This window comes from Sus scrofa, chromosome 7, assembly GCF_054392235.1.
Source record: "Sus scrofa isolate SSC_HxYL_T2T_F1_AM1 chromosome 7, Sscrofa_HxYL_maternal_Yorkshire_Landrace_v2.0, whole genome shotgun sequence".
NCBI classification, from domain to species: Eukaryota; Metazoa; Chordata; class Mammalia; order Artiodactyla; family Suidae; genus Sus; species Sus scrofa.
This window is the reverse complement of record NC_139389.1, coordinates 135,629,191-135,765,733: the sequence shown is the minus strand read 5'-3', so window position 1 is coordinate 135,765,733 and position 136,543 is coordinate 135,629,191. Positions and strand designations below refer to the sequence as shown.

The window sequence follows — 136,543 nt, the reverse complement described above, 5'->3', positions numbered from 1 at the left end:
CGCAATCGGATCTCTCGGGCTGGGAGCAAAACCCGCAGTAGGCTCCTCAGGAGGCAGCGGCCTCATCAGCAGGGACAACAAAGGGCAGGAGAGGGGGCGGCCCCGAGAGCGGGCGCCACGGGCCCCTCTCGGAGCAGACAGGGGAGGGGCAGCCCGAGCCCCAGGCCGGGCTCCCCTGGGCAAGTCCCCTGCCACCTGAGCCTCAGCTCCCCACCGGGACGCCAACCTCAGAGGCTGCCGAGGGTCTGTACTTGAGCCTGGCACAGAGCAGGTGCTCGGTAAACGGCGGCTGGCTGGCGGCTTTAGGAGTGCTGTTGTCCACAGGATGCCCTTGCTCCCGGCTCACGCAGGTGTCCGTCCACGGCTGTGTCAGCAATAAGGGGCACCATTTGCCGCTCCGAGGCCACCACCCTGGAGACGCCCCATCAAGCCAAGGCAGGCGTCCTGGGTGGGGCGGGAGCAGAGCCGCCACGGAACCCCGGGCCGATCGATGCCCGCCCGTGTCCAGGCTCGATAGAACATCTCAACAAGCACTCCCAGACAGGCGGGCCGCGCCGTGAGCCCAAGTCGATCACACGCCATAAATACCGCCAGGCCAAGGCCACGACTCCATCGCTGCACAGCAAATAAATAACAGCCCCCACCGGAACCACCGCGGCCCGTCATTTATGCTGCCCGCCCTGCAGAGCTCCGACCGATCCCACGAGGTAAGGCTTGGGATTAGCAGGTGGCTTTCAGGGAAGCCAGGAGCCGCAGCCGCAGGGTGGAGCCGCAGCCCTAATCCCCCGTTAGCATGCAGCGGGGAGGCCCCACTCAAGGCCTGATTGACACCCTACAGACAGCCTCTCGGTGGCGTCCCGTTGTTCCCCGACAGCCCCTCAGAGTGACAGAGGACAGGCCACTAGGCACGTTTCAATCTAAATGCAGATGCGGGTCTAGCAGGAGCCACGGTCCACACCCACTGGGGCAGGAGCCCCGACCCGGAGGAGGGAGCAGGGACGGGGCGGGGCAGTGCCAGCCCAGGATGAGCCGGGCGCCGGGCCCCTCCTCACGCCACCACAGTCAGCGGGGTCTGTGGGCACCCGGAAGGCCCCCGCCACCTCCCCCGTGCCCCGCCGCCTGCCGGGCCCCACAGCCCTCACGGCTGCTCTCTCTGCGGCATCTCCCTGACCGCTTCTCCCCTCCCCGCCCGACAGCACTGGGGGTCCCACCCCGCTCTGTGAGTCTCACAGTCAGACTCCTGACAAGAGCCTGGCAGCTGTGCCAGCGACCAGGCCGATGGGCAGCTCTGGGGCCAGCACGTGGTCAGAGCACGGGCTCAGATGTGGCTCAAGTTCCGCTCTGCCCGTTCAGCCGAGTGACTTGCTCAAGGAACGTACCCCACCACCACCGCCATCGTCTCATCTGTACAGGGGCAAAAAGGCACCACCTGCCCGTGGTGGGGGTTCCGTGCCTGCACACACAGCGCCATCCAGACCTCCGGTCCTGGCACCCGCCGGCAGCCTAGGGTGGGAGAACCAGGCTTTGACAGAGTTGGGAGTCTCTTGCGGCCTCTGGCCTGGGTGGGGGAAGGACTCAGAGATCATGACTCAGGGGAACAAGGGCCGGACCAGAGCTGGTGTCCCCTTCACTCAGGTGGCACCTTGGGCACAGCCCACTGCCTCTCTGAGCCTCCAGTCACCATCTACCCATCCTCACGGTGCCATCAGGAGCTGATCTTGTCACCCTGTTAAGGCCTCCTGTGATTCCGTATTGTCTCTAGACTGAAGTCCAAGGCCACTCAGTCCGGAACCCGGCTTCTTTCCCAGGCTCTCTACCCTTCCCCCCATCACTGTGGCTCAGGGTTCACCCTGCGCTCTTGCTGAACAATTTGTTCTTCCCACGCAGTTTCGTCTCTCTGTGCCAATCCCTCCAGTTTCTTCACCCTCCAGCGCTTACAGTATCAATAGGAGTTTCTTGAACTCCTATTGATACTGCAAGACCCCATCCAGAAGTCCCCTCCTCTATGAAAGTGTCTTATAGGCAAAGCGAAGTCACAGCTTCCTCTGGGCTTAGTGAGAGAGGTGACCAATGTTACTCTTAGCCCAACACGCCTTTCTAGGAACTACTCCTAGTTCTCCTCCCCTATAGCTATTGTAAGGGCTGTTGTATTGTGGCCACTACCCTGGCCCCGGCTGATTAATTCTGAGAGAGCCGCTGGATTCAAGATGGCCAATCAGAGTGCTTTGCTGGGATTATTGAAATGAACTGAGAAAGAAAAACCCATCTCTCTGACGGCCAAAGATATGAGGTATAACATTCAGCACCCTCCGGCCACAGGTTTGCCACAGCATGGAAGAGACTATGAAGGGACCTGAACCCCAACCCAGGAGACAAAGGGCCAAGTTTTTCCTGCAAACCTTTGGGCTCAAGTCCCAGTGGCCCCTAAAGCCCAGCCACCTCCGGCCCTCCTCATTCCAGGGGGTTCAACCATCCTTGGATTCCATGCAACGCCCGCGTCTGGTCCAGGAAGCCCCTCAGCCCTCAGTGGGGGACTCTGCCCCCTCCAACCAGACTCCTCCTCCCCGGGGATGGGGGGCCCCCCCACCTGATGACCGCCGCAGCACGGTCCACCCAGCCCCTAAAGGAGGCTCGGCACAGACCACTCACTCACACAGGCCCTCGCAAGGCCCTGGAACGCGTGCAGCATTTTTATTCGATATTTTCTTTCTTAAAGAAGACCCCCCCGCTGCCAAATTGCATGTGCTTCAGGCTCCACAAGACGCACCTCCAGCCCCAAGGTCTGTGAGACCCCAGGAACTAGGGACTGTGCCTCGCATACTTCTCTTGGCCTGGCCCCCAGCACACAGAAGACACACACGCTGTGTGGACATGACCCCATCCACATCCCCAGGGTCTCATGGGCCATAACTCATTTCTCACTTCCTGGCCCCTTCGACAGCACAGGCCCCTGAACCACAGTGGGGATACGTGGCTGGGGGCTTCTGCAGGTCCATTCTACAGTCCCTGTTCCAACAGAAGCGTGTCCTTAGAGAGGAGCCAGGGACGTGCTCTCCCGGGGCCAGCCCCTCCCTATGGCACGGCTGAGTCTGCCCCAGGGCCCACAGGGGCCGTCTCCTCAGGCCGCCGTCCCCAGCGGCCAAGGACGCCTGCCTGGGTCTACCCGGAGGGGCCCATGCCAACCCCCCTCCCCCGGTCCACGAAGGAGCCAGGGACCCCCCACCCCAGGCCCACACACCACAGGACGAAATGCGTGCTCCCAGGGTTGCTGCCACTAAATCAAACACTGACAAGCTCTCCCCAATTTCTGGGAGACGATATTAGCCAACAAAATGCAGCATCACTGTGACTAAGATGACAGCGATCTGGAAGCCGGGGCGGGCAGCCTGGGAAGTGGTCACTTACCCGCGTTTGCTGAGGCAGGCCAGGCACACAGCGGGGCAATTTGGCATCTGACTTAAGTGGTGTCCTCTTACAGGCACAGTGGTCCCTCCCAGGGAAAGCGGCCCCGTGGTGGCGACGCAACCTTGTGAAGCAGGGACAGGCCCCCGGTCCCCTGCAGCTGGAGACGCGCGTCCACATAAAGGGGCAGCAGGTGGGCGAACATCAGCCGTGGCGTTGAAAGCGAGTCGTCAGGTCACCCAAGTTGGGAGTGGCGGTGTGCGAGGTACCAAGGGGCCTTTGGGGTCTTGCTGTGAGCACATCTGGTCCCCCCACCTCCCGTGTCACGGGTCTTATGCACCCAACCTGCACGTGAGAAAACAGCCTCCAGAGAGAATCAGCCTCTCCCCGGGGAGCACGTCAGAGGTGGGAAGTTAGCAAGCCTGCGTGACAGCCCCCTGGCCACGGAGCCCTGGTCCCAGAGGAAACACAGCCAGGGTGACAGCAGGCCAAGGGTCCCAAGGACACAGGCAATGCTCAGGACACTCCCACCCTTCGCCCTTCTCGGTTGGGAAGGTCAGGAGCCTCGCCCAAGGTCACACAGCAGGGTCAGGCCTCTCCTCAACCCCAGGCCAGGGTGCTGGGTTTGGGGAAGGGTGACACCACGCAGGGATCCCCCAGGTCTTCGCAGAGTCCCCCAGCCTCCCAGAGCCCCCACCCAGCTCTGCAGGCTCAGCCCACCCCTGACGTCCCGCCTGGGCTCCCCAGGGGGCCCCATGGCAGAGGGGAGGCCAGGACTCCTGGGCCCCAGGAGCCCACCTGGACAAGCTCCTTCCACCTGCCTGGCTGGCATCCTCAGCATGTCCAGGTGAAACCCTCGCCTGGCAGGGCGGTGGCCACTCAATGACCAGGGTGGCCCCTCCGGAGCTGCTTGTGCCCAGGGCTCTGTCTTCCCCGGCCCACAGGGACCGCAGCGCCCTCTCCGGCCAGGGAGTCCACACACATCCTGGGTCACGGTCACCCCTCCGCTGCCAGGGAAACAGGGCTGGAGCCACACAGGCAAGACCATCCCCGGACCTGGAGACCCCAGACTCGAGGCTGACTGTCACAGGGGCACCAGGCGGGTCTCAGGCAGGGCAGCCCTCACCCACAACGTGGGGTTAAGAAGCCCCCCTTGCCAGCAGGAGGGCTCAGCCCAGCCCTCTCTTCTCCAGCTCCGGGACCAGGTCAGGTCTAGGCCCTGGAGCTGCGGAGGGCGGGGGAGGGGGGCTGAGGGGGGAGCTAGGGGCTGGGCAGGGGGGTCCTCCACAAACCTCCTGGGGACGGTCCCCAGACACCGGCAAGGGTCCTTTCCCTACGGGACGAGGAAGAAGGGCGGGGGTGGGGCGGTTCCCAGGAGGCGAGCTGCCCGTGCAGGCGCGTACCCCAGGCCGCTGTCCCCTCCTGCGCTGCGGCCCCGCGGGCAGTGGCTCCCTGCAGTCAATGAAAATCCATCCGGGTTTAATGAAAACGTTCACCTCAATTTCACCCGACGTCCTCCCTGCGCACTGAGGTCTAAGAAGAGCGAGCAGGCCCCGGGGCTGGAGGACGCCAGGAGCCCCAAGCGACGGGCAGACGCTTCCATTCCCGCGGCCAGCGAGTGTGGCTCTGCGCCCTCCTCCCCTCCCCTGCCCCAGGGCCCCCAAACCCCGGCAGCCGCCCCACCTGCCCTGGGCTGCACCCAGGCAGAGGGCTCAGGCTGGTGGCCCCCAAGGCGGGGGCGCTCCCGCGGCAGAGGCCCTGAGAGGCTCTTTAACCTGAGCGCCGAGGTGAGCGGGAAGGACTTTTTCCAATTACCTCCAACACGGAGTCTGGGTGTCCGGGTCAGGGAACACGCCTTTTCATCATCTTTATCTCCCTTGTCAGGGCCCAGAACGATGCTTCCCCGCGCTCCCGGGCGCCCGAGCCGAGTGATCAGAGCCGCCTCCGAGCCACCCAGCCGACCGCCCGGGCCAGTCTCCCTGACCGTCGGCGGCCGGGGGGTCGGTGGGGGCGAGGGCTCTAGGGAGGGGCCTGCCCACCTCCAGGGAAGTGGGCTTCCAGCAGAGCCCAGACCCAAGCGTCCAGGGCCGGGGACAGAGGGCCTCCTGGGGGCCAGGGCTGCCCCTGCCCCAGAGCCTTTCCAAACCCAAACCCACAACGGTCAGCGCTCAACCTGGGGCCGTCCAGACCGCCCTCCCATCGCCAGGGTGGCGTCCACCCCTTCACCTGGCACCTGGCCCTTCAAAATCCCTGGACCCCCCCCACACGGCTCAGGGCCCTGGCCTCAAAGCTCTTCCAGCCTCTGGGCTTGTCCATGAGCTGCCAGCCTTCATCAGTGAGAGCCCCCAACAAGGGGAGACCCCGGATACCAAGAGCCCCCCTGCCGAGTCTCCGCTATGGTGCTGACGGTTAAGGATCCAGCATGGTTGCAGCTGTGGCATGGGTCACAGGTTCGATCCCAGCCTCAGGAACGTCCAGATGCCGTGGGTGTGGCCAAATAAAACAGGGCCCCCAACACCGAGAGCCCCTGTCATTCCCTCCCTGGTCACCAATCCCAGACCCTAGGACTTGGCCCAGGCCACACGCCCTGTCCCTCCCATCCCTGGGCCCTCCCCCGCCCTGCCCCCTCACCTGCAGGACCGGGAGCTCCCCGAGGGCAGAATTATCTCTGATGCCTTTCAGGTACCTGGGCCCAGCTCAGGGCCTGGCGCACAGTAGGTGCTTGGGAGCATGAGCTCAGCTGAGCAGAGAAAGAGCAGAAAGACATTTTGAGTCCCAGCCACCTCTGCACCCCCAGCTGCCAGGGGTGGGGCGCACTGGGGGAGGAGGGTCCGGGGCTCTGGGTCCTGTGGCTTCTTGATATTCCTGACTCTTCCCAAGCACCCTGAGAAGCAGCTGCCTCGGCCCCATACACAGACAGGAACACTGAGGCTCGGAGGACTGAGAGCCTGGCCTGGGCTCCGTGGGCCCCAAGGGGAGCCCGTGACCCACTGCTTATCACCCCTCGGATTTGACCCTGCTTCGCAGTGCAGCAAACGCCCCCAGCCAGCACCCTCTCCTGCCGCTCTCCCTCTGGAGGACCTGCCCTACAGACACCCTTCGCCCTGCCCTTCCTGGGGATGGCGTGCAGCCCACAGAGGGATGGGGGGCCCCGTGGCCCTGTGGGGACCAGGCCTCTGCTGCAGCGGGACCGCAGCCTCAGCCCCACGGAGAGGCTCCTGCTGGCCCAAGCCGATTGGCAGGCAACGGACTCGGGGTCGTGAGCCCAGGGCAGCCCCTCCTGATGCGGGCAGCCAGCCCGGAGGAGGGGCCCTTCCCACCTACGAGGGGCTGCCCACCTTCCCCGGAGCAGGCCGGCCTCTCCAGCCCCCCCAGCCCCGAAGCCAAACGCCATGTGGGGCTGAGTCAACAGGACCCTCCCGCCGCCTTCGGAAGGGCCGTAAATCCGCCGGAATAATCCCGGAGCCGGAGCCTCCGTATATCAGAGGAACGGGCTGCCATCCAGGCGGCAGCGTCGCCCTCCCGCCAGCCCCGGCCCGCACGGGGGGCTCCCTGTCGCCGGCCTGCGCGGGGGCTGAGTTATTTATGGACCTGGAACCCAGACCCGGAGACGCGCGGCAGCCGCGAATTGACTCCCGTCGGCCTGCTCGCCTTGTCGCCCCCATTCATCCAGGACGAGGTGGCATGCTGTCACCGCACGCTTCTTCAGCCCGGCACCTGTCCCCACGCTGCCTTATTTACCGCCAGCCCGGAGCTTCCACGTGCACCGCGGGGTTTCTGGGCAGCTGCTGAACCGCCTGCCGGCTGGTCTGCCCCAGAGATGGGCACCACTGCCCACCCCTCCCTCACTCCCGACGAGCCCCCAGGGGAGGCCCAGCCCCTCCCAGGTGGAGCCCACGCAGACACCCGCAGCACCCTCGCCACGAGGCCGTGGCTGCCTTGTTAAAATGCATCACCACGTTCCAGGCACCCCAAGCACCCCAAGCGCCAGCCACTGCAGCCGCCACGAGGAGGTGACCCGTGAGCTCGGACACCTGCCAAGACCTCTGTCGCTGTCACATTAGAAGGGGCCGCGGCAGGATTTGCCACCGATAGCACCCCGCGGTCTGTCATTAAATATTGATGAAAGGCGAGAGAGGACAGCTATGCAAATTAGGTATCGACCTTCCAGGACAGGGCTGAGATAATGAGGGGACCGAGGAGGGCCAGGGCGCTGGGAGGAGACCCCCGGTGCCAGCCTGCAGTGGACGGGGCCCTGGGTCCAGCGGGCCTTGGGGTCCCGACCCCAAAGGAAGGGGTGGGGCAAGGAGGGGGCAGGCAGGATGCCCAGCTGCCCAGTCTCTGCTCCTGGCTGAGAGCAGTCGCTGCCTCCCGGGAGCACCGCCCAGGAGGGGCCCTCGGCCCAGTGTCGGTGCCCCATACCTGGATCTGCGTTCCTGCTTGGCTGCCGTGCAGTTTTGGTTTTGTTTTTAATAGAAGCGTTTGACTTTTTTACCTTGAAACCATTTACAAGGTAAAGGTCTAAACGCTGGTGGCAACGTGCATATTCTTGAAAATTCCCTTCGTAAAACCAGTCACCTCGAACGAACTGTGATGCGGAGTTCCCGTCGTGGCGCAGTGGTTAACGAACCCGACTAGGAACCACGAGGTTGCGGTTCGATCCCTGCCCTTGCTGAGCGGGTTAAGGATCTGGCGTTGCCGTGAGCTGTGGTGTAGGTCGCAGACGCGGCTCGGATCCGGTGTTGCTATGGCTCTGGTGTAGGCCGGTGGCTACAGCTCAGATTGGACCCCTGCAGCTATAGCTCCCATTCGACCCCTAGCCTGGGAACCTCCATGTGCTGTGGGTGTGGCTCTAAAAAGCAAAAGAAAGAAATGGACCCCTGGGCAGAGGACACGTCCCCTCCCACTGAGGGCTTTGTGGGGTGCGTGCCAGGGCTGGGTCTCAGGCCCTCGGCACTGAGGAACCAGGCGGGAAGGTGACAGACCACCTACCCGAGAGGCTGAGAGTGCCCTGCGGGCAGGAGGGGTCTCTGAGCCAAGAAAGCTCACGTCGGCACGGCTCCTCCACCAGCCCCCAGGACCCAGGCTAGACCCCCCAGCCCCCCAACTTGGACAGAGCCCCCCAGCCCCCCAGGAGGGGCCCAGACCTTCCTCCCTGGGGGCCTCCCAAAGACCCCGTTCCCTCGTCCAGACAAGGGGTGACAAAGGGCCTTTGCTCAAGCAGTCCTGAGTCGGTCACCTGAGCCTCTCCTGGGCCCACCTGGGCCCTTCTTGGTGAGACCCCCTCGGCCTCTAGCTGGTTCCGCTTCCCCTCCCCCACCACGGGCCTGCCTTCAGCCGGATCCTGCCCGCTCGCTTTCCCAGCCCTCAGCCCCTGAGGGTTCCTCTCAGGGATTTTCTGTCCCCTGACCCCCAGCTGCTCCTCGGGTATAAAGCCTCAGTGGCCCACACCGCTTCAGAGCTGAGCCCACCCCCGAGCCCCCTGCCACACCCATCAGAGGGGCCCCCCGCCTATCACCTATCATCGTGGCCCCTTAAATAAAACCTGCCTTCGAGTTTCCGCTGGTGCAGCAGATTAAGGATCTGGCATTGTCACTGCAGCAGCTCAGGTCACTGCTCTGGCACAGGTTCGATCTGCAGCCCAGGAAACTCTATAGTCTGCGGGTGCATCCAAAAATAAATAAGGAAAGCCTCCCTTCCCCCATTTGACAAATGTCATTGCATACTTTCTTTCTTTCTTTCTTTCTTTCTTTTTCGTCTTTTTATGGCTGCATCCGTGGCTTATGGAGATTCCCAGGCGAGGGGTCGAATCGGAGCTGTAGCCTCCGGCCTACGCCACAGGCACGGGCATGCCAGATCTGAGCCCAGTTTTCAACCTACACCACAGCTACGGCAACGCCGGATCCTTAACCCACCGAGCCAGGCTAGGGTTAGAACCCACCCCCACATGGTTCCTCGTCAGATTCGTTTCCACTGTGCCACGACGGGAATTCCTGAACATTTTCTTTAGCAGAGGCAAGGGTCCAGGCCAGCAGACCTCACGCCAGCTTCACACAAGTCCCTGGAGGGGACTGTCCCCCATCTTTGCACAGCTGGCCTGGCCTCCGCTCCCACCTCCCGGCCCCTCTCCCATCACTCAGAGAACGCGGGGCCTGGGCCCCAGTCAGGAGCTGCAGGTGGGGGTCCAGACCAGCAGCCCCTCGGTTTCCCCCACGGGGCCAACCCCCAGGCCCAGCGAGGTCACGGGGCGCGTGCTGTGTGAGGCAGGCCTACCCGCTCCCTGCGTGTCCTCGGCCACTCTCGGCATCGTCCCCACCCCCACCCCCACCTCCAGGGCTCTCTCTGGCCTGGAAGCAGGAGGAACAGGGTTTTTCTGCCCCAAATCTGACAAGGAAGGGGGTTTGCTGCTGGGCGGCCTGAAAACCTGGTGTCCCAGCTCCTCCCCCACCACAGAAGGGGCAGCTAGAGCCAGACGTGACCCCCCCCACCTCCTGACCCCTCGCTCAGTCAGAAATCCAGTTGGCAGTCACCCTGCTCCCAGCGGGCTCGTACCTCAGAGAGCCCTGAGCTCCAGCGGTCACTGTGCCAAGGCCCACGGAGGAGGGCACGCCTGTCCCTGGCAGCCCTCAGTACACGCAGGAGGCCCCACACTGCTTGTCACCCCTCCCAGCCTGGCGTGTCTTCCCCCGGCTGAAGGCAGAGCCTCTCCAGGCCATCACTGACCCAGCAGGTCCTGAAACCCAGTCTCGGCTCCTTCCTACGTCCCTCATACACCCCAGGTCCATGGACACCCCCAGCCCCGTGGGCACCCCAGCACCTTGGGCACCCCAGCCCCGTGGGCACCCCAGCCCCGTGGGCATCCCAGCCCGGTGGGTACCCTCAGCCCTATGGGCTCTCAGGGAGCTTCCGGGGAGAACCTGGCCCCTGAGTGCCCACGAGCCCCGCCCCCACCCTCTTCCTGGAGGACCACCACGGGGGGCGGGCTTTTGCAGCCCCTCCCCCGTCCCTGTGGGAAGGGTGTCCCTGCCCGCTGGCCTCGCCAGCCACTCCTTCCAGTTCATTCCAAGGTGTTAAGAGGCTGTCCCAGCAGGACGGGGCGTGAAAGATGGAAAAGCAGTTTCCCATTAACCCTCCCCACCCTCCCGCCGTGCGGCCGGCCCGTCTATTTCTCTCTGCCTGAAGCCAAACCACGCGCCCGGCCTTGGTCCAGATCCCAGTGACCCTCGCTGGTAGAAATAATCAACACAAAATAAAACTGACAGGAGCCCAAACGCTCCTGGAAAACGCTGTGCCTGGATAAAGCTTTTGGCAGAAGTGCTCGCACTCCAGGAGAAGCCAGGATGGGAAGGCGTGGCCTGAGATCCAACGGCCGACCGGACGGGAAAACCTGCAGAGGAGGCTTCGGGGAGGCGGAAATCTTCAGAAAGAAAACTGGGTAACTGGGAGGCTGAACGTAGCCCCGAGACAGGAGGCCTCGGCCCCAGCCCCTGGGAGCGTCCCCTCCTTTGGTAGAAGGGTCTTTGCAAATGCAATTAAGGAAGGATCTTGAGACAGGAGATTATCCTGGATTATCCCGGGTGGGGGGTCGGGGGGAGAAGGGCTTTAATCGCAGTCACGTGTGTTTTACCCAGGGAGGCAGAGATTCGATTACACGGGGGGCGGGCCGGGCGAGGGGGCAGGCAGCAGGTGCTGCAGAGATGCGGCCACAGGCCAAGGCGTGCAGCAGCCGGCAGGGCTGCCGGGCAGGACGGGTGCTCGCCGAGCGCCTCAGGAGCGGGCGCCGTCCGGCCAACACCTGGCTTCCAGCCTGGCGCTGCTGACCTCAGACGCCCGGCCTCCAGGACCTCAGAGGAAACGCTTGTGCTCTAAGCCTCCCAGTTTGCCGTCGCTTAGTAGGGCTGACACAGGAAGATGCGACGAGGCCCATCTCCAGAAACACACCCTGTCGGGTGGGGTGTTAGCTTCCGGTGCCGTGGGACATGTCACCACGAACTTGGCGCCTCAAGACAACACCGTTTGAAGACACACTGTCCATGTCGTGAGCGCGGCATGACCTGGGTCTGCAGCCGGGCTGGGTCACGCCGTCGGCTGGGCTGTGTCCTCGTCTGAGAGCTCCCAGCCAGGCCCGCTCTGGCTGTGCTGGATTCAGATCCTGGAGACGCGGGACTGAGTCGGGGGCGCGGGTGGGGCTCAGCCTGCAGAGGCTGTTGTCACAGCCCCCCCACCCCGACCTTGCATGGCAGTGGGGTCACATGGCCCCCCACCTGGAGTGGCAGTGACCTGTGGCATCCCTCTGCTCCCAGCCCCAATCCACCCTCCCCACCTCCAGGGAAAGCTTCTGCCTTTCGAGGCTGTGTGACTGGGTCGGGCGGCCCAGAATCTCCCTGGGCTGAGGTCAGCGGCTTCCTAACCTTAGACACAAAGAGCCCGTGTCACGAACAGAACATGGGGGCGGGGGGGCGCAGGACCGAGCTGGTGCCCTGCCCACCGCAGCAGCGCTGTGCTGATGAAAACACACAGAAACAACGTCAACTCCCTCAGGGCCCAATGCCCTCAGGTCAGAGCATCACGACAACAGAACCCGGGGCCCAGGCTCGCGCCTCGCAGCAGCCACGGTCCCTGAGCCACCCCTCCCCCCAACCCTGCCGCCCGCTCACCCACCCTGGGCCCTCCTCGGAGGGGCCGCTTCCAGCCCAGCCGTCCTGCACACGCTGTCCATGCAGGTTTTCGGCACGCCCACCGGGTCGGGGGCTGTGGGCTCTGTACCCCAGGGGTGCACGTGAGGGTCCCGCAGAGCCCAGATCGATTCCGTCCCCGAGTTAGAAGCTGCGAGTGCTCCGGCTGAAAGCCCTCGGCCCTCAGCGCCCACGTGACCAAGGCCTGTACCCGAGACCCTCCATCTAGAGGGTCCCCGGCCGCACCCACAGGAACAGCCCGGCCAGCTCAGGGGGGGCCACCCTGGAGGCCCCCCTAGACGGACTGCAGCCCATCCCCCACCACCACCCCCATTTGTGGGCTTGCTCCCTCCCCCTCCTCCCCGTATCTGCTGGTGACCCCCTGGGATCACCCCCCAAATTTGCCGCTGGCCCTGAGTCTCCAGGTGCTCTGCCAGGGGACACGCAAGCCGGCGTTGGGCGCTGGGAGGGAGAGGGTGCGGCCCCTTTCATGGATGAGGAGACTGAGGCAGAGGCTAGAAAGGACCCACCCAGGGTTGGCAAGACTGGTGGTGTGCAAGAATGGGGACCAGCCCCATGTGGCCACAAGGCCCCCCGTGCCGAGGCCGCCTCTTCCTGGGCCCTGCGCCTCCAGCCCACCAGGGGCCACCCAGACATCTGTTCCCTTGGCGGTAGCCTTGGGTGGCCCAGGCCTGCCGGCGGACAAGCACGAGACCCCGGCCGGCCCACCCGAGGGCCCAAACCCCCCAGGGCCACTCCGCCTGTCACTCTGTGCTCTCCAGATGGATGGGCCATGCTTATCTGCAAGGTGGGACTGCGGGATTTATGTACTGAAAAGTCGATTTCGAAAGCTGACAAGAGTTGAGGAGCAATTTTTCCACAATAAATCCTGCCTCCAGCACCCAGGATGCTCTGCTGCTGATTGTCGCACTCTGAGCTTCTCCCAGGGATCAGAAGCCCATCGTGTGCCCGAGACGCTGGTCCCCTCCTGGGACAGGGGGTGTGATGGGGGGATGGAGGGGGGTGAACTAGGGGATGAACTTGGGGCTGGAGGGGATGAACTTGAGGCTGAACTCGGGGCTAGAGTGGGGTGGGGGATTAACTCGGGGCTGAAATGGCCTGGAGGTGCCAGCTCTCTCTCCCCCGGCGGGAAGGAAAACCAGCCAGGTTCACGGACCCCTAACTGCCTAAGGCCTGCCCCGCTCCCCGGCCCTGGGCCCAGGGTGAGGTCAGCCCCCTTCCTGAGCACCTGGCTCTAATCCCCCAGGGACTGCCCCCTGCCATGTCTCTGGCATGCCCAGCTGTGCCCTGCCTGGCTCCCCGCTCCCGCCAGGCTGCTGGCCCCCCTGACCCCTCCTCAGCCCATCCCCCATCCCCATTCCCGGCCACCTGCCCCTCCAGTCCCGCTCCCTGGAATTTTGGACGCCTCGCCCTCCACACCAGGGCCCCCAGCACTGCTCCCTGAGTTCCTCACGCTGCTGCCCATCCGGGCTGGGCCCTCCCTGAGCACTTCTGCCGTCCTGCTGGGTCCTGGCACCAAACAGCGCCGAGCTCGTAAGGAGAGGGCCGATGCGGGTCACCCACGTGGCCACTGCATCCTCGGTTTGACGTTTATTTTGGCAGAGCTGTAATTAGAACGCTTTGGGGAAGCTGCCTTCCTTGTGTCTAATTAGACCTCATTGGGTTTCTATGGAGACCCCTCCCACTGCTATGGGAAGGTGGCCGTCCCACCCCCCACCCCCCCCCCCGCCGCCCCCGAGCAGCCTGGCTGGAGGGGAGGCTCTGGACAGAGTCGGCCACGACATGGTGCTCGTCCCCGCTGCTCGGGGCCCAGCTCACAAACTGGAGCCCCAGCTGGCCGAGGTGGCTTCCCCGGAGGGCGCAGGCTCAGCGGGGGCCAGTGGGGGGGCGGGGGTGGCACCAGGCCTTGACTTTGCAGTCAGTGCTCAGCCGGCTGAGCAGACACTCTCTGTGGCCCTCCAGACTGTCCCCGCTATGGGGCCAGGACAGGTCTGCCAGATCCCAGCCGTTTCCCCAGGGCCCAGAAGGGTGTCTCTGTTTGCCAAATAAGGACCACTATTGGCTAGAAGGGGTAACAGAGGCTCGGCAAGAAGAGCCAGGCTCAGAGGCCACAGCCAGCTGTGCCAGCAGGCAGGACGGAGGCCACTGGGCGACCCCACCGTGACCAGACAGCCCTTGGCAGCCGGATATGGGCCTGGCCTCCAGTCACACCCATGCAGCTACTGCGGTGCCCGACAGTGTGCCAGCATAGCCTCCTGACATCCCCAAACCCTGCCACCCCAGAACCTGGACTGGCAGCTGCGCCAACAGGCCTAGGGGCTACGGGCTCTCTTGGTCACTCCCACACGGGGCACAGGGTTCAGGGGGCCCCACACCCACCCCCAGCCCCCGCATGGCCACGCTCCGTGCCAGGCAGGGCCGCCGTCACGACAGGAAAACGAAGCACCAGCTCAGACCCAGCTCAGACCCAGCTTAGCAGGGCCTGAACAGAGAAGTGGCCCAGGCACAGCCCACATGGCCAGACCTGCCCAGCTGCCGACCTCAGCCGCCCTCACCCCAGCACAGGCCCCGGGGGCCCTCGACACACACGGACCCGGGGGGGGCGGGGTGCTGTGTCTCCCTGCCCCCAGTCACCGGCCCCAAGTCCCAGTGTGGACGGGGTGTCCGCAAAACTCCTGCCAGGAGCCATTTCCACCCGCCTCGGGCTCCAGCCCTCCTGGGCAGCAGCGACCGTGTCCACCCTCTGTCCCCTGGAGAAGAGTAAGTGACAGGACGAGAGACAGACAGAAGGGACAAGCGAGTAAGCAAGAGGTGGGGGCACCAGGTGCGGTGAGAGCCACACAGCCTGTCAGGCCCTCCCGGGGGACCGCAAACACCCCAGCCAGAGCGCAGGGGTCCCCAGGCCCCAGGGCTGAGGGGAAGCCTTGCTGAGCCGACCCCTACGCAGGTCAGAGCCCTGTCAACCCTCCAGGAAGCCCCGGCTCAGGACATCGGCCTGTGGCCCAGCGGGGCCTCCGGGCAGGTCTCAGAGCCAGTGCCACTGCCGGAGGCTGCCAGCTTCCTCACCGATGACGTGTGCAAGGTCACACCACACGCTGGGCTCCGAGGACCACCGAGAAGTCTCCCCACAGATCGAGGAGCTCCACACACGCAGGACAGGCCTGGACCAAAGGACGCGCACGCGGCCGGCCTTCCCCCTCCCAACCCCAGGAGGACGTCCCAGCTCTGGGACACCCACGAAGCCCCCTCTAGGATGCTCTGCCCAGTTCACCCCCATTGACCCCAAACACCTGCCCAGGCGTCACTGGGCCCTCCTGGGACCACACGGGGCCTGGCCGAGCTCAGGTCTCCTCTGGGTCCTGCTGGCCTCTGGCCTCCCTTCCTCAGAGCCCACATCACTCTGGGTCAGAGTGGCCGGACCGAGACCCCGCAGGCCGGAGCCAAACTGGGCACAACTGTGTTGGAAGAGAGAATGGGGCGGGGGGAGGATGGGCGAGAGGGAGAGCAGGCAGCACCCGGGGGTGGGCAGGCGGATGGGTGGACAGAGGGTGCGTTGTGGATGGATGGGCGGGGAGGGAAGGAAAGACAGACGGAAAGAAGTTACAGACGGATGAGGGGTGGGGACAGGCAGCCTCTCCTTCACGGCCATCTCACTGCTCGACCCCCACGGGACAGAGACGCCAGTGTCTGGCCGTCAGGAGCTGGCTTCTGACCCCATCGCCAGGGTACCTCCTCTCCTGCCCACAGCCCCTCGGGAGGGACAAAAGGGACCACGGGAGACGGCCACCCCCATGTGCCCAGCGACCTGCAACTCTTGCCCTGGCAAACTGCAGGTGGTGCAGGTCCCGAGGGCCCCTGAACAGCTGTGCCTCCTGCAGCCCCTGCTCCATCTCCTGGCTTTGGCCTGACCATGAACTGGAGCGCCCAGCTGGCTGAACCGGCAGGCACGGGGCCCGGGGAGCTGGGGCCAGGGGTGGGGTGCACGGCCAAGGTGAAGATGCCCCGAGGACACAGGGCCAGCTCTGGGCACCCTCCCTGCTTCTCCGAGCTGAGAGGTTCTCCACCCTCTCCCTGGACCCCTCTCTGGCCCCTCGGTCCTGCACGTCTCACTCTCCCCTCCCGCCAGCATCACCTGTGCCGGCATCCCAGACCCCGGGCCCAAGCTGCCCGGTTCCCTTGTCTCCCCAGCAGCCCCAGGGTCCAGCCTTGGGACGTCTCGCCCATTGCCTGCCTGCAGGGGGCACAATGTGAGTGTGTCCCAAACTGGGGGTGACCCTCACACCATTGGCCCGTCATCTGCCCATCCGTGCTTTCGTTCAACACGCTCGCCCGCCCCAGGCACAAACGCAAGTAATTAGCCAGACCTGATGCCGCCCCATAAAAGGCCCAACAGGAGGGTTTGATGGATACGGGAGCAGCCCAGACCCTGGCAATCTGTCTCCATTGTGGGGGGACCAATCACCCCCAGGATGGCCATCAGGAAGCACCAGGCGGGTGCCGCGCCTTATGGACACAAACATGAGGCCACCCAGCTGCCGGTGCCGCTCACCTGGCTCACAGGAGCCCATTGGGGGGCACAGCAGGGGAGTCCTCCCCATAAATCCCACACCTGCCCAGCTTCTGTTTGTCACTGTGCCCACTGCCCGCTGGGCAGGAGCCAGCTGTGCCACTAGCCTGGCATAAGGCGGGCATGCATGCAGGGTGGGCACACGTCTCAGCCTCCGGGGTCCTGGGGGAGCCACCAGGCTGGGGTCCAAGAAGGCTGCCTCCTCCCAGCCCTGGCTCCGACCTCCCAGAATGTTTTAAATCAACACTTAACAGTAGGGGGAGGGGAGTGGGGCTAAGGCAGGAGGCCAGGCCGCGGAGGAAGCCAATTTGCAGAAGAAATTCCAGAAGCAGCTGCTCTGTGGCTCTTCCTGTGGGAAGAGAGTAACCCTGGCCCTCCAGTGCCAAGGGGAAGCTGGGCAGTGGGCTGGGAGGGGACCTCTGTCCAGGGAGGAGGCCACCAGCCCAGTGAGTGGCCCCAGGCCTGCTCCCCCTCCCTTCATCCCGCCACAGCCCCCCCACCCCGCCCCTTCTCAACCTTCACCTCCTGGGGCTCCCAGCTTCCAGCTGCCGCATAAAGAGGCTCAGGCCCCCTGCTTCTCTGAGGTTCAGGGGCACCCAAGCCACACGCGGACAGGGCATCTCCCAGAAACACCATGTTTGGGGTACAGAGGCTGAGAGGCTGGAGGGGTGCAGGGGTAGTGGGTGCAGGGACCCACAGCCAGAGACCCTCTTTCCACACCCACCCGGCCCCCTGGTCCCCAGGTTCACCAGCCCGCAGTGCCTGTCTATGCCACCAGCCACCCTGCTCCTGGGCCCTGGTAGGGGACAGAGGGAGGGCCAGGACTCAGATGGCCCCTCCTGCCTTTAGCGCCTGCAGCCACAACCTGGGCAGCTCCCCACTGGGCCACTCGGGTCCCAAAACCCCATTGGAGAAACCACAGCCCTGGCACAGCCAGTGGGAGCTAACTGCCCTGGGAGTACCCAGCTCATCCTGGGGGCCAGCCTGGAGAGGGGCAGCTTCTGCCCAGGCCTCCTGGCAGCTCAGGGACCCGAGCCACCAGGTCAGGGCACCAGTGCCCAGAGCCCTGGCCACACCCTCCTCTTCACCCTGGTGGTTCTGTGGCTGCCCCAGGCGGACAGGCTCAGGCCCCCTTGGCCCAGGTGCAGCCAAGGAGCTTCCGAGGGCAAAGGCTCAGTGCCCCCAGACCCTGCAGGGCCTTCCCGAGGGGTTTGTAATTAGAGGCTCTAGGGACAGACAGACAGACCCGCTGTCAGGACACAAAGCCCCCACCGGCTGATCCCCTAACAAAGATGAGTCTGGGCCTGCGCCCTAATCCTCGTCCCCGTCCCTGGAGGGTGCCCAGCTGCCCGGGCTGGGCCGGCCTCCACTAAGAGGCTCAAATTGGCAACCCAGAAGGGGCCGGTCCCCAGGGCCACACACATGGGCGCAGGTGGACGGGGGCATGTGAGCCGGGGCTGGGGGCGCCCACCGCCTGCTCAGGGGCAGCGGGCTCTGCTGCGGGCTCACGACTGGGGGTGCTCAGGGCCCTGCGTCCAGATCCTGGCAGCCTCGTCCGTGGCTCCAGGAGTGAGAAGCCGTCAGCACTCCAAGGGGCGCCCTTGACAAACAGGGATCAGGATGCACGCCTGCTTCGCCTGTTTTCCCAGGGCAGGTGGGGGCTTTGGTGGCTCCGCAAATGTCCTGGGCACCTGCCGTCTCACGTCTTTGGGGAGACCGAGGCGCCTTCCTGACCTGCAGTACCTCTGACCCCACACCTGCCATGGGTTTTCCCGGATGTGGGGGAACAAGCGGAGGACCGGGGCCCCCAGAAGGAAAGGCCCTGCCCAGGCTCTGAGACCCCCCACCCGCCCTTCCTGCCCCAGGCTCCCCAGAAGCCCAGCTCCCCTCTTCCCACAGGGCCCAGCTGTGACCTTAGGGTCTCCAGTCTGTCGCTCAGCCTCATCCTCCTTCAGGGGCCCCAGCCACACCTTCCTGCTGCCTCTTCCCCACACAGTGACCCCTAAGCCCCTCTTCCCGGGGGCTGGAGGTCACGTTCTAAGAGGTTCCCTGAGCCCTTCCCTAACCTCCTTCCCCACGGGGCCCCGCTAGGCTCTCCCACTTGGACCCACTGCTGCCCCACAGACGGAGAGTGCCTGGGGACACAGGGGCCTCCTCCGCAGTCCCAGGGGACACACCCCCACCTCCTCCCAGAAGGGCCACCCCCCCCCCCGGGCCAGTGGAGAGCAGAGACGTGCACACGCGCACGCGCATGTTCTGGCTCATGCACACGCTCACTCAAGCACACACGCACACATGCACATGCTCACGTGCACACGCTCACGTGCACACACCCACACTTGCCCTATGTCGGTTGCCTTGCTGACCAGGATGCACAAGGGACAGAGACACAGGTGGACACTCGGGGACGGCCCCGACCCCACCCTCCGTGTGACCCTGGAGGGTCGCGGCCAAACACCCCAAGCACCCGCCGCCTTGCCCGGCGCCTCCGTGGGCCGCGCATGGGCGCTCCTCCGAATAAGGTGCCCCCAGAGGCAATTGATGGTCCGGTGCAGACGGGGGAGGCGGGCAGAGCCTGAGGTAGTTAACTATTAATTGTGCCCATTGCTAACCCCAGACGGCCCCCCGCTCGGCGAGACAAAGGCAACGCGTCCCCTCCACACGCGCAATTTATCCTCCATTGATGCTGGCGACAACCTGACAAATTAAATCTCCTTTAAATGTGATCTGTCTCTAGTAGTTAGCAGAAGGGGGAAAGCCCTACCTGGCTTTGAATATTTAAACCTCCATGTAAAAATGTTAAGCCCCAGGAACGCAAATGCACTAAGGAACCTAATATTATCTTTAGGGAGAGGGCTGCTCGTCCCATTTGCTCCCCGATGCAAATGTCCCGTTTTTATCTGTGGCTTACAGGCACGTCACAAATAGGATTAGAAAACCATTTTGTGAAATGGAAACGAGCAGGATTTAATGGAAAAACCAAAAGATGGTCCAAGACCCATTTTTCTTTAATGATATTTCTGGCCCAGAGATTCTTCTAAATCACCTCCCAGGTCGCACCCCCAGGACCCCTGCCCCCTCCCCACCGGAACAAAAGCCAGACAGAGCCAGGGGCCGTAAGAGGGGCGGGTGAGAAGAAAGGGCTGCCACCGGCCAGCCCGGAAGCCATCGCAGGACCGATCTGCCGGCAAGATTCACTTAACGGCTTCACTGGGGTCTGACTGCCCGAACAACTTAATCCTCGGCCCTGGAGTCGCATCCGGGGCGTCTGGGGACCGTCCTCCCAGCCCCGGGCCCAGGAATGACCCAGCTGGGCACGCTGACCTGCAGGCTGCCACCAACCCAGAGGGGCAGCCGGGGTGGGGGCTGGTGAGCCCTCCACCCCTCCCTGGGTGCCCCCCCCGGGCCATGCCGCCCCAGTCACAAGGGACAATGGCACAGTCACCGACTGGTCCCTTACACCCTCTTGCCAAGTTGCAAAGGAGACCGAACTCCAGAGTCAGGCATGGCTTCACGGGACCCCTTGGCCTTGCTCCCCCAGGCCCACAACCTTTGTCCACCTTCAGCCCAGCTCCCAGATCCACACCTGCTGCCTCGGGCCGTCTGCTCCACTGGTATCCGCCGCCGCCACATGCAGCAGAGAGCACCAAGCCCACCTGCCCCGTGGCCAGCTGCACCCGCCCCAGGAAGCCCCTACCTTCCACCCCGCCAGCCCAGGACCCGGACGGCCCTGGGCTCCTTGCTCCCATGTCACCACATGGCGTCTCGTCACAGGGCTCCCCATGTTTGCCTGGCCACCTGCCTCAGGCCACGCCCTCTGCAGCCAGACGGCAGTTTTCTCCCACCGGCCGGACCAGCTATCCCACCTGGTCCACCCCCGTACCCACGGAGCCCTCCCAGCCCGGCCTTCTCCCCCAAGCCTGGCTGTCCTCACCCTCCAGCCCCCAGGCTTTGCCTCAGGACCCTGAGCGTCAGGCTCCACCCACCACCTGCCTTCTCTCCCACGGGTCCCTCCATCTAGAGGGCCTGCCCTCTTCTGGTCTCCTGACCAGACGCAACTCGCACTCAGCCACCTCCTCCCAGCAACCTTCCTGGCCTGACTGCCAGCTAGAGCCCATCGGTGGCTCACCCCTCGAGCTCGCAGCACTCGCCACGCCCTGGCCCCCATGACTGCGGGTTGGTCTTCCCGCCCCAGACATCAGCGGCGTGGAGAGCCCAGGCAGGCCCAGCAGCGCAACGGCTCAGCCTGGGAGACAGGGGACCCAGACCCTGCCCAGCCCTGCTGGCAGTGACCCAGTCTCCCTCCTCTGGACTCAGTTTCCCCTCTGAGCAGCAGAGGTCAATCAGGATGACCTCGGACCCCCCTGGGCCCGGCCCAGGCTCCACTCCCCAGCTCACACCTGCTCTGGCAGCCTCTCCCTCCACCAGCCCACCTGCGGGCTCCGACTCCAGCCTCACCCAGCCGGCCTGTGCCCCATGGTCACTCACAGGACGTGAGCCCGGGGGCAGGGGGCAGAGTCCTTTTCCTCTGGCTCCGCCCCACCCCGCTCCCAGCAGAGCTGTGTGGGACCTCGGGGAGGCAGGACGCCACCTGATGATGCCATATGCCCACCAAGCTCATCTTGGTCCCATCGGCAGAGCAGGCTGGGGATGCAGGGACAGGCCACTCCAACAAGGACTGCCAGGCAGCAAGGCCCAGGGCGGGAGCACAGGCCCTCAGGGGACGTGGGGAAGGGGGCGGCAGCGGGAGGACTCGCAGGCCTTCACAAAGCCAGAACATCACAGACATGGGGTGTCCTTCACTCCCCACCAGAGCGCCCCTGGGAAGGACCCAGCAAGTCGAAGCCGAAGGGAGCAGCGGGGGCAGCCGGCCAAGGTCTCAGGTGCCCACTGTGCTGTCCGGCTTCTGCTGGGAGCCCCGGTCCACGCGGCCCCAGGCAGGGCCACCACCTCCCTCCAGCTTCCAGAGGCTCTGCCCCGATGACCTTCTCCTTGGCCAGTCGGTGGGACTACCCCTGCTGAGCCCGTGGCCATCTGCTGGCGCTGGTGCTGGACCCAGGGAGGGACCCGGGCTGGTGGGGGCGGGGAGCAGGCTCAGGCACAACCTTCCATGGTCCCAGGAAGAAAGTGCTCGATGTCCAAGACGGGGACAGACACAGGCTGTGGGAACTGCCGGGAGGCAGGGAGGGCTCCTTGGAGGAGGCGGCGCTCTGGCAGGCATTCCAGCGCTGGGCGGACAGGATTCCAGGGGGTGAAGACGGAGCTGGGAAGGCAGAGGCTGAGCCTAAGAGCCTGGCGCCTGGGCCTGTGTCAAGGGCTTTCAGGGGCTCTTCACGCACCTGGCAGATTCGAGCGAGGCGGCCTGAACTGTGGTCCCAAGATCTGCACATTGAAGCTCTAACCCCCGCACCCCAGAACGTCTAGGCCGAGACCCTGAGCGTCTGTTGTCCCAGCCCCCAGGACGATGGACCCGCGTCACATGCGGGAAGGCAGGGCTGGCGGCCTGAGCCGTGGGAGCCGTGGGAGCTGTGAGCAGGGCAGGGCTCTGCCAGCCCCGTGCCTCTGGGAGCTCGTTCTGACAGTGCCCGCTGTCTGCTCCCCCAAACCCACAGCCCCAGCCCACGGGCATCTGGGTTCTGCTCAGACATGTAGCCCAAGGCCACCCCCTGGGAGCCAGTGACTGCTCTCTGCCCACAGCCAGAGGGCCAGGGCCAGGGGGCCCCCTCTGGGCTGCGTGGGCCTCAGGAAGCTTCCAAGCCAGGTGGCCTTTTTCACCTAAAAATAAAATCTTTTTTTTTTTTTTTTTTTAATCTTTTTGCTGTTTCTTGGGCCGCACCCACAGCATATGGAGGTTCCCAGGCTAGGAGTCGAATCAGAGCCGTAGCCACCGGCCTGCACCACAGCCACAGCCACGCGGGATCCAAGCCGCGTCTGCAACCTACACCAAAGCCCACGGCAACACCGGATCCTTAATCCACTGAGCGTGGCCAGGGATCGAACCCGCAACCTCGTGGTTTAAAATAAGCTCTTCCTCAAACGGATTGTCTTCTCAACAAACACCCGGAGGGACGCAGAGGGTGGGGGGGTCAGAGGGTCAGGCCCCACACCCGGCCATCGCGGGGCAGCCTGAGCCACCTCCCTTCATGGGGGAGACAGGACAGGACGCATTTGCCCTTAGGACGAGGGGGCACTCGCTGGAACTCAGACACACTAAAAGGCTGAACAAACAAGGACCACATGTGGAGTGCAGCTCCCCCCTCCCCCGCCACCCAGTGCAGATTTTGCAGTTAGGCGCCGGAGCTTAGCCATGAGGTTTGGAGTATCTGGGTTGGAAATAAGAACTCTTTCTTTGTAACGGTGCCGCGCCCTCGGCGTCAACACAGAGCCGTGGATTCAGCTTTCGTGGGATGGACCGGCCTCGACCTTGAGCATCTGGGGAGCTGGGACACCGGGAGGCCCCAGGGCCAGGCTGTCCCCCGCTGACAAGCAGATGTGCTGGCCATCCCGCCCTCCTGCCAGCTGTCCCTTGCCACCTCGTCCCCACGCCTGCCCCAACACGCCCCTCCTCCAGTCTGTCTGCCCCCCTGGGGCCTCGAGCATCGCCGGCACTGGTTTAGAGTGTGGGTCTGAGCGCTGGCCGGGGAGCCGAGCCTCTCAGGCTGCTCGCCAGGCCATGGTTCACTGGGGTCTCCCGGGCATGAGAAAAGAAACTCAAATGTTTAGGTGCAATCCCTTACATTTTTTCCTTTTTTTTTTTTTTTTTTTTTTAATCTGCTTCAAAAGATCTTGATAATAATATTTTTTTTTAAAGTAAAAAAAAAAAATACAAAGGAATAAGGGAAATAAAAATCCCCATTAGGAGTTCCCCTGTGGTTCAGGGGGTTAAGGATTCGGCATTGTCACCGCAGTGGCTCAGGCTGCTGCTGTGGCACGGGTTTGATCCAGGAGCTGCCAACATGCTACGAATGTGGCCAAAAAAAAAAGTCACTGTTAGGCAAACACCACAGCGCCGAATGTTGCTGGTAAAAACCCATGAGCTAACTCTGACCAAGGCAAAAAGTTTAGGGAAGGATATTTGCCTCGCCTCAAAGTGCACTCTCACCCAAGATATTCATTACAGAGGAAAAAGAGTCACTTACAGCAAAAGACATCCAGAAGCCGCCACGTTAACCGGGCAATGGAGGTTAACCTCACCAATAAAAAGATACACAGACAAGAGGAAAAAAAAGAGCTCGAGGTCATTGCAGAGAATCCAGAGGACACAGGAAAAGCCAGCTGCCCCGTCCCGGGATGAAGCCGCAGGTCCCTGCCCAGCATCCCCTCCTGACCCCACGGTCTGTGCCCCCCGGGATGCAGGGTCTGGGGTCCACAGAGCCCTCTCCTGGCCCTTTGCTCCTGCTCCCTTCACACCAGAAGACGTCAGGTCCCCGCGCTGCCTATGAAATAGCACCTACACACACTTGCCAGGCCACAAAGGACACCGTTTCCCCACAGCTGCTGTCCAGGCAGAGGACCTGGCCCTGGACCTGCCCCCAGGCCAGCTCTCAGGCACCTGCAGAGGTGGAGCTTGTGGGAGCGGCCAGCTCCAAAGCCACCCCTGGCCCAACAGTGAGGCTGGTGTCCCCACCACACCACGAGGGGGGCTGGGGGGAGGAGGGCCACGGGCAGCCGCAGTCACACCCTGCGCATCCCCAAAGCCCCCTGGACTTGTCCCCTCATGCTGGTGGCAGCACGGCAGCAGCCCCACTCAGAGCTCACTCTGTCAAGGAGCAAAGACGGTTGAGCCACCGGCGTCTGGCAGCAGGTGCAGACAGCCGGGAGCACCCCAGCAGCCCACAGCGCCGTGCCACCCAGCCCCAAGACCCACTCCCCGCCAGTCCCACGGGTGCGGATCTGGAAAAGCGGCTCCAGTGAGTCCAATGTTCACGTCCATTAGCGTCGCACGAACATCTCTTGGCCCGCGCGGCTCTCAGTGCTCCGCAGCCTCGGCGCCCACTGGAATGAAGCGAGGCCAGGGCAAGGCTGCCCTGCCAGGCCCGCTGCCCAGCCTGCCCAGCAGGAGGGGCAGGTCCTCCCTCCACCATCCACCAGCTTCCCCGCCTGACAGTCCCAGACGCCTGGGCTCTGCAGTGAGTTCAGGTCCAGGGTTCTGCGTAAGCTCCCCTCCTGCCCCCCCACAAAGGGCAGGGCCCCCTCTGCCCACAGCCATGTGAGACCTCCCCAAAGTCCAGCACCATTCACCCCCTCACCCTCCACCTCCCCCCCGCCAGGATGTTGGTCACCCAGGGGGCCCTGGGGGGCAGGGTGAGCCCCGGCCTCCTCTGGGCCCCGCCCCCAAGTCTGTCCCCACCAAGACCGCTGGTGGCCCATGGAGGGCTCCCCAAGAAAGACCAGCAGCCCGAGAGCCCTGCCAACCACACACAGCTCATTATGGCTGCGATTAGCGCTAACAGCTTTCCGGGGCAGCCTCTGCAGGGCCGGGTCCAGGAGCAATTGTCCATAATTATCCCCAATCCCGAGCCCCCCAGCCCACCCCCAGGCCACCAGGAGAACCGTCAGGGCTGCAGGAGGTGGCCCTGGTTGCAGCCTGGGTCCTGCAGGCCTCTGCCCTCTGGAGCCTCAGTTCACCTCTCTGCAGTGGGAAGGGGAAAAGCTGGGCTATCCCCCCAACCCCGCCCCACCCCTGCTGCCCCTGTGCTCCCCAGCCAGCGCCACCCACACCCCCGCCGACCACCAGCCCTTTCTGTGTCTCAGGGTCCTTCCATGTCTGCTCTGGCCCTGGACTGCAGGGAGGGGCCCTGTTCCATCTCAAGGATAAGACACGGATGCTGCGAGCTGGGCCCCAGGCAGGGTGGCATCAGGCCTGGCCAGGGCTGATCTGGGGCAGGGCGGGGGGGGGGAAGGCGGTCTCTGATCTCTACCCTCCCCCAAACCAGACATCCCTGGGGGCCGTCGGGGGATGGGGTCAGGAAGGGAGGCCCCAGATGTCCCCAGCCCCCTACCTGGACTCCGGGGACACCCCCTCTGGCCCCGGGGGCCCAGGTGAAGGGCAGGCAGGCTGGGGACAGCCTTGAGTCTGCTCTGGGATGTGCTAAACAGGGGGGCTCCAGGGGACACCTGCCAAGGACAGCCAGACACCTGGGTCTGGAGTTTAAGCACCAGGACCAGAGGGCGGTGGAGTTGGGGTCAGAGGGCACGGGTGGGGACGCGGGACTCCGTGGGACACAGCGAGTGTGGAGCCACACAGATGGGGGGCAGGCAGCGGGGACAAGGGAGGAGAACCCCAGGGGCAGGGGGGCAAGGTCTGTGGAGGCTGCTGCTCACCCGCCCTCTGCCCGCTCTCTGCCCATGCCCCGGGCTACACTTCAGGGGCCAAGGGCTGGAATGTGGGGGTTCAGGGGGGGCATCTGCTGAGTCGGGGGGTACAGCCAGGCCCCTGGGGACAAGCTGGGCCCCTCCCTGCAGGGGGACGTGCAGAAGTGGTTGAGGAGGCTAGAGGCCTCCAGGAGCCTGCTGGACCCGCAGACACCAAGCCCGGTCAGCAGGCCAAGCTGGCCCCAGGGGGGCTGGTATGAGCCGAACCCTGTCCCCCAAACTCCCATGTTGAGCTGACCCCAGCCCCACAGAAGGCGACTGCCTTTGGGCCTCGAAAGGGGTGATGGGATGAAACGAGGCCCTCAGGGTGGGTCCAACGAGTGTCCTTAGAAGAGGATTCAGATGCACAGAGATACCCGGGCCTCGAGGGCACAGAGGAAAGGCCACCTGGGGCGCAGCGGGCGACTCTGCCACCAGAGAGGCCTGGGAGAAACCAGCCCTGCTGATACCGTGATCCGGGACTTCCAGCCTCCCGGACAGCGAGAGATGCCGTCTGGGCCACCGGGCTGGGTATTTTGCAGCCCTGAGAAGCAACGCCGAGGCCAAGGCCGAGCAGAGGGCACACAGGCAGGGCGACCGCTGCCAGCCCCTCCCCGGGCCGCCAGGACCCCAGACCCAGGCCGGACCTGACCTGCGGCCTTCCTTCCGCCCCTCCCGAAGCCCACCAGGTCCAGCCCTCCTCCTCAACGCCTCCCTGGGGGCCTCACTCCTGTGTCCTGCCCCCCCCAAGGCCCCCCAGAGCCCCCTGCCCAGAACAGCCTCCACGGCAAGGACCAAGCCCCCTCCCTTCCCTGGCCCACCCCAAACCAGTCTTTTGTCAAACACGGTCAATAAATTATTCAGTTTGCAAAATGCCATTATGTGTGAGTTTACTTAATTGAATAGAATAATTTATGGTAAAACCTGGGGAAAGAAAGATCGATGAGGAAAGGGACAGAAGAATGATTGCGTTTCCGTGAAGGCAATTTGATTTTTATCCCTCATTATAATAATGTTAAGGGGAAAACATCAGCTTGGGTCAGAATCACTATTTGCAGAGTGGCCGGACCATGAATTTTAACTGGAGGTGGCGCAGAAGTGGGCAGGAGCTCAATAATTGATGCCTCGTCTGCCACCGCAAATAACGGCAGGGCTCGGGTACAAACGCGCGCGGCCCGCAGATCCACGGCTGATCCTAAAGGGTAATTTCGGAACAAGTTGTCTGTTGGCGATACGCGTGTAACACACCCGACGTGATTCAGAGCGCAGGCGCACGCGGACTTCACAACAAATCACCGAGAGGCAGGTGGCACGAAGTCTCGGCTTCTTTCCCCGGGTGCCGGCAGCCGGAGCCAGGCCACCACCGCCCTGCACCGCTGACGCCCAGGACTGGGTCCACCCAGCCGTGGAGGGCCGCTCCAGGGGACATTTGTCCCAGCCACCTGCCAGCCGAGGGGCCCCAAGCACGTTACCTCTGCCGGGACCTCGGTGCCCGCGCCTGGAAAGCAGAGCCGACGCCACGCCGCTCGGTTCTGTGAGATTGAAGGATCCAGGCTCTGCACCCAGGGTCGTGCCTGACGCTGCCTTCCTCCCACAGCGAAGAGAGTCCTGAGCCGACTTGTTCAGCCCAGACAGCTGCCCCGCCGGTGCTCGCAGCGTAGACACACCCGCAGCCCATACCCTCTGCGGGCAAACTGCTGGCTCCGGTCCTGCAGGCCTGGGGCCCCAGGAGCGGTCTCCTGAGCCATAGTCCCCAGGCTTCGTGCTCCTTGGCTCTGCAGGCTTCCAAGCCCCTCGTGGCCCGTCTGTGCCCCCACCTCACCCCAACACACGCACGCGCGTGGGGTTAGCGCCACGCCGGGGCTGTGCACGTGAAGACCCGGGAGAGCTGTCCCCAGATGACAGAGGAGAACACCGGAGCTCAGGGCGGCGAGAGGCCTCCCTGAGGCCCTGCACCCGGTGGCAGAGCCAGGCCTGGATCCGACGATGGGCAGAGATCTCGTCTACCTCAGATCTGGCTCCACCCCAGGGCGGAGGCCAGCACCAAGCAGCCCCAGTTGCTGGTGGACGAGTGGGTGGATGGATGGGTGGGTGGGTGGGTGGGTGGATGGGTGAGGGTGGTTGACGGGTGGGTGGATGAATACAACGGGTGGAGGGACGGGTCCGGGGGAGGATGGACGGGTGGCCGGATGGGTCAGGATATGGAAACTAGGCAGGAGGTAGCTGGACACAGAACGAAGGGTCCACGAACAGACAGACTGGGGTCTTGGTAAGTGGAGGACAGAGGAGGGAAAGGGGGTGGCTAGACCGTCAGGTAGGTGGGTATATGGGGGGAGTGGCCCCAGGAGGGCAAGGACCACACCCGTGCCAGTCCCTGGTGCTTGACAGATGTTTGTCCAGTGAATGAACGGGTGGACAGGGGGAGGTGGGCCACTGGGGCGGAAATTCCATGCCTCTCTCTCATATTGAAGCGACAGAAGGAGCCCAGGGCTCTGACCCTTCAGTGTCCCCCACATGTGCAGGGCAAAGCTGGGACAGACTTCACGGCCAGCTCCCCAGGCCCCGCTGCATCCAGGGGGACTGCAGGGCCCCGCGAGGGAAGGGCCTTGCCACCAGCCTCACAGCGCGGCCCCTGGCCCGGCCCTTCCCTTCTGCTGCTCCATCTCCAATGGTGCCACAGGCTGCGGGGGGTCAGCCAGAGGCAGAGACCCCGCGCCCCCTTCTCACCTTCGGAGTCCCCCGCTCCAGGCAAGCGGGCCTGCTGGACCCCCGAGGCCGTCAGGTGGCCACCCCACGAGAACACAGCCAGGCTCCGCGCCCCCACGGACAAGCTCCTTAATGTTTCATCTGCTGCGCTCCCTCCAGACGCCCCCCTCGTCACAGGGGGCTGGGCGGTGGCACCTGTCAGCACGGGGACAGGCAAGGGCAGAGGGCGGGCGGGCAGCCCGTCTGGGCGCGGGCACTGACAAAGGGGGTCCAAGGGGCACGGGGCAGTTCCAGGGCGTGGCGGGGGCGCCCGACAGAGTCACAGATCCAGGGACTGGGGGCCTGTGTCTAGAGGGAACTGAAGCCACAGGGCAGGACAAGGTGGTCCTGGGGAGAGGGGAGCCGGAGGAGGGCCACCAAAGGGACAGAGCAGGAACACCCACAGGGAGCGGGGTTGAGGAGCGAGGAGGGGAGGGGAGGGGAGGCGGGGCCCGGATGCCAGGAGGTGTGGCACCACGTGGACCGTCCCTGCAGCCGGTCTGTGACCTCAGTGTGGGGGAGGGGAGGAGGGAGGCCCTGCCCCCGCCTCGGTCTCCCCCTCCCCCACAGGCGCTGGGGTGCCATCCCTGTGAGAAGGGCTGTGGGTCCATCTGCAAGTCTAATTGCTCTGCTCCGCTCTGCCCTCACACCCCATATATTGGCACCTACAGCCCAGATGCCGCCCGACTGGGCTGGCGGGGGAGGGGGAGGGCGGCGCCTCACCCTGCTTACAGCACAAGAGCAAAGCGAGAATGTGGGGAGGGGGCTGGGCCAGGCTGCAGCCCAGAGGGCTTCCTGGAGGAGGGGCAGCGCTCTCCCCACTCCCCCGCCAGCTCGCAGAGGGACCCACGCAGAGAGGAAACCCAGGGCACCCGGGTCTCAGCACCTCCCCTGTCCCTGCCTCTGGCCACCCAGCCGTGTGGCCAGCCGGCTGTCCCACCCCCCGTCCAGCGCCCCCCACCCCAGGATCCTTCCTGTAGCATCTCGGGCCCACAGACCCCCCACTGGGCTGGGCTCCAGATGCTGAGCTGCCCCGGGACAAAGGGGACAAAGGGATCTTGGAAGTGACAGGAACCTGGGCTCCTGGGCTGGCCCCCCAGGGCCGACAGGTCTCGGGGAGCAGGGGCAGAGTGCTTGCCAGGTGGGAGGGGCCCCCTGCCCCCCACCCCCACCCCACTGCCGTGGTCTGTCTCCACCTTACACACCCCAGGGGCAGAGGCGACCCCGCCTGATTCTGGGGACCCTCCCATCATCCACAGTCTCCCCAGAGAGGGCACCGTGGAGGGACCTGGCCTGGCTTCCCCCCCAGCCACGGCCAGCCTCCCTGGCCAGGTCCCACACCGCCTGGCGTTCGTGCAGACACACGGGCACAAGCTCTCCCCCCGTGCTGGATCCTTTCTGTAGCAAGTGTGGACACGCGTCCCCGTTTTTCAGATGAGCAACAGAGACACAGAGAAGGGCAGCAGCGTGCCTGGGGTCACACAGCTCGTAGGATTTGTATCTGGACCTTCTGAGGGGACGGGGCCCTGGGGCCCATCACTGCCTTACCCTGTGCCCCTGTGACCCCGATGGTCTCTGAGCCCCCTGCTTGGCAGGCCCTGCCCAGGGGCCCGCGGCAGAGGTGTTTCCCAGATTCCAGGGCAGGGGCCTGGCCCACCACCTGCCTGGCCCCGGAGGCTGGCGCCTCGCTGCTTGTGGGCAGTGATGCTGACGGCAGCGCAGACTTGTGAGTTCCTGCCCCCACCCAGGGACAGGTCCTGTGGCCTCTGAGGGGACTGCTGCAGGGTGCACAGTCCCACCTGGGTCTCCCCACCTCAGCCCCTCCCCTGCTGCATGCCCTCTTCTGCTCCCCCAGGTCAGGGGCCTCCCTATCCCAAGTCCCCAGGTCCCTGATGGGGAAACCAAGGCCTAGAGGGCCAAGGTCACAGGTGAGAGCTGGCTCTGAGGCAGAAAGGTCAAGGGTCAGTGTCTTCCTTTCACCACAAAGGCAGTGATGAACAGAGAGGTCAAGGAGCTTTCCTAGGTCACACAGCAATTTCTGCTGATCCATGGAGGACCAGAGCCCGCCCCTAGAAGCCCCAGCCTCTGGTCTGTCAGCCTCTGGGCCTGGCTCCACGGCAGGGGAGGGGAGAGGCGGGACGGAATGGAGGGGCTGGGCTTCCAGCAGGGAGCAGGTGGGGCCTGACTCCCCCAGGACCAGGAATGGAGAATTTCAAGGTGGCCACAGCTGAGCTTTAACACAGCGGGGGCCCTGAGCGTGGCCTGCCCCCTCCCCTCCAGCTCGCCCTGGCTCCAGCCCTGGAAGTTTCCCGGCCCCTCCCCTGAGCCCCACACCTGCGGCCTCCGTGGGGACCCCTGGCCCACGGCCTTTGGGGAGACCCTTGGGGATCTGGGCCCCATGCGCTGACACCTCTAAACTGGGAGCCACGGCCCTTGAGGCCCACCCGCCCCCGGCAGGGCCTGGCTGGGGGCCAGCCATGGACAATGCGAGCCAATAGAAGCTTGGAGAAGATCTACTGTGCTGAAGCCCGGCCCCTTCAAGGGAGACGCTGACGCAGCACAAGGCCCTGAGCTGGACCCTCAGATTCTCAATCCTCCATCTGCCGACCTGAGATTCGTCTAGAGCCTCATCACCCCAGGCCCCCAGACCTCCCGTCTCCCCAGACCCCCAGGCCCCCAGACCCCCGGGCACAGAGCCTCACCCAGAGGGAGGAAGGCATCACCAATACAGGTCAGAGCCCAGGCCCCACAGAGGAGCAGCTGGGACAGGAGGTGATGGTTTGAGCAGAGCTCGGTAAGGGCCTGGAGTAGAGCAAAAGCTTCTGGAAGTTTCCACCACCCACCCAAAGGAACCGCCCCCTCACTCCGACGTCACCCAGACCTCCCTACCACCTTTCTTTCTGTGAGGCTGCCTGTCTTGACCTCGCCAGGGGCAGGGGACACAGGGGGCTGCCAGCCCAGGGCAGGAGCTCTCCCTGCTACCTAGGGCCCTGCATCAGGAGGGGCTCTGATGGGGGTGAAGGAGGCATGGCAGGAGGGGCTGGTTCTGAGAGAGGCGCGCCCCCACCCCGTCCCCCTCCCTCCCCACCCCCCACAGTTCTCATGTGGGACAGAAAGGGGACCTCTTGGGGAGAAGCCACTTTGTGACCTGGAAACCAGATACATGGGTCCTCAGCATGGCAGCGGCGGGGCGGGGGGCAGCTGGGGGCTGGGCAGGAGACGTTGGTGTGTGAGGGTGCCCAACGGGCCAGGCCAGGCACAGAGCCCGACAATGAGGGACAGAGACATGAGAGGGAGCAGATGAGAGTCGGGGGAGGGGGGCAAGAATTAAACCCACGCACCTAGAGCCAACTCATCCATGACAAAGGCGGCAAGAATACACAATGGAGAAAGGACAGCTTGTTCAATAAGTGGTGCTGGGGAAACTGGACAGCCACATGGAAAAGAATGAAAGTAGAACACTCCCTAACACCAGACACAAAAATAAACTCCAAATGGATTAAAGACCTAGATATAAGACCAGACACTATCAAACTCTTAAACATAGGCCAAAACACTCTCTGACGTAAACCACAGCAACATCTTCTCAGATCCACCTCTCAGAGTCATAACAGTAAAAACAAAAAGAAACAAATGGGACCTAATCAAACTTAAAAGTTTCTGCACAGCAAAGGAAACCCTAAATAGCACAAAAAGACAACCCACAGAATGGGAGAAAATCTTTGCAAATGAATCAGCTGACAAGGGATTCATCTCCGAAATTTATAAACACCTTCTGCAGCTCCATACCAAAAAAACAAACAACCCCATCCAAAAATGGGCAGAAGATCTAAACAGACAGTTCTCCAAAGAAGACATACAGATGGCCAAAAAACACATGAAAAGATATTCAACCTCACTCATTATCAGAGAGATGCAAATCAAAACCACTCTGAGGTACCACCTTGCACCAGCCAGAATGGCCATCATCTAAAAGTCTACAAACAATAAGTGCTGGAGGGGGGTGGAGAAGAAGGAGCACTAGTACACTGTTGGTGGGAATGTAAATTGGTGCAACCACTGTGGAAAGCACTATGGAGATGCCTCAGAAAACTAAACATAGAACTACCTTTTGATCCAGCAATCCCACTCCTGGGCATCTATCCAGAGAAAACCATGACTCACAAAGACACGTGTACGCCGATGTTCATTGCAGCACTATTTACAATAGCCAAGACATGGAAACAACCTCATTGTCCATCGACAGAGGAGTGAATCAAGAAGATGTGGTCCATACACACAATGGAATATTACTCAGCCATCAAAAGGAATGAAATACCAGCATTTTTTGCAACATGGATGGACCTAGAAACTATCATGCTAAGTGAAGTCAGCCGTACAATGAGATGCCAACATCCAATACTTTCACTGACATGTGGAATCTGAAAAAAGGACAGACGGAACTTCTTTGCAGAACAGATGCTGACTCACAGACATTGAGGAGGAGACCGTTTGGGGGCTGGGGGAATGTGCCTGGGCTGTGGGATGGAAATCCTGTGAAATTGGATTGTGATGATCGTTATACAAGTACAGATGTGATAAATTCATTGAGTAATTAAAAAAAATTTTAAAAAAAAGATTGAGTTGGGGGCAGACCAGACCTATGGGCCTGGGGTTCAGTCTTGGCCCCTCCAACTGCCTGAGGGACCTCGCACCCCAGCCCTTGCCCAGCTGAAGGCCAAAGGAGGCTGTCCAGACGCTGCCGTCCCCACCCCCACCCCACCCCCACCAGACCCCAGAAAAGGAGCAGGAGCTGCAGGAACTGGGGGCCAGCGTAACCTGCAGGTTCCTGACCTGGCCCCGCCCTCCCAGGCCTGCTGGGCTGCCCCCCGTCCCCCGCCACAGTTCCTGGCATGTCACAGCCCCTCCTGGCCTGCCCGGCCCACTGTGTCCACCGCCTTGCTCATGCTCCCAGGCCAGGCACAGAGTAGGCCTGCAGGAAATCGCACTGAAGATAAGAGAATGAGCAGAGGGCCTCTCCAAGAGGGATCTGTTTCCTCCAAAGGACTCAGAACGATCTAAGGAAGATCCAGCATCTCCTGGCCGAGTTGAGCCACACTGGAGGCCATCTGCCGGGAGCTGGGACAGGCCGACCACAGGGACCAGCATCTCTGGAGCCAGGCCCCTCTCTGCCCAAGCAGCCACAGGGGCTCCTGAGAGACAACCCGTCAAAGGAGGAGGAATCCTTTTAAAAGGGAGTGTCCCCGACAGCATCCTCCAGCCCACCAGAAGGCTGCCCTCACGCTGGATGGTCCTGCGGCCCCGGGCACCGCCTCCCATGCCCGGGTCCTGGGGCCTCCCTGACCCCAGCTCCTTCCAGCCCCGAGCCCCCAGCCCCCCAAAGGCCGGCCCCCTGCAGAGCTTCGTCACCTCCGCATCGACTGCCAGGAGCCTGGCCCCCGCTCCTGCTGAGGAACCAGGCCCAGCCCCACTGCCGAGGGAAGGAGGCTGGCCTGGCGGAGACCTTATCTCATCTGAAAGGACCTGCTCAGACCAGCAGCCACTGGAGCCACCTGGTGCGGGGGAGGGGGGGACTTTAATTACACTCAAAGATCCCAAATGGCCCAGCGGGAGGCTGGTGATAGGGCAGCTGGGCTGCAGGCCTCCGTCCACCAAGGTGCTCTCTGGGCCCTACAGCTCCCACCCCAGCATCATCCAGGGGCACCTGCCCAGCATGGCTCCACCACACCCACCATCCTCCCAGCAGCCGCTCAGGGGCCACCTCCCGTCCCCCCCGCCGCCCTGTTGGTCCAGAATCTGGACTCGTCGTCCCAGCATCCCCAGGTGTGCAGTAAGCCAGGTTTGGGACAGCCCGCCCAGCCCCTACTCAAGTGTCACCTGCTCACTGCTCAGAGGGACCACTTCTGCCACTGAGCCTGCATCGGTGCCGTCCCACCAGGACCAGCGGGTGCGGAAAGAGGCCGGGGTTCGGGGTGGGAAAGCCCCCCCCAGCAAAGGGTTCCAGGAACTTGACGGGCTGAGCACTGCACATCGGGCTGACGCCCATGCGGGTATGTGCGTGTGCACGTCAGGTAATAAGTCAGGCCCTCTGGGGGAGGCCTGCTCTTTGGCGGCTTATTAACCAATCACATGGCCCAACACGCATTTCCCCCAGGACCGAATCTGCCCATCAGATCAGCCCGACGTGAAAGAAAGACATAAGCCAACACGGGGATGTTTCAGCCACCCCTCCCAGCAGCCACTTCCCCGCGGGGCCCAACCCCAGGGGCAGGACCGCACTGGACTGGCTGAACTTGACCCCCCGCCCCCCACCTCCCCCCCAGGGCTCTCAGCCCTCGCTGCAGTCATGCCGGGGGCAGGGCGGGGGGGGAACGGAGGGCTGCCCGGACACTGACCCCAGGAGCCCTGGCCCCCTCATCTGCCAGCTCCCTGGAAACTGCTGCCACTTGGCCCCCAGCCACCCACCTTCAGGGCCGGCTCTGGGGTCCCCTGTGTTTCTAAGGAGATGAAGAGCTGTGTGTAGAAGCCCCCCCCCACCCCGCCCCCAGCCTCGGCTCATGCAGGGACCCTCAGGTCTGGAGCATGAGGCCAGCCTTGCCTCCCTGCCCAGGCAGGGCCACCAACCCACCCATCCCACAGCCACTGCCTCCCAGTGCCCCTGTCTGACAGGGGAAAGATGCTTCTGTCCCAAGGGCGACAGCGGAGTGTGCCCGCGGGGGCCAGGCGGGGAGGTGGGGCAGCGCAATGCTCCCTGTGCCTGCAACTCAGAACAGGGTCACCCACCTGGGTTGCCCCGCCCCCAAGGGCCTGGGGACCAGGAGGCATGATGTGGGGGCCTCCCTCACCCTGGGCTTGCAGGCAGCCCCCCAGCCTAGGGCACAGCCCAGAACAGTCCATCCTGGGGGAATTCCAGCTCCTGCTGCCCATCTGCCCTTCCGAGTGGACAGTGCAGGGTCCAGAGGCTTGAGGGTTGTGGGAACACCTAGGCCCGTGGCCCTGAAAGGGCCGGTCCTGCCTGGCCTCCAGGAAGCCTGGAAAACCCCAGAGGCTCCGGAAACCCAAGCCCGGGCCGGATGTGGAGGCAGGGCCACGGGCCGCCCAGCCCTGCTGGGCTTCTGGGCCCGTGGCCTCGAAGGACGGGCTCTGGTCGCTGAGTCCTCCCTTGGGTTCCCCTCTCTGCTGTCTGGAGGGACAGGCCTGCTTGTCCTCTTCACTTTGCTGGTGAGGAGACTGAGGCTCAGACGGGTGAAGTCACCCCAGCGTCACACAGCAGTAAGTGCAGGAACCAGGCCGCACACCCGGTTTGGGCAGAATTTGGGCAATGTGTGCCTCCTGGCCGTGGAAGGGACACCCGCCAGCCTGTGTGCGGGACCAGGCTTTTCAAACCAGCTCGGCAAGTGGGTGTGCTGGCTGATCCCTCCCGAGGAAAGTCACATGCTTAGAAAGTCGCTGCCGACAATCACTTACAGAGGCAGGAGCAGGTGCCCCGTGCCTGCGGGCAGCTCAGGGGTGCAAGCAGAGTGGTTGAAGTCGGGACCGGCTGGCAGGCCCTAGGCACGGTGGGCCTCGGCCAAGGCTCTTCCCTGCATCCTGTCCAGGCAGACGGCCACCCAGGCACCCAGGTTCTTGTGGGGGTTGGAGGCTGGGGGCTGGGGGGTGGCCCCAGGAGGGGTTGGTGAGAGCTCAGAGTGAGGGCCCTCAGAGGACTGCCAATGAGTCCCTCTGGGAGGGCCACTGATGTGTGCTGAGCAGCAGGGACCAGGAGGTGACGGCATAACTGACTGGGCCCCCAGGTGGTCAGTTTGCCACCCCAGGGCTGCCGCTGCAACCCCCTGGGAGACCTGCGCTGGACCCACCCACCACCCTGCCTCTAGTGCCGCCCGCTGTGCCCAGCCCCGCCCCCTCCCCCCACGGGCTGCCCCTCCCTCCACGGGCTGCTCCTCCCAGGAGGAGATCCCAGAACCCAGCTCATCCTTAGAACTGTATCCACTTTAATTCACCCAAAGAGGAGCCACCGGAAACTGGAGCCGAGATGTTTGCGCCTGGGAGGGAGGCAGCAGGATCCTGGGGACTGGGCAGCACAGGAAACCCGGGGATTGGGGGTGCGGGGCACCCAGCTTTCTGGGTGGTCTGGGCTTACGGATGGGTGGGGGTGGCATCTCGAGTCATCCCTGCCCTGACTTTGGGACAGAGGCCGGTGCTCGCCGGCACGTCTAAAGGACCATGCACAGAGCGGCCCATGACCTGTGCCACGGCCTCCCCGGCCCTGCTTTGGCGATGGTGAAACCGCCAGTGGCAGAGCTGGGACCCAAACCCAGCACATGATGCCAGAGCCCACCCGGCGCTGGGAAGCGCCGGGCAGGGGGCCATCCCCGCCTCCAGGCTGGCACCAGGGATGCCATGTTTCCTGCCGCAGCACCTGGCCTCCCTCGTCTGTGCCTTGGTTTCAGCCAGGGCTGGGCACTCGGGGCTGGTGGAGGCCCCACCAAGGCCTGCGGGCCACGAGAATTCCTGCCTGAAGCCAAATGTCAAGGTGCCCGGAGCAAGAGCGCACGTCTTCGGCCCTCAGTCCGGGGTCGGACGGCGGCCCAGGCCCGGCCCGGGGGGCAGTGCGGGATGACGGGCGGCAGGCCGGGCGGTCCTGGCCGTAGATCAGCCCCGGCCTGTCCCGGCTGCTCAGCTGAGACTCATCCTGCCTCGTAAAGATGCCAGCGAGCCCTGGGCCGGCACAGGCAGGCCCACAAATCAGCCGCGGTGCTGGGTTTAGAGTGTCACCCTCTGCCAGGCGGCCCAGCTTCCCGGGACGGCCGCCGAGGCTGCAAGAAATACGGCCGCCAGCCCAGCTGCAGGGGAGACAGCAGAGATTTATTCACGCCTAAGAGATGTGTGTCCAAAGTCGGGGCGACTGAGACACAGCAGGCAGCACTCCTTGCTGGGGGGCGGGGGGGCGGTCACGACGCCAGAGCTCAGGCCCCGCTCCCGTGGCTCCGGGATGCGGGCGCACCCCAGCTTGCGAGTTTCCTCAGTGGGACCCGGGTCTGCAGAGAACAGTGAAGCCATTTCTTACCCATGGCCACGTTCAACCAAATGCCAAGAAAAGCAGGCGCCAGCAGGGGTGAGGGCCGGCCAGGTGGCAGGAGGCCTGGCGGCCCCGGGGGTGGGTGGCATGTCCCAACCGACCTCACGTGCCCCAAGTGACGGCAGCGGTGCTGGGATTCAGGACAGCTCAGCCTGGAGCTGCCCTGTGGGTCCTCAGGGACGTCCCTGCTCCTTCTCCAGCCCCGGGCGGGGCCAGGCCGGCCTGCCAGGTCCCACGGCCATTAGACTGGCCTCTTGGGCACGGAGGCCGCCTCCCCGACGGTCAGCCACTGAGTTCCCTGTGAGGCCCAGAGCCTGATGCTGGCTGTGGCCGTGGCCCCAGGCTCAGGCAGCCCCCGAGGGTCCCATGGCCGCTCCATCCCGGGGTCTCCAGGACTGCTGGGGTGGGGGCGGCGGTGGGCAGGCGGCCTCCCAGCTATGGTCCCTGCCCCCGGAGCTCCCTTCTGCTCAGGACACTGAGACTACAGATCCTCCCCCAGGGCCTCAACCCTCACTGCTGCCACTTCAGAGGCTCAGTGACCAGGGCCCATGGGCATGGGAGCCTGGTCAGGACAGGGAGGCCGCTGATGTAGAGTCAGCAGAAAGGCCAGGTGGGGGCTGAATCTGCCCTGGGCGGCTCCAGACCAGGCCCTCCTGGGAGGGCGCAGGGGCCCGCAGGCAAACACCCAGGACTTCTAAAATGGTTCTGGCGGAGTTCCCGCCGTGGTGCCAGGGGATCAGCGGCATCTCTGCAGCACCAGGACGCAGGTTTGATCCCTGGCCCAGCACAATGGGTTAAGAATCCGGCATTCCCGCAGTTGTGGTGTAGGTTGCAACTGTGGCTCAGATCTGATCCCTGGTCCGGAAACTCCATACGCCATGGGGCAGCCAAAAAAAAGAAGAAAGAAAAAAAAAAAAAAGACTCTGGCCACATGCAAGGATTCCCAGCGCCCAAAGCTGGAGGAACTTTCAATAACAAAATTTTAAAAATTGCATTATAGGAGTTCCTGTTGTGGCTCAGCAGAAGCAAACCCGACTAGTATCCATGAAGATACAGGTTCGATCCCTGGCCTCCCTCAGTGGGCTAAGGATCTAGCATTGCTGTGAGCTGTGGGGTAGGTTGCAGATGCGAGTTGCCGTGGGTGTGGCCTATGCCAGCAGCGGTAGCTCCGACGGGCGCCCTAGACTGAGACCCTCCACATGCCGCAGATGCAGCCCTAAAAAGAAAAAAAATAATAATAAAAGAAAACAAAACAAAATGCAATTGGATTAGAACCCAAAGCATGAAATAAACACCAAGCCCACACAGTGACGCCCTGGTTCGTACATCGGGGCGGCGAGGCAGCGCCCTTCTCCAGGGTCATCCCAGGGAGTTTCGGCAGGGCCCCCACCTCCACTGTGGAAGCCTGGCGGCGTCCTGGGCCCGAAAAGGACATCAGGGAAACTCTGAAGGACGCACACGCTCCAGTGAGTAAGAACGCCCCGCGGAGTCTCCCAGGCCTCCCGCAGCGGCTGCGACGGCGCCGATGTTGCCTGTTGCCACGAGGACTGCTCTGCGCCAGCTCCAGAATTTTCCTCTAAACCTAAGAGCAAGTGTATTTTCAAAGATGATTCTGAAATAAACGCAGTAGAGCAGGAGGCTGAGGTTTGACGCTGCTGGGGGGAAGGCGGGCACTGAAATTCTGGGCTTGTCTGGGGGGGAGGGGAGGGGAGGGGAAGTGGGGGCGGGGGGGGGTGAAGGGAGGAGGAGGAGGGGAGGGAGGGAGGAAGGCCCTGCCAGGCCCGCCTTGGTTTGGAAGCCTGACCAGGGCATTTGCGGCTTTTAATCTGGGACCCTGGTCAGAAGGGCCTTTGACACACCCTCTGGCTGCATCGGGCTGGGGCAGGGGGGTGACCCTCAGGCGGCTGGGGGGGCTGCAAGGAGGGAGGGCCTGCTCCAGGTACCGTGGCACCTGCACCGTGGAGGCCCCACGCTGGCTCCTGGCCCCCCTCCGGCCCCCAGCCCTCCCAGAGGGCGCCTCCCCTGAGCCCTCTGCGGTCCCACCTGAAATCTGGGGACACGGAGGCCCGGGGACCCTCCCACCTCATGGGGAGAGCACCCCTGGGCCTGGGCCTCCGTGTCCCCACGGCCCCCACCCGGCCTGCACTCTGAAACCTGGGCCTCCGGCAGCTCTGCCCCCCTCCACCGCCCCCCTCGGCGGCCCAGGGAATTCCTTCCCCGCCCCCTCCAGCCTCCCTGGTTTCCTGTGTGGAAATGGGGCCTGGATCCCGCCTTCGCAAACAATATCAGGCGGGAGAAATCACCCTTTGAGCTTCCTGTTTGCTGTGAGCAGCCTCCAGGGCCAAGCCCCCCCACCCCCCGCCCCGGCTCCCAGGCCCTACTGACGAGTAGCGGGGGTCTCCTCCCCCAGACAAGCCCTCCCCCACGCAGGCTGCAGGGAGAGCCCACCGGGGGCCTCGGTCTCCTCCGTGGAACCGGGGAATCCAGCTTGAGCCCCCAAGGCGGCCTGCGCCCAGACGGCACCGCGCACCGGGAGGCGGGCCAGCGGTGGCCACTGGGGGGGCACCCAGGGTGGGAGAGATGCCCCGCCGAGAACACACTTGCAGACTGTGCTGTGGGTAGAGGGAAACTGAGCTCCCCCGTCCTCCGCTGCCCCGCCCCAGACCTGAGAGGCGGGCGGCCAGCCTGTCCTGGTCTGACCCTCTGCTGTTTATTCAGGAACCGTCACCTCGGGGTCCCCAGGCCCCAGGGCTCTGGCCACTGCAAGATCCTCAGGGGCTGCCGATGTGTTTCCCAGGAGGACGCTGGTCAGGAGGGAACAGGCCCCACGATGACAAATGGCCCCACGGGCAGAGGAGGGCCTGAGGCAGGCAGGAGCCTGCAGCAATCCAGGCTCCAGGAGGCCTCAGGGTGCCCGCCGGGCTCCCCGTCTCTGCTGCCGCTTCAATGACCCGGCCCTGCCACCATGTGCATGGCTGTCACCCTCCCCAGGGCCACTGCTGTGGGCCACCCGAAGAGGAGGCTCCGAGCCCCCAACACGAAATTTCAAAGCTCCAGGCTATTTTCCTGGCAACTGAAACCCTGAGCGGGGGTCACCAAGCCCTTTGGTCCAGAGGAGGCCCAGGAAGGAGGTGGCAGGGCTGTCCTGGGGGCTGCAGGGCTGCACCCAGGGGTGGGGTGGAGGTCGGCGGGGGGGCGGGGGGCGCTACAGGCCAGGTGCTCAGTTCCTGCACCACCTGCCTGCCCACCCACCTGGCTCCCGCCTATTCCCAGCCACCCCCTGCCCCTGGTGACCCAGCCCAGCCCCACCTCCCCACATAGCCTCGCGGTGCCCCTGGCTGGGGTGGGCAGGGCAGGCAGAGCAGGCCCGGACTCGCAGAGCGAGGCAGGCGAGCACCTCACCCATGGGAGCAGCTGGCCGGGTGCCAGGCTGGCTGCAGAGGCTGTGAGAGACGCCACCTGGGCCGGCTTGGCCCCTGTCCCCCTGTGACCCGGGGAAGGCCCCGCAGCCCCCTCCCACGGGCTCCCACCTCCGGGCTTGGCTGCTGCTGCCTCTCCCTACCCCTGACTTCTAGCTCTGCCTCTCCTCTGCCTCCTCCAAGGAGAAGGGACGCCAGCCCAGGGGCCTAAGCAGCCACCACCTCCTCTGGGCCTCAACTTCCCCAGACATCTGAAAAGCAGGCTGCCCACAGACTCCTGCCCATGGCATCACAGGAGCTGCCCGGCCTCTGCTCAAGGAGCTGGGTCCCAGGCGGATGCAGCTTTCCCATCCATAAAATGGGCGTCCTCGGCCTCGCCGCCACTCCCCGCCTGGGTTCCCTGCCTGTAATGACAGGGCTCAGGGCTTTGACTGTGCAGATGAAAAGCCGCCCAGGCTGCCTCCGGGACTGTGGGAAGTGGGCTCTGCTGGCCCCAAAGCTCAGCCGCCCCCGCCGGGCCTGCTCCTCCGAGGACCCAGCCAGGGCAGGTGCGGGGGGTGGGGGCCAGGAGGGGCCAGGGCAGAGGGTGCCTCCTTGGAGAGAAGCAGAGTCTGAGGCCTCGGAGGGAGCAGGCAGTTCTCTGTGGGAGGAAGGGCCCCTGGCCCAGGTGAGACGTGCAGGGCACGCTGGGGGGCAAGAGCATGGCCCGCACGAGGGCCCCGGGCTCATCCTTGTCCTGAAGACGGAGGCCTGACCCCCCTGCCCCAGACCGCAGCCTGGCCTGGTCTCTAGACGAAGGCCCTTGGCTGGGCCAGCACCTTCCCAGCAAGGTCAGACCCTGGATCGCTGGACCACAGGCCAGGTGGCTCCCCAGCCCTCCCTTCCTTCATCGGGACCTAAAAGGATCCATCTCCCCTGCCCCTGCGAATGCCACCACACCTGCCCACCCCGACCCCCAGGCACCCCAAGTTCAATGACAGAGCTTCAGGCTTGGGAAGATCTGGCTGGGGAGCAAGTCTGGCCTCAGAACGGAAAAGGAGATGAGTTCCCGTTGTGGTGCAGCAGAAACGCATCCGACTAGGAACCATGAGGTTGTGGGTTCGATCTCTGGCCTTGCTCAGTGGGTTAAGGATCTGGCGTTGCCATGAGCTGTGGTGCAGGTCGCAGATGTGGCTCGGATCTGGCGTTGCTGTGGCTGTGGTGTAGGCCGGCAGCGACAGCTCTGATTCGACCCCTAGCCTGGGAACCTCCATGTGCTGCGGGTGCGGCCCTTGAAAAAAAAAAAGAACAGAAAAGGAGATTCTGCAGGGGTGGGGGTCCCAGGATGCTGAGGTCTCCTGATTGACGTGTAACACCCACCCCAGGGGCCCCCAGTGCCCTCAGGAGCAGAGGGAGAGGAGGTAGCCTGGGGCAGGGGGCTGGGGCCAGGCGACGCTGTGGCTGAACCACGGGGGCCGCACAGCCAAAGACCAGTCTGAGGACAGGGAGAGCCCAGGAAAGCATCTGGCAAACTTCTGCTCGGTCTCGGACCTGCTCTGCCCCAGCTGGAGCCCCCAGGGGCTCCCTCATTTCTTCATTCGTTCCTTTGCTCGGGGCCCAGCCGCACACCTGATGAAGGGGTGCAGCAATGACTAGGACCCACCCCCTCCCCCGGGGCCCCACGGAGGCTGGGGTGCAGGCAGAGACCACACAGAGTGCCTGGGTCAGGGAGGCCACCAAGGAGGGCCCCCCACTCACACCTGGAGGGCATGTCCCCTTGGGCTCCAGAGGCCCGGCTGCCTGGGAGGGGCCTTGCCACAGGAAGGGGTGCTGGGGGTGGGGCACCCAGATGGGGTGGGGGCAGCAGCCAGGGGGCGCCCAGGGCCAGCAGCTAAGGACAGCAGGAAGGTGCAGAGTGGGGAGGGTGGCTGTGCGGCTGGGGGTTCCTGCCAGCTCCGGGCGGAGGGGGTCCCGAACCTTGGCCCACAGAGAGTCTGCTCCTCTGCCTCCTGCAAAGGCGGGCTGGGGGTGGGCGGCGAAGGAAGGAGCCCGAGTGTGACCTGAGGGGTCGCCCAATGCAGCCAAGAGTTCCCCAGCTACCCTGACCTCTGGGGCGGGGCCGGCAGCCCACCAGAAAGTGGCATTTCCCTCCAGCCCAGCCCCCGACAAGTTGGGGCACTCAAGGCGGCGTAGACGGCACGGCCCCGCGGGGGACGGAGAGGAGGTGGGGTCCGGCTCCCAGCCCTGCAGAGGACGGCCCAGGGGAGCCCCCATGTCACAGCGCTGGGCCCCGCCAGGCCAGCCGTAGGGTTTGTGAACAGAGGGAGAGTCCCTTGCAGCCCCCTTGCCCCTCTTGGGGAAGGTGCTCAGCCAACTCCGGAGCCTCGTGAACAATGAACGCAGCTTTTATTCACAAGTAAAAGCTGGCAAAAGAGTTCGTCTACATATTTGTACAAAGGTAGGGACACCATAGAAAATGCACGACGCTCGAGACAGGACCCGGCAGGACGGGGAGGCGCCTCGTCGGCAGGCCCACCCCTGCACTGCATCTGGCAAGAAGTGCCTGCTTCCCAAGCCCCCCCGCCCTGCCCGGGTGCCCCCCAGAAAGAGCCCGGCCGGGGGGACGCCGTCTATAGAAAACCATAAAAACATAGATCATTTGTCTTCAAATTCCCACTGCAAATACCGCGTTTATAGGCAAAATGATAGAAAAATATGAGCCTAACAGAACCTTTACAAAACCCTCGTCCCCTAATGTGTGTGTTGGTTTGTTTTGTTTTTTGCTTGTGGTTTTGGTAAGAATTCCTGCCGTGGAGGAAGGCACGGGTGCCTTCAGCTCAGCCCTTGCGCGGGGACCTGACAGAGCAGGTCCCGGGGGAGGGAAGGAGGGCCCGCCACCCCCGCCCGGAAGACCCCACTGGCTCGACCTGCGGAGACAAGCACGCAGACCGAGGGTCTGGAGACTCTGCCGAGAGGAAGCAGCTCCAAAGGAAAGTACTCCTGAATCGAAGACAGAGGCCCGGTGAGCTCGGGGCTGTCCTGCTACACGAGGCGGCTTGGCTGCCGAGAAGGCGAGCTCGGATCACACAGCCAGCTCCTGCGGCCCCTGGGGGCCCCGCCGCGGCCCAGCGCAGCCCCAGCGCACACCGTCTGCTGGTGTCTTGAGTCCTTAGCACCAAATGCGAAGAGAAGAGAAGTCCACTCCAAGGTTAAAGGCACTTGCGTTGCTGTCCAGGGGCGACAGTCGTCCGGTCCCCGCACACTCCGCCGTCCACGCCGCTCGGCCCGCCCCGCCTCCCCCAACCCCATCGCCTCCGAGCCCCGGTCCCGCACCGGACCCCCTCTGCACCCTCGCCCCCCGACCCCCGCCACATCCTCGCTCCACCGCACGTCCCGTCCTCAAGCCCTGACGCCCCCCGCGCCCCGCGCCCCGCGCCCGGCCTCAGACGTCCACCTCCTGCGGGCCCGGGGCGGCGGCAGGGGCGGCCGCGCTGATGTCAAAGCAGGTAACCATCATGACGCGGGCCTTGCACAGGTTCACGCGCTGCTCCAGGGCGGCCGTGGCGCGCTCCAGGGCCGCCAGGTACGCGGCCGACTCGGGCTCCAGCTCCGGGTCCACCTCGACTGCGGAGGGACAGCAGACGGCTGGTCAGGCGGGGACCCCGCAGGGCCAAGGGCTCCCTCCCGCCCCCGCCCGCTTCCGGGGCCCCGTCCGGGTCGAGGTGAGGCGGCTGGGTTGGGGGCGCAGGGCGGGCAGGGAGCCACGGCAGGACGCGGCGTCCGGGGTCCCGCGAGCCTGCGCTCGGGGAGAGGGGCGTCCCGCAGCCCAGCCAGTGAGGCGGGACTCACACTGCTCCAGCCAGCGGCCGGGCTCCAGCATCAGCCGGCCCTGGGTCTCGGCCAGCTCCTCACAGAGGACTTGGCGCTTCGCCTGCACTTCCCGCAGCCGCTGCTGCCTCCGCTCCGCCAGCCGCAGCTTCGCGCCGACGCACACCAGGCCCTGGGCGGCAGGGGACAGATGGGTGGGGACGGGCTCAGGCACAGAGGAGGGCCTGCTCCCAGGGCCTCCCAATACCCCGGCCTTGACCTCGAGCCTCCCTCCACCCCCCGGGCCTGGGCAGGGGCACAGTGGGGCCGCAACGTGGGCAGGGGTAGGACCCCTGGGTCCCCGTGGGTCAGGCTCACGCCAAGTGCTCCCAAAGCAGCCTGTGTCCGCCGGGAACCCAGAACCCAGGGCACAGATCTGGGAACCCCCCCCCGGTGCCACTCCAGGGGGCAGCAGCGGTGGCCTCAGGGCCCCTCCAGCCGCCCACTCCGCCCAAGACGGCCATCCGGACACACCACGGGTTCAGGGCCAAGCAGGGCGATTCCTACCTTCTCGGCGTTCTGGAAGGGCTGTGGGTAAGAGGGAAGGTGAGGTCAGCAGGCTGCCGGCCCCACCCCCAGGGCCCCCCCCCGCCCTTCCAGGGCTTCTGTCACCAGCCCCCAGCGGCCAGGCCCTGACCTCGGCAGGGTCCTCCCTGGGGGCCGGGCGGTGCCGCTGCAGACGCTCCACGTCGTCAATCTCGTACACCTTGATCTCGAACGGCTCCTTCAGGGAGCCAGACAGGGGCGGGGGCAGGTCCACCCACTGCCCGGGCAGGCTGGGCTTGCGGCTCAGGGCAGCGGCATCGGGCAGCGGGGCTGGGATCAGCCGTCGCCGCTGCAGACCTGGAACAGAGAGCCGGGCGCTGGGTGAGCAGAGGCTGGACCCCAGCGCCTGGCCAGGGGCTGAGAGGGGAGCCGGGCCAGGGTCCTGACGTGAGGGGGAAGCACAGAGGCCCGACCCAGAAACAGCCTGGGGCTGGCCAGGAACCCCGGCCCCCTGCCCCACAGAACAGATGCACTCACCCCCCAGCCCCCTCCTGCCTGGACAGCAACACCGGCCTCCCTACACAGCCATGGCCTCATGGGCAGCCCCCACCACCCATGGAGGCAGTCCTCCCGCACCCTAAGTGGCCACACTGGGTCCTTACAACCGTCCGGTTCCTACCGCCCCCGGGACCGATGCCCGAGCTGGCATGCTGGCACCCCCTCCCCAACTCCCAGGACACCCGTCCCTGCTCCCCGCCCATCCTCGTCCCCAGGGCGTCTACAGCCCACGCACAGCCAGTGGCTAAAACCCCCAGCCACACAGAGCCGGAGAAACAGGCCCACTTCCCCCCCGGAGATGGAGGGTCCAGGGACAGAGGCAGGAGCAGCTTTGCAGAGCCCCCAGCAGCGGGGCACTGGCCCCAAACCCAAGCCCTCCCCAGGGCCCCAGGGCCCAGCAGGGTGACCCACCCTTGCCAGCCTGCTGTGACAGGGCTGGGGACCAGCCCCCGGGACAGCGTGGGGATCAGAGAAGGGCACACACTGTAAACACAGTGTGCTTCTAAACTGCAGAGGGCTGTGCACAGCTATCCTTTGGGAAGCCCCAGGCTTGTCTGTGCAACCGTCAAAGGCCACACACATCTAGGATCCAGGAAGGTGGCACCCCGTGGCCAAGCATCATGGAGTTTGTGCCCTGCAGACGGAGCCCGGGACACTGGCGCCCCACCCACCTGTGGCCCTCCTCTTGGGGGACTTGAGGCTGCGGGAGCGGGCGCCTGGGGACGCGGCCCCGCTGTCGCTCAAGGAGTCGGGGGCGGAGGAGGCACTGCCGGTGGCCTCGCTGTCACGCATCATGCTCTCGTAGCCGCTGCTGCCGCCGCTGTGATAAAAAAGGGCAGTGCGGCCCATGGCAGGCGGGAGCTCCCCGCTCAGCACGCTGCTGTTGTCGCTGCCGTGGCCGCTGCTGTAGCGCTGCGGGCGCCGCGGCGCCGTCACCTTGCTATAAGGAGAGGGCAGCGCTGGGCCCACGGGCGGCCGCTCCTCGGACACGTTCACGCCGCTGTCGTTGCCGCTGTCCGAGTCGGCCGAGCCCCACGAGAGGCCGCTTCGGCTGTGGGCACCACCAGCCGCCAGCTCACTGACGCGGCTGTGGGCCGCCCGGAGCGCCTGCTTGGCGCCCATGATGGTGCCCCGGCTGGCCTTGGCCCCAACACCAGGCGCCACCCGTGGAACGACCCTGGGACCCGTCCCCGGGCCTCCAGGGGTCCTGCCTGCTGCAGGGCTCAGTGGCTTCACTGCAGCCCCCAGAGCCCTGGACCCAGCGGCCGCTAAGCTGCGGCCCTTGCCCCCACTGGTAGGGGGCTTGGGGGCCCCCACGCCCTTGGCTGGGCTGCTCCTACAGGCAGGAGCGGGCCCCGGCGTGGGGCTGGCGGGTGGCACACCCAACCTGGGCACGGTCCGGGCCGGCCTCCCAGGGGCTTCCCTGGCCTTGCTGCCACCCTGTGCCAGGCCCTCACACCGCTCCAGAGACCCATGGGTGGTGGGCCGGCTCGCTGCCTCTGCCTTGCCCGCCCGGGCCTTCAGGCTGGACGTGGCCCTAGGGATGGAGTGGTCGGCTCGGCTGCCGGGCCTGGCCTCCCCCTCTGCTCGGAGGAAGGCAGCAGCCCCGGCCCACACTAGGCTCCCAGCCTGGGGAAGGGCCGGTGCCGGGCTGCTCCTGTGCTCCAGGCTGGACTTGCGCTCGGGCGGGGCGGGGGGGGCCGCTCCGCCGGGCCTGGGACAGAGCCCGCCTTTAGCGGCCACGCTCTTCCTGCTGCCGGGGGCAGGCTTTGGGCTGCCCAGGCAAGCGGCTGCCTCAGTCGGGGCGTCCCTGAAGGAGGCGGAGGGCGTGGTCACACCCAGCGTGGTGGCCCCTCTCCGCAGCGGGGGGATCTGAGCCATGGCCTCTGGCCTCTGGGCCACCCTGCCCACCTCACAACCATCCACCACCCTCCGGGCTGGCATCAGAGCCGGGCTGGGGGCCCTGCTGGCAGAGGCCAGGTGGATTGGGCCACATTCGTCCGCCCGGAGAAGCCACGGGTCCTCGAAGGGGCCTCCGGGACCGGGCGGGGCCGGAGCCAGGCGAGTGCAGCCCACACGACTGGCCGTCGAGGACGACCTCGGTTTCCGGGGAAGGCTGGAGTGGAGAGTCTGTGCCGGGGCTGCCCTGCCTGGAGACGCAGCGCGGAGCTCCCAGCCAGGTCGGGTGGCGGCCGCCGCCCCCTCCTCGCCAGGACGAGGGCTCCAGGCAGGGCCAGGACTGTCCACTCGGTCCTGCTCCGAGAACTGAAGGCTGCTGTCCTCCACGGAGCTGTCCGGGATCAGGGGGCCCAGGGGGTCCGGACCTGCTGGCGCATCAGGGCTGAAGGGGTCTGGGCTGGCCCTCGAGGGGGGCTGCGGCGTGGGGCCGAGGCCGTCGGCTGTGCACACGCTGACCTCACTGAGCCAGGAGCTGATGGAGGAGCTGTGGCTGCTGCCGGTCCAGGCCGCTCCGTCTGGGGCGCCCCCGGGGGGCTTCGAGGTGTAGGCGTCAAACTCATCGTTGATGCTGCTGATGATGCTGACTGGCCTCGAACCCGAGGCCAGGGCCTGCAGGGAGCAGTCACTGCCAAAGCTGGCCAGGCTGGCGGGGCGCCCGGCGCCACCCAGCGCCCCCAGGGAGAGCTCCTCCACCAGGGTGAACACCAGCTCGTCCTCGCCGTTGAGTTCCACGGGCTGCTGCAAGGTCACCGTGGTGGTCAGCAGGCCCCGCTCCAGGCGGTGGCCGCGCGCAGGCTGGCGGGGGCAGCCTGCCTGCCCACTTGTGCCCAAGGGGGGCGTCCGTACCACACCATCGGCTCCCCCAGGCTCTTCAGGGGCCCCACCAGCGTCTGGCTGCCGAGGCGGCGGGGGGGCCGGGCTGGGCAGCGGCCTCCGGCCTCCACCCACTGTGGGCTTGTCCGGCACAGGCAGCTCAGGCCTGCTGCTGCCGCCCTCTCCCTGGTCACCGTCAGCCTTGGAGGGCTCCGCGGCACCCCGGCGGGTGTCTGGGACGGGGCTGGCACGAGGCGTGCTGGCAGCCAGCGGGGAGCCCGTGGCCTTCCTGGGGGCTACGGCCTCGGGCAACGAGGGCTTCCTGCTCCCGCGGGCCGGGCTGGCCTGGGCTCCGTCGGGGCCGTCGATGCACTCCAGCCGCTCCTGCAACTCCGCGAAGGTGCTGCAGCGGAAGTGGTCGGCGTCGCGCGGGCCCTCAGACGGCCGACGGCGGCTCAGCGCGGGGATGATGGGCACGAAGTCAGGCGGGCCCTCATTGTCCGTGAGCTCGCGGTCTGACAGCGCCGCCCCCCCAGGCCCCACGTAGATGACCGTGTCGCAGGACTGCTCGCTGCTGGATGAGTAGTCGGGGTCGCCGGGCGAGCTGGGGGCCCGGCGGTCGGGGTCGGGGGCCACGGAGCGGGGGTGGAAGTGTCGCAGGTGGGGGGGGCGGTGGGCTCGGCCTTCCTCGCAGGAGCTGTCCCCGCCTGAGGAGCTGGACGCATACTGGGGACAGAGAAGGCCCTCGTGAGCGGCTGCCCCACCTGCCCCCTCTGCCCGAGACCCACTCCAGTGAAGGAAGTGACGGCATGGCCAGCAACCACGTCCCACCAACCGTGGCGATAGCACGCAAGGCTCAGGCCCCCAAAAACTGGATCTTCCCCCCAACTTCCAGGGAAGTGTTAAGCCAAGTTTCAGGGAGGCAAAAACAGGCACCTTGGCACACGTTGCGTGAGCGCAGAGCCAGGACGCAGACCCGAGGCTGTCAGAGCCCAGGGCGCCCCTAACTCCGCCCTCTGGCCGCACTGAGAACGGCCCGGCATGGTCCCTGCTGGACCAGGCCTGGGAGGGTACCCGCCACGGGGACCACAGGCCCACCCCAGGCCAGGTGGACGCGGCCAGCAACCCCAGCCCCCTTCCAGCAGCTCCAGGTCTGCTTGGGGTGACCTCGGGGGTGGCTCCCGCCCCCTCCGGGGGCACAGCCCTGGGGCCCTAATGGCGGCCGGGGCCCCGGCACCCCCCCCCGTGGGCAGAGCCCCAAGGAGACCGCCCTGGGGGCCTTGGGGGGGGGGGCGCGTGAGTCGGAACCCACCTTGACCTTCTTCCTGCGCAGACGGTGGATGCGGGCCGCCAGCTGCACGGTGCTGAGCGTCTCGGCGTGGCGGGCCGGCGCGTCGGAGACGTGGGCGATCATGGTGGCGCGGCAGCTGGCCGCGGCCAGGGACTCCCGCAGCAGCGTGGTGAGCCTGTGCTCCCTGCGGGCATTGGGGGCGAGGATGCCAGGGCTGGAGCGGGGTGGGGGGCAGGCTTCTCGCGGGACCAGGCCCACGCCTCCGTCCGGCCCCCACCTCGTGCCAGGAGCCCCCGCCAGCCCTAGGGCCACAAGGCCTGTCAGGTGGTGCAGAAACGAAGAGCCCAGAGGCTGGGGGCCCGACGTGCACCGGCCTGGTCCCCAGGGCCACCCAGGCCTGCCGAGGAGGCCGCCACTCACCTGTGGGGCACGTGCTTGGCTCCGCTGACCAAGGCCAAGACGATGCTGCCCAGGGCCGACAAGGACAGACACAGGGGGCCCCCGGGGGCCTCCCCGCCCCTGCCCGGCGCCCCCTCACAGCTGCCCAGGTCGAAGAGGTGCAGGCGGCTGCGGCCTCCGGACACTGAAACCACAGGGCGGGAGGGTGAAGGCTCGGCCCTGCCCCCCACCCCTCCCACCCCCGCCCCCCCGCGCAGTCCTGGCGACACGTACTTCCGCCCCGGCTGCACTTCTCCATGCGGTACTGGTAGACGTGCAGCGTGAAGAGCACGTGGGAGCTGCAACGGGCGTCCTCGCTGCAGCCAGCCCGGCCGGAGCTGCGGGCGGCCAGCGCCGCGTCCAGGTAGAAGGCCGCCCTCTCGGCCGTGGGCGCCCGCAGCTCGCTCTGGTTCTGGAGCTGTGGACAGGCAGGTGGAGGGGACGGGCTGCAGCCCCTGACTGGCTCGGGGCTGGGCTGCAGCTCCCCGCCCGCCTTCCCGAGGCGCCCCCACCCCGCAGCCCCCACGCCGCCGGCCCTGCTCCCCCCGCAGCGGCAGGGGTGTCCGCGTACCTGCGCCCCGCAGACGGGGTCCTCCCGCAGGTACACACCCGGAGACTGGGCGTCCTGGAGGCTGCTGGAGGCCACCTCGGCCAGCAGGTCCCGCAGGCTCTGGTCCCGGCCGCACACCTCCACGGCCGAGACGCGGACGGAGAAGCGCGTGCCCGTCCTCTCCTTGCGCTCGTCCAGGAGCCTGAAGAGCCAGGAGATGGCGCAGGGCACAACGCCCAGGCTCTGCGGCGAGCTGTCCCTCCCGATCATGGTGAAGGACTTGCCTGGGGGCCACGGGCACGTCGGGCTCAGCGTGACAAGGTGACAAGCCCTCAGAGCCGGGCAGGACCTGCAGCTGCTCCCCGGCCCTGCCCGGGGCCCTCGGGACCCACCTGGGCCCCTGAGACGCCGGGGGCCCCCTTCAATCCGCCCCACGCACCCCCTCCCCGCCTTCCAGGCCTGCAGGGTTTTGGCTTCCTCTGCACAGGCCCCCACTCCAGGGGCCCACCCACGGCCTGCCCGGAAACGGCGCCCAGAGACCGCCGAGAAGGACAGGAAGGGACACTTACCGAGGCTCGTGTGGCCAAAGGAAAAAATGCAGCCATCAGCCCCACTGACCACTGACTGGAGCACGTCGGCCACCGTCCCCGAGCAGACCTCGGCCTGGAGGAGGGGCTCAGAGTCAGGCCCCCTCGCAGCCTCCCTCGCTTCTGCCTCCTCACATCACATGCAGGCAGCGAGTCCTCCGGGAGTCGGCGGGCACCCAGGACCAGGCACACAGAGCTCTCCACGCGCACAGGCAGCACAGATGCACACACACGCAGCGTGAACCGATCGGACCCACGGCTGACAGGCACACGCGGCGCACACGTGTGCACACACAGCAGTCACACGGCACGCATGGCGGTGACACACACAAGCATCTGCTGTTCGAAAAGCGTCGGGGAGGGTGGGCTCTGAAAAACTAGGCGTCTCCCTGGAAACGCGGCCTGAGAGGCAGGCCAGGGGCCGGGGAGGCGCCCCGAGGGCCGGGGAGGCCAGAAGGGGAGGCACAGCAGGCCTGCCCGGCGGGGCGCCCCCCTCCTGCCCAAGAGCAGAAGGGGCGCCGGCCTGACGGTCGTCCCATCGCCCCGCCTGGCCGCCACCCTCACCTGCTCCGAGTCCTGGGGGAACACGGCGTCGAAGGCAAACATCTTGGGCACGGCGGCCGGGGTGGCGCGTCGGGAGCCCGCGCTGCCCGGGGGCCCCGCGGCCGGGTCGTAGAGGGTCACCTGCTTCTTCCGCGGGTCCACCTTCAGGAAGGAGGTGGACTCGGCCGAGCGCTGGGCCCCCTGCTCCGGCCAGATCCGCAGCATGACCTTCACCTGGGGAGGCGGGCGGAGCGGGCAGCTGAGCGGCCGCTGATTACAGGGCAGGAGGAGCCCGCGCGAGTTGGGACGGCGGGCCAGGCCCCGGCACGGGAGCCCCACCGCAGGAATGCAGGCGCCCGCGCCCCAGCTCCAGGCCCGAGCGCATCCCATATGAGGTCAGAGAGGCAGGGAGAAGGGGCCGGGAGAGCAGAGGCCGGCGGGGCGCAGGGCGTGTCTGCACAGCACGGGAACAGAGCGGGGTGGGGACGGGGTGCGGGGCACAGGACAGGGGAACGGGCCCCAGATGCCCCCCTGAGCAGAGACAAAAGGCAAGGGCCATACCCAGAGGGCACCCCACCTCCCTCCGTGTGGGGTCCACCACACCCCCTGGCTGATGCCGAGGGAGAAAGGCACAGCGCCTCTGAGAGCAGAGTCGCCCCACGCAGGCACACCCCAGCTCCGTCCGCGCCCCGGCGGGGCAGCCGCCACGCAGGACCACCTGCCTCAGGCCCACATAGGCCTGAGAAGGGAGGAAACACGTTCAGAGAGGCCAACTGTCTCACCCGAGCCACACGGCCTGCAAATGGGTCTCCTGAAACCCCGATCCCCACATCTGAGGGCAGCGGGAGAAAGGGAGAGACAGGCAGCAAGGACCAGCCCACCCGGAAAGGGGGCACGGCAGGGCCCCCTCGGAGCCCCACTCACGCTCCTCTGCGGTGTGTCCTCCACCCCCAACAGTCCCCCAGAGCCGGGCCCCCTGCACCCCCCTTCAGAAGGCCAGCTCAGTGCATGGCAAGGTGCAGCAGCAATTGCTGGGGGCTGGGCAGACAGGGGGATGCTCAGGTCCCACCAGCAGCTCACGCCCGACGGAGAGGAGGACAGGTGCCACCCGCCCCCTCCCCAGCCCCGGGGCTCCGTCCAACCTCACCTCCCCCAGAGCCCCTTCCTCCCAGCCTCGCACCCCCCACCTCTGCCCCGGCCCGACCCGGAGGGGAGGAAGGAAGGCAAGACGCAAAGGGGACCCAGGCTGAGCCCCAAGCTGCCCTGGGGAGAAACTCGGGGTGTTTCTGACTCCAGAGCCTGCTCCAAAGCCAAACTCAAACCCCACAAACCCCACGTCCAGGATTCCAGGATTCCAGGATTTGGGGTCAGCAGGGTGCCAGAGGTAATGTCATTAGCGCAAGAAGTGGGGAAGAAGAGGGAGGTGTGGGTTCCGAAGTGCCCGCCAGGGAAGGAGGTGGAGAGGCTGAGGCTGGCATGGGAGGCCGGGTGGGGAGTGGAGGGGTGCACGGTAGGGCCGGGTGGGGCTCATCTGAGCTCAGGGGCTGGCAGACGACCAGGCAGCCTCTGATACTGTGACTCCAAAGCACAGAGCTTGCCTGTGTCCCTGCCCACTTTCATGCCCAGCTCCAGGGCTGGACCACCAGGCCCAATGCCACCAAGGGCACAGAAGACGGGGGCCAGGAACCCAAATGCGAGCGTCCAAAGCAAAGCATCCTGCAAACACCTGAAAGCCCGCAGGCAAACACACCCCGTGTGTGTGTGTGTGTGTGTGTGTGTGCGTGTGCGTGTGCGTGTGCGTGTGTGTGTGTGTTCTCCGCGGGAGCCACCCTGAGTGAGGGCCCCCCTGGGAAAAGGCGCCACCTCCACTCTCCAAAGGACTCTCCGATTTCTCCACTACAGGGTAATCAAATTACCAGACTCATCTCAGAGCCACTATTTTTCACGGATTTAATTGTAAGTGACAGATACATAGCGCCGGCCAAATTGGTTTACCGTGGGTAGTTCACACGAGGCGCCATCCACTCCCCTTCGGCGCGCGGCAAACCTTCGGCGCTCGGGGGAGGGGGGCTCCTCGGGGAGACGCGCGAAGAAACACTTTTCTACTGAGCGCCTCCGAACCCGGGCTCCATTAGGCGAGAATCGATTCTTTTATTCCCCGACGACAAGAACAAAACTATTTCATTTCCAAACGCCGCTGCCAAGCAGACGAAAACGTGCACTTCCCAGTAATTTTTGGCAATTTTTTTTCCAGCATGATCTCCTGGCCACTTTGGGAGCCGAATGGGTTCTGCAGCTCGGAGCACGTGCCTGGCGGGGCAAGGCCTCGAGCAGCCAGACGGGGCTCTGGCAGGAAACGCACGGCCCACGGGCTGCCTGGCTGAGGACCCCATGGCCCAGAAGGGAGGGGACGTCACGTGCGCCTCCGCCACGGCTCCAGTCCCAGGCAAACACCCAGGTCGCCGTCTGCGAGCCTCCTTCCATCACGGCGGGGAAAGGCCGGGGTCTTTGCACTGGACGCGTGCACGTCTCCCCCCAAAGTGTTCAGACATTGCAAAGCCCCACTGCAGAGCTGCCAGGTGGGGGGAAAAACCCATTTTGCGTGGAAAAAGGGCTCTCCCTCCGGAGAGTGGCTCAGGCAGCGAGGGGGAGGGGCCGCTGGGCCCCCGGGGGAGGGACGCCGTCTTGACACCGGGATGCGGGATTCTCTGAAGAGACGCATTAACGTCAGGGGTTGAGCATCGCCTGCCTTCTTTTCTCTGACAATATTAAATGCCTCTCAGGGGGGCCTCTCACTCTGTGATATTTGTGCAAATAACCTTCTGGGGCTGAGGAAGGGGCGCTGGGGTGGGCGCTGAGAGGACAAGAACGGGTGGCCCAGGGCTCCCCAGGACACAGACGTGGTCTGCCGGAGAGAAGCCAGAAGCCCCTGCCCTGGAGCACGTGGGTGGGGGGCCTGGCCCTGGGGGAGGGGGAGGCCCCCTGGGCCCCGGGTAGCAGCAGGCCCCAGCCACCCAGCCCCGACCCCACCCCGTCTGCAGACAGAAGAGCCCAGAATTGTCAGGAGCCCACCCCCGACGGCCAGCTGGTCCCGTGGGGTCTGCAGCATCCACCCTCTAGCTCCGTGGCAGGGTCCAATCCCCCCTCCAGCAAGTTCCCAGGCTGCGACGCGGCTCCTCAGGGGCCAGGAGGGTCTCCGTCTCAGGGCGCGGGAGCCCAGGAGGCCCCTCGTGGGGGTGACAGACTGAGGGGAGGCTTTCTAGACAAGAGCAGGCTGGCCGAGTCACAGAGGTCCTGCCGTGTGGACAGGGATGACTCTGGGAGGCCAAGCACAGGGACAGAGCGGGGGCTGGGGCGTGGGGGGATCCGTGGAGCAGTCAGGCCTGTGCAGGGCACCCTCTGCAAACACGTCAGACCCTCTCCAGCCCCTGTCACTAGAAGCAGAGGCCCCCGTGTCCTAGGTGGCAGGACAGACTGAACCCAGGGGGGTGTGGAGCCCGCCCACCAGCTCTGCAGGGGGCAAGCCTCCGGTCACTGCAGAGGCCGGCCAGTGCCCGGGTGGGCGGCCGCCCCTCGCAGGGAGGCACCTGGGAGGGGCCGGCAGGCCGCAGAGCGGGCGGAAGCTCAGGGGAAAGCACTCGGGGTTCATACTCAGGGTCCAGCCCCATCCTCACCCCAGAGCGGGTGGCCGTCGACGGGCCCAGCCCTCTGAGCCTCGGGCTCCGCGCCCGCGGAGGGCACAGAGACCTCCCTACCGCACTCACACGCATCCGCAGGCGCAGGGCCCGAACCTGGGCTCGGGCGCAGTCACGAGCAACCCAGACGGGGTCGGGGAGAAAACCCCTTCTCGGCCAACGGCCATGGGAGCCAGGGGCCAGCCAGCCTGTTCCGAGACCGGGCAAGGCCCTGCTTCACCCTGGGACCCAGCATCCCCCCCGCAACCCCAGGGGTCCCCTTCCATCGCGTCAGCCGGGACTCTGGAGAGCCAGGGCCCCACCCTGTGGCAGCAGACCAATAGAGACGGGACAAGGGGGTGCCTGGGGTCAGACCCCAACCCTCGGTCCCAGGAAGCCCCAGCTGCCCAGCCCATGCCCCTGGGACCCTCACCCATTTCCTGTAGCCCCCCCGACAGTCTCCCGGGCTCCCTGTTGCCACCTGGAGCCATCAAGGTGGGCCTGGCCCTCAGCTGCCCCATCTGTTCCCCACTGACCACCCTGGTCCAGCCTGGGGGAAGGAAGCAGGGCCCCTCCGTCACCGGCTCCCCCTCCCTGCAGCTGCTTAGACACCCCCAGCCTCAGCCCACCCCCAAGGGTCACCCCCAAGTCAGGGTCAGGCCTACCTTTCCAACACTGCTGGGGTTGTCCTTGGCCTTGGAGGCGGCCCTCAGCAGACAGGGGGGCGCGGGGGGTGGCCACAGCTGCAGGACCCCGCTGAAGTCCGTGGGGTAGGTGGAGGCTCCGCGGGCAGTGGGGGCGGGCGGTGGGTGGGGCTTCTTGCGCTTGGAGGCCAGGCTGAGCTTCTGGGCAGCCCTGCGGGGTAGGGGAGGGGCACTCAGGGCTGTCCTGCCACCTGCCCCCACCCTAAATGCAGCAGCACAACCAAACTGGGGCCCCCAAGCCTGTGGCTGCCACTTCTAGCCCCTGGCAGTTATGCCAGCAAGGGGCCAGGCCACAGAGGGCCCAAGCCAACCCGGAGCCCAGGCCCCTCTCCGCACCTGCCCGGCAAACGCCCTCTTCCCACCAACCTCTGCCCCGAGTCACCCCGAGTCCCAGCTCAGCAGCTGGGGCAGGACACATGCTGAGCAGCCACCCACGGGTGGTGTGACCGCACGTGGTGACAGCCTCTCCGCAGGTTCTCCGTCTCTAACACAGGACCACGGGCCCACCAGAAGCCCTGTGTGCAGCCCTGATGAGCTAACATGTTCAGGGCACCCAGCCCAGGCCTCCGGCACAGGTGACACACACTGGGCCTGGGTCTGTGCCCAGACTTCACCCCTCCCCCGCTGTGGCGAACGGGCCGTGGGCCAGGATGCGGTCTGGGCTTGGCACTGAAAGAACCTGCCCACCAGGCACGCGGGCAGCCCCTCCCACCGGGCCGCCTCTCCCCTGCGTCCAGCGGTGCCCGCCGCACCCCCGCCCCGGCCCCGGGCTTCTCTGTTCTGTCCTCAAAAGGACCCGCCAGGCAGGGCAGCCCCTCAGCTGCCTCCCACGTGGCCAGAGCTGCCGGCGTTTTGCTTAACTCCTCTCATCTTTAATAGGAGTTGTCTTTTAAGAGACCCCAGGGACAGCTTTCCTCCTAGCGAGGTGTCATCGCAGAAAATAAAAGTAATCTACGGTGCGTGATGGTCCCCAACAGAGCGGCCGGGCCCGCCTGGCAGGGGAGGCGCGGCCCCCGGGAGCGGAGCCCACGCGCCAGCCGGGAGGAGCCCAGACACTCAGGCCTCCACGGGCAGATGCCCCTCAGGTCCTGCCTGAACCCACGTATCCTAAACCTGAGACCCCCTGGACAGCAGAGCCCCGCGTGCCCCCTGCCCAGGACCACACACCAGGCAGGATGGGGGTGGGCAGCATGGCCCAGGCCAGGGCGAGGGCGGCGCCAGGGAGCTCTGAGGAGGGCGGGGAGACGTCCCGGGCACGCGGCTGGACCAGGCAGGGTGGGCACCTGCGAGACCCGGGCGGGGGGGCCGGGGGAGAGGGAGCCGTTCATCAGAGCTGGGCTCCTGGGGCTCCTCCTGCCCCCCCACCCCCCACCTGGACCTGCGGCCCTGGACCCCCGGCCACCCCGGGTTATGCCGCCGCCCTTTGCCAACCACCGCCTGGGAAGAGGCCGCAGCGAGACCAGGAGGCGTGGAGGAGCTTCAGGTCCAGCAGGCAGCCCACCCCCAGCAGGAGGTTGGTCTCCGGGCTTGCGGGGAAGGCACAGCCGGCCTGAGCTGTGCCCAGGAAGGTGGAGGAGGCCTGGGGACACGCGTGCACAGCGGTGCCCCCGCCTGACTCCAGGGGTGCTGGGGACAGGCTGGGCCCCCGGGCAGACCGGACAGGTCAGCAGACAGCCATGGCCGAGGCTGCCCCCCCAGCAGGCTCCCTGCTCCTCCCTCAGTCAGGCAGGGCCACCCAGGGACCCCGAGGCTGGCGGGGGCAGCCTGAGCCCACACCCCCGAGGCTCAAGGGGACGTGGAAGCCAGGAGGACCCAGGGCCGGGAGAGGTGCCGGGGAGGCTGGAGCGACATGGGGCTGCAGATGCCACAACCAGAGGGCTTTGCTCCGTGGGTCACACAGGAGGCTGCAGAGGGCTCTGGGGAGCCAGGGTCTCCAGCACAGACCTCAGCCCCTCCCCTGTCACCCTCAGGGCCCAGCATCGGCGCTGGGGAGGCCACCTCCCCGCAGACATGCCCAGGTCTTGCCTGGACACAGCCCAGGAGGCCAGAATGTTACGGGTCAGCGGCTGGGCCCGTGGCCTGACCCAACTCAGGGCGCCGCCCCCCCCCCCCTCCCCGGGTCAGCCCCTGCAGGGCCGGGACTGCTCCTGCAGGCTTGCCTCCCAGGCCTGACTCGGAGGCCCCGCGACAGCACTCCCCGCTCTGATGAAATCCAGGCCCCTTCAGAACTGGACGAGCCCGGCAGCTGCGCGGACAGGCCGGCCCTCGAGGCCCCCGCCGCGTGGGGCACAGACCCGGTTTCTGAGCACCGGGGGTGGAGACAGTGCCCCCAGGCCTCGCAGAGGCTCGGAGGATAAGCAGGCACCACACGCCGATCACCAGCGCCCACCGCATTGCTGCGGGGGTGGGGGGGGCTCTCAGACCTGCAGGGGACCGTGGGCACGTCTGAGTCAGGCTCTGAAGGGAAGACTGGGAGAGGCAGGAACTTTGCAACACACACAGCAATCCTCATCCTCAGAGGACGCCTCCCCCGGGAAGCCCGCCCTGATGCCTCCACACTGGGCTTCCCCAGACCTGGGCCTCCCGCCACCCTAGGAACCACTCCCGGCCCCGAGACACGGGTTTACCAGGCTGTGCCCCCACCAGGTGGGGACTCTGGAGGGCAGGTGTCTGAACACAGGAGAAGCTTAAGATGGGGCCAGGAGGGAGTGGCGCGTCCCACCATCCCTAAGTCACCAGCCCCTCGCCTACTCCCAGAGGCCTTTGCCCAGCCTCGCTGAGCCTGGTCACTGATTCAGGAAAACAGAAAGGGAAATATTTGCCTTTTTACAAAGAAAAATTGCCTCTTCCAAGGCAGGAGGTAATTTCACAGACAGTTGGCCTTGATGGCGAGAGGCCCTTAATTATCCCGAGGAGACAGACAGACCTGTTTGGACGGGGCGGGGGGGGTCAGTTACAGCCAGCCCAGGGTTTCCTAACGGGGCGACCACGAGGCTGGTGGCCTGGGCCACAGGCCACGCCCCACAGCACTACCCTGCACCTGCTCTGGGGGCTGCCCATCAGGACCCAAGAGCACCTGCTCCCTGCCGTGGCGTTTTCTTTCTGTCCGTCCTTTTTTTTTTCCTTGCTTTTTACAGCCACACCCGCAGCACGTGGAGGTCCCCAGGCTAGGGGTCGAATCAGAGCTGTAGCCGCCAGCCTACACCACAGGCACAGCAACGCAAGATCCAAGCCACATCTGCGACCTACACCACAGCTCACGGCAACGCCAGATACTTAAGCCACTGAGGGAGGCCAGGGATGGAACCCGCAACCTCATGGATCTTAGTCGGCTGCTGAGCCACAATGGGAGCTCCTGCTGTGGCATTTTCCATGTCACCTGGGATCCTTACTCAGAGGCTATGAGGCTTCATGGACTGCCCTGCAGGTGGGGAGACCCTTCCCGCTGAGCCCACTTGACCCCATGCCTCTGGGCAGCATCCGCTCTGCCAGGTACCACGCCTGATGTACCGTGACTGGGCACCTGGACAGACGTGGGGTCCAGCCCCCCGCCCCCCGCCTTGCACCTGCCGAGGAGGCCCCAGCAGTTCTTCCCACATCGTCTAGATTCAGGGGTCCAGGAGGTGACCTCCGCCCCGGAGAGGCCCAGAAGGGTGTGGAGGGAGACAGTGGTATGGACAAATCTGGGGGAGCCTGCAGAAACAGGAAGGGGGGACACTACACCCCCCCGGGGAGGGTTAAGGGGAGTGGGAGGCCTCAGGAAGGCGGAGTCAAGGGCACCAGACCCTCCGGAGAAAATGCAATCGCCGAGGCCGGGCCTTTTCAGGACTGGCAGGGCCTGGCGCCCTGAGCCTGCGGTCCCCACGCCCGAGCTGCCCACCAGGCCCAGCAGAGGGGTGTAGGGCGGCCAGCCTTGCTGCTCTGTGCCCCCTAACAAGACCCTGGGCACCAAGCCACCCCAGAATCGCTCCCCGCCTTGGCTTCCCCACCCCAGGCGAGGGCGTGGAGGGGGTTGGGAAGGCCCCAGAAGGCCCTGGGCCAGTGTGCTGGCCGCAGGGGGCGCTCAGGGACCAGTGGAGAGTCCAGTTCCCAGACCCCAGCCTCTTCGGCCTCCACTCTACAAACACTCGACTCCCACTCAACCCTCACAGCCCACCTCTGTGCCCTAGAAAGCTGGGCACGGCCCTGCTTGGCCCCTGCAAGGACCCCAGGCCACCGTCAAAGGCCGTCTCCACAGATCCCCCCACCGCCCAGCCAGAAACCTGGTCAGCTTCGCCCCCGACCCAGGCGCCCAGTGAGGGGTGGAGGTGGGAGCACAGGACATGCACCCACTCATGCCCGAGGCCCCGCAGGGTGCAGCTCCCCGTCCCCTGGGGACTCGGGAAAGCCCCTCCCCCTGTGAGCCACAGCCGCCCCCACAAAACAAGAAGTGCAACGGTTAAGGGGCCACAGCCTCAGAGAGCAGGGGGTCTCGGGCACAAGCTCAGGACGGTGCCCCCCCAACACACACACACACACACACACACACACACACACACACACACACACACACACACACACACACAAAACCTGGCCCATGACCCTGAGGACACCACTGTGATCCAGGCACCCCAACAGGCTGGACGTAACGGCAGCGGGCAGCACCCTCCCCTCGGCGGCACCCTCCCCTTGGAAACCTGCCTCCCGCTGCCACCATCCCCAGCCCCCGCCCCCGCCTAAGTGCGTGTTTCTATGGTGACGTCCCAAGGTCAGTGGAGGCAGCCTTGCCGGCTGGAGACAAAAGGCAGCACCGGCGAGCCGGGGTCGCTAATGAGCCAGGGTGGCCCCCAGACCCAGGACCAGGGCAGCTGGTCTCCCTTCCCCAAGGGTCTCAGCTTGAAATCCCCCCGCCAGCACCGCGTGACGGAGCGCGGTCGCTGCCTGGAGCCGGGGACACGGGCCGACTGGGTCTGGTTTGTCCCTCTCATCCTCCATGGAGGCTCCCAGCCCGCCAGCCGGAGAACCCCAGTCGGGCTCTCTGCACCTAACTGGGGCCGCGGGCCCGCACCTGCCCAGCCCGCACCGCGTGCCCCGCCACTCCCCAGTCAGGCCGGCGGCCTGGGACCCCGCGGAGAGGCGCCCTGCTCCTGAGACTCACAGACAAGCTCATCAGCGCCATGCTGATGGGACAGTGACCTGGGCCTGGCCATCACCAGCACATCCTGTAACCCTCACACGGCAGAGGGAGCTCGGCCTTGGGTCCGCAGCCCCGCGGACAGACCTCACCCACACCGGCTCACAACCAGGACCCGGCGCCTGCGAGGCCACGCCAGGCTTCCCAGGGCACCAGATCGAACAGCAGGTGGGGGCACAGCCTGCCCCCAGGACACCCTCCCCATCTCACCCCAACCGTCTTGGTCGTCCAGGGATGTACCCTCGGGCCCGTCCCGTCCCCGCGCTCCCCAACTTCAGGGCAGCCACCCTGAGGCCTGCCTGCATCAGCCTCCCAGCCAAAGCCACCCTCCCTGCACCCGCCAGCACTGGCCCAGGACACCCTCGGCGGAGCGTCCCCCCCCCCCCACCCAGGCCAGCCCACTCCCAGGGCCTCGCAGACAGCTCGCTGCACCTCTGCGGAAAGCACCTCTGATGGGCAAGGAAACAGAGGCACAGAGAGGTTAGGTGTCTTGCCCGAGGTCGCACAGCTTGGAGGAGCAGAGACTGAGTTTGAACCCTGCCCTTGGCTACACCCCACCTCGGGGGCGAGAGGCCTTCGCTGGACGCCGCAGTCAACGTGGTGCCTGGGAGGCAGGCCCACCCGCCAGCTGTGAGCTCCGCTCTGCTCCACTCAGCAGCAGGGCGCCAGGGCCAGAAGCGAGGTCGCCAGGGCCAGAAGCGAGGTCCCCAGGCCCCTCACGCTGTTCTCGTCCACGCCGCCCCCAAGCCAGGCCCAGGCCCCGGCCCAGGAGGACGTACCTGAGGAAGAAGGAGGCTGCAGCTGACGGGCCCGTGGAGCCCCCGACCGGCGTGCCCGGGGCCGGGGTGACCAGGGCCGCAGAGCAGGCTCCACCAGGGGCCCACGTCTTCAACATGCCATCGGGCCCCACGGAAGGGGGGCCATCCCGGACCGTGTCTGCCACCGCCACCGCGGCCACCGCTGCTTCAGCCTGGAGGGAAGGAGGGAGCCAGTGAGGCCACCTGCCCAGCCCGCCCACGAGCTCCCTGGGGTCCCCCCGCCCGGGGACCTGACGTTCCAGCCCCTCCTCCTTCAGTCCAGAAATGCAGTGACCACAGTGATCAGGACAGTGGACAGGGACCCGCGCACCCCTCACCCTTCCGTCCGCCCCGGAGCCCCCAGAGGCGTGATTAGAGAAGAGACGATAAATATTTGTCACGAGCGCTAATCGCCCGGGAGGATAACGTGCGATCTTCCCACCGTCTGAAATACTACTCTGGCCTTTCCTACTAATTAGCTCAAATAAATTCCAGAAAGAGAGACAGCCTTGGAACGAAGCGCAAATGTAATTAAACGCCCCCCAGGACGGCGCTGGCACATTGGAGGTCCGGATAGGCCCTAGAGGGGGAGAGACGTGGCCCTGGCAGGGGAGGGCAGCGGCCTGCCTCGGCCCGGCCACCCAGCCCCAGCCCCAGCCCCTCCCCGCCGGCCCCAGCCCGAGCCGTCACAGCTCCCAGGCACCACAGCCTAGTCCCTGGGGCTCCCAGCATCACGTGGCCAGGGCACTGTCAGCCACCGTCCCCTGTGCCCAGCCTGGCAGAGGACAGGGGTCCTCAGGCTGCAAGGACGTGGGCCTGTCTGGTGACCTGCAGGTGAGGAGCCCAGGGAGCAGTCCCGCCCTAGAGGGCCTAGCATCCTCGGGGTCTCACAAGGGACAATGTGGAACAGCCCAGGCACTGTGCCAGCAGATCACACCCTGCCACCTGCCTTGTATCTGCCTATAGGGCAGGAGCTCCTGGGCATCCCTCAGAACCCCACCTGGCCGGCCCTCTCCTTCTCCAGGCCACTCCCTGTGCCCGGCCTCCCCCAGTCCTCAGAACTCTCCCCGGCTTCCCCCAGCCCACCCAGCATGGCCCACTCGTGGAGTAACAGGCCGGGCTCAACCACGCGGCACCGAGTCCCCACCCTACCGGCTTGCCTGAGCACCTAGTGCACACCAGGGGTCAGGAGGCCCAGAGGGCGCCCACCACACCCTGGGTCTGGGCCCTCACCAGGAGTTGGATAAACCAGGAGCACACAGCCCGCAGGGACACAGCACGAGACACGCGGAGCCCACGGCCAGAAGGCAGGCCCGGCACCCACGGGAAAGGGGGCTGGAGGCACGGAGGGACACCGTTCTCGAGGAATGCCCTGGACTGAGACTGGCTACGGGGACCGGACCACTGCCCCTCCTCCAGGCGGCTGCGGGACCTCGAGGGCAAATGTGACATTGGCAGCCGAGGACCCAGCTGCCTGGACACTGCCTGCTCTTTCCCGAGACCTCGCGTGCAGGTGATCTGCCATGCTCCCTGGCCCCAAACACTACTTCTCTTTTGTCACTTTTGTCACTTAACGTACATACTCCCCAGGAGAGACCTAAGCCCCTCTGTGCCCAGAGCAGCAGAGCTCAGGACTCACTTTAAAGGGCACATAATGCGGGGCCCTGAGCTGGCTTTGGCTGAGCGCCCACTGGGCTGGCAGCCCAGGCCGGGGGCTCACCCCTGGTACCCACACTGCTCCCACCAGCCCGGGACAGCCGGACATCCAGCTTGGTGAGGCATCTCGGACAGTGGGGGACAGGGCCAGGGGGTCCCGGGGGCAGAGCTACGGCCCACGGCCCCCCATGGCCAAGCCATCCCAGGGTCCCACGCCAGTACCTCTGCCTCCAGCCAGAAAGTTCCGGCACCACCGCGACAGTGTAGGCCGCCCACACTGACCTGTCTCAGGCGTCTTGCACGCACCTCGGCTCCACCGGCCCCTGAGCTGCGGGGACGCGGCTCCGGCCCCTGGGACGGCTGCCGATTCCTGCCGGAAGCAGAGCCGGGGCATGCCAGCAGCCAGGGGCGGGCGGACGGGGGACCATGACATGGGGACAGCAGAGAGGGGACGAGGGGCGGGCGGGCGGCCAAACAGAAGACGTGATGGAGGCACCAGAGCAGCAACAAAAGCAAAGCATGAAGAGAGGGGAGTGTGAGGGCCACGCAGGGGCCACGGCGGGTGCCGGGGAGCACAGTTTGGGAAACGCCAGGCTAGCCCATCCCCGAGGACACCTCCGTGCCTGAACTCCACCTCTGGAAGGTTCAGGCGCAGGAAGGAGGGCGTCCACCAGCCCCTCAGGAGTGCCGCCCTGGGGCGCAGGGGGTGGGGGCCAAGGGGCGGCCAGAGCTGCATCTTGCAGTCACCGTCTCAGCCCTGCAGGGGGCACGGCTGGCATCGCTCAGTGGGCGTGTGCCAGGCACCAGGGCCCCCTCCAAGCTCTCCTGGTGGCCCCAAGAGCCCCAGGCTGGGAATGTCCTGCCCCCTGGCCACAGGGGTGTGGAAACTGCAGCCCAGAGAAGGCACCAGCAGTGCGTCGAAGAGGCCGCAGAGACAAAGCTCCCTCCACCCCACACCCTCCCGGCCACATCCCTGAGGACAAGTGGGCACCCACCAGGGATGGGACCGCCGCCTCCGGGGTTCATGGGAAGCGGGGGAGGCAAGCAAGCTGGCACAGGGGCAGCAGGAGGAGTGTCCCCAAGTCCGTGGACAGCGGGGAAGCCTGGCTCCATCACAATGACCTCACCTCCCCCTCAAAGCAGCGGCTCCTCCGGGAAGCCTTTCATCCTCCCTGCCCGGGCCGAGTTTCCACTGCCCCAGCCCCGCGGCAGGCTGGGAGCCCTCTGCTCCAGGTCCTCCTCCCTGGACAGACGGCCCTGGGACCCATGCCAGCAGCACCTTTCACCAGTAACGCAGCCCCGCCCTCGGCCGCCCCAGGCTGGGCTACCTCTAGCCTATGGTGGGGTCAGGAGGCCAGAGCCTCAATCTCGTGGCACCTGGCTGTATGCAGAACGAGTGCAGGTGGCCTGAGAATGGCAGACGACACCCTGTCGACACGGGGCAGGGGGGGACACTGGTGCTCCCAGCCAGGTCCCCGTGGAACAGGCCAGGGCAGGGCATCTAGGGTGAGCCAGAGCTCTCAGGGAGGCCGGGGTGGGTGACAGGCCACGACCCAGCTCCCGCAGCGTCTCCGTCGTCTAATGGACACAGTCTGGAAAGCCACCGCTGGACTGTCCCGCTGGCTGGCCCTGAGGCTGGGAATCAGGCCTGGACGCCAGGGAGAGGAACGGCCCCGAAAGGGCCAAGCTCTGGGCTCTGTCAGGGCAGCGGGCTGCAGTCTGGATCACAGCGCGGCTGGCCGAGGGCTCTCGAGGTGGCCACGCACACACAACAACCCCTGGCAGCCCAGGGGGCGGGCTCCCGGCCAGCACCCCGGCCACCCACCTCACCAGCACAGACCCACGGGGGCCTGGAAACTGCACCCCAGGGCCGCTGATGGGCTGCGGTGGGGATTCACCACACGTCTCTCCCGAAGTATTGGATTCTAGAGCCGAACACCCAGTATTTCAACATTCCAGGGCCACCACTAGTGATCAATGCCCCGGTGCAGAGGAAATTACCTCATCCGAGTCCTCAAGTTCTACTTATGGTTCTAATAATCTCTCCATTGATCGCCAGGACTGCTGTCTAATTATAAATCCATTCCCGCCCACCCCGCGCCGTCGATGCACACAGAAAACCGAGAGGGAGCCTTAAACGCTCACATTTTATGGTGACAGGCCACTCGCTGGCAGGGCTGCCCGACCAGAGTCCCGTGACCCCAGGGGGCACGTTCCCCCCTTTGCCCCCTCCTCTGCCTCCAGGGGCCCTCGGAGCCTCGGCCAACCACCTCCGCCTGCAGGAGTGCGCTGGTCCCCCCCCCAGGGAGGGAGCCCCTGGGCTATTCCCAGCCGCCTCCTCGGTCCCCCCACACCTCTGACACCTCCATCCAGGCCCAGCTCAAGGCCACCTCCTCCAGGGAGGCCGCCAGCTCACCCACCTCAGTGCTGGTTCCCAGGCCAGGGGGCAGCGGGCGATGGCCTCCCTCCTCTTGGCCTCGCCCAGGAGGAGGCGGAAGCAGTGAGGCCACGCCCGGGTGCACCGTCACACACCCGCTGCAGGCTGGACGTTCTTCCCAGAGGGCCTCTGCGTCCCAAGCTGCCCAAGGCCAGGGAGGCCCCCAGGACGGGCCACCTCGGCTGGGCCAGCCCCAGCGGCAAGTCCCGGCACCTCTGGCCGCCAGCAGGGCTGGCCCAGAGGCAGGGGCGGGGCCGGGGGCTCCCTGTGCCTCAGCCCCCACAGCCCCCGGGGCGCAGAGACCACAGGAGGGGCTCCGCGCTCCACGCTCCGCGCTCCGGCTCAGAGACGCTCCTCGCTGGGCAAGTTTGTGCAGCCGGCTTTGCAATGACTGGAAAGGTTCCACAAACCCTGCTAATCGCTCTGCCCCGGGAGGGGGCGGGGCGGGGCTGGGACGCGGGGGCCTCTCCACGGCCCGAACACCCGGGCAGCACCTGCCCGGGACCCCACCCCCAGCTCCGGCCCCTAAGGCCTCGGGCTTCACACCTCCAGGCCCGCACACCGACCGGTCCCTCTGCCGAGACCGCCCTTCCTGTGGTTTGCTGGGCCTCAGCCTCGCACCCCTCCCTCCCCGCCAAGCAGGGTGGTGCCGCTGAGGGCATGAAGCCCCACAAGAGGGCATCCCCAGTCCTGAGCGCTCAGGCCTTCTGGGGAAAGGCCTCTGGGGACAGCCCCTACAGCGCCAACCCCAAACCACATTCCTCTGGGGTCCCACGAAAACCCCGATCCCAAAAGCCACCCTCTGCTGACCCCTATGCTGGTACCCGTCTGCTAGATGGAAAACCGGGGGGCACAGAGGACACATGGGAGAACCCCCCCCACACACACAGCAAAGCTCTGTGACCACGGGGGCCGGGCCCCAGCTCCGACTCCAGAGCTGGGGGCACCTCAGACCACGGGCCCCTCCCTGGGCACACCCGGCCCAGGTCTGTGGCACCCACAGCACCCACTGGTGCCCCGAGCTGGTTCCATGAGGCCATGCCACCGCTCTGGGTGACAATCTGGTGGGCCTGTGGGTGGGGGCCGTCACCGGAACAGAGGCAGCTCCTGCGAGGCCGGGCTGGTGAGAGAGTCGGCCTCTCGCCACAATCCAGGCTGTCACCCAGCGCAGCAGGTGCCCCGGGCAGGAGAGCCTGGACGGGGCGGGGCCAGCAGGAGAAGGATCTTCCGTCAGCCGGCAGGCAGACTTGACGCAGGCCTTGGGAATGTCTGAGGCCTCCCCCAGCGTCCGCAGACCCCCTGCTTTGGGGGGAGCCGTGCTGCAGGGCACCCACAGTGGCGAGACACAGACAGGGGTCCCCAGGAGAGGGCCCAGGCCCGACCCGGCTGGACTCCCGGCCCCCAGCCCACCTCGGCCAGGGCACTCACCAGGCATGACGGTGGCAGGAAGCTGTTGACCCTCGAGACACTCCACATGCCCTCCAGGCACTGCTGGGCCTGAATGGTGACCGTGCTCAGGGCTCCGCCCAGGCCGGCGGGCGCCACTGACACCTGAACGCTGGGCCCGGAAGGCCAGGCCAGCCCCTTCCTCCTGTCCGGCCCCGCTCGGCTCGGCTGCCTCCCCGCCGGTGCTGGTACATCCCTCTGGCTGGTGGCGGCACCGGTGCCGGTGCTGGGGGGTGTGAGGCCGGGGCCTCCACGAGGGGCGTCAGGGTCCTCACGGCTGGCGGGTGCCTGCAGCAGCCGCAGGGCCTCCGGCGAGAGCTGGTTCAGGCGCGTGGCACAGACATCGCAGCGGCGCTCGGCCTCCGGGCGACACGCAGGCAGCTTGTCGAGAAGCAGAGCCGAGAGGCACGGGTCCTGGCGGGGAATAAGGGACAAAAGCGGTCAGCACCTGGACGCCGGGACCCTCCGCCCGGTCCTCACCACCACGGCAGACGGCCGCCGCCCACTCAGTAACTGGGTAGGAAGCCCTGAACGGTCTCGTCCGCATGCACCCAGCAGGCAGATGGTGCCAGGGCTTCACAGGGAGGCTCGCAGCGCCCCCGACAACGCGCGGAGCAGCCAGGGGCTGGCAGAAGCAGGCCCTCGGGGTCCCGGCTGAAAGCCACGTCCATTCCAAGGCTGGTGCGGGCAGGGCTGGGGGGCTGGAGACCCTCTCCCTGCCTTGGTGGTGTCTCCAGCCCTGGTCACGACGGGACGGGAATGTAGCCGCTTCTGCCACACACATGCCAGCAGGAGCCAGGCCCGGTGACAGAACGGCAAGGGCGAGCAGGACTCCAGGTCCACGGAAGACAGCGGCCCGTGCATGGCTGGCAGGAGGCAAGTCTTGAAGCCACCACGTTCCACCATGGGCAGGAGCTTGGCCCCTGGGGTCTATGCTGCTTGGTGGTGGTCCCCGTAGCCCAACCCCTGCCCTGCGCTGAGGCGGACACATGGGTCTCTCTGACCACGAGCCTGGATCCAGAGAAGGCTAGGAACAGGAGCCTGGGGAGCCCAGAGGGGGTCCTGGCCCAGCCTGAGGTCAGGAAGGGCTTCCTGGAGGAGGTGACACCTCTGGAAGAAAGAGGAGGAGGAAGATGGAGCCAGTCCTTGCAAGAAAGCTCATGGTAGGGAAGCTATGTCACACCCCAGGGGCCCACCCCTGTCCCCCCACTGCCCCACCAGGCCCTGCCTCGGCCTCTCCCCAGGCCGCCCTGCCAGGCTCAGGGTCTACGCGGGGGGCCAGCCCCAACCACACGTGCCTGGCCGGGACACCCCCTCAGCAGAGCGTCAGCCCAGCTCGGCTGCGGCCGTGACCACCCAGGGCTCGGCCGGTGCCACCTCGCAGAGCAAACTCCAAAGGCAGGCCTGTGTCTCCCCTTCCGCCAGCTCCCCGCTCCCGTCTCTCCCAGCTGGACCTGCTGGGTCCTTCCTCCCGGGCCACCCATCCCCAAAGGACTCCAGGCCAGGTCTGGCGCCAGTCCAGCTGCCCTACTGGCCACAAAGGGGACCACAACCTCCTCACACCCTCAGATTCAGAAGCAAAGGCACCACACAAAAGGGGCCCCTCCGTTATGCCACCCAGGGTCCCCGAGCCCAACCTGTGGCTGCCTGGCTGGTATCCGCAGGCACCTGGGAGGGGCCCAGGGAGCCGGCCGTGGAGGGCGGCCCGCTACACGGGGACATTCTGCTGGCCCAGCATCCGCAGGGCATCGCGCTGCTCCTGTGTCCCCAGGACAGGCAGGCCTCAGGGGTACTTCGGGTTCGGTCCCCATCACCGCAATCACGTGAGTACGGAAATAACACGAGTCCCGTCAAGTTTTCGGTTTCGCGGGGCATTTAAAAGGTACGTCTACACTACGCTGTGGTCTGGTCCGTGTGCAACAGCCTCACATCTAAAAACCCTTTCACGCTGAGACCTAGCCTGGGACCCTCCATGTGCCGGGGGTGCGGCCCTAGACAGCAAAATAATAATAATGATAATGACGATACTGATAATACTGCTGTTGGAAAATCGGCACCAGCAGACTTGCTCGCACGGGGCTGCCCCCAGCCCTGTTTGTAAAAAGCTAAAAAGCGCAGCGAGAGGAGGTGTGCGATGCCACCCCGGCCCCCGCAGGGTGAGGCCCGCAGGGAGCTGCTCCCCTTGCTCGCCCGCAGGCAGGCGGGGCCCAGCCGTGCCAGCTGCCTGATTTACAGGCCGCTCCGGAAGGCCTGGCTTTTCTCCAGCGGGGGCTGGATGGCCCCAGAGCCTCTGAAGTGCCAGGCGTGTCTGGTCCCAATTAGCAGACCCCCCCCCACCCCATGCTGCCCTGCGGGAATCACGCTGGGGGCGGGGGAGCCCTGTGGACGTGGGGGAGGCCCACTCGGGGTCCACGGGCCACAAATGGAAGCCAGACACTGGGTCCCCCAGCCACGCGGGCTGAGACAGGCCCGGCTGTCAGGCCGCGGTCACTCCGTCACCCCCGTCACCCCCGCCCGTTTTCCAGGCCGGGCTCTGATTACTCTGGTTTTTCCACTCAGCGGGAGGCTGCTGATGGTGGGCTGGCGAGAGGGGAAGGAAGTGCCGCCCGCTCCAGCCATTAACCCGACTTGAAAGGCGGCCCAGACCCCGCCCGGCCCCCGGGCCCAGCCGCCCATTGTTCTAGGGCCTCTGTCTGCCTGGGGGACTCGGCCTCCAGGGAGCCACCCTGGCACTCCCTCCCTGGCCCGACAGGAGGAGGCAGGAAGGAAAGAGGGAAGAGCCTGGGCTGGGGGCTGCCAAATGCCCGGCCTGCCCCAGCCCCCATCCCGGCGGCCCCGCCCAGGCCCCGCCCCCAGCTGGGGGCTGGGCTCTGCGCATCAAAGCCCCACGTGGGGCTCTGCAGGGGGAGGAAGCCCACCAAGCTCAAGGAAGACAAGCCCAGGGCAAGCCAAGCAGGGGCTCACGGGCTCACAGTCCCCAGGTCCCAGGTCCCAGGAGTCCTGCTTGCCAGCGGGGCCAGTCCCAACACCCCCAGCCCCACCCCACGGCCAGAGCCTCCTCGGGGCCCACCTCTCCCACCGCCATCTCCTGTCGCACACGTGAGACAGCAGAGGCCGGAAAGGAAGAAAGGCCCGCCTGAGATGACCAGAGGGCCCAGTGTGCTGAGCCCTCAGACAGGCTGGAAGCAGAAGTGGCTGGGCCACTGAGCAGCCTGGGACACTCACTGCAGGCCAGTCCCTCAGAGTCACGCCCACACGGGAGGGGCCGGCCTGGGACCAGTGGCTCTGGGCAGGACAGACCCAGAGCCGGCACCCTGGCCCGTGATCCACCTGCTGCCCCCTGGGCCCCGTCCCCCGTGGGTCCCCCCCAGCACAGCCAACAATCCTCTGACGGGGAGGAGGTGGGAAGCATGGGGGGCGGGGGCGGCTGAGGGAGGCCCAGCTGGGAAGCCCACCCTTTTCTGGCCCGGTCTCCTCTCCCTGCCCTGGGGCAGCTCCTGGCAGCTCCAGAGCCCACAGGCCCAGCCCTCAAGTGGTCACAGTGCTAAGTTCTGGGATTTGAACCCCTGAAAGTACCAGCCACCACATGGCCTGGCAGCACCCCAAGCACCTTCAAAAAGACAGTAATTTCCCTGCTGCAAAATATGACTTTTAATTCCCTCTTCACGGTCTAGTTAAACAGCTGTTTTACTTGCATTCGGAGACTTTGTCTTAATTTGACTCAATGTAGCACCGCCTCCCACCCCCCTTCACGCCACACGGGTTTGGGGGAGCCTCCCCCCGTGAAAAACGATGACGTTTCCTCCTCCATCTTGCTCCAGGGGTCTCCGAGCCGCTTTAAGTAATCCTTCCATTTTCCCCGCGAGGCGTCCCAGGAGGACTTCAGCAGGGCCCAGCTGCCCCACCATCACCACCAGGAGAGACTCTGCCTGCCCGGGCCAGCCAGGCCCAGCCCCGGGGGTCTGAGCCCCTGCCAAGACCCCCCCGGGAGGGCCGGGGAAGGGCTCCACTCCCCAGCTCAGAAAAGGGCCCAGACGACCCTCTCTGAGCCCCCCATCACCCCATCTTCTAAAAGGGGCTCCAGCACCCACCGCCTAGGTGACTAGGAAAGCCAATGGGACCAGAGGCCCAGCCTGGAGGAGCGCCCCCCGCCGCCCAGACGGGCAGGTGTGACATGCAGGCTGCTGAGCCCCGTGTCCGGGCCTCCCGGGGCCCCTGCCCACCCCCGACCAGGCCCAGCCCTCTCTGCCCCTCCTCCCTTCCCTCCACAAACAAAGCGCGCTGGGCGCGACCCCGTGCTTCCGGAGTTGACAACAGGTCCAGGAAGGGACCCCTGGTTGCAGGCGCTGCCCTCCCGCGCCCTGCTGCCATCGAGGACATTCCCAGGTCTCGTGCAGCCTGGCGGGCGGGGTTGGAGGGTCAGGGGCTCAGTGTTCCAGCCACGCCTCCGCTGCCCGGGGCATCCCACCCACTGGGCGCCTCACCAAGGCACGACCCCCAGCCGAGGGCCCCCCCCCCCCCCGCCACTGGGTCCAGTGGAAGACCTGGGGACCCAAGCCCCACCCTCCCTGGTCCACCAGCCAGGACACTGGTGACCATCCCAGCCCCCAGGGCCTGCGGTTCCGAGGGGGAGGGGCGCTCACAGCCGGGCCCACCCAGAGCTGCCCGGCGCCCATCCCCAAGGCCCCGTGCCAGGAGCCAGCCAGCTGGGCAGCTTGGCCACACACTAGTTCATTGAGACCTCCTCCCCTCAATGGCCTCCCTGTCCTCCACGTGAGGCCAAACAAGACGGCGGACCCAGGAGGCTGCAGGCCAGTCCAGCAGGACGCCTCAGTGGGCGGCAGCCTCGTCAGCACACGGCTGCCTGGTGGCAGGGGGCAGACACGACTTTCAGCTCAACGGTCCAACTCTGGACGCAGGCACGGCCCCCGGACCTCAGTTTCCCTCTAGCAGGGCCTCCCCCTGGGTGGGCTACTCCACGCCCTGCAAGCCCAGCCGTGCCAAGGCCCCCCACGGCCACTCAGGGGGCTCTGAGCCCCAGCAAAGGGGCAGGCACAGAAGTTGAAGGGGGCCCTTCCCCGCCAGCTGGCCCCAGGAATCCGGGGGACTTTAGCTCTTTATCAAAGGACCTCCCAGGCCAGGCCAGGCCCCAACTCTGCCCCAGGCCGGGGCAACAATTGCCCTCCACCCCACCTCCTGACCCTCAACCTCCCCCTGGCTCCAGGGATGCAGTCTCCACGTGCCTCCCAGCATTCCCAACTTGAGGGTGACTTCCCGCCCCCCCGGAGACCCTTGGCCCATCTCTGTGGGCGAATTCTAGCTGAGATCAAATGTCACCTCCTCCAGGAAGCCCTCCTGGATACCCCCTTCCAGAGCCCTCTCACCCAGGGCACTTTGGTTTAGAGCATGAGCTTCGCAGGGGAGAAGCCAGGGCGCAGGGCCTGGGAAATGTCACCCACACCCTTGTGACCGCTATTTCTTCCGCTGCCACATGGTGTGATGGAGCTGAGTGTGTAAGTGCCAGGCAGCCTGCTGACTGGAGGCTGGCACCATCCTCCCTGGCCGCCCAGCTCCCTGCCCCACCTTCCCATGGCACAGCCCCCCACCAGGCCTCAGGGGCATCTAGGGAGGAGAGGGGTCCCAGTCCCCTAAGGGCAGCCAATCCCACAGCAGGAACCCCGCCGACCCTCCTCACCAACTGCCCAGCAGAGGGCAGGCGCCAGGCAGGACAGGCCCCTGGCATGTGCTATGCTCTGACACGCAGACACACCGTGGGCCAGCTGCCCCTCGGAGCGCCAGGGTGACCGGCCTCCACAGGCCCCCACCCCCCGGGAGCCACCGTACCCGCTGGCTGCCGTGAGTATGCTCCCTTCTCAGACCGGGGCTCAGAGACACTAAGACATTTGGCTCAGGTTGCACAGCCTGGGCAGTAGAGCTGGGGTTAGTATGGGGGGCACGGGAAGGGCTGGGGGCCAAGAAAAGGGGCCCTGGGGACCAGACCAGGAGGGTCCGCAGCTGCAGTCAGGGCAGCCCCTGAGCAGCCAGGCTGGAATGGCTTCTGGACAACCCCTTGGGGTTTGGGCCGGCCAAGTGTGTGGGGCTGGCGGGGGTGCCAGGAGGCAAAGCTGGGCTGCGGCCTTGCACTCAGGCTTGACGGGGAGGACGGGCGCGGGCAGCCGAGAATGGGACAATTAGGAAGAAGCCAACCCTGCAGCCCTTGCCCCCGAGCAGGAGCCAGGGCAGGGCCAGCGCCTGGCACGCTCCTCCCGGAAACAGCAGCAGCGCGGGCCAGCATCCATCACCCGGGGTCAGAGGTGAGCTCACAGGGCGGTGTAAGAACATCCATCCGAGGCAGACACCGCAGGCGCAGGGCAGCCTGGCGCTCGGCGCGTAGGACCATAAATCTGCCAGCCCCGGGCGCCCGGCAGAGCCCTCCCGCCCCTACCCCTGCCCAGCCCCCACCGAACCCCGCGATGCCACCTAGGGGACAGGGAACGGCCCAGATGAGGCCAGGGAGCCCCTCCCACAGAGGACCAGGAGCCCCGTGGACTGCGAGTCCCTGAGCCACAAACCACGGCCCAAGAAGGGAAAGTGCCGTGAGCAGGAAACCAAACAGGTATTTCCCAGCCCAAGGATGCTGTCCCAGACCGGGCAGCGGGGCCCTGCCAAGGAGGGACCACGCCACGGGGAGTGGGGCCAGGCTCCCCTCTTGCACAGCACTCTCAGCAGCCACGTGCCCGCCCAGCGGGAAGGGGGAGCCCGGAGCGCAGCGCTCGGGGGGACGACCAGGGAGCAGCTCCCCGAAGCCAGGCCTCCCAGCCAGGCCGTTTCCAGGAACCCGGCCGGGGACAGCCTGGCCTTCAATGCCACCAAAGGCTGGCCACCATCCCCATGAGGCAGACGAGCAGACGGAGACCCACACACTGAGGGCATGCGCCGTCCATTTTTAATCTGTCTGTCCACTCATGGCCCTCACCTTATGCACGCAAACTGCAGGAGCTTCCAGAAACCACATGGCCTAAACTGAACCCAACACACGGCTGGAGATGGTCACGTTAGAACAAACAGGCATGATCAGGTCCCACAGTCATGTGAGAAAGGGCCATGTGGTTGGCAAAAGCTGAAGAGGTCATTCGCTTTGAGCTTCCTGGCAGGCAAAGGAAAAGGGAAACTAGACCTTCCTTGCCATTTAGGGTAAGAACCAGATAAATACCCCAAATAAAATACCCCTTCAGGACACCCCAGGGAGCCTTGAGAAGGTCCCAACCCACTGTTAACCCATCCCAGAGCAGGACAAGCCCCCGCAAGGCTCTGATCAGCCCGAGGTGTGGTGATGACGTGGTGTCCCTCCCTCCCGGCCCCTCCACTGCTCAGCAGGGAGGCGGTAGAGCTGTTGACCAGGTCTCACCCCCCTGCTCAGCCCCACCTCTGGCCACAGCTGGACTCCCCTGAAGCAGGCTCCCTCCTGCAAGGCGCAAAGCTCCCCACCCCAGACGTGCGGTGCCTGCACCCCAGCCAGTGCCCCAAGCCCCACCTCTGCTCGTGGCTGATATCCAAAGGGCGGGGGCTCCACTGCCCCCCCACTGCCCACCCTCACACCCTGAAAACCCAAACCAGCAAGGATGTAAGACAGGTGCAAGGAGCCCAGCATTCCATCACGGGACCCAAGGAAGTCCCTGGGGACAGCAGGGGACACCAGCTAGCCCACTGTCCATCTAGGAAAGGGCCAGGCCGGGGGTGGGCAGGGGCCGGCCGAGGCCTTGAAGAGGCCAGGTGGCAAAGCTAGGCCCGCCCCAGCCTCCACCCTCCCGCTGCCCAGGCTGGGTCCCACAGAGTGGCCTGGGAGCCTCCACGCCCCACGGACTGATCCCTCCCAGCTGAGTCATCTGGGCCCCTGCCAGCTGGGAGGGTGCCTGGCAGCCCGCCCCAGGGCGCACCCGCCCCTCTCACGCCTCCCCGCTGTCTCTGGAGCCTGCCGACACCTGGCTCAGCTGGGGGACACTGCTGTCACCAGGTGCCCCACCCTGGGGAGCCCCGAGGCAGGCGCTGCGGCTCCAGCTGTCCCCCAGAAGCTGGCGGAGCTCAGGCGAGGTTCCAAACTGCGTGGGGGGGTGGGGTCCAGGGCCTCAGTCCTTGCCCCTGCCCCCCAGGACCCCAGCATCACAAACCAGTGTAGTCAGAGCTGGGGCCGTGGGGACAGAGCTCGCTCCCACCACGCAGGCTTCCTGGGGGAGCAACAGAGCGTGGACCCCCGCTGGCAGGACCGCCACCCTCGGCCAGGACCCAGAGAGAGGCAGGAGTGTCTCCCGGCCTCCAGCCCCAGAGCCTGGTCACGTCACCGCGAGCTGAGCATGGGGCGAGCACACCGCCTCCCGGCAGCATTCAGCCTCGCTGTCCAGCTTGGTGGAAAAGGGGTACCAGCACTGGGGCTACACAGGGGGGCGCTCTGGAATCTGCAGGGTGGGGGGACGAGCCCCCGCCTGGGTGAGCAGAGCAGAGTGGCAAGAGTGAAAACGCTGATCGCTATCCCCCATCGGGGCGCTAATCGATTCAGTGCCGGTACTGGCACATCTAAGTCACAGGCTCCGGCGATGCCTCTGGGCGGCAGCTGGAGCGGGTCCCCATGCGGGATCCCTGCCCCCACTGCTGCGAGGGGGCCAGGGACCACCATCGCCACGGGGCCATCATCTGGGTTAGAGAAAAGAGAGCCAGAATCCAGCTCAGCAGCCCTCGGGATGAACACAGCAGCATGTGGGGAGAAGAGCCTGGTCACTCAGTCAATCAACAAACGTTTCTGGGGGACCCAGACCCTGTGCCTGCCCTGGCAGAGCTCCTGGCCTGAGGGTGGCATACCAGACATGGAGACAACACAGGGGCCCAGGGGTGTGGGAAAGGCTGAGGAGAGGCAGGGCCAGGTGGCAGCAAAGTGGCCTCCTGGAGAAAGGTGGAGTGGGGGGGAGGGGGCTCCGGGAGTGTGGGGGAGGGGGGCTCCGGGGGAGGACAGGGAGACTCGCTGCACAGGGACAGGCCCCCAGAGCTCTGTGCCAGGAGCTCGGTGAGGCGGGTCAGCGCAATCTGAGTCCCCCACCGCGCGCCGCAAATGGCTGTGGGGTCCTGCCAATTAAGCATGGGAGGGACGGGGGGCAGAGGCTGGGCATCTGCAAAAAGGGAGCTGGGACACCACCCCCAGGGATGAGGAGGAGCCCTGTACTCAAGGACTGTGGCCTTCGGGGGGCCTCGGTCTAGCCGGCCAAGCTGGGACGGCAGGACCCAGGACTGGCTGGGTCCCTCCTGATGGATCCTGGGTTTAGTGAGTTCCCTCTGGCTGCCCTGAGGGTGGGCAGCGGACGCTGGGGGCACTGCGCTGGGCTGAGTCGAGGTTGTGAAAGGAGTCTGAGGGAACGGGGTGGCCGGGGTGGCCAGTGTGCCAAGGTGGGAAGGACCCAGGACAGGGACGGCTGGGGCCTCAGGTTCTGACTCGGGGGACAAAGGGACAGAGTGGCACTCGCTTGTGGCAGAGAGGAGGCGCTTGTGGCAGAGAGGAGGCGCTGGGTGGCAGGTGCTGGGAGCCCCCAGAAGCAGGGAGGGAGAGAGAACAGGGGGCCGGCAGAAGCGCCCCGGGAGGCTGGGCCTGGGGAGGGGCAGGGCATCTGCGGTGGGGCCCACGGAGGGCACAGGACAGTTGGACGGCGTGGCTCAGGCCACGCAAGGGTCCAGAAGGGTCACGCAGAGATGAGGCCCAGGGAACCTGGTGAGAGCAGAGGGCAGCGTGGTGGAGGCCCAGCAGCCCCAGCCTGACATCCCCTGCACACGCGGGCCCGCTGTCCTTGGTTCTGCTAGGACAGTCCCAGGGCCCCAGCTGGGCAGGCAGCGCCCTTCCCTCCCCCACGCTCCCGGGGGCATCGGGGCTCATGAAGCAGGGGGAGGGCACAGTCCGATCTGCTCCAGACGAGGTCCCCGGGTGAAAACCGTGGTCACGCTCGCCACCCAGGTGAGGAAGCCCAGGCCAACACGGGAAGAAGGGAGCGGAGGCAGCCTTCCACCCAGGCCACCCTACGGCTGGGCAGGGGTCAACCACCACTGCGCCCGCCCCCCTATGGGCACCAAGGACGGGCACAGCGTGACCCCCAACCTGAGCCCACATCCTGCAGAAGCAGCAAGGGCTGCGGTGTGCAGACAGCCGGTGTGCAGACCGGCCCCACGCGCGCACCTCGGGGTGCAGAGAAGGAAACGGAGCCCACGCGGTCTCAAGTGTGAACCTGCCCGAGCCCCCATAGCAGGAAGCTGACGGCCCGCAGCGGGGTGGGCAGGGTGCCAGCAGGGGTGAGCCCTGGCCAGGAAGCTGAGGTCAGAGATGGGGACCACGGGCTGGCTGAAAGGTCACTGCTCCGAGACCCTCTCAGGCCCCCTCTACACCCGGGACCGGCAGGGACCCCCGAGACACGGGCCCTCATCCCGGCTCCACCTCACCCCAGCCATGGGAGCCCAGCAAGCCACCTCCTGTCCGGGGCCTCCCCAGACGCCACAAGCATGAGACGGAGTGAGATGACAGCGGCAAAGTTCTCTGCAAACTGTGAAGCACCGGCCTCACAAAGCTCCCCTGCTCACGGACAAACAAGAAAGGGCCCCCCATGGAAAACTCTAGAAAACACAGCCTCAGAGCAGAGCCCAGTGCCCCTGGACCTTGGGGCCAGACTCCTAGGAGGACTCGCTGGGGCTCACCCAGAGCCAGTCACACAGGGTCCCCTGCTGCCCCACAGGGCTCTCCCCCAAACGAAAAGCAGAAGCAGCTGTGTGACCACATCTGGGCCCATCTCCCCACCTCCCCTGGAGGAAGCCCTGGGGCCGGGCGAGGCTGCAGGCTGTGTGCGAATCAGTCAGGATGCTGCCCAGACCCCAGATGGCACAGGACAGCAACACCCACCGAGGCCCCCGGGTCGGGGGACCGAGCACCCATCGCCCAAGGGTCCTCCCGCCCCGGCTCGTTCCATTCCTCTCCGGAGAAACAGTGGACCGCGGGCCCTCCTCCTCTCTGGCCCAGTGCCCTACAGGTTGGACAGCAGTGCCAGGGTGGCCCCAGGAGGCTGCCCCCGGGCTGACAAAGGAGAAAATGCAGCAGGGAAGGGGACCAAAGAGAGGAACGAAGCCGGGGGCCCGCCCGGTCTGCTGGGGACGGCTGGGGAAGGGGTGAGCCCTCACCTGGCACTGAGGGGTACCCAGTATGAAAGGCCAAACTGGGGAGGCAAGGAGGGCTGGGAGGTGAGCACTCTGGGGGGTTCAAGGGATCTCCTGATGAGCTGCCTGCAGGAAGGGACCCCTGGGACCTCCCAGATGAGGGACCCCAAATCCACCACCAGGATCCCTGCCCGCTGGTAACCAGCCAGCCACACGTCCAGCACCACCAGGCAGAGCCCAGCTCAGTCACTAAAGCCCTCCTCTCTCCAGCCCCAGTTTCCGCCGATGGGGCCCTGGCGACTCTTCAACCAAATCCAGGCTGTCTGGGGCAGAGCGTGGCAAGGCTGCACCCTGCTCTGGACAGCAGAGGTGGCAGGGTCCAGTCCCACGGGGGACAGGCCACAGGTCCCCTCCCCTGACCACAGAGCGAGGGTGCCCAGGACACAAACCAGACTCACGCTGCCCCCGCGCCCCACCCTGCCCTGGAGGGGACACGGGGAGGCCAGGGTCTCGCCCAGAGCAGCTTGGCCTCGTCGGAGAGCTATATTTAGATTCAATAGGGGTTATGTGGACTTACTTCCCAGGACCGCTTTCAGCAAGACTGCAGGTCAAGCGGGAAGAGCTTCCTCTGCGGGACCCCCCCCCCACCTTCCCAGGCTGTACAAACTTCCAGGGCGTATTGTTCCTGGAACAATGGTCCCAGCTCCTTCCAAGACCCGGCCAAGCCCATTGGCTACAGAATTCAGCAGAGCCCCTCCCCAGACAAACACCTTGGCAGCTGGGGCTGGAGCCTGGGGAACCCAGGGGCCCAGCCGCTCGAATTCCCAGGTGGGTGGCCACTGCCTAAAATGGCAGAGCCCCAAGCTGTGTCCCACACAGAGCTCCTCTCCATGACGCTGGGAGGGGCCGAGAGGGGGCTGGGAGAGGCCCACCCTCTTGGCCCTCCAAGCCCTCCCGCCCCAGCTGTGCGTCTTCCAGACTCCGGGCTGGGGGCCAGGGGCCCCAAGGGCAGCAACACACCAAGTCACCTCGGGCTGCTGGGGAAGGCAGGAGCAGTCCCGCCCGGCCTGGAGTCCCTGCGGGCTCCCGGGCTCCCCTCCCCCTCCCAAACACAGGCTGCGGTTCCAGCTGTGGGACATCTGCACAGTCCTCCTCCAACCAGACGACAGGACTCTCTGATGATGAAAGGCCCCAACTCACGCACAGGCTGTCACAGACGCGGAAACCAGGGCCCGGAGAGGGGACAGGACTGGCCCCAGATCAATAAAGGAATCTCGTCTCCCTCCGGTTCCCGGGGTCTCCCAAGTTTCGGCACGGGCCCTGTCCGAGGGCGGCCCGAGGAAGGGTCACTTACCCGGAGGGGAGTCCCGGGCCCGCTGACCAGCTTCCACGCCTGTCGCTTGAGCTCGGCGAGCTTCGTATGGCAGTGGCGGCACCAGCCGCCCCCGCCGGCCGAGTGGCCCTGCTCTGCGCCCGCCCCGGCGCCCTCGGGCGCAGGGCGGCTGCCGCATGGGTCCTGCTCGGGCCCGGCGGTCAGCCTCTTTCGGGGGGACACCTCCAGCAGCTGCAGCGGCTCGCGGGCCGGGCCGCCCTCGGCCACCTGCGGGGGATTGGGGCGGAAGGGGACAGTGAGCCTGGGCTGCTGGGCGGCGCCAGCCCGGGACCCAGCACCGGTGACTCCGGACCTCCAAGTGACCCAGTCCCAAAGTGACGCGCTCGACAAAGTTAGCGCAGGGCGCGAATCTTGCCATTCCAGGAGGTCTTGACTGGGGCCCCCGCGAGCAGGAGGCCCAGCGCCGCTCGCGCTCCGCTCCAGGCCCAGCCCCCAGGGGGCGCCGCGCACCCCTCGAGCATCCTCTGCGTCCCAGGCTCAGTCCCGGGCCGCCCGCCGGTCCTCCGCCGCCCGCCTCCCTCTCGGGCCCCGCCGCGCGTACCACGGGTTGCGCAGCGCACAAGGGGGCGCCGCGACCGCCCATGGCCGGGACGCAGGAAGGTCTGGGCCGTTGCTTCGGGGCCGCGCGGGCTCTCCGCGGGCGCCGCGGCTACGTGATCCGACCCGGGGACGGCCCCATGGCCCCGCCGGCCGTTCGGAAGTTCGCGGCGCGGCCGAGTGGCGAAGAGCGCACGGCGGCGGCGGCCGGCGCGCTCGGAGACGAAGGCGGGGCCTGGGCGGGGCCCGGGACCCCGGGGGCGGGGGTGGGCGGGGCTCTGGGAGGGCTGTCCCGCCCCGCCCAAAGCCCGCGCCGGGCAGTGTGTGGGGGAGGGGGGTCCTGCTTCGCGGCGCGGCGCGGCGCGGCCCCACCTACTCGTAGGCCCCCGACCTGTTCGGCGAGTCCCAGTCCGAGGGAGGGGCGCTGGGGGCCGCGGGGAGAGACCCAGGACAGACGCGCATGCGTCTTCCTGCTCCCCGCCCGGGACCCTGGGGTCTCCTGGGAGGCGCCACCCCACTCGTCACTTTTACCCGCGAGGAAACTGAGGCCGCGAAAGGGAAGGTCTTGCCCAAGGTCACGCAACGAAGTGGAACGAGGAGGGGGCTGAACCCCCAGACTCCCGATGGCTTTTTCCGGAAATCCCAGAGCACTCCGCACGTCGCCGCCCACCCTGCGGCTTTAACTGTCATGGGTGGGTGAGTGTCGCCGCGGTCTGCGCCTCGGAACAGGCAGTGCCCCTGCCAGGATGTCTGTGTCTAGGCACGTCTGCAAACGGCACGCGTGTCTTCGCAGCCGCGCGCGTGTGCAAGAAGGCGGGTGTGCGAGCTGTGCGCCCGGGAAACGGGAGGAGGTGGCCCTGGGGGTGTGTGGGACCTGTTGTCAGTCGGCCTGGCAGATGGGAACTTAGCTCCGGAATTAATTGCCTGTTTGTCTCCGGCTGGGAGGTCGCCCCCCTTCTCCGGCGACCAGTTGCTCCTGCTCCAGCTCAACGCTAAAAACCACCGTTATCCGAGGCGGCAGGCGGCTCCGGGTCGGGGCTCTGGGTCAGACCGAAACCCAGGGTCGGGCTCGGCGGGTGCTGCCGCGCGGCTTCTCGTGATGCGTGCGCCCCCTGCTGGCCGCCCCGCACCCGCCGCCGAGAGGCTCGGGAGAGACCCGGCGCCACGCGCCCCGGCGAACAGGCGCGCCTGGGGGACTAGAGGGCTGCGCGCCGGAGCTGGAGGCGGCCAGCTGGTCGCGGTCCAGGCGGAGACCCCGACCCACGGCTCCCCGGCACGCAGTGAGCCCCTCAGACGGAGTCGAGTCGCTCTCCACCCCTCCTGAGTCCCTCCAAGCGACCCCTTCCCTCCCTTTTACTTGGAAGGTCCTCTCCGCCCCCGCATTCATTCACTCCTCAAAAAAGAGGGGAGCGGAGTGACCGTCTCTTTCCGGGTTTTTGAGTCGTTTATGGCCTGCACGGTGCGGCGGGGGTAGGGGGCGCATAAAGGGGGCAGGCTCCCCTCTCTCACTCCACCAGCCCACACCTTACAGCCCCTGTCCCCCGGGCCTGGAGGCGGCAGCTCTTCCCCCTCTCCTATTTCATAAGCCTCCAAAGGAAAAGAGGGGTCAGCCCCCGCTCCGGATCTGGGCAGCAGGACACGGCAGCCCCCGCCCCTCTACTACCCTGGGACACAGACGCACACAGGCAGGCCCTGGAAGCGCGATTCTATACCCCACCCTCCCCCCACACACACGCCCTCCCCACCTGCACCCCCAGAAGCACATCGGCGTCAGGAGCCCGGGTCCTACGCCCGGAGCCGGCCACGCCCGCAACTTCGTTTGTCCGCACCGCGGCGGCGCTTCCAGAAGCTCACGCTCGCGCCCTCCGCCCGGGTTCGCACAGGCGCCCGGACACAGCGCCCGAGGAAGCCGACCACCTCAGGACTCAGGATAAACCACGAGCCCCCCGACCCCCTGCCTCGCCCGCTCCAGCGAGGCGCGCGGCGGGACTCGGGGTCCCTGCGCGGTGCTCTCGTCCCTCGCTCTCCGCCTCCCGCTCCGGACGCAGCGCTGAGGGGAGACAGAGATGGGGCAGCACTAACCCGGGAAAAGTGCAGCCGCGAGTCCCGGGCCCGGCCTGCGGGACGCTGCTGGGGACCGGCCGCCTCCTGCCCCGCGCCACGCCGCAAAGTCGCGGGACGGCGCCTCTGCCGCCAGCCGGGTCCCGCCGCCCGGCCCTCACCTTGGCTCGCCGCCGCAGGAGGTGGCTCGTGAAGCCCAGGATGATCTCCGAGTCCAGGCAGAGCGCCCCCATCTCCAGCAGGCCGGGCGCCTTGCGGGGCGCGCCGCGGGGCGGCTCGGGCGGCCCCGGCAGCGCCATGGAGGAGCCGAGCGCGGGGAACGGGCCCGAGCTCCTCCCGCCGCCGCCGCCGCCGCCGCCGCCTCCCCGCCCGCGCGCTCACTGGCCGCGCGCCCGCCGCCGCCGCCGCCGCCGCGCCCCGCACAGCGCAGGGCCGCCCGCCAGGTCCCCGGTCCTCGGCGGCCCGCGCCCGCCGCCCCTGAGCTCGCTCCGCGCCGCGCGCCCCCGCGCACCGGCCCCGCCCGCCCGCCCGCGCCGACAGCGCCCCCTCCGCCCGCGGAGCGAGCCAGACTCCCGCACGAGCCGACCCGAGGAGGAGGGGCGGGGGGCGAGGGCCCTACCAGCCCTGGGGCAGAGGCTGGGGGCCAGGACCCGGCCTCCGTCGGCACGCCCCTGTTCCGCGGGCGTCCTACCGGGTGCTCTGGCCGGGAAGCAAAGGGAGGGGACGGCGGCGCCTAGAGGGGTGCCTAGAAAGCGCTGGGGACGGGGGTGGGGGGGTGTCGCATCCCCTCCCCCTCCAATCTGTCCCTGGGACTCCGCGTCCCAGTCCCTGGAGACGTGCAGCGAGCCCAGTGACTGTCTGCTCCGCCCGTGCTCCACAGCGGCCCTGTTGCCTCCCGCCCCCCAACCCCCGCCTCGGCCGGCGGCCTCCTAAAGCCCGCCCCGCCAGGACCCCAGAGCGCCTCTACTTCAGGACCCCGATTCCCTCTACAGCCTCCTCTGCCTTTGATCCGGGCCCCTCCGGCGCTCCTGGAACTCCCCGCGGGCTGCAGGATCCTTGTTGTTCCCCAGGCGCCACCAAATTTCGAAGTCCGTGGGGAAGCGCTTAGGGAGCAGGGGGTGAGGTCCTCTGGGGAAAAAAACTCAGGCCTGGTTCCCGCGGTCCTACTGTGCGCGGCTCCCAGCCTCCTGCTCATGGGCGCCCAGTAGGGGCGCAGGCGGAGCCAGCCAGACACCTGCCTGGGGCCGGCGGAGCCCCAAGTGTAGCCTAAATAACCTAGGCCCACGTGGGGGTCTTTAGGAGGAAGGGCAGGGGTGTCCAGGACGTTGTCGCGGGGTGGGCCTTGAGGACCTGTTGGGTTAACGGGCGAAGAGAAGACAGAGCTGCGCTGGGCCCTTGCAGAGGCACAGGTGCACAGGGGGCAGTGATACGGCCCTTGGCTGGACGGACACCGGCAGTCCCCCACCCCCACCCCCACCCAAGGACTCTCCCTACCGTGACTCTTCCGCAGCTGGGAGACCCTCCTGCTCCCCAGGGGTGCTCTCCTGACATCCCAAGGGGCAGCAGAAGGGCAGGGTCTCCACCAGACCGCCCCCCACCAGCTTGTCTCACACCTTATCTGCCGGCACAGGGCCAGCCCTTACCACGGCTCAGCCCCACCCCTGCCTCTGGAGAGGAGATGCCCCAGGAGTGCCTGCCTCCCTGTCCCCAAGGCCACCCGAGCCTGAGGCAGAAATCAATCGGAGGGAAGGCAGAGTCCCCTCACACACACCCTCTGGGCTCCAGGAGCCACGCTGGGGACCTCTCACGCCCCTCCCTCCCCCGTGGGCAGGCAAGTCCTGGGGGGGGGTCCTCCAGTGGACCCTGCCCTTCTGGGAGGAGGCCTCTGCCATCTCAGTGGATTGATTAAAGTCATCGTGGGGATTTTTCTAACATTTAATTTACCAGGCACGCGGCGGCCGGTCAGAGCTGTCCCCAGGGAAATCTAGGCCAAGGGAGCAAAACGGAAAAGGCCTGCAATTGAGTGGCGCTCTGGCGGGATTAATTGCTGGACTCAGCTTCCAATCAGCCCCCACGTGGCAATATTTCAAGAAGGCAGGAGGACACCCCGAGCCCGCCATACCTCCATCTCACCAAGGCCTGCTGGGGCCATGGGGGACCCCCCAGCTCCACGTGCAGCACACGTTCCCATGGTGGCCTCCAGCCTTGCTGAGGAGGGGACAAGCCCTTTGGGCCAGCACTCCGAGAGCCGGCCGTGCTCCGGACGCGCTCTCATGGTGCAGCTGGAAAATGAACACCGGACCGCCGTCTCTGGGAAGTAGGAGACGGGACCCGTAGGGAAAGGGAAACACATCCTAATGCTTGATCCTCGGCGGCAAGGGACACAGGACAGCAACAGGGGCTCCTGGAAAGATGCCCAGACCGTGGTCAGCTCGGTCAGGTTTGCGTTTCCAGATGACATGTGCACCTTAAAGACCCTTTGCTTGGAGAGACACAGGAAACAGGAAGGAGCCGTTGCTCCTGCAGAGAGGAGAGGCCAGGGAGACGCGCTCTCCACCTGCCATCCCTCCGCGTTTGCGGGGCTTGTAAGCGTGAGTGTTGATATCTAGCAAAGAGATCGGGAAGGGACGAGAGCCTAAGCTGCCCCCGATCAACTGCTCTGAGGTCCTCCAGCTGGGACGGCACCCAGCACAGACCTGAGCCCTCCTCCCTCCACGGTGGGGCGGGGGAGAGAAGGAAACCTCCCCTCCCTCGTCTCAAGGGTGCTTTGGTGCCCCCCCCAACTTCCCCAAGTCTGGTCAGCTCCCCAGGCTCTGCCTCCGCACCTCTGAGGAGGCTGAGCTCCTGCCTGGGGTAGGGGAAGGATGCCGGCAGGGGGTGGGTGGGCAGAAGCCGGCCAGAACAGCCCCACCATGTCCACCAGGGGAGCCCACCTCCGCTCAGGGCAGGGTCTCCTGGCCGGGCTGCTCAGCTCGGAGGGCAGGCTTCAGGTCCAGAGAAGATCAGCCGTTAGGTCGGTTCTCCCTGGGCAGCAGCTGGGCGCTGCTGGGGGAGGAGGGGCGGCCCTGTCTGCTGAGTGAGCAAACACGTCGTTTACCAGGGACGGCTCTGCTTTACCCACCAGACGGCATTCACTTACTCAATTCTCACAGCAGCTCCAGGAGGGGTGTTCCTGGGACACCCCCCCCTCCACCGGGGTTGTGCGGACGAGGAAGCGGGCAGACTTGCCGGAATGCATCCCGGGCAGTCTGGGCAGTCTGGGCTCCTAGCCCCTTAGCCCCCAGGGGCCCCCTCCGTAGTGCAGCTGTGCAGGAGCAGGACGGGGCCTTGACCTGGAGGCTCCCAGCCTGGGGTCAGAAACAGGAGGGGGTGACCCCCTCCCCCGACTCCGGCCCCCACCGCAGTGGGCTGCAGGATAGGGGGTTGCCAAGTAGAGAGAGACCAGCAGGGTCAGGCCAGCTCCCTGTCAGAGGACCAGCCCCTCCTGCCCTCTTCCCCACACGCCTGCCCAGATAGCAGGAGCCCCAGGCCCAGAGCCACGGGACCACCTCCGGCCCCTGGTTTCAGCACCTCGGCCAGCGCCGGCGGAGGGGACCCCATAGAGATGGGCTTGGGAAGTGGGGCGGGGCGGGTCCTGGTGGCGGGTTTCACTTGCGCATTCGTCCACTCAGTTCAGTCACCTGGAGGCATCCTTGACTCCCGCCAGCTCCTACCACCCTTGGGTCCTAACCATGGGAGTTCCTCTCCGGCTCCCTTGGCAGGATGTCCAGAGGCAGACTGCTCTCACCGCCCGCATGGCCCATCTCAGCCCGCATGGGGTCTGTGCAGCAGCCCCTAACTGGAGCTGCCGTGACCTCTGCGGCCCTGGGCTGGTCGCGACACGGCAGCCAGGGGCAGCTTTCGGCACGTGGGTGGGATCACACTGCCTCTCTGTGCACAACCTTTGCTTCTCTTCTCTTGCCCCGCAAGCCCCAGGGTCCCACAGCCTCGCAGACCTTGCCTCCACGGAACACGTCCCCTCGGGGGTTCACTTCTGTGGGGGTGGTGCTCCCAAACGTCCACTCTGCTCCCCCTCTTTTCTGGAAGGTCACCTTACCGCAAAGCCTTCCTTACCCACCTGACCCAGAACCCCGACCCTCCCAGCGTTCCCCAGCCCTCCAACCCTAATTTTCCTCCTTAGCACCTGTCATGTGCCACTACGAATGTGTCTTGTCTTGTTTATTGCCAGGCATCCCCCTTGGAGTATCAGCTGTCTCTGCAGGACCAGCCCAGACACCCACTGAGAGTTGCTGAAGAAATAAAGGCAGGAGTGATTCTTTGCTGCCAATTCCCGTGTGAATTCACCCTGCAGAGGCCCCCAGACCCGGGGTCTGTCCTGGCCTCCTCACTGGCCCCTGACCAACTCCTCCCTCCCACCCCACCCAGAGCAAGGCTGCAGACCAGACCTCGGCCCCCGGGCATGACTCGACCAGACCCACCCAGCCCTAGGTCCGTGGGCGGGCCAGCAGCAACCCGGCTCTCGCTCTGTGGTGGGAGCACCTGGGCCCTCCAGCCCAGCCCCCCTGGAAATTCTGATCCCGTCCATGGTGCCCCCGCAAAGTGACAGCCTGTGGGCCCCCAGCCTGGATCTCCTCCTGTCGGTCGCCTCCTCCCTTCCCATCCAAGGGTCCAGCTCCCTCAACTCCTTTTCTCCTCTTTAACTGGACTTCTCCCTCCGACTTCAAGAGGCCAACTCCAGCTTCAGGTTGCACTCAGATGCTGCCTCTTCCAGGAAGACTCCCAGTCCTAGGCAGAACTAGGCCCCCCAGTCCTGGCACTCCTGCCACACCTAACACATTCCTGTGCTCTGGAGGGGCACAGGTGCCCCTGCTCCCAGGTACCCACCAGGAATGTGTAAGGTAGACAGGTGACCAGTCAGGAAGGTCACCAGGGAGCAGGAGCAGACCGCTCCTCCCTGACTCCCTGGGTTGAGGGGGTGGCAGGGGAGGAACCAGGACTCTGGGAAGCCAGCGCCCTATTTACACAGCCACCCCTGGACCGTGGACACTGCCACTTGTGGCCAGCAGGTGGCGCACCTCAGCCAGCATTCCCACTGAAAGAACCTACTTAGCAGCTGTCAGGGGTCCTGCTCAGGCAGACAGGGAAACTGAGGCCCTAAGAGGGGCCGGGCTCACCCTAGATCCCTGAGAGTGGGAGGTGCCCCAAGAGGCCCTGCCAGCCCCCAGGTCTCCCCAGCAACCCCACTACCTGCCTCCCCTTGTTTCCCTGCCCCCACTGCAGGCCTCAGCCCACCCCTGATTCCCTTCACCTTCTTGCTCCCTCTCCCCCGCCCCTCACAGACCTGGACTCAGCCTCCAGCTTAAGGACGGGCAACAACCAGGAGAGAGGGGACACATGGGGCCAGTGGTCCTACTGAATCCCCGGGGCAGCTTGCCTGGGGGTGGGTGCAAGTTGAAAAGCTTGAGAAACCCCTCATGCAGCTGCATCACAGCCCTGCCAACATGCCAAGAAGGGCCTCACTGCTTCCTGAGGAGCAGGATGGGTGACTCTCCCATACAAAAGAGCCTCCTACACCTCTCCAGATCTGGGGCCAAGTCCAGCTTTGCACTGGATCTGCAGGAACCAGGGCTGGGCATGAAGGTGGACTTGTGAATATATGCTGTGTGTGTGTGTGTGTGTGTGTGTGTGTGTGTGTGTGTAGCATGATGTCCTGCTTATGCAGAGAATGGAAACTGCATGAGCTGGTGGCTGGATGGGTAACAATGGGGGTGCTGAGGAGCCACTCCCTCTAGATCCTGGGGCCCAGGCAGCACCACTGACCATACTGGGTCAGCTGCAGCTGCATCCTTCATGAACCTCCATCCCCACAGCCCACAGGATACAGCCTCCCCACAACTCATCCTGGGCACTGCTGTGGGCATTCATCAGAGAAAGATGTGGGGTTCCATGAACTTAAGTACAGATGCAATTCAGAGAAGAATAAAGAAGCACTTGAAAAACAGAAACATGATGACAGAAATGAAATTCCAAAGCAGGATGCAAAGATAAAGTCAAGGAAAAAGTCTCAGAAGGTAGAGGGAAAAGAAAGAGACAGGGGGAGAAAGAAAAAATGAAAGATGAACTTCTTTGTGACATTTCAAAACAACACCAAGAACAAATAGAAAGACTACAAGCTTGAGATGGGGGAGGAGTCCACGTGTCAAGCAAGATGCAGATTGGCATCTGACTTCTCAACAGCAACAATGGAAGTTAGAAGAGAATGGAGCCAAGTTTCCAAAACTCTGAGGAGAAAAGCATCCACTAGCTAGACTTCTATACCCAGCCAAACTATCAACTGAGCAGAAAAGTGGAATAAAGACCAAAAAAAAAAAAAAAACTTGGCCTTTGATTTCTCCCTTTCTCCAGGTTCCTGGCAGACGGGCTCCCCCGCCCCCAAATAAGGGACTAAACCAAGGGAAAAGAGGACAGAGAATCAAGGAAAAGTAGCCCCAACCCAGAGAAGAGACAAAGGGCCTTTCCAGGGTGGTGAGCAGAGGGTTACAAGTGTCAGCGGAGTCCTAAGGGGCGAGACTGGAGCAGACATTCAGAACACTCTACAGGGAGGCCTTAAGGGAAAAAGAAGGAGGGAACAAAGGGAGGGAGGAAGTGGGGAGGGAGGAAAAGAGGGAAATAGACCACTTAATGTATTTGAACCCATTTGGCAGAGAGTTAAACTTGCATCAAAGAGCATGGAGTTAGTCACAGCTGCATAGGAAACTATGCAAGTAAAAAAATGAGGCCACTATTTTTTTAATTAAAAAGCAGCACCAGATCATAGTATGCTAACATGGGGTGGGAATAAATATAGGGCAGGAGGGTCCGCCTCTTCTTAACAAGCTTTATAATTATTATTTGACTTTTTAAATTACATAGATGCTTAAATTTCACTTTTTTTTGGGGGGGGGTCTTTTTGCCTTTTCTAGGTCCACTTCCCGTGGCCTATGGAGGTTCCCAGGTTAGGGGTTGAATTGGAGCTGTAGCCACCGGCCTACACCACAGCCACAACAAGACGGGATCTGAGCCGCGTCTGCAACCTACACCACAGCTCACGGCAACACCAGCTCCTTAATCCACTGAATGAGGCCAGGGATCAGACCCGCAACCTCATGGTTCCTAGTTGGATTCGTTAACCACGGAGCCACGACGGAAACGCCTAAATTTCACTTTTAAAGGAAATTATTTGCTGAATTTAGAAACGTAGATGAAAGTAAAAATATACTTCTGAACAATGCCAGAGAAAAAACACCCAACGGAAATTACAAAGAAAGCAACTGAGCACCAGGCACACCTCCCACGGTCCGAGGCCATAATGGCTCCAAAGGAAGATTCGGTCCTACACGAATGCACCAAAAAGCAGGGAGAGCACAGCCGAAAGAAGCCAGCCTTTGCAGGAGGTAGAGCCAAGTGTCACCCAGCCCGTGGGGTGTCACCTTGGCCTGTGTGTGGGGACGCCCTTCAGGCATGAGGGGGAATTTGACCGGGAGCTAAAGTCCCTCTGCCCGGACTGAGCTGGCTCAGCCACTTAGTCTGCCACTCCTAGTGGCAGGACCTCCACAGGCCCTCTGCTGAGCCCAGGCCCTCGGGGCAGTTGTGTGTATCTGTGAAGTGCTGCACCAGGGTTTGGGCCGGCTGCGGTGGGTCCTGGGCCGGTCGCGCATCTGAGGCCCGCCAGAGAATCCAACACAGGGCAGGAGGGGTCCAGGAGAGGTTGGACTCGAGAGAAGGGCAGGCTGGAACCCGCCAGGGGACATCTGGAGCAACAGTGGCACGCCTTGGGGACAGCCAGAAACGTTTCTGGGAAAGGACTGTGCAGGCTGCCAGCAGTGTCCCGGTGGTGTTCTTGGGGTGATGGGGGGCTCTCTGCGCCCAGACAGAGTGGCAGGACCAGATTCCCATTCCTACCAGACATACCTTAAAAAGGGATAGAGGAGATGAAAGGACATCTCGGAGACGTCGGCTATCAGGCAGCAGAGGACAGAGACCCCAGCAAGAGGGGAACCGTCGAGGCGAGGCCTGCAGCCCACTGCCCAGAGGGGAGAGAGCACCCAGGAGGGGCTCTTCAGCTGTGGCTGGGCCGAGGCTCCGCGGCTGGGAGTCTGCAGGGCCAGGACCTCGGCTCCAGAGACTGGCACAGCGGCCCCTTGTGTCTTCAGCGGAGTGCACATCACCGCGGGGGAAGGGACAAGGCCAGAGAGGGAAGGAGCCCCTGGGAGGGAGAGGGAGGAAAGACGCCTGTACTTCCTGCCACGATGGGACCTAAAAGAGACGTGGGCACAGCAGCAGCCCTCAGCACCACCGAAAGTGGGACGCAACTCCAGTGTCCACTGACAGATGAATGGATAAGCCAGCTGGTCTAGGCACACAATGGAGTATTGCGCAGCCTTAAAAAGGCAGGACATTCTGGCACCTGCCACAGCGTAGATGAACCTTGAGGACAGATGCTCAATGACTGAGCGAGACGCACAAGATGGGAACATTCACCAATGTCAAAGCCACAGTATCAGGCAGCCAATCAAAAGTTACCGGGCGTACAAAGAAATAGAAAACTACAGGAGTTCCCACTGCAGCTCAGCAGGAACAAGTCCGACTAGTATCCAGGAGGATGCGGGTTCGATCCCTGGCTCTGTTCAGTGGGTTAAGGGTCCAGTGTCGCCATGAGCTGTGTGTAGGTCACAGACGCGGCTGGGATGTGGCTGTGGCTGTGGTGTAGGCCGGCAGCTGCCGTTCTGATTCCACCCTTAGCCTGGGAACCGCCATATGCTGCAGGTGTGGCCCTAAAAAGCCCAAAGTTAAGAAAGAAAGAAAGAGAGAGAGAGAGAGAGAGAGAGAGAAGAAAAGAAAACTACAAAAGGAGAAGAAACATCAGTCAATAGAGGCAGACCCAGAGAACCTTCCCCCACTGTTGGTGGGGCTGTAATTAGGTGTGGTCACTATGCGGAACAGTAGGAAGGTCCCTTAAAACACTAAAAATAGGAGTTTCCTGGGGTTTCCTTGTGGCACAGTGGGTTAAGGATCAGGTGTTGTTGCCGCTCTTTATGGTGAGAGTTCAATGCCTGGCCCAGGAATTTCCATATGTCATGGGTGCAGCCAAAAAAAAAAAGAAAGAAAGAAAGAAAGAAAAATAAATAAATAATAAACAAAAATTAAAATTAAAGACCCCCTAAAAATAGAGTTGTCATACAATCCGGCAATCCCACGCCCAGGCATATATCTGGAGAAAACTCTAATTCAAGAAAATACATATTCCCTAAATTTCATAGGAGCATCGTTTACAATAACCAAGACATGGAAGCCACCTAAGTGTCCATTGAGAGATGAGTGGATAAAGACGACGAGGTACTGGGAGTTCCCGTTGCGGCGCAGCGGTTACCAAACCCACTAGCATCCATGAGGATGCGGATTTGGTCCCTGGCCTTGCTCGGCGGGTTAAGGATCCGGCATTGCCGTGAGCTGTGGTGTGGGTTGCCGATGTGGCTCGGATCTGGCGTGGCTGTGGCGGTGGTGTAGGTTGGTGGCTACGGCTCCAGTTTGACCCCTAGCCTGGGAACCTCCATATGCTGCAGGTGTGACCCTAAAAAGATTAAAAAAACAAAAGGTGTGGTACACTCATACACCAAGGACTATTGCTTCGCCACAGGAAGAGAATGTAATGGTGCCTCTGTAGCAACACGGACGGACCGAGAGACGATCATGTGCTGAGTGAGGTCAGAGAGAAACAGGCAAAATTACCCATCACTTCTACGTGGCGTCAAACACACATGCACGTATTTACAAAACAGAAGCCGACTCCGAGACAGAGGAGACAAACTTATCCAGTTCCCACTGTGGCTCAGCGGCTTCAGAACCCGACTAGCGTTCTTGAGGATTCAGGTTCAGCCGCTGGCCTCACTCAGCGAGTTAGGATCCCTAGTGGCCTCAAGCTGCAGCGAGGTCGCTGGCTTCACTGTCCCGCCTGGTGATTCGGCCTCATGGCAAAGCCAGAGAACCACTCACTCCGAATACTGGTTTAGCCACCGTAACAGAGACCAAAACAACCATGGCTTTAAAAAGACCGAAGCTTCATTTCTCTTGTGGAAAAGACACGCAGCGGTTCGAGGAGCCAGGGTGGCCTGTCCTCCTGGCTGGTCCAGGGTCCCAGTTTGCCCAGGGCCAAGACGCTTCCCAGACCTCCAGTGTTAAAACCGCAAAGTCCCAGGCCAACCTCCTCCAGGGATGCTCTGCCGTGGCCCGGGGCCGGGGGGCCCTCCGACTGCAGAGCTCCGCACCGGTGGCCTGTTTCCATCCAGAAAGGGGAAAGAGGAAGTAGGGGCAGGCCTGAGGTTGGAGCCACCTCTTCTGCTCACCTCACACTGGCCAGAGCCCCAGGCTGGCCGCCCAGGAGGCCACACGTCCAGCTGACACTAGGGGCTTCCAGGCTCCCATCGTTCAAGGATCCTGAGCATCTCTCAGCATCCTCTGTGCGTGAGCGGGGCAGGTGGAGCGGGGACGGCGTATGTCAACAAAGACAGGGCTTGTCACGGAAAAGGGAGGCCCCGGGACCAAGGGGACCTGTTGTGAGCCTTCACCCCGTGGCCGCCTGCAGCCTTCCCAGCACCGGCCCTCCCCCCACGAGTTATTCCCAACCCTGGGATGAGCTCCCGCTTTGCCCCCATCAGTGCTCTGGGACTTTGGCTGCATCACGGCATTGGCCCCGCCAGCGGGACCTGAAAGGTGGGCACCCCTCACCCTCTGCGGGAGGAAATGGCTGAGAGGAGAAGGAACGAGCCAAGGTCACCCGCTCATGTGCAGCAGGGCTGGGACTTGTAACCACGACGGACGCTCAGTCTGGGCCAGGACCGGGGCGCCCAAGCCCTTCGACCTCGCGCGCCTCCCCGCGCCCAGGCTGGGCTCGGGACAGCCAGCCAGGGGGCCACGTGGGGCGAGGCTGAAGCAGGCCGGAGCCGCCTGAAATGGGGTCCTGGGGCCACGTCCTCTCCCAACCCGGCTCCCAGAGGCAGCAGCGGCTCAAAGCAGAAGCAGGGTGGAGAGCATGACCCAGGGGCCTGGTTCAGGGAGGAGACCCTCCCCCAGCTGAGAAGGCTGGTGGCAGGGGCTGGGGATTTGCTGAGAAACCACGCTGCCAGAGGCAAGGCCGAGGCTGGAAGCCAGGCCCCACCCAGATGAGGACCGGCCCCCCCCACAGCCGTCCTCGCCTTTCTTCCCCTCTGGGGCTGGAGACCTGGGCGAGGAAGGACCAGCAGCCTGAGAACACGGTGATGCTTTAGAATAAAGGTTTATTTTTCTCGATCTGCAACGTACATGTTCACGTCGTACAAAACGACCCCCAGCCCCAGACCAGGGACACCCATGATCCCTCACCTGCACCCCAGCAGGTGGCCCAGAAAGAACACTGGGTAGAATGGAACCGCCACCAGGTGGCAGTGGGAGGTCAGGTGGCACCATCATTGCCCCGCAGAGCTGGCCTGGCACCAGTGAGAGGTGGCCACAGAGGAGATTGCTGGTCAAGAGGGAAGGGGCTCTCGGGAAGGCGGACCCTCCTCCAACCCCCCCCCCCCAGGCAGCCAGGGGCCACATCCTTCTCAGCCAACACTCCCCTCTCGTTGCGCCTCCAGTTCTCACTGGGGTGGGGGATGCTCTCCCCCCCACACACACACACACTCATAAGCTGGTGACTGGCCCAAGGCCACCCAGCTAGTGGGCATCATACCCAGGCCTGTCTGACCCCCCAGCCAGGCTGCCCGGCAGCTCCTGAGACACTGGGCGGAGGAGACAGGGACCTTTCCTCCCCAGAGGGTGTGGCCAGGCCAGCCCCAGGCAGGCTCCCAGGCAGGGCAGGGGGCAGGTCAGTCTCACCCGCAGGCAGAAGCCACCTGGCCAGGAGTGGCAGAAGGTGGGAAAGGAATGACACTTTGCCGGAGCCCCTCGGGGGGGCCCCCTCGCAGAGTGACACACAGACTCCCAGGACCCACCTCCCAGGGCAGTCTGGGGGTGCGGGGCACCTGTCCCCCTCCCGGGATGGCTCTCCCTGCTTCCTTCCCACCCTCAGTTTTTGTCCCTCGGGGTCCTTCATTCCCCCCCGCCCCCCATGGACCCCTGCGCTCGCCCACCACGGGCCCCTGAGAAACGAAGGCTCCTACCGGACAACCCCCAGCTCTCTGCCGCCAAGCCCAAGACTAACGCCCGCGGCCGCCCCGCCGACGACGCGGCGGCCGCATCGCCGGCTCCCAGGAAGCCAGGGGGCAAGGAGCGCTGCTTACCCCGAGGGACCCACCGCCAGGTTCCGGCTGGGAATCCGGCAGAGTTTCGCGAGAAGGGGGGTGGCCCTCGGGGCACGGGAGGGCGGCGGTGGCGTCTCCAGGCAGGCAAGGCGCCAGGAGCGTGGGCCCGGCGCGCCCGAACCCCAGCCGTTCCCAGCCGTTCCCAGGGGTTCCCAGCGCTCGGCGGCGCCGCCCCGCCCGGCCCCCTCCGGCAGCGCCCGGCCCGGGCCTGGCCCGCGTCTGCCCGCCCGGCGCGCAGGGCCCTGGCCGGCCTGGAGGGCGCGGCGCCGGGTCGGTGGGCTCCTGCTGGGCGGCCCCGGCGGAGCCCCTGCCTCTGCCTCTGCTCGCGGGCCGCCCGGGGGCCGCGCCGTCGCTGTCGTTGCCGCCGCCGCCGCCGCCAGGCCCGCCGGGTCTAGTGGTCCTAAACATTTCACAATTGCGCTACAGAACTGTTGAACTGTTAAGAACCACTGGACCCGGCGCGCGATCCGCGTCTGCCGCGCTGCGGGGAGAAGAGCCCCGCCGCCCGCGGCCCGCGCGCCCTCCGGCCCGGCGCTCCGACGCCGGGCGCCCGCCGAGCCCCGCGAGCCCCGCCGTCCCGGCGGCGCGGCCCCTGCGCCCGCCGCCCCGCGTGGCCCTGCGAGCGCGTCCCGGCGGCGGCGGCGGCGGCCCGCGCCCGGCGCTTTAAAGGCGCTGCGGCCGCCCTCCCCCGCCGCCGGAATGCGCCGCGCCGGCCCGACCGGTTTTTCCGGGCAGGGCGGCTCCCGGGCCGGCCGGTCGCGCGGCCGGTCGTCCGCGGCCCCGGTACCTGCCGGGCGCGCCCACGCGGGGGCGGCCCTGACTCACCCGCCTCCCGGCCCCGCCCGGCGCCCGCGGCGTCCCCGGGGTCCGCGCTCCAGACGCGCCCCGGCTCACGGCGGGGAGGGGGCGGCCGCGGCCGCGTTGGGGCCCCGACGAGGACCGGGGCGGCCGACAGCCAGTGCCCAGGTTGGGCCCGTGGGCTCGAGGGAGGGCCCGGCGGCAGCCGCCCTTCCCTGTCGCCCTCACTTCAAAGGGAACCTCGGGGGCGGGGAGGAGGGGGACAAAGGGAAAGTGAAACTAGAGGGCGGGCGAGAAGCGCCGGCCGGTTTCTGGTTCCCAAACCCCGTCTGGCTCGTCCCAGACAGCAAGGAGGCCCCTGAACCGCCTGGAAAGCCACGTCGGGGGGGGCCCCATGCTGCCCCCTCACCATCCGCCCCGCGTAAGGGGGCGCCGCGCTGCCGGCCCCGCTCTCCTGCACACCCCGCCACAGCCCCGGCCTGGCACGCCTGCACCCACCCGCACACGCGTAGCCCCCTTTCCTCAGCTGGAGGTGGTGGGGCCTGAGCCGCCGACCTCCAAGGCCTCTGTTGCAGTGGAGCTGCCCGCTGGGAGCCCGTTGGGGTCCGAGCTTTAGCAAAGAGGAAATTTGGAGGGAGGTGACCCCTGAAGTCCTCAGCCCGCACCGGGGTGGGGGGTGCGGCAGGCGGCCACCATTGGTATAAACCCAGGGTGGCAACACGAGCCCACGCTGCCACTGGAGATGGGTGTTCCCTGGGCTCAGGAGACCCAGCGTGGTTCCAGGCCGGGACACAGCCACCCGCCTGTGATGGGCCCTCCAGGCGGCTTGTGCTCACATAGGCTGTGTTGGTCCCTGTCACCTTCACCTTGAAAAGTGAGCAGCAAAGGGTACATTGTTTCCGTTTGCAGTTGTGGACAAGGTGGCTCAGAGAGAAGCAGTGACTTCTCCCGAGTCCATAGGCCTGGGTGTCAGTGTGGGGCCGGACACTGGGGAGTGGGGGGTGGACAGAGGCTTGTGACCAGAAAGAGCCTGGGAGTTCCTCCTTGCGCCCCGCCCCCCACCTCTCACGTCCCGTCTAAGCCCTGCGGCGGCCCAGTCCTGGCAGATGCCTCCCGACACACTGTCGGTATCTCCAGCGACAGGGGACAGTAAGAACGGAGAGGAAGAGGTGACAGGTACAAACACCCATGGCTCCTTCTGGCAGTGGGAGGTACAGGTGTGACCAGGAGGGAAACTGTGGCCGGGGGTGGGGGGTTCCTGGCTGAGGAGTCTGACTGTGTGTTGGAAACGTGGACAATGGCCTAAATGAGCTGATGACCCTGTGATCCCGCTGATTCGAGACCGGCTGTTGGGAGCCAAAGCCTCATCCAAAGTGAAATGACTGGGTATGAGCAGCACAGCTCTGTCCAGGGGGTCTGGTGCCTCTGAGACCTCACGGGCTCAGGGTGCCTGCCACCTTAGACGCGGCCCCCTCCACTCAAGCCGGCGCCCGCATCTCACGCCAGCCCCACGCCGTGTCCCCAGGTGGTGCTACCTTCAAAAGGTGAGGGGCTGGCCTAGCTCTGCCCTGTGCCAGCCTGGGATCCTGAGCACAGGCCTGGGCCTTAGTTTCGTCAGCTGTTCTGCGGGAGGGTAGGTGAGCCCATGCTTCCGCGGGGGTGAGAGGCTGGAAGAAGCCAGCACAGCACAGGGGAGTCTCAGCCCTGTCGTCCCGGCGGCCCCTCCACCGCCTGCGCTGGGTACAGAGGGCAGCCCTTCCCTCCCCTGCTGCTGCTGGGCGATTCTCTGAGGAGCTGACTTACAGGAACTCAGAATGGCCCTGGAGAACTTTCCAGACGTGCCCCACTCTTTCCAGAGCTTTTGCCGAGACACCTGCCCAGCCCGGGAGCTGCTGGTTGTAGGGCTGTTCGCCTGAGACCCAAGGCCGCACCTGCCTGGCTGGCAGAAGCCTCTCCCCCAGCGTCACTGACCCACTTGGGGAAAAGCCAGCTCAGCAAGTGTTCTGGCCATGGGACACCCAGGATGCAGTGTCACTGGCAGGTTGACACCTGCTCTGGGAGGGAGGTGCCATGTGGGGTGACATGGGGCACCTGCAGCTTTCACAACCGGGGGTCCCACGGGGCCTGGGAGAAGCGCCGAGTGTGGTGAGGCTGAGCAGTAGGCTCTGTGCCCCCACCCCACGTCCCTCGTCCCTCGGAAGCAGAGCCAAAGGTGGTGGGTGCTTCCAGTGAGCTGCCGAGGACCAGGCGCCAGAGAGGAGTGCCCAGCCGTGGGACGTGGACAGTGCCCTCCAGCAGGCCTTGGTCCCACTGTCCTTCCTGCCTCCCTCCCCTCGGGCCTTCTGAGGGTCCCAGGCCACCAGCAACCAGGGGGGCTGCTGGCTCTCCGGCTCCAGCGCCCCCTCAGCCCCCACTCGTTGGGCCTCCATCAGGGTGTGGGGCTAAGGCTCCCTGGGCCCCGCCATGCCTGTGTGATGTTAGCTGGTTGTGCAAGGCCCAGGCACACCCGTGTCTGGGCGAGTTCTGGAAGGCCGCCAGCTGCGCTGCCAGCCCGGGCCTGGGAACCAGGTTGAGAAGCCTGGGGGTGCGGGCGGAGCCACCCTGGCCCGGCCCCTCTGGGAGAGGCTGCATGTGGGGGCCAAGAAAGAGCTCGGACCTGGGGGCCAAATACCTCTGTCGCCCCGGGCAGTCCTCTGCCCAAGCCCGACCCTGGCCTTGGAGAGCCACGCCCCCAGACAGGAGGACGTGGGGAGACCAAAGAGGGGGTCTCTGTGAGGAGTTGAGCGGGAACAGGTGTGGGTGGGGGGCTGCCTGGGAGCATCCGCAGCAGAGGTGGTCTGGCGGAGGGAGGAGCCTGGGCAGGCAGGGAGGCAGGGAGGCCGGAAGCCAGGCGGAGGGGGAGGGGGACAGCGTGCCCACCCCGCCCAGCCGCTCACACTTACTCACGCTGCCTCAGGGAGGGCTGGCCAGCGTCTCCCACCCCCAGGGTGCTGAAGACACCGCCCTCTGACCCAGCGCCTGGGGCCTGACACCCCACACATGCCCACGGTCCTGGGGCCCAGAGAGAACTTTAGGGAACTAGGGAGGGAGTGCTCCCGAGACTTTATTGCCGCGCTCCCCAGCCAAGACCGGCAGGCTGCTTCTTGGAAACAGAATGGGAAGCAGCTCCAGCTGTCGGAGCCATGGGGGTGGGGCGACTGCCACCCCTCCAGCAGGTCGCGACAGGAAGGAATGGCTTCCAGTGCAGCAGGACAGCTTCAGGTTAGACAGCAGGCAGCACTTCCTGAAAAGGGGAGGTCTCTAGAGGCCCAGGTACAGTATGGGGGCAGGGCAGACAAACAAGCCCGGGCACCTGTCAGCGAGGCCCAGCCTTTCACAGGGGCGGGACTCAAGGACCCCGAGCAAACCGCGGGAGCACCCAACCCAGTGGGCACGCCGTCCCCCTCCCTGCCCCCCCCCGCGCCCTCCCGGGGTCGGGGTACAGGGGAGCTGCCCTGGTGGGACAGGGCAGGGCGGGGCGGGGTGGGCAGGGCCCCCTCCAGGCTTGGGGAGCTTCTTGACCCTGGCTGGGGCCTCAGCGCTGTGGCAGGGTGCACTAGGGGCAGCCTGACAGGACAGTCTGAGGTTGGCCCTCCCTCCGGGAAGCCCTCCCTGCAGCATTCAGGTCCCTGCAGTGTGTGCCCCGCCCACAAGGAGGGGCTCCAGGGGCCCCACTGACTTTGACTCTCTCTGCCTCCTCCAGCTCTGTCCCCATGACACGTTCCCCAAACCAGGGTTCAGTCACAGTGGCGCTCGGACTTACTGAGCCCAGGGCCTGGCCATCACCCCCAGCCTGGAGGCTCTGCAGCAAGCTCACCACTTCCAGGTTCCCAGCAGCCTCTGCCTGTGGGAGGGGGCACGTGGGAGGGGCTGCCTCAGGGACTCTGACCGCCAGCCTGGCCCTTAACCGGCCCCCCTCCCCGCAACCCACCAGGCTGTCCCCCCGCCCAGCTCCTCCCATCCATACACAAGGGGCCCTGTGTCCCTCCATTCCGTCTGTCCCCACAGCTCTGGGCCCTGGGCGGGACCTGGGACAGGAAAAGGGACTGCCCCCGACCCCCACAACTACCCTGTCCATCAGGAGAGAGCAAGAGTTAGGCAAGACTTAGGAGTTTGGGAAGGGGGAGCCAGGGGAGCTGTCAGGGAGGCCTTCCTGGAGGAGGTGGCCTTGGAGAGGGCAGCAGGGTTACCGGGGGACTCACGATGCACAGGGCGCTGCGCCCATCATAGCCTGGCTGCTGCAGGTCAGCTCCTGCCTGCCACCATGCCCGCAGGCCTTCACGGTCCCCCCTGGATGCCAGCCTGGGGGAGGAGTGGGGGAGGGGGCGCCGTCAGGGACTGCGGGGCACCTGTCCATCAGCCCACCAGCAAAGCTGGCCCCAGACGGCTGGCCCGGCTTCGGCCGAGCCCTGGAGGACGGGAGTGCAGAGTCCGCGGGGGCCGCAAGGTGGCCTGGATTCTAGTGTCACCTAGCGGGGGGACTGGACTCGGGTCAAGGGGGCACACGCAGACACACATGCCTGAGAACGCACGTGCTCCCACAGGCACACGCGCACACGCGTGCACGTGCGCACACACACCGCCTGCCGGGCGCCACTTGCCAGTTTCATGTTTCACAAGGGCGCTCTCTGGGCGGGGTCCGCAGAGGCAGCCCAGTGGTTGGGGGGGGCCGGGGCCGGGGCGGTGCTAGGAGGGGGCCTGGGCCTGCCTGCTGTGAAGGGGGGCCACAGAGGCCCCCCCGCAGTGCTAGGTCGTTTCCAGTGTGACTCCCGCTGCACCACCGGCCCCCAGCCCTGCCCCAGCTCCCACACACTCGCCTCTCGGAGGGGCTGCCCGAGGGCCCCCCCAAATCAGCCAAGCAGCTCAGACTGGACGACTTCCCCTCCCCGTCTCAGTTTCCCCATCTGTCAATGGAGCCATCAAGGCCCACCTAGAGTGCAGCCCTGAACCAAGTCACCCCAGGAGGCCCTTCAGAGCCAAGAACAGGGTCTGGGTAGGCCCCTCCCTGCTGGCAGGCCCCCACCCATCACATCCAGAGCTCTTAGCCTCATCGCTGAGGAGGGGGCAGGCCAGGCCCCCCGCCACACCTGCTGGAACTCCGCCGGGGGAGAGGCTGAGGCTGGAGGCCAGTGGGATGGGGGCCCACCATCCGCTCCCCGCTCCCCATCGGGGATGGGGGCCTCCCGGACGGGTGAGGCCTTGCTGGAACTGGGGTGGGGGAGACGCTGAGCTTCAGGTCCTCTTCCTGGGGAGCAGGCAGCCACCCCCTCCTCCCACTGGCCGGTCAGCCTGAGAAACCACCCTTGTCACCCCTGCACGCCTCGGGTTCTGGCTTCCAGCTCCCCCACAACCTCGGCTGTCCTCAGACGCAGTCTGCACCCCAGGCCGCACACAAGAGGAGCTGGTGGCACAGGACGGGGGCCCAGCGAGCCCAGCAGCCTGGGCCTGCCCTCTGCCCAGCCACTGCGGACACAGGGAGCCCTCCCCGGACCTCAGTCTCCCCAGGCTGCCTTGCTGGTTAGTCACTGGAGGTCAGGTCACAGCTGGCCACGGGGCACCAGGCAGGGCAGCTGCTGGGCCTGTGGTCAGTTCTCCCCACAATAAGGACCAGGCTGCGCCACTGGGAGCTCCGTGCGGGACCTCACCCCACCCCCTCCTGCCCCAACCTCCCCAGGGTGGCCCAGGCCGCCCCCAGCCCACACCCAGGCTCCTCCCCCACCGACCCTTCATGGCCCTCCTCAAGCACCCCCACGCATGCACGCGCACACGCACACTCCTTTGCTGAACTGTCTTCTGTGCCAGGAATGACCCCCGCCCTCAGCGCCCCAGCTAGGGCAGGCCGAGGGGAGGTGGGCTCTCTCCTCCGCACCCCTCCCAGAGCCCCAGCCCCACGCCGCAGGAAGCACCCACATGCCTGCGACCCTCACCTGCACAGCTCGGTCCCCGAGTCCTCCAGCTCCCGGGGGGACAGGCAGCCCCCAGCCGCCCGCAGCAGCCCGATGACACCCTGATGTCTGCCGAGAGAAAGAGCGTGGGCACCGTCTGCCGGGGCAGCCCCTGCCAGACCGCCGCAGGGACGCATGTCCTGTGCATGGACCAGGAACCCACCCTCCCCAGCCCAGGGCCGCCCCTGCGCCCGGCGGGGGTGCACCGTTCCTGGCTGTGCACGGAGGGCCCGACGCTCTGCTGTGGGTACCGGGACAGCCCACCTGGGGAGTGGCCACACCCACCTGGCTGGCCCCCTGCTCCCCACTCGCCCCCCAGAGCTCTGTCCAGGGCTGGGTCTGCAAAGCCCAAACCCAGTCCATGGGCCCAGACCTGCCCTTGGGGGTGAGAAGCTGATGGGAAACGTGGGGGACAGGCTGGTCCGGGACGCCCCCTGTCCGCAGGTATCCAGAGGGACCTGGCCTGAGCCAAGCCTGGGGCTGCCGGTGGGGTGAGTGTCCAGGGCTGGCGGGACGGGGCTCAGGCCAGGCCCAGGGACCCAGAGCACAGAGGCCCCGGGCTGCCCCGCGGCGTGGTCACCACTCTCAGGGAGCCCCAGGTCTCGCTCCTGAGAGCCCTCCAAGGCGGGGCCGGCCCTCTGGTGCCACTCCAGGGCACAGCAGGCCTGGGGTGGAGGGGGTGAGTGGGAAGACCGGTTTGGGAGGTGGGGGAGGTGTTGACAGTGGGGCTGAGGGGGTGAGAGCAGGTGGGGCCATCTCACCGTCTACCCGCCCACACCCGAGTCCCCAGCCAGAGCTTGGCCCCGGGCGCGCCTGCCCCCCGCCCCCCGTGATGCTCATGGGAGCTGGGAAGGAGGGGCTACCCCTCAACCCGCTGCCCCGAGGGTGAGGCATCCCCGCCCAGCGGGTGACCCCAGGCCAGCAACCTGGGCTCAGACACTCAGCCTCTTTCCACGAGCACCCCCAGAAACAACCCAGGGCCCTGCAGGCTGAGACCCCCCAGATCAGCTCTGCCTTTGGAAAGAGCGAGAAGGCAAAGGACAGACGTAAAGCCGTGAGCCCGCCCCCGACACACGGTGTTCACGCGTATGCGCGTGTGCGGGGCGGCTCTGGACACGCACCCCCCCCCCTCCCCAGGCTTCCCCAGCTTGTTCCAGGCTGGTCCCTAGAACATGGGGCCGGGGGTCCACCCAGTCCCTGTGTTTGTCCCTCAGAGCAGATGAGGCCTGACCCTGGGGACGCCAGGGGCCAGGGGAGGGCAAGGAGGTGCCACCCCAGCAGAGGACACGGTGGTCTGCAAGGCCTGCTCCTCCAGTCTCAGGCAGGCTGCCAGCCAGGCCCCGCCCAGGGAAGGGGTCAGAGCTGGGGGTGGGGTGGGGGAAGGGAGGGGTCCTTCCCATCCCCCCTACAGAGCCAGCCCGGACACAGAGCACACACCAGGGTGCACGCGGGGTGAGCCCCCAGGTGCCCCCCCTCTCAGCCCGGCGCTCCTGGGAAGGAGCCTGGGTGCCAGGTCCCCACGCCAACTGCCTAGGGCCCAGGGCCTCGGCCAGAGCTCAGCCCTGCAGTCCCCCCCAGGAGGGGTCCCCAGAATGTCCCAGGGTGAGGTCTTGCCTTAAAAAGCCAGCATTTCATGGATGAAGCCAGCTTGCCCCCCAGCACCAGGCATGTTGCGCCTGCCCACCCCCCCAGGACATGTGCCACCCAGCCCACCACCTGGCACTGGGTGACCTGCTTCTACCTGCCCCACCCCAGTCCCTCAGGAGGCAACCTGGGGACACATGCGAGGCAGCTCCTCATGCTTTGTCTGTGTGGTTCCTTTTGCTAGGAATTCCGTGCCAGGCTCAGCTTTCAGCTTGGAGGTCTCCTCCGGGGAGCCCTCCCTGACCACCCTGCCCAGAGTCGGTCCTCCAGCCTGGGCCCTGTTCACACGGGGGCGTGGTCACCGCTCGGACCCAGGGCCTAGGTTGGGGGTGGGCAAGGCTCCAAGAAGCAGGAGCCCTTGGTCCCATCCGGCTCGGCTGGGGAAGCTGCGTGGCCACAGAAAAGCAAAAGCCCTCTCGGAGGCGGCCCCCTGCCCGCGCATCAGCCGCAGGGCCCGGCCCCCTGCCCCGAGTACCTGCCCCTTACAGCCAGCAGCAGCGGGCTGAGGCCGTCCTTGTCCCGAGCGTTCGCGTCCAGGCCTCTCTGCAGCAGCATGGTGACCGTCCCCACGTGGCCCCCCCGGGCGGCTGCGTGCAGCGGGGTTTGACCGCCAAAGTCCTCCAGGCTCAGGTCACTGCCCTGGGGCGACACGGGGGCTTTCACCACCAAGAGAGCGCCGGGCAGGCCAGGAAGGCCACAGGGGAGGGACAGGGAGAGGTGGGGAGCACCGAGGGGCCATGTGCCCCTCCTTAGCTGCACGGAGGCCCCGGCAGTGGCCTCAAGTCCTGGCAGATCAGGGTGCAGGGGTGAGGGGGCCCCAGCAAGGCCGTCCTGCCGGCAGCTAGCCAGCGCCCCCTCCCTGGGCCGGGTGTGGCTGTGCTGGTCCCCAAGGGTGGGCAGGGGGCTCACCAGCTCCTCAAGTGCCCGCAGGGCCTCCAGGTCGCCGGCATGGGCCGCAGCACAGGCCAGACTGGGCGCCAGGACTTCCCGCACGGCATCAGCCTCCTGCGTGGGCAGGAGTGGCACCTTAGGACCCAGGCCTTTCCCTGGGGCCTCAACAGCCCCAGGAGTGGACGGGGCAAGGGGCAGCATCAGCTTACGTGGGGGAAGGAGCGGATGGAGCAGGCGGGGCCCCGGGACCGTGGGAACCCAGCTGGCCCCACGCAGCACTGGCATTGGGTCCCAAGACGGAACCTCCTTAAGTCACAACATTGGAAAAGCACCGAGGGCCACGTCCGAAGCCCAGCTAGGACCCCTCTCCTGGGCACACAGTCCAGGGGGGACAGGAGGCCACTCCCGGGCTCGTGCTCACCAGCTGTGTGACCCAGGCCTCCCCTGCCATCAAAGATACGGGCAAAACGGCAACGCCACCCCCCACCCCAAGGAAAGGCAAGTCTGCCCCACATCTGCAAGTCCCTGTAGGGTCCCTGCCCCCAGCACCGGAAACCGCATGAGTCACCCACGCTGGAACGTGGGGTCCCATCGGAGGCTCCTGCAGACAGCCCCGCACCAAGTGCCACGCCCGGGGCCTGACGACCGTCCGTCCCGCCAGTCACTAAGGCCTGAGGCCTCCTCCGCCCTAAGCACAGGCCACACATCTGGCCCTGCCTGCCCCCGGCAAGGTTAGCTCCCCGTGGCTCCCCAGGGCAAGCCCGTCTCACCCTCGCTCTGCAGAGGGGAAACGCAGGCGCGTGGTGTGACCTGGGGCGGCAACAGGACGCAGCGCCTTCTGTCACCACACAGCAGTCCACGCATTCCTCCAAACCCTGCACCTGCGCCCAGAACCAGGCCGCGCCCGCTGGCTTCCTGCTCCTGCACCAGAATGACAGTGGCAGTGCCGGCACCTGGCCCGGCCCCCCAGCAGACAGTACCTGGCTCAGACTGAGGAGCTGGGCGACCCCGCGGCCCAGCTTGCTGCCCTGCAGAGACGGCCAGAGGAGGTCCACCGCTGGAGGCGTCATCTCGCCCCGAAGGTCCCTGGCCAGCAGCTGGGGGAGGAGCACACGTGGGCCCAGGCCAGGCGCCTTGGGCCTGAGGCCCCCACACCAGGCCAGCCCTCCCCTCCAGCCCTCCCACCCAGGGTCTCCCGGCCCCAGGGCCTCTGCCCAGCCCGCGGGACTGGGGACAGCTGCGCCTGAGGCCAGCCTGCGAAGACGAGGGGGCAGGCCCCGGGAGCAGCTTGGGAGGCCTCAGCCCCCGACAGACCCGCGGCTCCCCAAGAAGACAGGGGGGGCAGGCGGGGCCTGGGCTTGGGGTCGGCAGAGGGCAGGGGGCCCCACCCCTGCCGCTTTCCAAGCCCAGGCCCATGTGCCTGGCGGGTCTCCCCCCCACCCCACCCCCGCCTGCAAGGCACGACGCACCTCCTTCCTGCCGTCCAGGCTCAGTCCCGGCAGCCCCAGCACATAGGACAGCTTGGCCAGGGCCGCCTCCGAGGTCATGTCGGAGCCGGAGACGGTGCCAGCGCCCGCCATGGCCTGCGGGGACAGGGGCGTGGGCGGTGTCACCGTGCAGCTCGCCCCGCCCGCCCTCCCAGGCCCTGGCGACCCCAGCCCACCATGCCAGCGCCGTAGGTCGAGGTGACGGCCCCCTGAAGGCAGTGGGTGCAGTTGACGATGACGAGGCCTCGCTCTGCCGCCGCCCGCAGCTCCTGCAGCAGGCCGGCCTTGGTGGGCCCGTTCCCGGAGCCGAAGGTCTCCAGGACCACGCCCTTCAGCGGCGGCTGCAGGAAGGCCCGGACCTGCGGGGTGACGTGCGGGCCTGTGCGTCCTGCTCCAGCGACGGGCCCAGTGGGCTGGTCCCCACCCCACCCCACCCTGGGGCACCTCCCCATGAGGACACCCTGTCCCCTTTCAGGTGTTGAGGCTGTGGACGGCGTGCAAAGGGCCAGAGGTCATAGGGAGCCGGCGAGGCGAGAATGGGTCTCAGCGAGTGGAAGCCCCCCCCAGCCCCCACCCCGCCCTCCGGCCCCAGCTCTGCCCGCCTGACCCCCAGCAGGTGACGCCTGCCTGCAGCCGGTACTTGGAGGAAGGGCCCTGCAGCAAAACACACAGGCAGGCGTCTGGGAAAGCCCGGCCCCCTTATCCCACAAGGCTGTAGGGCTCCACTCAGAAGACAGGGGACGTGGCCTTGCGTCCACCCTGAACAAGGACGGTTCCCTCAGAGGCCACCCTGTGGGGACACCTATTCCCCCCTCAGCCGTGCCCTGTGTTGGCACTGTGGGCATGGCCCAGGGCATCGCTCTCCCTGAACCTGCCACTCGGGTGGGAGCCCAGAGGCCAGGCCGCGGGCCCAGGGACAGTGCTTCCGCGCAGGCAGGCACATCCACCCCTCCGGCTGGGTCCCCGCCAGCAAGACTCCCTCCCTGGAAATGCCTAGTTCAGCTCCCTCTGATCCTCCAGGCCGAGGTCAAAGGGGAAAGCAGATGTTACTGGCAGGTACTGGGCACAGGGAGACTGGCCCCTAGGACCCGCTGCTGGATAATGCTGGCCACCAGCGGACCCTCCCTGACAGCCCAGGAGTCCCCGGAGACCAGTGACTGCTGGCCCACCAGGCCCCGGGTCCTGGTCACCTGCCCAAGCCAGGCCATCCATGGCTCTGCACTTCCCCAGCTATAGCATGTTCCGGAAAGACTTCACAGATCTTCCAGAAAGATCCTGGGCAGCTCAGCCCCACTTAGCAAGGTAGGCTTGTGTCGTGGCCTCTGGCCACTATGAGACCTGAGCCTGTGCGTGGCTCCACCCGCAGCCCTGGCCACTGGCTCCTGGGACGAGCCTCACCCCAGAGCCCGGCTGTCACTGGGGTGCGCCTCCAGTGACCCCCTTCCGGTCCATTGCGGCCTGGCCAGTGAGCCGCCCTCATGAGGCCACTGTGACCCGGAGGCCACACAGCCGCCCTCAGTGTGCCAGGACCCACCTCCCAGCCTGAGGGTCTTGTCCATCCTGTCACCCTGAGCCCGTGAGAGCCACGGAGCCCAGAGGACAAGTGACGGTGGGACAGGCCCTTTGTCTGTCTCTGGGGAGGTGTTGGGACCACCTCTGGGCCGATCCCTGTTTGCTTGAACAGTCAAGCCCCATCTCCCCCTCCCCAGCCCCCGACAGGACACAGCCACACCTCACACGTGTCCTGTCCTGTGCTGGCCCCCAGCTCAGGGGACGGGTAGAGAACAGACCCAGTCTGTCCCCAGCACCCTGTGAGGGAAGGGGCACCAGTTCACAGACTGTGGCCCAGAGGCAAAGGGCAGCCTGGCGCCAGGCTCTGGCAGACTGTGACTGGGGCCCGGGCCACCCTGGGTGTCGGGCACGGCTGCGAGGCCACATCTGTCAGACAGGAAGAGGGGCTGTGACCCCACCACCACTGCCTGGTGCCAACACTCCACACTCTGCCCCAGGGATGCCCAGGGACCCTTTCACCCGAGTCCCTCTACCCAATGGGCCGTCCAGTGTCTGAGCCCAAGTCACAGGGCGGGATGGAGGCAGGTGACGACTGGTGGCCGAGGATGGAAGGCAAGGGCCACCAGAGCCGCCAAAGAGGGAGCAGAGTCCCGGGGCCAGACTTCATCAGCCTCAGGAACCGGCGTCCGCAGACGTCCGCGGGGACGCGCCCATGTCCCAAAGGCGAGAGCAGCCCTGAAGCCCCGGCCGGGGAGGCGGGGGAGGGGGTGCAGGTCCCGTGACAGGTGCAGGCTCAGCGCACAAAAGGCTCCGCCTCGCAGACCTGAGGGCCGAGGGGCCCAGTTGTGCGCAGACCCTGGGCCAGGTGGGCCCTGGGGGTGGGGCGGGCAGGCACCGGGGGCCGGGGGTCCTACCAGGGCCGCGGGGATCCCGGGGTAGAGGCGCAGCAGGCCCACGTCGCGCTCCATGCAGCTGTGCACCACCAGCCGGCCCCGCCCTCGGACCCTCCGCACCAGCTCGTGGTTGACTGGAAGGACAGAGGGGCCGAGTGTGGGCCACCTGCCAGCCACCACCCCAGCCCAGCTCCCCCACCCGAGGGCTCGGGGCGGGAGGGGGAGCCGGGCAGAGGCCCAGCACCGCCAAGGCGAGGAGGCACAGCAGCCCTGCAGAGCCGCGAGCGGCGCCGGCCCGCCCTCCTGGGGCCCACGGCTGGCCGGCCAGTCAGTGGATGACCTGGATGCTCCCCCTCGGGAAACAGGGCTTCCATCCCATCCCACTCACCCCGGCCCAGGCCCCACGCCCAGGACGGGCACCCGTGGCTCCCAGGCCCCGTGGAGAGTGGACAGGGCGGGTACTCGGGGTCAGTGCCCCCTGCCCAAAGAGCTCCCCAGAGGGGCAGGCTCTCCACGGTCTCAAGGCCACTGCTCTGGGGGGACCGAGCCACCAGAGGCCCAGCAGCCCTCCTGCTCCACCGACGGAGCCTGGCCCTGAGCACAGGCTCCCGTTTCAGCCCCTTGCACATGGCAGCCGGGAAGAGAGGGGAGCTGAGGCCCAGGGAGGGGAGGGCACTGCCCAGGGCTGCCCAGTCAGGCGCAGAGCTAGGAGGGAACGGGCCCCCCACCTGCCTCCTGCTGTTTAACCCGAGGGGCACGCTGGACGCCTGTCGCCCTCCCAGGGAGCTGGAGGGGCGGGAGATGTGGGGACAGTGGGGGTCGGGCCTTGAGCGGAGGCGGCCGCAGCATCAGTCAGCGACAGGCGTCCTTTAATTTAGGGCTGTGCGCCCCAGCTGGGCGAGCAGATAAGCCGGCGACAGTGGGAGCGCTGCCACCAGCCAGGAGTTATGGCTGCAGAGGGGGGTTTACAGAGACAAAGAGGGCCCGAGCCCCCTGTGCGGCCAGCCCATCCCCCTCAGAGCCCACGGGACCCCTCTGCCTGGGCCTGCCGGCCGCCAGGGGACCATGTGCAGAGGGGCTGAGAGCGGGGAAGGGGCGCGAGGCACTCGGAGGCCGGGAGCTCCCCGCTTGGTCCTGACAGCGCTGCCAGCGAGAAGTGAGCGGCCTCAGGCCACTCGGCAGAGCCCACACCAGCGAGCACAGAGCCCCGGACTCCTCGTGTCCCTGCAGCTACGGGGGTGGGGCTGGCCCGAGCCTGGTGGCCTGACGCCCCCTCCTCAGGGCCAGGGCTTCTGCACAGGGAGCAGGAGGGTCTCCTGGAGGCCTCCAGGAGGGCAGGGCCAGCAGGGCTGGGGCCCAGCACCGCCGTGTCCCCCCGACCCCCAAGGCTCAGCACCCCTCCCCAGTCTGTCCTGGCCTCACAGAGGGAAGTAAAAATGCCACCAAAACAGGGAGAGGGCGCCCAACAGCCCGCTGGCTTACGAGGGTGGGGGTGCACCCTGCCATCAGCGACCACCACCCCCTCCCCAAGGGCCCGCCGGGCACACCCTGGGCTGAGTCTAGAAGCCGGAACGGGCCTGGGGCCTGACAGCAGGGCTGGGGTGGGTGGGGCCACAGGCTCGCACTCACCACACAGGGGACCCCAGCTAGGGGAGATGGTCCTGGGAGTCCCAGCGGGGCCTCTCCCCCAGGGCCAGCCTCAGCCCTGACCACCCACCCGCCAGACCAGCCCACATCACGTCTCAGGGCCTGCCTGGGCTTGGCGAGGCACAGGCAGAGGCCAGGGGTGCAGAGGGACCCCCCCACACACCTGCTGTGTCCCCAGAAGCCCATTGCTCCCTCCACAGCCAGATGGCACCAGGGCTGGAGGGGCTGAGCACCACTGCCCACCACAGCAAGGAGGCCAATCACCACACATGCCACCTCCTCCAGGAAGCCTTCCTGACTCTGGCCCTCAGCAAGCCTGGCCCCCACAGCTTAGAGGCACTGATAAATTCTGAAAGGTAGGCCACGGGGCCTGAAAGGGACTCTCCCCAACCACGAGGGCCCGGGCTGGACGAGGCCCTAGCTCCAGACCAGCAGCAGTTGCTGCAGCCAGGCCTGGAGCAGAGCACCTGAGCAAGCGCGGGGTCTCCCCACGGGGTCTCGGCACACACCATCTACTGGAGGCGCTGGTCAGCCTAGAAGGAGCTGGGCTGCCCACCAGACCCAGGGGACAGAAACACACCTGAAAGTCCAGGGGCGAGGCTGCACCCCAGGAACCACGAAGCACTGACTCCTGGGCCCGGGGCCACATGATAGCCTGGTCCCCCCGTGTAGCCCTGGCTGCAGGACCACCCCCTACTCTGAGCTGGGCCTCCCACCTCGGCAGCCCTGGCAGCCCCCTCCCCCCAAAGCCCAGGCGGCACCCAGAGCTGTGCCCTCCCACCCAACGGAGCCCCTAGCCCGGCAGGTCCCGCAACAGCACCCTGCATGCGGACCCAAGAGAGGCGCCCTCACCACTGGCCCTGCTCACTTACTTGTGACATCGGCACCCACGGTGGCCAGAGGTGGCAGGTTCGGGGAGCAGAAGGCCGAGAACCGGTGGGCATCCACCTTGGTCACTCGGTTGCCCCGGAACAGCTGATTCTGGAAGAAGAGGCAGACCTGCGGGAGGGAGGCGAGGGCGGCTCAGCCCGCGGAGCCCCAGCCCCTCGAGCGCCCTCGCCCCCCAAGCCTGGCCCGAGCCACTCAAGAGCTGTCCCCAGGGCAGGGCCAGGGAGATGCGGCAGTGACAGGGGACCTGAGCTGCACTCCAGAGAAGCCCCTTTCCCTGGGAAGGCGTGAGGGGGACCCTGCGGCGCCACTGGTCAGGGAGACTGGAGAGAAAGAGCTCAACCCGAACAAGCCCCAAAGCCTGTGTCTTTACGGAAACGTACAAACAAGCACATGCACACGAGTTAAGGACATGGGTACTGGGAGCTCCCATCGTGGCACAGCGGAAATGACTCCGACTAGGAAGCATGAGATTGTGGGTTCGATCCCTGGCCTGGCCTCACTCAGTGGGTTAAGGATCCAGCGTCGCCATGAGCTATGGTGTCGGTCGCAGCCGTGGCTCGGATCTGGCGTTGCTGTGGCTGTGGTGTAGGCCGGCAGCTGGAGCTCCGATGAGAGCCCTAGGCTGGGAACCTCCATATGCTGCGGGTGCGGCCCAAAAAAGACAAAAAGCAAAAAAAAAAAAAGAAAGAATGTATATCGTCACATGTATGCATACATGACCCGGAAGGAAACGCAGAGCGGGCAGCAGCCGCCTCTGGGAGGTGCGTTGGCTGTTTCTCCGGGGCGACAGTGCCTCTCGGGGTCCAGGTGGACGACGGAGCGTCCCACGCTGCCCATCCCTCTCCAGCACGGCCCTTCTGAGGGCCACACCCTCAGGCCCTTCGCCCAGATTCCCGGGAGCGGCCAGGAGCCCCCACCCAGAGCGGAACCCCGGACCCCGCCAGGCCACCCCCAGGAGAAGGCCGGTACCTCGGGAATCACGTACTGGCCGGCCAGCAGCAGGGCGCCCAGCAGGTTCTCCCGGCCGTCGTTCCACAGGGCGTGGATGGGCACCTGCGGGAGGGGCCGCGCGGGGGAGAGGGGCTGAGGCCGCGGAGCCCGGGGCCCAGGAGAGCGGGCAGCACAGGCTCTGGTGGGCGGGCGGCCTGGAGTCGGGCATCTGAGCGACCACGGCTCAGGAGCCGCCCCCATGGACCAGGCCAGCCCGCCCGCCCTGGCCCCGGGCCCCCCGTGCAGGAGGCCGGCCTGTCCCCACCTGGGGAGGAGGGCTCGGTAGGCCTCCTGCCCCACTCCCGGCCCCTGCTCCCTCACTGCTCCACCCAGGTCCTGGGCGGGCAAGGGCAGCCGAAGGGGGACGCCCTGGGTCACAGATCTCCTGTGTCTCCTGGGGGGGGCGGGGGCGAGGCCCAGTGCAGCGCCCCGCCGCCCCGCCCAGGACGGTGACACAGGGCTGGCCTGCTGGGGATGTGTGCAGGGTCCTGGGTGCCCAAGGCAAGCAGGCCTGGGCCTCTGAGATTCTAAAGGGATCAGGGTGGTTGGTCAGGGCTGGCGCAGAATTAGAGCACGAGCACTATCCCCGCTGGGCCCGCGACGCCAGCAAGCCTGCCCCGTGTCCCCCAGGAGGCCTGCTTGGGGCCTGGAGGGTCTGGGAAGAGCCAGGGTCCGCCAGAGCCCCCTCCGCCCCAGCTCCCAGCCCGAGGTGCTGGGCCGTGAGGCTGTGTGGTGAGGTGCTGGGCCCACCCTGAGTGGGGCCGTCCCACTGTGACACCCGCAGGGGGAACAGGGACGGCACAGGGCGGGCAGCCGGGGAGGCACCTGACAGGCCTGGCAACAGGCTCCCTGGCCCTGCCCTGGGGACAGCTCACCAGGGCGAGGGGTCTGCCCTTGGGCAGCTGCACCTTCACTGCCTCTGTAGGGGGCCTCCGGTGCAGGCCCCACCCCTCCCCCACCTCCCCTCAAATCCAGCTGTTTTCTAGAATATTCTACATGTTGGCTTTGGAGGCTGTGCCAGGTCAAGGTGACAGAGGAGGGGTGGCATGAGCCCAGTCGCCAGGGATCAGGGATCAGGGGGCCTGGCATCAGTGGCATCAGCCTCAGGGCAGCTGGACAAGGCAGAAAGCAGGCTATGAGCCACCCCCAGGTGCTGGCAAGCAGGCCCCCAGGGAGCTGCATGGCCGAAATGGCCCCTGGCCTCAGGAAGGCACGGACCCACGGAGACTGGTGCCCTGCGGGCGGCCTGGGCATGCTACCTGGGCGCCGGTGAGGATGACCGGCTTCTGGAGGTTCTCCAGCACGAAGGAGAGCGTGGAGGCGGCGAAGGCCATGGTGTCGGTGCCGTGGATAACCACGAAGCCGTGGTACTGCTCGTAGTGTCTCTGCGGGGCAGGGAGGGCTCAGGTAGGCCTGCCTCCTCCTGGCACACACGCTGGTCCCCTCTGCCACCAGGAGGAGGCAGGGAAAGGCCCACATGCAGCTGGAGGGACTCCGGGAGGCGCCGGGGGGCCCTGGTCACTGCTGGCCCGGAAGGCCCTCTGGGGACGGAGCCCCTGCCTGGAGTCCCGGCCTCTGAGCCCTCCCCGCCGCCAGACGGCCTCGTCCCCTGACCCCCAGTGTGATCCCGCGGCACTGAGGGTCTCCCCATGACCCCCCTTCTCCATGCAGCACTCGGGGCAGGGTCTCTGGACGTTCTCATCCCGAGGCTGGGACGGTCTCCCCCCAGATGCCCGGTCTAGGCTCCCGAGTACACTGGTCAGTGGGAGGACGGGCCGGAACCCAGCTCACTGCTCCCGGAGGGTCCCTTGCTTAGTGACCACTGTCCCCATGGCAGCAGGGGCCGTGGGGTGAGCAAGCGCCCCAGCTTCTCGGTCCAGCAGGAGGGGCAGGTGTGGACAGTGCCAGGAGCTGGCTGTGACCTTGGGGGCGGGCAGGATGCGGACAGCCAAACCTGGGGAAGGGGCCTCCCAGGCACGCTGGCCAGCTCCGCAGGGACATTCTATGGCCGCCACATCCTAGGCGGCAGCCAAGGCTGGGCCTCAGTGGGCAGCTGGCCCGAGCTGTGGCTGGGAGGGGGCCTCAGAGGACCACCTCTCACCGCCCATTGGAAGACCAGGCCAGGCTGGGCGCAGAGCTGCAGGGGAGCTCAGCCGCGGCGGGCTGGGGCGCCCTCTGCTGGTCATGTGTGGCGTGGCTGCAGGCCGGGCTGCCCAGGCCGCATGGGCCTTTGTGAATCTGTGAACCTGCACGCGGCTGACCCTGCAGCCAGGTCAGCGGCCCAGGGTGCTCAGAAAAGCAGTAGAACGCTGCTGGCCACAGACCAGGGAGATGGCCCCAGATCACGGCTGCAGACATGCCTGCTGGCCTCCAGAGACATGAGGGCCAGGCTAGGGCCACGCGCCGTCCCAGGTGCTCAGTGAGAGCGAAGGAGGCCCGGTAAGCGCTTCTCCCCGAGGCAGACGGAGACAGCGTGTCGCCAGGGCCAGCAGCCCCCTGCCAGGAAGGGGGAGCCTCTGGGGAGCAGGGTTTCTTAAGGGAGGAAGGTGATTTGGGGCCGGGGGTGGTGGGAGGGCGCCCACCCAGGAAGCCATCGAGGCACCTCTGGCACCAGGACCAGGCCTGCGCAGGCGTGGGGCTGGCGACGGGCTGGGGCAGTGGGAGAGGAAAGCTGGGGGAGGGGCTGCTCCAGCTGCAGGTGAGGCGCCCACACCTGCTCCAAACCACAAGACCCCAGCGGCTCCTGCAGCCTTTGATGGCCCTAAATCTACTAAGACGGTGACACTAGGGTGCGTATGGGGTGGGCCAGGCCGTGGCCTGTCCGTCTGCAGGAAAGCATCGCACGCCTCTGCCTGGGACACTAATGGGACAGACTAACTCACGGACCAAATCAAGACCGCCAGCCGGGCCGTCCCCTTGCCGGGAAAGCGGGCATGGCCCTCCGTGCCCACCCTCCACTGGCACAGGTGAGAGGGACTTGGGGGCCCAGGAGCTGAGGTGTGACCCGCCCACTCTCCCCACCACCCCACCCCTAGCCCTGGCCAGCACCCCAGCGCCACCACGCCCTCCGCCCCGCGGGTACCTCGATGGTCTGGGCGATGTCAACCCACTCAGAGATGGTCATGTCACTGGAGTCGAAGAGGGGCTGGCACTCCAGCACCGTGTAGACGACCCTCTGGTCGGGGCCGGCGGGCCTGCGGAGGCAGACGCGGGCTCCCACTCGGCCCAGCCGGGCCCTGCACACCCACAAGCTCTGGGCCCACCGAGTCCAGGGCCCAGCCCCGCTTCCAGCGGAGTCGCCAGGATGGAACAAGCGTAGGTCAGGGTGGGCTGCTCCAGAGCAGGTCCCACTCCCACAAGCAGCTCCCAGGAGCCGGGAGGCCAGGACGGCCCTTGGAGAGGAGCGACAGGGACTAGGGGGACGTCCCCGCTCGGCCTGCCCGCAGCAAAGAGCACCGGGCAGCCTGGGCCGAGAACCTTCACATTGGGCGACCCAGGGGCCAGCTCTGGCCTCTCCTGATGGCATGAGGCCCCGCGAGGCCAGGGCTGAGGCCGCAGCTCCGCAAGGGCTCACATGACAGGGGGTGGTTGGTCAGCTCTAAAGCCGACAAAGTGCGAGGACCCGGGAAGGCCTCCTGCAAATGGGTCACCATGGATGCACTGAGAGGCACTGCCTGCTCCACGGACCTGTCCCACGACAGCCAGCTGTCGCCCCCGCCGGGGACCCAGAGGAGCCCAGACTCACGGCAGCACCAGGGTGTCCTCGGGGAGGCCGCGGGCCCGGGCGTGCTCCTCGTCGTGGAACATGGGCAGAGTCCTGAGGACGGCGGCCAGGCCCTTCCCGGGAACCAGCACTGCAGGCAGAGTTGGGGGGGGAATTAGAGGCCGCCAGCGCCACCCCCACCACTGGGGCCAAGCCCTGGGCAGGGGCGGGAGCAGGGCCGGGGGCCGGGTGAGCTCTGGTCCTCGGAGAGGCTGAGGCCGGGCCGATGGGCCTCGGCGACGACAGGCACCTGTCCGGCGTCAGGACCAGATAGCCCGTGTCAACCGCTGAAGCCCGTGCCGACCGCGGCCCTCACCCAGACAGCCGCAGGGCTCCTCAGCGAACACCCCCATCTCCGGGCGGGCCCACCCTTCCCCTCATCAAAGCTCAGGGGGCCTCAGCCCTTTCACGAGCCGGCCACCAGAACACCCACGCTGGCTCTGCCTGGCAGCCCTCTGCTCCTCCTGCCTCTCACCTAGCAGGTGCTTCACCCCAGCTCAGGGCACCACCTCCAGGAAGCCCTCCTTGATGTCCAGGTCCGGGTGTCTTTCCCGCCTGCCCCCCGGTTGCCTTTGCTCCCTCCCTAGAGTGTGTGTGACCCTTCCGGGTCCAGCCTGGTCCTCTGCCTGCCGCGTGTGTGTCCCAGAAACACACCTCTCAGGAGGCACCACAAGCACAAACAGTGCGTGGTCTCAGAACCCCCAAGGTCACAGTGCGTCTCCTAGAACCAAACGACTCCTCGGCGGAGGGTCCTCAAAGGATCACTGCAGCAGGTCTGACTCTGGCCCACCTGCTCCCCACAAGCCCCGTGACCTGGCTTCTCCGGACACGTTCAGCTCCCAGTGAGGCTCTGCTGGGCGTCCCCCGCGCGCCTGGCGATGCTGGACACCCCAGCACAGTGGGGAGCATGGGGTCCCCTCCCTCGAGGAGCAGCCTAGGCTGAAAGGCCGCCCCTGGGTGGCGCTCCTGCTCCCACCCTCCGCTCCGGCTCCTCGCCCCCAGGGCACTGGTGCATCTGGAAGTCGGGGGTCCACTGGTGGGCACGGCCACCTCCATCCACGGTGAGGTTACACTCCCTTTGCCAAGTGTGTAACAAGTACCCCAGACACGGCTGCTTCCAACAGTCATCTCCCGGCCAGAGGGGAGAAGCGGGCAGGGGGTGGGGGCCGCCCTCAGCGGAGGGGCTGGAGGAGGGGCCGCGTGGCAGGGGTCCTCCCGAGGAGCCTGACGCTCTGACGCGGCCCGGCAGAATTCTCCAGTCTGTCTCCTCGGAGGCTGCGGCCAGGATCTCTCCCGGAATGTCAAGCCGCCCCTGGCTCTGTGCCTTCGGGCCGGCCCCAGCCCCCAGCCCCAGCGGCCCCAGCGGCCCCCCTGCCCGCCCGCAGCTCGGGGCAGGGGTCTGCTTGCCCGCCCTCCGCCCCCGAACCAACTCCTGGGCCAAACAAATCGGCAGGCGCTCTGGGATCTGCAGCAGCGCCTTCAGCACCACCGAGCACCCACCGGCCAGACCGGCAGCCTCGGCTGGCAGGGCTCCTCGCCTGCCCGGGCCCCGCTCCCCGCAACCCCCAGGGAGCACAGCGGCGATGGCCCCCTGGACGTGGCGCCGTCTCCCCAGCCAGAGGAGGCGACCTGAGGGCCATCTGAGGGGTCCCGTACACCTTGCTGCAGGAGCGACAGCGCTCGACAGCGGGGCCAGGGTGCATGACTGGCAGCCGGGCCGCCCTCCTGAGATGCTTGACGTGTGACCCGGACACCCCACTGTCTCCACAAAGGTCTGGACTCGCCAGCCCTGCCTCCCAGGGCCTGGGCCTCAAGGGAGGGGGCTCAAGGCTGCCTGGCACCAGCGCCAGTTTGCCCACCACGTGTCCCCTCCTGATGCCTGCGACCTCAGGGGATGAGCTGAAGGCCCTGAGATGAGATGGGCTTGGCGGGTGGCCTGTAGAGGGAGGCAGCAAGACACGCGCCCCCCAGAGGAAAAGGCCGTGTAAGGATGAGGCAGAGGCACCGAACAGGCCTCCAGCCAAGGCAGCGGCGAGGACCGATCCTCTCCGGCCCCTGGAAGGGTCACCCGTCAGGGCAGCCACAGGAAGCGCACGGCCACCCTCCGCTCCGGCTCCTCGCCCCCAGGGCACTGGTGCATCTGGAAGTCGGGGGTCCACTGGTGGGCACGGCCACCTCCATCCACGGTGAGGTTACTACCACTGGACTGGGGCACTGGCTTCCTCAGGGCGGCGGGAAGGGGCAGCGGCCCCGCGGAATCCAGGCCCCGGTGTCCCCAGAGTGTGTGGGCGGATGGGCAAAACCGGCTCAAGAGAAGGCCAAACTCTCCTCTGTTCTCTTCTCTCTGCACAAAATCCTGCCAACGCATCATGACCCGAAGAGAGCAGGGGCGGGGGGCGGGGAGGGGGGGACGAGGCAGCCGGAAGTGTGGGTGTCAGGAAGTCAAGGAACAAAAGCTGACCTGGCTTTTGGAGTTCCCGTCATGGCTCAGTGGTTGATGAATCCACCTAGGAACCGGTTTGGGGTTCGATCCCAGGCCTTGCTCAGTGGGTTAAGGATTGGGCATTGCCATGAGCTGTGGTGTAGGTTGCAGACGTGGCTCGGATCCCACGTTGCTGTGACTCTGGTGTAGGCCGGCAGCTACAGCACCGATTCGACCCCTACCTAGCCTGGGAACCTCCATATGCCGGCAGGAGCCGCCCAAGAAATGGTGAGGAAAAAAAAAAAAAAAAAAACTGGTTGGGCTTTTGTGATGCCCTGGGCCTCTAAGGACTGGAGATTTGTTGTGATTTTCTTCATCATTCTAAATAAACAACTGCCTTCACATCTAACTTGCATTTTGTAAATTGTATTTTCTTTCTTAACACCCGCCTCCAGCTTAGGGCCCTACAGGCAGGGAGCTGGTCCACTGGCAGGGGCTCCTGCCAGTCACGCTCACGTGTAAGGGCCCAGTGCGCCCCCCACCCACCCCCCGCCCCCGGACGGCCACAGCCAGCGGCCTGGAGCTTGGGCTATAAAACGGTGACCCTGCAAGCACGTGGCTCAGGAAGGCGGTCGGTCGGGGCACAAGCCAAGGACGCCACATCCCCCCCACTCCATGAGACTTGGCTGCCAGGACCTCCTGTGGCCTCCTGGGCCATCCTGGCCCCTTCAGCTCCACTCACCCTGCTATGCCCGCCAGGAACCAGGCCCACGAGGGACACTCAAGCAGGGTGGCAAGGGGACCACCATCTGACAGGCAGGGCCTCAGGGTTCCTCAGCAGCGAGGCTTGGGCTTGGGGTTAGCAGTTGACTTTGGATTGGTGATGTCCCTTGACCAGTGACACCTTCCCTGGACTCAGGGGATGGGCCAAGGGGCGTCCCCTGCTGCCAAGGCCTCTGCCCTCCGCTCGCCACCCTGACCTTTGGCAGAGCTCAGATCAGTGGTGCCAGGTGCCCTGCGGCCACTGTTTACCAGCAGGCGCAGAACTGCTTCCAACGGCGACAATCCCAACAGCTTTGCTGTGGCCGTCCCACTCCCCTGACCGCCCCCTCACCGCCCCCAGTTGGCTGGAGCCCACATCAGCAGCGCTAGGCCAGTTAATCATTGACACCGGAGTGTCCAGTGTCCCCACCCTGCTGGGCTGGGAGGAGAGCCCGGCAGAGCGAAGCCCCTGGCGAGCCCTAGACTGGTTCCTCTGCCCGTCCCCACCCATCCTGGGCCTGGGGTGCTGCCCTGATCCTGGAAGCCACTTCCTCTCTCGAAACTGCTTCCCCCACAGCCCATCTTCCTAGAGTCTAAGTGGGAGTGGCGCTTGCAGCCTCTTTGGAAAATGCAGCACCGGTGAGTCCACGAGGCCTCAGGGAGGGAAATGGCTTCGTGTGTGTGTGTGGGGGGGGGGGGTGCAGGAACGCCCCAGGGCAGGTGGGATCGGGGTCAGAGTCCACCTCGTTCCTGCAGCAGGGACCCCAAGAGCTCTGTGTTGGCCCAACAGAATCACAGGAATCGCTGCTGGCCAAGTGCCAAGGCTGGGGGGGCAGCAACAGGGGTGTGACAGACTTGGAGCATGCAGACATCACCACCCACTCAGGAGCAGCCCCCACCTCCGCCCCAGCCTGGCGTGGGTGGGGCTGCAGCAGCACAGGGAGGGGCAGCTGGGGAAAGGGTGCAGGGGAGTGTAAGCCACCACCCACAGGCCTGCGTCCCTCCAGGACAGGGCCTGTGTGGTCTGAGACCGGGGCCCAGCACGGAGTGGGCCTCCACGGACGTCTGAGAACTGGCATCAACAGTGACAGCGGACCAGGAAGCAGCGCTGGAGCCATGAAAGCGCAAGTGGAGTGTGAGTGGCCAGCAGGGAGGGATGGGGAGAAGTGGCCCCAGGTCAAGGGCAATGAGAACGCAGGGCAGCACTGGGGGCGGAGGCAGGGGGCAGGGGCAGAGCCTCAGGAGGTTGAGGTGGGGGGTGGGCTGGGGGGGCAGCTCTGGAGGGGGCTGAGTTGGACAGTCCGGGGCCAGGTTGGGGGGGGGGCTGTGTGTGGGGGGGTGAGGACAGCACAGGGTCGGGCACCTGGGGAGGCAAAGGGGTGGGGAGCCTGGGGGGGGGGTCGGGGGCGGAGAGGAGCCCTCGGGAAGCCCAGCTCCTGGGGGATGGTTAATTCCCCGACAGCAGGACTGGAGAAAGGTTCCAGAATGAGGCTGAGGAGCGATCCGGCTCATCCTACCGGAGGGGCGCCCACCCACGCCAGAACCCGGAGAACCCCGGGGGGAGGGTACGAGCTCTGTCCGCTGTCCCCAAATGTGCAATACTGGGGGGCCCAGCCCCGCTCCCCCTGCAGGGTCCCTGCCCCCGCGCCCTCACCCCCACGCCCAGCGGTCACGCCCTCGAGCACCGGAATCCGGCCAGCGCCACAGGGGCAGAGACCCACAACCGCCCGGACACCGTGGGCGCGAACACTTCCCAAATGTGTCGGGAGCCCGCCGGGCCGGGAGCAGGGCCCGAAAACAGCGGGGAGGGGAGAGGGGCTGCGTTCCAGCCGCCCCGTGGCCCCCTAACACCCGCCCGCCGGCCTCTGCCCCGGGAAGGGGTCAGGCAGAGGCTCTGCGGCCCCACGTGCCCCACGTGCCACGGCCGCTGGTGCTCGGCCGGGAAGGGAGCGGCCACCGCGCCGGCAGCGGCTGCGACCCTGGCAGGCCGACGGCTGACCCAAAGCCTCTGGGTCCAGGTGAGGCCCGTGCCCTCCTCCGTGGTCGCTGCAGGTGCCGGGCACCGAGGGGCCCGGCGGCCTCGGAAAGGCCGGACGGCGCGAGGACTACCCCATCCCACTCCCCAGGGCCCCGGGCGCCGTCGGCGACTCACCGCCGCGCTCGCTGCGCATGCCGAGGGTGCCGCCGGTGTAGATGGCCAGGAGCCGCCGCTCGCGCCCCGCCGCGCGCGCCATGCCGGCGACCGAGGGCACCGAGGAGAGGGAGGCCAGGGCACCGAGGGGAAGCGGCGACGCGGCTGGGCGAGCCGCGGGCGGCCGGCGCGGGGCGGAGCCTGCCGGGCAGGGCGGGGCCGCCGGGGGCGCGGACCGGCCGGCCTGGGTGTCCGAGGGCGGGGCGGGGCGCAGGGGACTGGGGGCAGGCCAAGGGCAGCCCCCGGCGATCCGGTTCCTGACGCTGTGCGGTGGCCTGGGGTGTCGAGTAGCTGTGACTTGGGGCGCGAAAGCCACGTACCTCCAGACGGTAGCGCCAGAGGACCGCCAAGGCGGAGCGGGGGTCGCCCTCCCGCCCCAGGCGGTGCCCACACGCCCTGGCGCTCCAGCAAACCGGCAGTGTTAACCAGTGCCCTCCGGGTCCGCTCCTTCCGACGGCGGGGCCAGACCCAGATCCCGGCCCACCCACTCCCTCGTCCCGCGGGAGGGCACCCCCTCCAGGGCTAGAGCCGGGGGCGGGCTAGGGAGGGAAGCGGAGGATGCAGGTACCAGGAGGAACGAGCGGCTTCGGAGTCCGGGGAGCCCTCCCTGGGCGCCTGCGCACTAAGCCCGGGACTCTGACTACCTGGGGACCAGTCCTTTCGTAGGAAACTACGTCCTTCCCACAAACGGCCCTTTTTTTGCTTGATTTTGATTCCAAGGGAGTGAAGAGATAAAATTCCAGTTTAAGGAGTGTCCATAGTGGCGCAGTGGTTAACGAACCCGACTAGGAACCCTGAGGTTGCGGACAGGATCCCTGGCCTTGCTCAGTGGGTTGAGGATCCGGCGTCGCCGTGAGCTGTGGTGTAGGTTGCAGACGCGGCTGGGATCCCTCCTTGCTGTAGGCTGTGGTGTAGGCCAGCGGCCACAGCTCCGATTGGACCCCTAGCCTGGGAACCTCCGTATGCCGTGGGAGCGGCCCCCCAAGAAATGGCAAAAAAAAAAAAAAAAAAAGAATTCCAATTTTTAGGGCCAGACAAGAGTATAGTAAATTCTGGTCTGAAAGGAACAAAGACCTCCTAGGAGCAATTTGCTCTTCTCCTCCGGTGACTTTGAGATGTAAATGAGCTACCCGGCCTTCTCCAGAGCTCTTATCTAGGCCATCCTTTTAAAATGCAGAATCGGGAGGGGACTCCTACCCTAAGAAAAAACAAAAGAGGGGAATAGGTAATTTGGAAGTTAACCTGTCAAGGACAAAAGACAAATCTTGCGTCTTCTCCATAGAGTCGTCTCAACAGGTGACAGCAAGTCTCCATCTCATCTTCATCTTCTTCGTCGTCGTCTTCTGCAACACTGGATCCTTAACCCACGGTGCCGGGTTGGGGATAGAACCTACATCCCAGCGCTCCCAAATCACCGCTGATTCCATTGGGCCACAGCAATAACTCCAACTTTATCCTTTTTTTTCCTGAAAAACAAACACAACTTTATTGTTTACAAATACATATTTAAAAAAATTCCCCCCAGGAGTTGCCATCGTGGTGCAGTGGAAAAAAATCCAACTAGGAACCATGAGGTTGTGGGTTCAATCCCTGGCCTCGCTTAGTGGGTTAAGGATCTGGTGTTGCCAGGAGCTGTGGTGTAGACCAGCAGCTATAGCTCCAACTGGACTCCTAGCCTGGGAACCTCCATGTGCCACAGGTGCAGCCCTCAAAAAAAGACCAAAAAAAAAAAAAAAAAAAAACAACAAAACAAACCCCCCCCAAAAGATGCTATTCTCTCATTTCCCCATCGTCTTCTCCAATACCCTTGATATAAACGCCATTCTTACACCTTATTAAGCTTCACCCAAATGCCCAGACAACGCTCCCTCTGTGTTCTTCTGTGCTTGCAAGCTGCCTGTTCTGAGAGCCACCGACAGATACCAGGTAGCCTCCGTACTCCATTCCCCACTCCAGTTTCACCATGACTGGCCTTCCTGTGACTCCACTGAGGAAAGGGCCAGGACTGAGAGCAGACTCATTGCGACAAATGCTGCAGGCTACCCACCTGCGACTCCGCGACATCCGGCCCTCGAGCTACAGCAGGGTCCCAGCCACTGAGCTTCAAGAGAAATTATCTTCATTTTTTAAAATCATAGTTGATGTACACTGCTATATAAGTTACAGGTGTACAATACACTGAGTCACAATTTTTAAAGGTAATATTCCATTTAGTTATTGTAAAATATTGGCTAGGAGTTCCCAATGTGACATAGCAGGCTAGGGATCCATCGTTGTCACTGAAGTGGCTGCTGTGGCACGGGTTTGACTCCTGCCCAGGGAACTTTCACATGGGGCAGGCATGGCCAAAAAAAAAAAAAAATATATATATATATATATATATATATATATGCTATCGTCCCTGTTGTATGTAACTGATGTTTTTTTTTTTTCTTTTTTGTCTTTTTAGGGCTGCCCTAGAGGCCTATGGAGGTTCCCAGGTTAGGGGTCCAATAGGAGCTGCAGCCACCGGCCCACACCACAGCCGCAGCAACACGGGATCCCAGGCACGTCTGTGACCTACACCACAGCTCACGGCGACACCGGATCCTTAACCCACTGAGCGAGGCCAGCAAGAGGCGAAGTGATGGGTAAGAAGCAGGTTTGTTGAGATACATACTCCATAGGCACAGTGTGGTCCCTCTCTGAAGGTTCGAGGCCCCGAAACACGAGGTGTTGAGTTTTCATGGGCCGAGTAATTTCATAGGCCAAGGAGTGGGGAGGTTTTTTCCAACTATTTGGGGGAGCGGGGGAGGGATTTCCAGGAATGGGCCTCGGCCCCGTCATGGCCTTTCGCAATCAGCCGCAGAGCTCATGTGGGCATGTCGTTTTGCTGATGCCCCGTTTGTTGGGAGTTTTTTTTTGTCTTGTCTTTTTAGGGCCGCACCCTGGGGATGTGGAGGTTCCCAGGCTAGGGGGTTAATCAGAGCTGTAGCCGCCGGCCCACACCACAGCCACAACCAAGCCAGATCTGAGCTGTGTCTGCCACCTACACCGCAGCTCATGGCAACGCCGGATCCTTAACCCACTGAGCAAGGGCAGGGACCGAACCCGCAACTTCATGGTTCCTGGTTGGGTTCGTTAACCCCTGCGCCACGACGGGAGCTCCCGAGCTGATGTCTTCCAGTGAGTGGATGCGGCTCACGGGCCACCGGAACGCAGCTGTCTTGGGCCCAACCGGTGCTAAGCAGTGTTCGCGTGTCCTCAACAGCCGTGTCCTTCTTTTCAGGGTTTGCCCGTCTCCCTCCCCTCTTGTTTCCAAAGAAGTTTACCTGCGTTTTAGAGGAAAACGAAAGATGTTTTCGTTCATCAGACAGGCCTCGTATCGCACCGAGGGAAGCAATTAGGTGCTAGAGCATGTTCTTACATTTGCTGCTGTGACTGACAGTTTGTAACCACTTGCTTCTTGGGTTTCACCAAGAAGTTTTTAAAACGAAGGTTAGGAATCCTAATTAAAATATGTAATTAAAACTACGAAAAACCAATAAGGAAAACGGTTTCATATGCAAGGAAAAAGAAGATATATGAAATGGAAGCACATTTTTTTAAGGATGAAGAAAGTAATTTTGTCCTAAGGCTGGCTTTTTGTTTGTTTGTTTGTTTGTTTTAGGGCTGCCTATGGAGGTTCCCAGGCGAGAGGTCCAATCGGAGCTGCAGCCACAGCAACACCAGATCCTTAACCCACTGAGTGAGGCCCGAGATCACACCTGCATCCTCATGGCTCCTAGTCGGGTTCTTTAACTGCTGAGCACAATGGGAACTGGAATATTGAATGTGAGAAACCTTTCCCTTAGGCTAATTATGATTTATAACAACTTGGTAAACTGCACCTTTGTAAGGAGAACTGAAACTTTTTTTTCTCTCTACCTAACCCCTCCAGAGACTGGAAACGCTTAAGATCCCAGCAGCCTTTCCAGGTGGATAAGGACAACCACCTCCTGACAGGTGCAAGGATCTCCAGATATTTGGGGGGCTCTCTAGGAGAGAAGAATCCACCCAAATTCACAGATATCACACATGGAATCTGATGACAAGCCCATGGTGAGGCTTTCCTGTCCCTGAGAGGCCTTTTAAAAGTGCAGTTGAGATTCTTTACACAAAATGTCATCGTATCATGACTGGTAAGAGTAGTTACACTTATGTAAATGACCAGGCCCAAGCTTATTGATTTTGCAAATCAATTAGTCTTAATTGGGCTCTATTTGACAGACATGAGAGTCATTTTATTTATTTTTGCCTTTTCTTGGGCCTCTCCTGCGGCATATGAAGTTCCCAGGCTAGGGGTCCCATCGGAGCCACAGCTGCCGGCCACAGCCTCAGCCACAGCGCCAGATCAGAGCCGCATCTGCCATCTACATCACAGTTCATGGCAACGCCAGATCCCTGACCCACTGAGCGAGGCCAAGGATTGAACCCAAGTCCTCATGGATACTAGTGGGATTCGTTGCCACTGCACCACAACAGGAACTCCTTTTGTTTCTCTTTTGAGAGTAATTTTAGAGAAAAATTGTGTTTCAGTGGACATTAAGTTCTAGCGTTGTTGTTGTTTTGTGTTCACTGCCTAAGAATCACTTTCCAGATAGATAGCTCCTTGTTGCATTATCGTTAAGTTTAATCGAATTACATTAAAAGGACTTTTTTTTTTTTTTTTTTTTTTGTCTTTTTAGGGCTGCACCTGCGGCATAAGGAGGTTCCCAGGCTAGGGGTCGAATGGGAGCTGTAGCTGCCGGCCTACACCACAGCCACAGCCACAGCCTCACCAGATTTGAGCCGCGTCATGGACCCACCCACAGCTCCGGGCAACACTGGATCCTTAACCCGGTGATTGAGGCCTGGGATGAAACATGTGTCCTCACGGGCACTAGTCAGGTCCTTTACCAGTGAGCGACGATGGGAGCTCCCAGTTGAAAGGACGTTCTACGTTTGTTTCTGAAACTGACCACAGCACTGTCTTTGGCGGAAGGTCAGATGCCCGGGGATGGGCAACCAGGAGATTCCGCCCACTGGAAAAGGCGTCAGATAAAGGAGTCCTTACAGCCAGGTGGGAAGGGACCCTATCAGGCCTCTCCTGAATGAACTGCAACTCCTGACACCCTCTTTCAACTAAGCCCAGGTCCACCCGAGCAGGACGAGAAGACAGTATCCGACGCAGAACTGGACCCGAGACGCTGGACCAGGCTTACATACCAATTACTTTGACAGGTTCGCACTTCGGCTCATGAGCCAAATGCGTCTCTCCCTCGGGCTCCAGGTCCCCTTCGGCAAGACCGGGAAGGAGTCCTGTCAACCTGCAGGGGCACGCCGGGTTCGCTCAGCCTGCCCGGGTAGCACCATTTGGCTGGGATATTTGTCCTTTGCTTGGAGCAGATTGTCATTAACTACATGGAGGCTTTAACAAAAGCAAACTTTGAATGATAGCAATCATCAGTTTGCTCAATTCAAAAGTCTCCATGGAGTTCCTGTCGTGGCGCAGCGGAAGCGAACCCGACTGGGAACCCTGAGGTTGCGGGTTGGATCCCTGGCCTCGCTCAGTGGGCTAAGGATCCGACGTTGCCTTGAGCTGTGGTGTAGGTCGCAGACACGCCTCGGATCCCGCACGTTGCTGTGACCGTGGTGTAGGCCAGCGGCTGCAGCTTCAATTCCACCCCTAGCCTGGGAACCTCCATACGTCGCAGGTGTGGACCTAAAAAGCAAAGCAAAAAAAAAAAAAAAAAAATCTTCATGACGAGAAGGTCAGTCCTACAGAGTCACCTGGCCCTAGATATTCTAACAGCTTCTGGAGGGGGACCGTGTGCTATGATACATAGTAAATGTTGGGTTTTACGTGGTTTTGGATGAGTCTTCTAACGCAACTCATCTTGTGATACATATGAAGGACCAGATTTCAGCTCTGACTTACCCTCTTCCCAGTTGAGAAGAAATACTAGCAGAATAGTACAGTTTAGGAGAATATTGGCTTCAAATTTACTAATGACGTTGCTCCTCCTCTTGTCAATTTTGATTACAGTGTGAGTCATGTATAAAGTGACAGATTCTTGCCTTTTGGTCCCTGCCACCTCCTTCTTTTAAGGCGTTATCGAAAGGACTCGAAACTACGGATCACGTCTATAGTTCTCTACTCATTAGTGAACGCGTGCAGTGCACATGCAGGGTAAAGCTGGTGTTAAGTCCTATCAGACAACTTGGGATTCACCTCGTCCTTGCCGAACATCTTAGTAGTACAACCCCGAAAAGGAAAGAAAGAACGGGGTTCTTAAGACCCAACATGCAGGGACATGATGGACCAGGGCGGGCAGGTAAGCCATAACCCTGACACTGATGGACCAAGTAGTTGACAACATAACGCTTCCTATCAAAAGACTAACGATCAAAGGGGGGAAATTGATGAACTAAAATTAATTTTATGGCAAGACAAGGCAAATTTATTACTTATTTATGTGTCGCTTTTTAGGGCTGCACCCGCAGCATATGGAGGTTCCCAGGACAGGGGCTGAATCGGAGATACATCTGCTGGCCTATGTCACAGCCACAGCAACACCAGATCCGAGCCACATCTGCAGCCTACACCGCAGCTCATGGCAATGTTGGATCCTTAACCCGCTGACTGAGGTCAGCAATCAAACCCGCAACCTCATAGCTCCTCGTCGGATTCACTTCCACTGCACCATGACAGGACCTCCAAGACAAGACAAATTTAACCATAAAACTTTTCTCTTTCTGTTGGGTTTCCTCCCTCCCCTGTAGTGTGTATCACGCATCTACACGAGCCAGATCTCTTCAGCAGGATAGCATTTCTTCTGTATCTTGTAAAGAGTCAAGATGACCCACCCCTTGATAACTTTTTAGATAAGCTTCCTTCTTAATCTTGCAAGGGCCACATGACCAACTGCTTACTCTGAACACTTTGCAGATCTGAACTGTGTAAACTGTCAGTATGTCCCCGACATATAACCCTTCATCTCAAAAAAACTCACATAGGAGTTCCTTATCCAGTCTGACTAGGAACCGTGAGGTTTCGGGTTTGATCCCTGGCCTCACTCAGGGGGTCAAGGATCCGGCATTGCCGTGAGCTGTGGTGCAGGTCGCAGATGCGGCTCGGATCTGGCATTGCTGTGGCTGCGGTGTAGACCATAGGCTACAGCTCTGATGAGACCCCTAGCCTGGGAACCTCCATATGCTGCAGGTGCAGCCCTAAAAAGACGAAAACAAAACAAAAACCCTATATAACTGTGCTTTGACCCCTAATGGCTGGAAAAGTCCTCAAAGCTTTATGAAGGACTGTCTCCCAGGTTATAAGCCTCAGGTTGGCGTAAACAAAATTTTCTGCTTCTTTGAGTGACTATTAATTTTTTTCACTAACTGAAGTTATTTTGATAACTGACAACCGTGCAAAATAATTCTTGTCTACACCCAAGCAAATGAGCCTGTCCAATGTATGTCTGTATTAGTCAGTTTGAGTTGCACAATAAAGTACTGCAGGCTGGGGGTGTAAACAGCGGGAGTTTATTGTCTCACGGTTCTGGAGGCGGCAACCCGGGTTAAGGGGTCCGCAGGGCGGGTTTCCTCTGAGGCCTCTCCTGGGGTCTGGACAGCTCTGGCGACGTGCGCCCGCCACTTGTCTCTCTGTGAACAGATTCCCCCTTAAAAGAGCACCAGTCAGACTGGGTTAGGACCCACCCAAATGGCCTCATTTTAACCCGATCATGTCTTTCAAGGCCCTGTCTCCACACACAGCCAGATGCTGAGGTGCCGGAAAGGAGGGGTGTTAGGGCTTCACCACGTGGGTATAAGGGGAGACAGTTCAGCCCTGCCCCTGCGCCCCCCCGACCCCGCTCCCCACCAAGAAGCCTGGCTTTGCCTCCTTAAGTTCACCTCACTGTTCCTGCCCCATACACGTGTCTGTCACTGGCTTCTCCCCAGTGGGTCCTAATACCTGCCAGGCCCGTCCCTGTGGGGTGAGCAAGTGCTTTCACTCGGGCTCGATCTGGGTCTGTATGAGCCACGCGTCCCTCCTGGGAAGCTGTTCCTTAACTTCCCACTGGCCGCCGTAAAAAACACCAGGAAGCCGGAGTTCCCGTCGTGACGCAGCGGAAACGAACCCGACCAGGAACCATGAGGTTGTGGGTTCAGTCCCTGGCCTCTATCAGTGGGTTAAGGATCCAGCGTTCCCGTGAGCTGTGGCGTAGGTCAAAGACATGGCTCGGATCACCTGTTGCTGTGGCTCTGGTGGAGGCCGGCAGCTGTGGCTCCGATTCGACCCCTAGCCTGGGAACCTCCCTATGCTGCAGGTGCAGCCCTAAAAAGCAAACAAACGAACCCCAAAATACCACAAAACTGAGTTTGGATCCTGGGCAGGCCTTCTCTGCCAGGGTGTAAAAACAGCTCAGAGACCAGCTGTCTTTAAGCAGCTCAGCTGCCCCTCCGGCCGCCTTCTCTGTTCTGCTTCGACGGCACTTTGGCTCATGTCTGAACATTCTCTCCCTTAACTGTTTCTGAGAAATGTGTGTGCAGCCTGCGGGGTGCCGGGGGCTTCTCCAGACGCTGTGGACTCAGCCGCTGTCCTCCTGGAGCTCACCTTCTAGCGGGGGGGCAGCCACAGACGACCTCCCCCTGCGTCGGGGGTGGCAAGTGCTGTGAGGAACAACCGGGAGCAGAGCAACAGGAGGTCCTGCTTCTGGCAAGGGGGCAAGTCTCCAGAGGGCTGATGTTTGAGCAGAACGGACACAGAGAGCAAGCCTGCCCAGCAGGACGGCAGGCACCAGGGCCTCGGGCAGGAGCCAGCTTGGGGAGGCTGAGCCGTGCCCAGGAGGTCAATGTTGGAGGCAATGCTGGCCAACGGGTGGTGGGGCCAGGCAAGGGCTCTGCCGTGTGGAGAGAGGCAGACAAGAGGGGTCTGGGTCCCACAGAGGCGGACAGTGGCTGCGAAGGAAGAGGCAGTCACACTGGGAGCATGTCTGCTGTTGCTGTTGCTTTTTAGAGGCACACTCGCGGCACACGGAGGTTCCCAGGCTAGGGGCCTAAGGGGAGCTGCAGCCGCCATGGGCCTACACGGCAGCCGCAGCAACGCCAGATCCGACCCGCGTCTGAGACCTTCACCACAGCTCACGGCAATGCCAGGTTGTTAACTCACTGAGTGAGGCCAGGGATCAAACCTGCATCCTCCTGGATATCATTCAGGTTCATAACCCACTGAGCCACAGTGGGAACTCCCTGCTTTTATAAAGTTTTACTGGAACACTGAAAAAAAAAAACAAACCTCCTTGCAGATGATTCGGGTTTGGGCCAGCGCAGCACCTTGGATGGAGAGGCTTTCCCAAGCGGAGAAAGCCTGGGGCTGGAGCAGGGCTCGGGGCCGTGCCAGGTGCAGTGTGATTGAGATGCCACCTGGACAGCTCAAAAGAAGCGACAGCTATGTGTTCCGGAGTCGAGGAACGGGGATGACATTTAAAGCATGGCGACAAGGTGCCTGGGAGTGAAGGCCCAGCCTGTGTCTGGCACCTCAGCTGCGAGGCCAGAGAAGCGGAGAAGCCTGGAGAGCCAAAGGGTCACGTGCCAACACCAGGGCTTGAGGGAGGGCCGGGCTGCCTGAGCCTGGGCCAGGAGGCCGCCCTGGGCAAGGTGACCCCCGCTGTGGAGCAAAGGGCCCAACGCCCACTGGAGGGCTGCTTCAGAGTCCACTGCGCCCCTGCTGGAGGGCCCAGCCTCTCCCACCGGCCTGGGCCTCGGGCTCCCGTCCTGATTCTGCAGCTGGGGGATGAGGTGGAGAGGGCTCTGGGCGGGGCGGGGGGGGCGGAGAAAGAGAGCATCCTGATACCGTACCTCCCGGGGGCAGGGAGCTGGCCCCACCCCGTTCCCCCCTGGGGGCAGGGAGCTCTCCCCACCCCGTTCCCCACCCCTCCCACGGGCAGGGAGCTGTCCCAGACCCTCCCCCTGGACTGGGGGGTTGTTCCGGGATCCCCCAGGCTCCGCCCAGACTGGGAGGTGAGTCTGGAGGACCTGGGCAGGCCCGTCAGCTCTCAGCCCCCAGGTCACCACCACCTGCACCTTCGCCTGTTTCACGTCTCAAGTTGTTCAGAGGCATCTTTCTCGATCCGCAGAGACCCCAGTCCCTCTTCTCTCTCCCCCACACCCCTGCGTGCAGAGCAGGGCCCTGGCGCGCAGAGGGATTGCAGTGGTGCAGGGGGCAGTGTCTGGGGCTTGAAACCCCCTGGTGACTCCAGCACCCACAGCCCTCCAGCTGCTGCTCGGCGTCTGGAGCGGGGCTCTAAGCGCGGCCCTGCCTAGAGCCTCACCTGGGACCTGGAAATGCACGTCTCCCAGATGCCCGACTCAGAACTGGGTGACCCAGGAATTGATGCGACACCCGGGCAGGGGGCCACACGTTGGAAAGCCAAGGTCTAGACCAGGGGCCGGCTGCCCATGACTCAAGGGCCAAACCTGGCCCATCTGTTTCTGTAGATACAGTGTTTCTGGAACAGTCACTCCTGCACCTAAGCATGGGGCCACACGGTAGCTGGCACGCCCCCTGCCCCAGCCCTTGGGCTCTCAGGGGGCCGGGCTCTCGTCCCCCTGGTCGTCAGCTCCTAGAGGCGGGGGCCTTGCCATCGGACAAGCCAGAGGCCCGGGGCCGCTGTGTCCAGGAGAAACCGTGGCACTGGCCCCTGCTCACCCGGGCCCTCCGGGGTCGCCAGAGGGAGCCTTGCGCGAGGCCCAGGCCCTGAGCCCACTGCCCGCAGCCCCGGGCCCTCCGACCCCTGCGCGCCGCCCCGCTGGACTCGCCCCCGGGCAGGACGATGACCCCCTGCCCCCGACTGTCAGGGGACAGAGCCGAGGCTCGGAGAGGGCCCAGGGCCACCGCAGCCCGTGGGGGCGGCCGCGTCAGCGACTGAGGGCCACCCGGAGGGGGAACAAAACAGTCATTCTTACGGCAGGAAAAGAACCGTAACCTCGTCTCTTCCCCCCAGGGAGGGGGGTGCTGTGTCTTCAGGTCAGCCCGTCGGCCTGTCACCCCCTTGTCACCCCGTCAGGCCCTCATCACCCCGCTAACTCGTCACCATCACCCCCTTGTCACCCCCTTGTCAGCCCGTCATCCGCTCACCCCCCCGCCCCCGGCAGCCCCACGTCACCCCGTCAGCAGACGCAGGGCCACCTCCTCCTGACCCAAGGCCACTCCTTAGACGACCTTCCTCTCAATCTGCAAGGGGCGACGATGACCCACGAGCCCCCTGCTGGACGGAGGAAACGGTCGACTGCTCCCCGGCCGCGGAGCCCGGGTCTCGGAGGCCGGCGGCTGCGCTCCATCTGCCCGAGGGGCCCCCCGGGGCGCAGCCTCCGCGGCGTGAACACAAGTCGCCCCGTTTTCTGACTGTGGATGAACATTCGTAGAGGAAGCCGGAGAGCAGAGCGGGGCCGGGCCCTGGGCGCGGGGAGGGGCCCCCGATCGGAGCTGGGGGGTCCCCGGCACAAGGTCAAACCCCCGGACCCCGGGGAGCGGCCGCTTGAACAGGAAGGGCCGCGGCTCCCGCAGACCCGGACCCGCCCAGCAGGCCGGAGGCCACCTGCGCTGCGACCCACCGGAATGCAGGCCGCCCTCCACCGCCAGGGCCACCAGAGGACAGAGGGCAGGACGGAGGACGAAGAACAAGGCAGAAGGATTCCAGGTGGAAAGGGGATTCAGGGGACCCGAGCGGCTGAGCCCTTCTGAGCTGCGGGCCTCGCAGGATGCGGCTTAACTCAAGTCGGAGACCCGGACTCCGCCTCTCACCTTGAGGCTTAGAGGCCCCGGAGGCTTGTTTTTTTTTTTTGACTTTTCAGGGCCACACCTGCGGCACATGGAAGTTCCCAGGCTGGATTTTTTACCACGATAGAATGGACAGGCAAGGACGGACCAGGATAAAATTTCACAAAACATACCTGACAAAGGACTTATATCCCAAATAAAGAAGTCCTACAAGTCATAATACAAATACCACCCCCTCAAGAATGGGGCATAAAACTTGAACAAATACCTCACAAAGGAAGATGCAGGGGCATTCCTGCCATGGCACAGCGGAAACGAATCTGACTAGCATCCAGGAGGACACAGGTTCGATCCCTGGCCTTGCTCAGTGGGTTAAGGATCCGGCGCTGCCATGAGCTGTGGTGTAGGTCGCAGACGCGGCTCGGGTCTGGTGTGGCTGTGGTGCAGACCGGCAGCTACAGCTCTGATTTGACCCCGAGCCTGGGAACCTCCATATGCTGTGGGTGTGGCCCTAAAAGGACAAAAACAAAATAAATAAAAGGGAGATGCAGGCAATTTAATATAAAGGATGATTAATAAGAGAGGATTAAGCACTTAGTGGGGTAAACAGAGTTCTAAGACTCCAGGAAGAGGACACAGGAGGTAGCTGCTCCGGAAAAGCTGGCAGTTCCTCATCAAGCCACGGCACGGCCTGCCCGCCACCCCGTGACCCACGGTGTCCACAGCCCTCTGCTCCCAAGGGCCCCAAAGTGAAGACGATCCAGCGGCCCCTCGGTGGGGGATGGGTAGGTGACTGGTGCTTTGTACGCTGGAAACAAAAGGCGCAATCACTGACCTACACAACACCACCGAGCTGCATCCACACGGTGCTGAACAAAAAGCCTGACACACAAGAGGGCAGGCCGTAGGATTCCTTCTCGTCCCCTCTTTTCTCGGCTGCACCTGCTGCCTCTGGAAGTTCCCAGGCCAGGGATCGAACTCATGCTGCAGTTGCAGCCTGCACCGCGGCTGCGGCAATGGTGGATCCTTAACCCACTGCCACGTAAGGGACCCTCCCCAATAGGCCTTTATTGATTGTATTTTCCCAGGGAGAAGGGGGAAGGGTCCCCGTGGGTGTTACGGGAAAGGAAGGGTTAACACTCCCCGACGCCTGTCTCCACAGGAATGAGGCAAAGAACAGACAGACACGGCCCTCCTGCCCTCCCCCGCCCCCATCAATTCAAGGTTTCACTCTGAGCCTTGGTTTCTAGCCGTAAACACGGACTTAACCTTGGTCTGTCGCCTATTAACCTATTTTGGCCACTTTGCTAAGTTTCTCGCACCTGCAGAAAAGTTCCCGCATGACTTGGCTACACATTCACCTGTCCCATCTTGGTCTCCCAACCCCACTTTTGACACCCCAGGATTTGAGATTACACCAGGTTTTAATCCATCTCAAACCAGCAGTGAATCGCTGGTTTCACTTCACTTGAAGCATGAATTGCTTCAAGGAGAGGTTTTGACTCCGGAGACTGGGAAGGGCTGGAGAGGTCTTAGCTCCTTCCGGACTTTTGCACAAATCACTCAAGAACTGCAGACGCCTGCAGTTAATGTACAGGTGTATGGGCTACGGGGGGTGGGGGATCTAGTTTTTAGGACAGAAGATCTTGTTGGAAACAGGAAACGGGAAAAGAAAGTGCAGCTCAGACTCCCACTTCAAGAAGAGGGGACCCCCAAGCTGATGTTTCAGCTCTTTCTGCTGGTGCAGAACCTTTCATCAAAGATGCTTTGGTTATTTTTCCCAAGAAGAAAGTTTGTAGGGAGTTGCAGTCGAGGCGCAGTGGAAACAAACCCGACTAGAACCATGAGGTTGAGGGTTCCATCCCTGGCCTTGCTCAGTGGGTTAAGGATCTGGCGTTGCCGTGAGCTGTGGTGGAGGCCGACAGCCGGAGCTCCGCTTACACCCCTAGCCTGGGAATCTCCAGATCCTGCAGGTGTGGCCCTAAAAAGCAAAAAAAAAAAAAAAAAAAAGAAAAGTTTGTAGACAGTAAGACCCCCAAAAAACATGGAGAAGGCCACCATATTATATGTACACAAACTAGGCCACCCAGCAATCACCAAATCAGCTATTTGTGAGGTCCTACAAAGCCCAGACAGAGGCGATAGCCATCAGGGGCGGGGGAGGACAAGAACCCAGGAGCAGACACACCTCACCCCGTGCGTCTACTGCACTGGCCCCATCGCAGCACGCGGAGGGAGGTGTGCAGTGATCTTCCAGCACACACACGAACGCTCCTTCCTCCTTTCTCCACCAGGACACGCGTCCCTGCGTCAGCAGGGCAGGACCCTGGCTCTGGGAACCACAAGGAAACCATCACTAGAAGCCCAGAGGCGTGAAAGGCCAAGGCCGCCGCCCTTGCCTCAGCCCTGGGCAGCTCGGATGGGTGCAGAGCCCCGCTCCTAAAACCTATGCTGACCAACTCACTTTTTTTTTTTTGCTTTTTAGGGCCACACCTGCGGGATATGGAGGTTAGATCCCAGGCTAGGGGTCTTATCAGAGCTACAGCTGCAGGCCTACAGCACAACCACAGCAACTTGGGATCCAAGCTGTGTCTGCGACCTACACCACAGCTCATGGCAACGCCGGATCCTTAGCCCACTGAGCAAGGCCAGGGATCGAACCCGCAACCTCACGGTTCCCAGTTCAACTCGCTTCCACTGAGCTATGTCAGGAACTGTCCACTTCACATCCTTTACACACACATACGCCCTGCTGTGCCTGGTAGGCCTGGCCCAATCCAGTGACAGGGATCTGGCAGTTAACGCAAGCCCCGTGCCTAGAACTGAGAGCCTGGAACACGAAGGCTGCCTTTCCCTCGGCACCGTCTCGCCCAACAGCCGTGCACTGCCTTGTCGTGCGCAGACCAATTCCGTTCTTTCCGCCAAAGGAACCCTAGTCCTGGGGCGACCCGGTTCAAACCCAGTCCCTCACGGATCCCTGAAGACGGAGGGGTTTCAAGGGGACACTGGCAGAAAAGCCAACTCTTAAGTGGCAAAGACGCGGTCGCTCAATGGTCATCCTCTCTCGTGACACAGCAACAAAAGCACCCTGCTGGGCAGTCCGGGGCCACGGCCATCGTCCCTGAGAGCGCAGTGCAGGACGAGGAGTAAAGACACAAAACCACTGCACTGACGTTACAAACACAC

At 64.9% G+C, this 136,543-nt stretch overlaps 3 protein-coding genes, 1 long non-coding RNA gene and 1 pseudogene across 9 annotated transcripts; 1 reads left to right on the top strand and 4 right to left on the bottom strand.

Moving 5' to 3' along the window:
• Positions 1–43,630: 43,630 nt before the first annotated feature.
• KIF26A (kinesin family member 26A) lies at positions 43,631–83,753 on the bottom strand. Of its 2 annotated transcripts, none has more exons than XM_084967079.1 (16): positions 83,548–83,753; positions 80,750–80,995; positions 68,203–68,634; positions 62,664–62,854; positions 56,673–56,862; positions 52,355–52,567; positions 51,773–51,866; positions 51,225–51,487; positions 50,888–51,071; positions 50,636–50,798; positions 50,237–50,399; positions 46,824–49,650; positions 45,746–45,951; positions 45,616–45,636; positions 45,091–45,241; positions 43,631–44,865 (listed from the first exon to the last, which is right to left on the bottom strand). In XM_084967079.1, exons 1-16 carry the CDS (start codon positions 83,683–83,685, stop codon positions 44,684–44,686), a joined length of 5,664 nt encoding a protein of 1,887 aa, XP_084823205.1. In that variant the 5' UTR covers positions 83,686–83,753; the 3' UTR covers positions 43,631–44,683. The 2 variants fall into 2 exon arrangements, with proteins under 2 accessions (XP_084823205.1, XP_020937202.2); XM_021081543.2 differs by lacking the exon at positions 83,548–83,753 and adding an exon at positions 81,330–81,517.
• A 10,925-nt stretch (positions 83,754–94,678) lies between these two features.
• LOC146402113 (uncharacterized) lies at positions 94,679–98,930 on the bottom strand. The gene is made up of 3 exons (XM_084970320.1): positions 98,684–98,930; positions 96,911–97,111; positions 94,679–96,490 (listed from the first exon to the last, which is right to left on the bottom strand). Exons 1-3 carry the CDS (start codon positions 98,928–98,930, stop codon positions 95,679–95,681), a joined length of 1,260 nt encoding a protein of 419 aa, XP_084826446.1. The 3' UTR covers positions 94,679–95,678.
• A 654-nt stretch (positions 98,931–99,584) lies between these two features.
• Positions 99,585–123,044, bottom strand: ASPG (asparaginase). Of its 5 annotated transcripts, none has more exons than XM_021081574.2 (16): positions 121,540–121,728; positions 116,186–116,294; positions 115,523–115,634; positions 113,700–113,825; positions 112,420–112,503; positions 111,432–111,558; positions 108,934–109,046; positions 106,684–106,866; positions 106,490–106,603; positions 106,001–106,117; positions 105,039–105,134; positions 104,605–104,768; positions 102,468–102,554; positions 100,743–100,842; positions 100,304–100,384; positions 99,585–99,784 (listed from the first exon to the last, which is right to left on the bottom strand). In XM_021081574.2, exons 1-16 carry the CDS (start codon positions 121,619–121,621, stop codon positions 99,764–99,766), a joined length of 1,716 nt encoding a protein of 571 aa, XP_020937233.2. In that variant the 5' UTR covers positions 121,622–121,728; the 3' UTR covers positions 99,585–99,763. The 5 variants fall into 5 exon arrangements, 3 of the variants coding, with proteins under 3 accessions (XP_020937233.2, XP_084826416.1, XP_084826417.1); XM_084970290.1 differs by having other exon boundaries at positions 106,001–106,048; positions 121,540–121,713; XM_084970291.1 differs by lacking the exons at positions 108,934–109,046; positions 121,540–121,728 and adding an exon at positions 122,821–123,044.
• On the top strand, positions 119,824–122,997 carry LOC110258354 (uncharacterized). Its single transcript, XR_002341098.2, has 3 exons — positions 119,824–120,026; positions 120,395–120,522; positions 122,861–122,997. It is a non-coding gene; the product is annotated as an uncharacterized LOC110258354 (long non-coding RNA).
• A 296-nt stretch (positions 123,045–123,340) lies between the features above and the next one.
• On the bottom strand, positions 123,341–123,746 carry LOC102157754 (small nuclear ribonucleoprotein F pseudogene; annotated as a pseudogene).
• Between the last annotated feature and the right edge of the window lie 12,797 nt (positions 123,747–136,543).

What these genes read in the sequence shown, in the direction of transcription:
- KIF26A (XM_084967079.1), bottom strand. Translation starts at nt 83,685, where the DNA reads ATGGCGCTGCCGGGGCCGCCCGAGCCGCCCCGCGGCGCGCCCCGCAAG. An exon ending in TGCGCAGGAAGAAGGTCAAG is followed by an intron (nt 49,651 to 50,236) that starts GTGGGTTCCGAC and finishes CTCTGTCCCCAG; the next exon opens with TATGCGTCCAGCTCCTCAGG. An exon ending in CCTTCCAGAACGCCGAGAAG is followed by an intron (nt 45,242 to 45,615) that starts GTAGGAATCGCC and finishes CCTGCCGCCCAG; the next exon opens with GGCCTGGTGTGCGTCGGCGC.
- LOC146402113 (XM_084970320.1), bottom strand. Translation starts at nt 98,930, where the DNA reads ATGGAGGCCCAACGAGTGGGGGCTGAGGGGGCGCTGGAGCCGGAGAGC. An exon ending in GCTTCCGAGGGACGAGGGAC is followed by an intron (nt 97,112 to 98,683) that starts GTGGGGTGGGGG and finishes TCTTTGCTAAAG; the next exon opens with CTCGGACCCCAACGGGCTCC. An exon ending in CCCCTTACGCGGGGCGGATG is followed by an intron (nt 96,491 to 96,910) that starts GTGAGGGGGCAG and finishes CGCGCCCGGCAG; the next exon opens with GTACCGGGGCCGCGGACGAC.
- ASPG (XM_021081574.2), bottom strand. Translation starts at nt 121,621, where the DNA reads ATGGCGCGCGCGGCGGGGCGCGAGCGGCGGCTCCTGGCCATCTACACC. An exon ending in CGTGGGTGCCGATGTCACAA is followed by an intron (nt 109,047 to 111,431) that starts GTAAGTGAGCAG and finishes CTGTCCTTCCAG; the next exon opens with TCAACCACGAGCTGGTGCGG. An exon ending in AGCTCCTCAGTCTGAGCCAG is followed by an intron (nt 105,135 to 106,000) that starts GTACTGTCTGCT and finishes CTGCCCACGCAG; the next exon opens with GAGGCTGATGCCGTGCGGGA.